Genomic DNA, 144,179 nt, shown 5'->3' with positions numbered 1-144,179 from the left:
TTCTGCCTGCAGCTGCTTAGAATAATTTGTTTGCAAGTTACTGAAACCCAATTCAAACCAGCTTAAGCAAAATAGGGAATTTATTGCCTGATATATCTAAAATAATGGCTTGAGGTGTGGCTAGATCCAGCACCTCAATGCTTTCCTTAAGGAGTCTTCTCTTTCTTCCTCTCAGTTCTCACCTCTTTTCAGCTTCATTTTCAGATGGGCATTCTTCATTGGGTGGCAAAATGGTTGCAGTCAACCCTAAACCTACTATGTCCTTACAGTGTCTGTCCCCAAGAGAAAGAGAAAACACCTTTATTAATAATTCCAATAAAAATCCAGTGGAGATTTCTGATTGGGCTGGTTGGGTCATGTCATCATCCTTGAATGAAACCAATTTCAGTCCCACATTTTCCTAAATTAAACAGACAGTGGCAGTCACAAACAGGAAGCCACAAAGAACAGTCATTTCACAACAGGTATCCTCACATATATCCTTGTTTTCTCAATTAATTAGGGTCAAAGAATCAGGCATTATTGAGCACCATATTTGGAAATCAAAGAAGAGAGTGTGTATTCTTAAACAAGACTGGGTTTAAGGACCCACCCCATGAAGAATAAGCTCGTTGACCCAGCTCTAATTTCACCTTCTCAACTTTTCAAGGTCTCCTCGGTTGACCTTGATGTGTCTTCCACATCTCCTAAGGAGCACTGCATAGTAATTTAGCTACAGCAGGCACTCCAAAAAGATTGGCTGCATTGCCCTGGTGAATGCGTGGCAGGGGGCAGAGTGGAGAGGAGAGGAAAGGACAGAAGAAGGGAGAGGCACCAGAAAGATGTAAAGAAAGGAGAAAGAAAGAAACAGAAGGAGAAAGGGAGTGTAACGCAGTGTTCAGAGACTGTACCCTGAAGTGAAATATCCTGGCATTCAAATCCCACACTGCTATTATCTTGAGAACATGGACAAGACTTCAAAGACTCTGAGCCTTAATTTCATCATAGTATAATGAGCGTAACAGTACTTTTCTTACTGGAGTCTTAAAAAATTATGTGCAATAATGGTTGTAAAGCTCTTTAGTTCAGTCAGTCCCTGGTACGTGACATTCATTTAATGATAACTTCTAGCGTTATCCTTATTTTATGTCCAATATTACTGTGTGGAGGTGGGGTTATAAGGAGGGGCACAGGGAGGCCTCCCCCCCACAGCCTCAGATGCCTCTCAGAGGCCATGAACAGCTCTCTGAAAAGGTTCAAAATATGTTCTGGAAAAAAAAGTCTGCAACCAAAAAACTCAGACCATTTTTAGAACCCAGTCCAAACCAAACCTTCTTGAAGGTCATAACGTGTTCTGGGGTTTCATTCCACTATTTTTCACTTATACAGTCCTCAACCCTGCCAGGGCTGAGCTAGGATTTGAGCTCAGTGTAGCCAAATACCACAAGGGGGAAAAAGCCCAAGCCCTTTGCCCTGAATGTATTTCCAACCCAACAGAGAACTAACAGCCCTGGAAAGCTCTAGGCGGCCTGTGGCCCCAGCAGCCAGCCACCTCTTCATAGCAGCTTCAGAGCCCACAGCTTCCTTTGTTACCTCCATGGCCACATATGCAGAAAAGGCTACTAGCAGTCCTTAAGTTCTGGACCCAACCATAGGCTTGGTGAGAAAGGAAGGCTGCCAGAAGTGGGAGAAACTGACTAATTTTTCCAGAAAGTATCTTCCCTCCAGTAAGGTCAATGTTGAATGTAGTCACAGAGCCAGTCAATGCCCACTTTCTTTATGGAAAAGAACTTCCTGGTATTCAGTACACTGAGTGTTTACTAATTTGCTTTTTGTGAAAATATGGCAAGGGGGTTGTATGGAAGATAAGATGTGATGTATTAATTTAAGAAAGGACTCATGGACAAATAATGGGAGGGGTGGAAACAGGGGAGGGAGATGGGGAGGGCTGGGTGGTAGGGAGGGGTGGGAGAAAAGGCAGGCAACTATACTTGAACAACAATAAAGGATGTTAAAAATAAAATAAAATGAGGGAAAAAGGAACTGAGTAAGAAACTGCTTAAGAAAGAGGGGAAGGAGAGGAGAAGGAGAATAAGGGAAGAAAGGAAGGAAAGGAGAGATTAGATTGACAGGAATGCTGATATCTGTTGAGGTGAAATGAAACACAGTGTGTTGTCTTTTAACACCTTGTGCTTTCCCATGACCCCCATGGCTTTTGCTGGAAATGTGGAAAGTACCTGTAGGAAGAATAGGTTCCAGAAAACTGACTTTCTGCACTTAAGATGAAAGGAAGAACAGATGAGATTCCTGAAATACAGGGATCTCTTATTGGTATGGGTAACAGCCATTGATTCTGCCAAAGTTGGTGTCACTGGTAAAATTGTGTATATGAGTGTGTGTGTGTGTGTGTGTGTGTGTGTTAGAGAGAGAGAATTTGTTTTTGAAGTCTACCACTTACTGGCTGTGTCTTTGGGAAAGCTATTTAACCTCACTTTGCTCATCTGAAAAATGGGCATAAACTAGAATCGACCAATAAAGATTAAATGTGATCATATATGTATGTAATGTACATGTAATGTACATGGTGTAATGTACATGTTCCCAATGTACATTGGGAACATCATAATCATTCAATAAATAACTGTAACAATAACACCATCATTAACAATATTATTCTCAAAAGGGTCTAGAACCCCCTAAAAAGTTACAGACCACTGATCTGGGTAGTTGCCAAGGCCAATTCCAGATCTAATAGTCTGTGTACCTCCCTACCCCAAGTTCCCTACCTGCTCTCAGGCCAGTGTCCTTCCCAGTAACAGAAAAGGCAGAAGACAAAAAGTGCATTTTCCCCTAGCTAGTTTTCCCCTTTGCACCTCTTTCTTCAATACCTACATACACATATGCACACCCCTGACCAAGTGCAGTGATTGCAGAATTCATTTATTCCCTATCTGTGCTGAGCACTGAGATCAGAACAATAGAGAAGGTCCCTATAGTGAGGCAGGATCAGGACAAGAGCATAATCATCATGGTCCATAGAAGTGATTCTCAGTCACCTGAAGGGCTTGGGGAAACACAGCTTACAGGTATATACCCCCCAAAATTGAAAGCAGGATCCAGGACAAATATTTGTACACTCATGTTTCTGGAAGCATTATGCACAGTAGCCGAGAGGTGGAAGCAATGGACGTGTCTTGATGGATGATGAATGAATAAATACAATGCCACACACACACAGAGGAATATTATTCAGCCTTAAAAAGGAAGAAAATTCTGATACATGCTATAACATGGTTGAAACTTGAGGACATTATGCTAAGTGAAATAAACCAGTCACAAAAATATAAACATTGCACGATTCCACTTAAATGAGGTACTTAGAGTAATCAAATTTATAGAGACAGAGAATAGAATGGTGGCAGCCAGGGACTTGGGGTAGAAGGACTAAGAAGTTGCTTAATGTGTACAGTGTGTAAGTTTTCTAAGATGAAAGTAGTTCTGGAGATTGGTTATACAGCAATGTGAATATACAAGTACTTACCACTACTGGGCTGTACACGTAAGAATGGTTAAGGTGGTATATTTTATGTTATGCATACATTTTACCATATTTTTTAAAGGAAAAACAAAAACACAGATCACTGGACTCAGTCCTCGAAGCTCTGAGTGGGGCCTAAGAGTTTGCATGGAAAACAAGTTCCTGGGAGTTACTGATGCTCTGATTTGGGGACCACACTGAGAACCAATGGTCTAAGGATCAGAAGTGTTACCCCAGGCAACACTATAGCCACCCCAGCCCTGGGAGCTGGTATCTTAGAACCGGGATCCACTATAATGGAACTGCAGTCCAAGTCCTATGAGATTCTAGTCCAGATGCTGGGTTGGTTCCCTGGTTCCTGAGACACTAGGTAAGAAAGAATAGAGACAGCTAGCTAATGTTTCTAATACAACTGCTTCTCTTGGCTCTTAGCCTGGAAGCCCTTCATAAGCAGGAACTACCTTAAACTTCCCTAGACCTCTAGCACCAGGTGTTTGCACAGTAGAGGCTAATCAATATTTATTGATTCAATCAGAGAAAGTCACTAGCTGCAAACTGGGCCACAAAATGCAAATACACTCACTCAATAAATATTTATGGAGCCCCAACTTGGTACAGGCAATTTCAAATGGATCTAACCCTAGCTATTATTTATTATTACCACTATAAGGCATAAAGACCTAGAGCAGTGCTTGGCCGTGAATGTACTTTTCCTCCCATCATCCTGTTTACCGAAGTGCTATTCCAGTCTTCCTGTCTTATTCCAGGTTCCTAGCCCTCTTCTCCTCTTTGGGCAAATGACTTGCTAATACAGTTTAAAGACTATGATGAAATTTCTCAAACTCCTACCCCACTCCCACAACTAAAAATATACTCATCTCTCTAAATATTCTTGTCTTCTTCCTTCCTATTCTAAAAGGAGAAATGTTCATGAAATTTAATCCTCCCACCTGTCCTTCGTTCATCCTGCCTTTGGTCTACTCAGGTACTTATATCCATCAACCATGCCCCTCTTCCTCCTAACTCTTGAGCCTCTCTTTCTCTCCTCTGATTCCCTCACCTCAAAAAATAAACCCATTCTTTTAAAAACAAGTAAATGAGCCAACAAAATGCCCCCCTCTCTACCCTCCATCTCTATGTGGTCCCTGCTCTAACCTTCTCTTTCCCTTCCTAGGCAAGTTCTTGGAAATCTAGGCTACCCCTTGCTGATTTCATTTCCTTCTCTCGTCACCCACAGCAATCTGGCTTCCAGCCACCTCTCCACTCTCTCTGTTGTTGTCAAGGTCATGTTGACCTCTGTAGTTAGAGATCCAGTGGTAGCTCCACATGCCTCACTCTACTTGACCTTCCTAATTAATGCATTTGGCAGTCTTCCTTGAAATTTCCCCTTCCATTGAATCTATCCCTATTTTCAACTGTCTCCCACATACTTCTGCTAGGTCACTCATGATCACGTCAAACTCTGTGTCCAAACTGAACTTTTCATCTTTTCTTCCAAACTGAGCTATCCTCTTCCAGTTCTTATTCTTGATAAAGGCACCAACATTCATCAGCTCACTCAAACCAGAAACTTAGAAGTCATCCCCAAGTTTTCTTTCTTTGTTCTCCATAGTCAATTGTTCACTGAATTATCTTCATTCCCTTAACAGATTTGGCATTCATCTCTGTCACCTCACTATTGCTGCCTTTTTTTTCCAGTATATTACAACACTCATCTGAATTACTTCAGTGATTTCCTAAGTGGTGAAAACATCCCCAGTCATGCTTAACAACAATCCGCCTTGGAGTAGACAGAGAGATAGCATAGTAGTTAAGGCAACAGCCAGCCTCTGTTCAAACTTAGGCTGAGCCTTTTACTACTTGTGTGATATTGAGCAAGTGATTTGTCTTCTCTGTACCTTGGTTTCCCCAGTTGTAAAGTGGAGATGATAATAACGGTAACCTTCCTTATAGGGTTCTTGGGATATCCGAGGATTTTCAAGTCCTTAGAATACAGCCTGGCAAAGAGTACATGTTCATTAGTTCTTAGTTATTGGTATTATTACTATTATCCACTGCTTCCAGAGTGAACTTTTAAATATTAAAATTAGTTAAGCTACTCCCTCATCTTGAAATGAATTGATTCTGCAACATGGCAGACAAGGTCCTCTATGTTATGTCCCCTACCTGCTCCTTCATCTCTGTCTCTCATGGATCGCGCTCCACCCAAATTTATGCTCCAGTCTTATAGTACAGACCACACACTTTAAAATTCCTGGAACTCTGTACATTATTTTTCTGTGCCTAGTATGCTCTAACGCTCTTGTGTACCACAAAATTCCAATTCACCCCTCATATCCCCTATGTCATCTGTAAAATCAGGTTACTTTCTATCACTTCCAATTTTTTTAAGATTTCATTTACTTATTTTTAGAGAGGGAAGGGAGGGAGACAGAGAGAGAGAGAGAGAGAAACATCAATGTGCGGTTGCTGGGGGTTATGGCCTGTAACCCAGGCATGTGCCCTGGCTGGGAATCGAACCTGGGACACTTTGGTTCCCAGCCCGCACTCAATCTACTGAGCTATGCCAGCCAGGGCTATCACTTCCAATTTAAAAAAATCACTGATTCCTATATATTACTTATATACTATGCATATACTTACATGTAATATACATACATTACGCTGCATTGCACTTGCATATCTGCATGTCTGTCTTTCCTCGCAGAAGATAAGTTCTTAAAGACAGAGACTATCTTATTTATCTCTAAGTAGAAAAACCTGGCATATAATGTGCCCTTACAATATTGACATTTTCCATTCCTGTGTGCTTCATAATTTACAAAATGATATTTACAGCAGATTGTCTCTGAAGATTGCCATAACAAATTTCTTTCCTCATTGCACGTACACACTGCTTTGTCTGGGGACTTTTCCTCTCCTCTTGAATTTATGTTGTCTTTGTCTCTGCTTTGACCAAAAGAACATGATACAAGTCACATTTTGGAACCTTCAAGCCTAGACCTTAAGAGAACTGGCAGCTTCTGCTTTGGCCCTTTTAACACCATCCCAAGCACTCTGAGACCACCACCCTGCAGGGGAGCAAGGGTTATTTATGAGCAGGCACAGGAGACTGTCTCCTCCCCGCCTTCAACACGGCCGCCATGCAAAGGAAAACCCAGCCATGTTTCAGAGTCAGTTGCCTCCTTTATGTGGGTTCACTGGCTGTCCTGATTCACCTGGAAATGTTACAGTTTTAGCACTGTAAGTCTCATGTCCCCGGAACCCCCTCAGTCCCAGGAAAACCAGGACAGTTCGTCACCCTGACTTTTGATCTGCTCTCCTGGATCTCTGTTGCCCACAAAGCCTTCTAGGTTGGAAAAAGACATTTATTACCTCCAAGACCAGTTTCCTCATAGTCCAAAGAATCACTCTCTATTCTAGTTCCCATCTCTAATCATGCCTAGCCACATGGTTCAGTAGAGCTTGCCAAAGGTTATACAATGAACCCAACTAATACAATGAAGACTATTCCAAAGTTATGTAACAGAAACTCCCTCTAATTATTCAATTCCAAGTGAAATGAAAGCCCGAAAGTTAAACCCCAAACGAAGTCCCCTTTTAAAGCTCAAAGTACAAAAAGTTAAATACATAAAATCAAAAATCCTCTCTGCTCCAATTTCTGTCTTTTCTCAGTCTCAGCCAGATGGCATTTGGGTTCCTTCCACATCTCCTGCTCTATCTTCCTCAAGAATTAACAAAGCTTCTCTCCCTCCTCAGGTGTACAACTTCAGCTCTGCCACTGCACCCCCTTACAACACACACACACACACACAAAACTTCCACAGCAAATCTGAGCACTGCAGCTCCGTGGTGTCCTCAGCAGCCACCACACAGGTAATGTAGACCTACAATGCTGTTGTCAGCCATGAACCATCACAGAGACAGGGTGCAACCAAGGAGAATGATGTTGAAAGAAAAAAAATAGACCAAGGCATGAACTTGAAAAGTAGTTCTTTCATCCAACTTAAGGAGAGGTGAAAGGAATTATGCCAGGCATCTTGTCTTAGTTTGTGACTCTGTAATTCCTACGTCCAGGTGAGAAGATTTAGTTTATTTCCTGTTCTTGGAGGTCCGTAAAATTTTCCTTATATTAGAACTCATTTCTGTGAAACTCTGTTGCCTGTCGTCAGAGGACCTTGACTAAAACGCCATTCTTAAGAAATTACTTATTAAGGAAAGTACTTTTTTTCTACACCAAAGATTACATCCATTTGGTTCCCTGAATCATCATCTTACACAGATCGAAAAAGCTATCAACAAAGCATACATTAAGTACAATGGGAAAATGAGTTCTGAGAATGTAACTGAGTAGATAAGATTGAGGGAAATTTTTTACATTTTAATGATTAAATTGCATTTGTACTCATTTATCAACTTTTTAAAACGATAATGCTGTGGGATCTATAACCACATTTCTATTTTAGGGTAAAGCCTCCACAGGCATGTATTATGGCAGGATTTAAGATTTATGGAATTCCAGGGTGCTCAGAAATATAACTACTCAGTAGTATAGCCCTTATTATGGTTCACCAACTGCAAACATATGAAGTAGATGAATATACAACAGATGGATCAAGAGATATAGGTGTCTTTTTTTAAAATAAAAGAAAGCCCTAGATGTTTCAAGGATGACAGAAAAGAGGAAATCTTCATACTCAAGTGAGGGTGGAAAAGTTGGAACTTATAACCAGGATGCTTGTCCCCAAAATTCACTATCCCCATGAACATCTCTCATTAAGAACAATTGGCACTAGTGTGCTAGCCTAAGGAACGGGAGACGGGCACTTCTTCCCTGTTTTACTTTCTGGTCCAAGTGTGGACACATGAGCCTTTTCTTCATAGTCTGAACTACAGCTTGAGACCAACTGGAATGTTTAAACAAGATTTTTCTAGTGGCTCAGGAATAATGAAAGAAAGGAAATACAAATGTAGGCTGAAGTTCTTCCTATCCCTATGTTCTAGAAGAAATTCCTTTCAACCACCTGCTACAACCCCTCCATCACCAACTACTGTGGCTTGGGAAAGTCCAGAAACTTGCCAGGACCCCGCAGCCTCAGGTCTTTTCTTCCTCAAGTGTCTTCTTCAGAGATGCTGCCTCTGCCTTTACATTGAATCAGACAGTACAGAGAAATCTGTGTCTATTTCATTCCTAGAAGAGCTTTGTGCACACATGCACATTCACACATACACATGATACAGTGATGCAGCTCCATGCAATCTAGACTTCTAAAAATTCTACATAGGAGCCCAGGAGCAATGAGGGCTTATGTCACACACTAAGCAGGTGGAAAATCCTTTCTTGAGTGCTTGTTCTCCCAAAGCCCCCTACCATGTTGGAGCCAGCAGGCATCTCTCTCTCTCTCTCTCTCTCTCTCTCTCTCTCTCTCTCTCTCTCTCTCTCTCTCTCTCTCTCTTACCTTTCTCTATGGCAATACCCAGTCTCCTCCACTCCTCCCCCACCTTCCTTCTTGTGGTCTTTCAACCCTTTGTCCCCACAGGAGCCACAAGATAACTTCCTTTTCTTGCCTTATGCATAGCATTTTAGAAACCATCTTTTGCTGTTTAAACATACCCTTGGGATCTCACTTTCTACCCCTAGAAATATGTCAAAGAATTTCTCCCACATGGGTACAGTGCATTTCTAAGGATCATTTTGCTGAACAACACTTTGTCTATCTTTGCACAAAAACTAAACCCAGAGAATAATACAAAATTAGAGAATCCACTTCTCTCAAATTACTTGCCCTCAATGGCCATAGACCTGAGTCTATCCAAACTTCAGGCATGCCTTGATGTAGTGGGCATTACTGCCATCCAGTGGCACAAGTACCTGGATGTCTAGACCCAAGGGACCACACCCAGGGAATAAGACGTGTAGGATCTATGTTTTAGTACCTGGGTTTGTATCTGAGGATCCATCTATTATTCACTCGATTGACTCCTGAAATCTCCTTTTTGAGAAAACCATGCCTTCTCAAGTGGGAATGATTTTATCAGAGCTTGGTATTCACAGTACCAGGGCCGGCTTTATGGGCATGTGACCTGTGCCTTCCTACAAAGCCCCGTGCTCAGAAGGGCCTCATGCTTGGCTTAATGATCTGTAGCCACTATCTTAAAATTCTTAATTGTCATTGAACAAGGGCCCTTTCCCTTACATTTTCATTTCTCATGGGGTCCCACATATGATGTAGCTGGTTTTGCCCAATATTTATATAAGAGGTACACACAGAAAAAACTAGAGGTGGGTCTTTTCCTTCCAGTGGCCTTAGAAACAGTGGTAGAAGTGATCTGAGTAATCATTACATACAAAGCTTCTTCATCAGATGAGAAAATGGAATCCCAGAGATACCGCTTGGGAAGTAAATGGCCCCAGGTCTCACATCTTATTGGTGGGAAGACCATTGCTTTGCACACAACTCCAGGGGGCATCAGCCTCACTATCTTAGAGCTGCAGAAGTCACTATCTACCCTATTTCCTATGTAAATAGTGGTCCCTAGAGATGTGTCACACAATGACTCAGGACTCCATCCCCAAACCAGTGCATTCTCCCCCTCTTACCACCCTAGCACCGGGGCACATCTCACCTTCCAAACCTGTTGTTGCCTTTTCTGGGTCCACTTAAGAACATGCACTTGGGCAAAGAAAAGACAATATTGTAAAAGGGCTTCTCCAGGAACAGGTACCTAGAGAACTGGGGAGGATTCTCAATGATGGAAGAAACCAGACATTCGTAAAGAAAAGGAGGCTCAGAAAACATTTTTGTTATAAATAAAATTTCAAAATGCTGGCAGGGAGATGGAAACACTAGAAAGGCAAAGCTGGAATGGGTGGCTGACAGCTGTAGGCAGCTGGAATAAAGAGAGAGAATGGGGAGACTGTCAATGCCCAGCAGTGGGAAAAGGACTTGGAAATAATGAACATAAAACCCCACTGAAGAGTGAGGTGACACAATTAGAGACACATAATGGGCCAAGAACAGTGCTACTTAGTGCCTTTGTCCCCTTGCTAAAGGAGTTTTAATTTGCCACTAATAATTTTGATGTGCTAACATGTGCTGCCCAGGGAACAAAACATACTGTTCAAATCCCAAGGTCATATGAGCCAGGGTTTTGAGGTTTCTCCAAAGAGGGCATATCTGAGTCCACCTCTGGCAAGAGGTTTGATTGAGGCAAGACTTGCCTTGCCTCCTGCATTCACGTGTAGTCATTGTCTGGCCCCCGTGGATGCCTCTGGTGTTTGGGAATTCTCTTTCTGTTGGGAGATTAAAAGAAGATTGTTTAAATTTACAAACTACAACCCAGATTAAAGCTCAGCCCCAGGGGGTAGTAGCAGATGGGAAATATGAATTTAGTGAAAAAGCATCTGAACATTTGGAGTAAATTTGAAAACAGAACCATCTGTTAAATAATCGGATCCAGTAGACTCCACACATTGTACCACCAGCTGCTGTCAAATAGGAGATTATGAAACCTTGTAATAAATGCTCCACTAAGCCTGTTTTCTTGTTTCAGGGTTAACTTGGGGCAGAGCTGCAAAGCTGTAAGGATGAAACTCTGGAGTCCTTTTATGTAAGCACTTCTTCCAGGTGAATGTCTTCATTTCAGTTCAGACATCCACCGTGGATATGGGAGTGACCTCGAGCCCGACGTGTGAGGTTGGAAGAGAGGTGTAAGAAGGGGGTTCCACAGCTCCTTTGCTCTTTCTTTAGAGTAAGTTCTGGCATCCTCTCCCATCTCCCCTAGGGTTTCTCCAGTCATCTTCCATCCTCTGCTCTCCCGTGGCCCAGCATGGTGGGTTAATCTCAGAAATGACTTGGCAAGAGAAATAATGGTCAGGATTGAAATGGAGGTAAGGATCAACGTTTTTTTCTTTACTTCTGCTTTTGCCCACAAAAATGAAAGGGAATTGGTAAGGCAGAGTAGTCAATAATAATCCCAATAAAAAGACAAGAGGGAACATTCTTCCCATTTCTAGCCCACAACTTCTCTTCCTTCTTTGGTCCATGTCCAGCTCCCAGAACTCTTGTTCTGAATACATGTTGCTCACTTTGATGACTGAACTCTTCTGGGTGTGGCCAAAGAAGAGGTCCCTGTTCATTGCAGTCTCCCGAGAGAACTCAGACCTATAAGAATCTGGAGCACAGGGTTTGATTCAAGGGCATCCTTTATCTGGTCAAAACCTGGGAGTTTCTCTCAGCTCCTCCTTCTCTCGTTACCCACATCTAATCCATCAGTAGGTGCTTTTGCTTCTGTCCTCAAAATGTTTCCAAACTTCTCTTGACGCTCTCTTCACCTCTGGCCTGGTTGACTGCCTCCTAACTGGTCTTAGCCTGCCCACACTTTCCCGACCTCAACCAGTGGCAACAGGGGTCTTTGAGAAGTTTAACTCAAATGATACTGTCCTCCTGTGTCAAATCCTCCCATGGCTTCTACTGCACCTGGAATAAAGTCAAACTCCACTATGTCCTATAGGATCTGGTCTATATGATATGATCACTCAGCTTCACTTACCATTAGTCTTCCCCTCACTCAAACACTACAGAGCCACTGGCCTTTCCTCCTGGCTGTTCCCACAGCTTTCTCCTTCGTGCTATGACCACCTGTGTAAAGTAGCTGCCCCTTGCTGCTCCCCAAGTCCACTTTTTCCTCCGCATCTGTACTGTTTCCTTCATAGTACTTAACACAACCTGAAATCAGGTAGCTTGTTTATCTGATTGTTTGTTTGTTTATCACCTGTCTTTCCTCACTGGAATATAGCCTCATTAAAGTCTAGGAATGTTTCTGAACTGTTCACTCCTGTGCCCTGGCCCGTGTTTAAATGCCTGTGAAAGTAATGAATTTCTGGCTGGAGATGTCCTAAAGAGATTTAGGACTGAGGACACTTAATACATTCTCTCTTTCAAAGCCTGTCAAGTTCGGTAATTTCAGAGCCTCATTTGAAAATTTGGGCCTGTACATTCCATTTGTTCAACAGTTTCATTCATGGTTATCAATGGAAATGATGCGCGTGGACGATACACATTCCATGTAGAGCCCATTTTCCCTACTGGCATGTAGTTATAATAATAGCAAACCTTGTGTTTGAGAAATGCCCAGCCATTTCAAAGGGCATCCTTCCCACAATTTCCTTCACCCTTTCACCGTAGCCCTCTGAAGTCATACCATTTCACCACTGGGGAAACTGAGGCTTGGTGACATTAGCTGACTTTTCATAAGGGTTCAGAGATAGGTAGGGAGCTTCTGCCCAAGTCTCCTGCTTTCCCACTCAGCCGGGCTGCCTTTCATTGTCTCATTTGATGCTCACAAAATTCCTGAGAGGTCAGAAGGGCAAGTTCATAATCCCCGTGATATTCCCAGTGAAGACTTCACATCGCACGTATGGATGCCAACCCCGGCTGTGGAACCCCATTCCACACAGATCAAACCGGCAAACAGGATTACAAGGCTTTGCTTAATTCCACACAGGTATCAGGGTAAGCTCTGCCAAGTTGCTGCCCTGTGTGCAGCACAGGCAAAAGATGAACCCATGCTTTTTCTAGCACCGCCTACCTACCCCAGTGCCTACGTCACGACCTTCAGGGCCTCTCTGGTTCCTCTCTCTCCTTGACCACCACCCACCCACCTACCTACTAAGTCACTGTGTAGGCTGGGTTCTCTCTCTCACCCACCACCATCTCCTCTCTTGCACCACTATTCATTTGTTAGTTGTAAGCCAGTCTGACTGGGTTCACATTTCTGCTCTACACTTACTAGGTGATATGTAACTTTGGCAAGTTATCTCAAGTTCTTTATGCCTCAGTTTCCTAACCAGTACAATAAAAGTAATAAGAACTGATCTCATAGCAGTATTATGGGGACAAAATTTTCCAGTTTCTATAAAGCTCTCAAAGTAAGACACAGAGGAAGTGCTTTGGAGCCTCGAGCTGTGATTATTATCATTAGCCTTTCTAGGTCCTTACTAGCAGTCCCCTGGATTCTCATTTTTTATCTACTAATGAGACCCCTAATTTCTGCCTGGCCCGCCATGTCCACTCACCACAGAACTTTCTAACTATAAAACGGGCCATTTCACTCCTTTGCTTACAACCCTCAATGGCATTGTACTGGTGTTTCGATGAAATGAAATGTCATCCACAAGGTCGTGATCTGGCCCCTTCATCCTCTTTCCCCTTCACCTTATGCCACCTCTGCTTTGCTCATTTGGTTACAGCTTTACTGGCCTTGTGCCAAGTTCTAGAACACACTGAATTCTTTTGTACACCAGGCCATTCGCACATGCTGTTCCTGCTGTCTCAAACTCTCTTCCCTTTATTCTCCATATCCTTCTGGTCTCAACTCCAAGCAGCCTTTCTTGTCTACCTTATTTGAGAGAAGGCACTCACATCCATTATTTTCTGACTTGGCCCTCAAGTTATTTCTTAAAAGCATTTGACACACTTCCTAATTATGGCATAGATTTGTTTCTTTGCTTATTGTTGTTGCTCTTTTCTCTTTCTGCAAAATGAAAATGTTATGGAGCCGGTGACCATTTGTGTCTTAGCATAGCAGCAGAACTTACAGCAATACTCCAGACATGGGAGACCCTTCACAAATATTTTTGGGTGAGTGTTAAATCTATATGATCATGAACCAAGCAATATTTTCTGCCACTTCTGGATGGATGGTTTGAATGCCAGACCCAGAACTGCTATAAACATTCAAAAGTGTTTGAGCCTGTAGACATGACCTACAGGAATGACTGTCTTTGACTCCAGCTAACACTCTTACTAATCCCACAAGTTTTATTTCTCTTGTAGTTTTGACCAGAGCTCCTATTTTAGAAAACTAAGTAATCAGGGAAAGTTTTAAAGATGCTTTAAGTAACCAGTTTTGAAAAGTTCATTATTGCTTGATGCTAAACACATGCATCCACACACACACGCACACACACATCCACACACACACACACTTTTTAATGAATAAAAAGTAAAGCTTCCCTTAGGAAGAAACAAAAAGAGAGAGTTGAGAGTTATAGACATATAAAGGGACCAAAATAATTAAAATGTCACCCATGAGTTTCACTAAAGAGAAATTAAAGGGGATTTCATTAAATTTCTCCACATTTTAAAGGAAAAGGAAATGAGGCCCATTAAAATTGATTGGGCTACTCAAAGGTGAAGCGGTGGCAGTGTGTGCACGTGTGTGCATGTGTGTGTGTGTGTGTATGTGTGTGGTGGGAGGGGGGGCGGTAGGAAAACCGCTAAGCCCAGCAAAACCCCATCAGACAGTGATATGGCCCTGCTGACTAGCACTTTGAAGATTTCCTGCAAGTTTGCAACTATAGAAAAGAGTTAATAAGTTGAATTCCTTCCTTCCTCCCTTCCTCCCTCCCTCCCTTCCTCCCTTCCTTCCTTCCTTCTCCTTCCTTCCACAAATTTTGATTGAATTTCCCCTATACACCCAGTACTACACTGGGCACTGTTAAATCAAAGATGATGAATATCTGGTCTTTGCACTCAAGAGACCCACATATCTGTAGAGAAGACAGATATGTAGAAAAGTAACAAGCTCAAAACATCTCAGCTACAAAAGGAGGTACAAACTACAGTGATAAGGTGATGCCTTTTATTTAGGCGTAGCTAGAGCACAGGATTGGGGTGAGGAAGGCTTCTCAGTGAGAGTGACAACTACATTGGGCTTTGAAGATTCCATGCGATCTTGGTGCATGGTCAAGTGAGGACAGGGATGCCTGGCAGAGGCAAGAGTCACGTTGGAGGTCTTACATTGCCATCTTGGATCCTTCAGCTCTATCACGTTCGTTTACCTACTGAAGTAGGAGGCTAGCCTTGCCGAGGCCTGGCGCTGGGAGGGAAACAAATGCCCCTTCACATTTAGAATATGCTAAGAAAACACAAAACAGAAATGGCTTCACGTTGGAAAGAAAGTAAGCAAGTGAAAAAAATCAATCAATCAATCAATCAGAGTAGCAGAGAGTTAAAAGGGATTTGTGGATTCTCCAAACCCTTTGTTGTCCAGATGAGAGTGGGGATGGATTAAGAGAAGGCAATTCAGGGACTCTCCCTGAATCACACTGCCCCTCCCCAACCACCCCTTCTCTCCCAGCTCTGCAAAATCAACCCACATCTCTGCAGTAGGAGAAAAGTGCACAGTCTCTATGACAAGGGAGTACGTTCAAGGCTTCCCTTCTTCCTTGCTGGATGACTCCCAGCAAGCCACCTCTCTTCTGTGAATCCCAGTTTTCTCATTAGTAAAAATGAGAGTGAGGATATTACCCACCCACTTTGCAAGACTGTGTGAGCCTAGCAGGTAGCAGCGTGTGTAAGGCCACACTTGCACTTGATAGGTCTCGTAAAAAAAAAAAAAATCTGTACTCACAATGCAAAACAGCAACCAGGAGCGAGGGCCGCCACAGGTAGCTGACAAACCAGGGTTGTCCCCCTCAAACGCTGGAAGATTTGCCCAGAATCTTCCTGCATTCTTACCCAGAATGCCCTGCGAGAAGTGCTTGCCCGGCCCCTCAGCCCACGCATGCGCCTCCTGCAGACACAGATGTGCCGTGGTCCAGTGGTCACGCTGCCCTGCCCTGGAAATGCATCTGCCCAGGATCACAGAGATGTCAGGGGAAGCCGCTCTGACTCGGTCCCAGGCGCAACCTGACACTGGAATTTTCTTTCACCAGCCAGAGGAAACATGTGGGATGAATTAATGGAGGCAACTGAAGAATGCAACTGCAGACAACTTCAGTGGGCTCCCAGACGATGGTGCGGGGGTCGGCCTCGGGATATGCAATTTGAGCCCAAGCAGTCAGGCTCATGACTTAGGTGCCAGGAGAGAGGGATGATAGTGAGCAAGACAGACACAGCACCTCATGGGAAGAGCAGCTTCCCACGTGCAGGTCAGGAATACTAGGGAGCCAGGCCAAAAGGAATATCGGAAGCCCTACAGTTCGTCCTTATAGTCTGGGCAAAGTTGAGCTGGGAGGCTGTGCACCTGCGGCTTTAAAGGCTCCACTACACCTGGAAATGCTTCTTTTCTTTTCCACCCACCCTGGCCCACAGTCTTTGTCTTTGTCTCCACAAGTGAAGCAGTAGCTTCTTTCCAGGCACACATTCCCCAGGGGTAATAAAACCGGGTACTGATTTGCCAATGCTCCTTCCCTCTCCCATCAGCCAAAGTGCCTTCTCTCCCACTGGCTGCCCTGACCCGGGGCCGGTTCTTCCATGGAGGCATTTCATGGCTTGGCAGGTGATGTCCGACTTGAAAAGTATGGTCTGCACCGACAGGTGTCGCCAGGTGCTCGAGCCTGCCTGATGCGGGGCATCCCCTCCTTTCGAGGGACACGGTGCAAGGCGCTGGCTGAGGAGGGAGGAGGATGGGGAACAGGGTGCCAAGTATCCAACAAGGTACTTGAAGTGGAAACAAGGAGGGGTGCTGGTAGAGGTTTCTTCTAACTGGAGACCGTTGTCTCAAATCAGCCTGGCAGCCAGCCACCGCTAGGGTGTTTGTGACATCCTGCTGCTTGGGGCCAAGTGAAATGAATGTCTCTCCTCCACGGGGAGAAGTGTTTATCTAATACAGGCTGAAAGGGGGAAGGTGGGAAGTTAAAAGGAAGGTTAAATACAACTGGCACTGAAGTGGAGTCTTGGACAACCTTTGGAAATTCCACTGTGATTATTACCTCTGCTCCCTTGTGAGCTCCACACCCCTCTTCCCTGCCAGAGCGTGCTCCTAGCATTTTCATGGCTCCACCAGGTTCCCTCTGCAGGCGATGCTTCACAGCGGGGATGTCTGCATGGTCTTGTCTCTGTAATGGATGGCCGCCATCGTCCATCCTCCCCTAGGAGTCTGCACATCTGGGCGCACTTAAGCAGCTTGCGAGATGAGAATGGGGAAAGGAACACCAGGGCCACTGCCAGCTAAGGGACACTAGGAGGTGGAGCGTGAATGCATCCGTCCCATTTCATACGAGCTCTAAGAAGGGTCAGTCGTAGATTAGAGTAAGTTCTCCCTGACGCAGCCTTCATAAGACCTGGCCACTATAAATGGTGTGTTGCCCGTCACACAGGGATTCCTTTCTTCCTTTCTTTCCTTTTAACTGTTGAAAATATACATAACATGGAATTCACCATTGGAACCAGTTTTAAGTGGATGCTGTTCAGTGGCATTGAGTCCATTCACACGGTTATACCTCCATCACCACCATCCATCCCCAGAAGTTCTTCATCTTCCCAAAATGAAACTGTATACCCCTTCAATTCTGTCTGTTCCTTCTCTTCCCGGTCCCCAGAAACCACTATGCTAACTTCTGCCTTTACAAATTTGACTACTGTAGGAACCTCATACAAGCAGAATCATACAGTTTTTGTTCTGTTGTGTGTGTGGCTTATTAAATTTAACATGATGTCTTCAAAATTCATCCATGGCATCACATGTATCAGAATTTCCCCCCTTTGAAGGGCTGGATAATATTCCACTGTATAGGTATAGGCCACATTTTGTTTATCCATGCAGCTGATGAAATTAGGTTGCTTCCACCTTTTGGCTATAAATATGGGTGTACAAACATCTCTACAAGACCCTAATTTCAATCATTTTGGTTATGTACCAAGAAAGGGAGTTACTGGGTTGTGTGGCAACTATATGTTAACTTTTTTGAGGAGCTGCCATATCGTCTTCCACAGCGGCTGCACCATTTTGTATTCCCGCCAGCGGTGCACCAGGGCTCCTATTTCTGCACAGACTCACCACACGTGCCATTTTCAGTTTTGTTGTATTTTATTTTGTTTTTCCTAATAGGGCTTTCTTTCTTGTGTTTTTTTTTTCTTCCAAATGGGCAATTTATATTTTCCAGGGTGAAGAATTTCTAGTTCACTGTCTTCAACCATCATCGGGGGGCGGTTATCTCACCAATGATATTCTTCTAAATGGTGTGGACACTACTTTTGTGAACACCACAGTCCCTGGAAATCAGAATTCTGGGCTGAAGTATTTTTCCAGAGTTCAGAAATTTTAGGAAATCTGTGCTCTCTCTATGGAAAATCCTGTAAGTGGTGGCCCTTTCCATTCTTGCTGAAAAAAAAAAGTTGCTCTACTTTAGGAGGAGGCAAGTAAGGCACAGGAATAAACATGTGGGGAGGAAGAAATGCCAACTGTAGGCATAGGTCTCTGGGAACTTGGCTCCTCCTGTGCCGTTGCTGTGTGGCTCTGTGCCCTGGGCAGCCACTGGACTCACCCCACCTCACTTACTTACCCCGTGGGAAAGTGAAACGTCACGTTTTGTTGTAGGAGTGATGTTATATTTATATTAAAATTTCCTCATACAATATATACATACACATATGTGCAATATATATCTACAAATGCATGTGTGGGTACTCACAACCACAAATACACACACATTTTTTCATAAATGCCTACATTTGATCAATTCAGGTATATTTTTTTATGAGCAATCATTTTTTTTGCCTTGGTGTCTCCCTTCTTCTCTCCTTGACCCTTACAAACCTTACCCTCTTTACCAGTGCAGCCCTCGCGAACTATCTAGTATGCATCTCTCCACCATGTTCTCCATACTTATATGATCATATAAATAACTACATGTTCGTATTGTATGTGAAAGTTGTGGAAACCCTTATAAAAATGGGATGTCATACACGCTTTCCTGCATTTGGGCTCTGTCACACAACGTTTCCTCATGGAGTTCTCTCCAAATCCAGCGGCAAGCTCTAAGTCAATCTCCGTAATGGCTTAATCCGTGGTTTGACTGTGCTGTAATTTATTCAACCACCCCCCTCCTGGTGAGCGTTTGGTTTTCCTGTGCTCCACCCGGCAGCCTGAGCGCCGCTCACGGATTGTGACTCAGCCGCTCAACACCTTCCAGAGGCGCCTTTCTCACTCAAAGTGAAATCCAGCGGCCTCACATGGCCTACGAGGCCCTAAATGATCCCTTCACTCTCACTTCCCCACCATCCCCTGCCTTCCTCTTTCTGCTCCAGCCGCCTGGCCTCTTTGCTGCTCCTCAAACCTGTCGTGCATGCTCCCACCTCTGGGCCTTTGCACTTACTGTCCTCTTGGGTCTTAGAACGTTTTTTACAGATATCTACGTAGCTCACTCCTCCAGGACTTTCTCTCAAGGTTCTATATGGAGCCTCCCAGTCTAAATAAGCAATCCCCTTCTCCTTGGCATTCCCTATCTCCCTTCCCTGCTTAATTTTTTCCTATCTTCTTCCCATTAGAGTATAGCCTTTACAGGGTAAGCATCTAACTGTTTTTGCTTAATTCTATATCCCCAGTACCTATAGTAGTGCCTGGCACTTAGGAAGGTTCAATAAATATTTATTGTCTGGAACCAGGAATATAGGAATAAATGAACAAACACATACCTAAGGCAATGTGGGCCCTTGTGGGACACAGAAAAGCATCTAATCAGAACTGGAGTGGAGACCATTTTCATGACCCTATCAAACTAAAGTTTCACCAACTTCCTAGTGAAGAGGAATTGGACATAACATAGGAGTCACACTGTATTTGAGACTTAGGTATTAATCACAGATACACACTTAACTACTCCTTGAACTACTGAGAGCTCATTCTATGGGGTAGATCAGCCAGTGTTGTCCTTATCAAATCCAGACTCAAACCCCGCCAGTCCCATTATAGAGAGCTCTGTATCCAGTAGGTTATAAATAACAAACACGGTGACAGCACAGCGGAGTAGCTGAGAGCACCGGCTCTGCAGTCTGACTCCCTGGGTTTAAACCTCACTCTGCCCATTACCTCTGTGTGAGCTTGGCCAAATTACTTGCCCTCTCTGTGCCTCAGCTTTCTGTGTGTCAAATGGGAATAAGAAGAGTTCTGACATCACACGTTTTTTGCTGCCTGGGGCAAATAAGTTAATAGATGTAAAACACTTGGAACAGAACTTGGCTTATAGCTAGCGCTCATTGTATAAGGATTAAAGAGGTCAAACACAAACTGTGGATACAGACCACCTGGGATCAAACCCAGGCTCTGTTGTTTACTAGCTGCGTGAACTTGAGCAAATCATATAACCTCTTCTTTTCAGTTTCATCAACGGCAAAATGGGGATAATCATAGTCTCTCCTCCCACGAGTGTTGTGAGAATTAAATGTGTTTATATATACAGAACCTAAAATTACATCTGACCCACATTAAATGCCATATGTCATGCAGGTATTGTTGTCATCGTCATTATCATTATCGTTGTCATCATTATCATATGCGTAGCTAGATTCTGAGTTACAGAGAAGAGAGAGCAGATAAAAAGCACCTTTCATGCAAGAGCACTTAAGCAACACCTATCCTTTCCCAGGCCTGCCACGTATTACATGGGCTACTCTTTTCCCAGCAAACTTGTACCTGGTATGGACCCTAAACCACCACCCCTCTTTTTTCTCTTCATCGGTGGAATCAGTCAGTTCTTCTGTGTTTCCAGAGAACCTTGTCTTTGTCCTTAATTCCCCTTCCCTGGCTGTAGGAACTGCAGGTGGCCCCACCTCTGAGGTTTCCACAGCTGTGACCATTTCTCACCAGAAGCTATGAGGACCAGCAGAGGTAGAAATCAGACTGAGTCACCACAGGGCCAGAAGCAGAGGACAGAGGTAGAAACTGAATACCTAGCTGTTAGCCGCTCCACCTCTTTCTCTGTAAAATGAAGTTAATAACCATACTGACCCCATGGCGTCACTGTGAGAATTGAAGACTAGAAAGGATGGAAAAAGTTGGCCCAGTACCTGGCATATAGTGAGAAATGATGGGTGAGTACAAGTGTGCTTGGGGCGCTAGAGGAACACAGAAAGTGAGCTTTGCAGGGGCCAGAAATAGCAAGGGAGGTGTAGAGACTGCAGTAAACTGTGCTATCTGTTTCTCCTTTTCAGGGAGGATTGTACTTGCCTGTTCCGTGGAGGCAGGCTTGACCATGTGACCTTTCTGGTCAATGAAATACAAACGAGAGTGATGTGTTCCCTTTGGGTAGCAGCTTTAAGGGTCAGTGCATGGTTTGATACCCACTTTTCCCTGCCTCAGCCACCATGGAGCATTTCTGAGATGGAGATTTCATCAGTCTGGAGACCTGAACTACTGTGATGATCAGAGCCCTTTTGTTGGCTTGCAACTGACATGTAAACATACCTGAAAACAAAAATTTGGCTTTAATCCACTAAAATATCAAATGCTCAGTTGCTGCAGTCTGAAAGCATCTTGATGTTGCTGGGGTCTGAAATCAAGGAGGAATATGTCAAAAGATGCATCTGGTGGGTGAGTGGGTGGGAGTCAAATCAGAGCGCTAGTGTGCTAAGGTGCTCCAGGTTTGTCCTGAAAATCATTGAGGAGATGCTCTAGACAAGCCCTCCTGCCCTTGATGGGCTCACAGTCCCATAACACATTCTTTGCATGGTGCCTGGTGCATGGTCACATAATAATAATCACTTCTAAAACCTTCAGTGGCTCCTTCTTTGCTAAAAGACAAACTCACAATTGCTTTTGTCTGGCAATCAAAAGTATGTATTAATGGTCCTAGTTACCCTACTTCTTAGCAACATGGATTGCCCACTGTAGCCACAATGGTCTACTTTACTGCCTACAGAACATATTTTGGCAATCCTATTTTTCAACCTTTGCCCACATCTTTCTCTCCCACATGTATTGATCTTCTTCTCTCCTCGATTTATCAAAGTCCCAGTGGAATGTCACAGACCATTAAGGAATTGGAGCTCTGGTCCTGGGTAGCTTAATATAGGAATCTTATTACTGACTTTTGAAAAATTCTCTTAGGCACTCTGGTTCTCACGAGTAAAATGAAGATCATTGGACTAGATATTCTCAAAGTGCTTTTTGGCTCTATCACTTAGGATTTTACAATTCAACTCAGCAAAAGTAACTGCTTCCATCTGCAGGCTCCTTTTTCTCTGTATTTTCCATGTCTAAGATGATGCTGTCTTATGTTATCTAGTGTAAAGGCCCCTCCCTCCTCCTCCCTCTTTCCCATACCTCTTCCCTTGATCTGCAGAGTTTGCAATCTTTGATGCATTCACAGTTCCCATGATCAGGAAAACCTCTCCTCTCCAAATCTCATATTTCCACGTGGAAAGGTCTCCTAAAGTCACATTCCTGGTCTCTCTTGGTGCCTCTAGTCATTTCTCCCTTGAGGTAGATGACCAGCCTGGTGGGTGTTTGGGAGAAGGAACAATACCCTGGTGCTCAGCCCCTTGTTGGTGGTTCTTTCCTAGGATCCATCTGCCAAGGACACAGTTGACCTTCTCTCCACCATTAAATCGGGAACGGGGCCCCCGTGGGAAGGCGTAGCCCTGCCCGTATTACTTAAGATTCAGGTTGGCTGAAAATGACAGAAAACCCCAAATGACTAGAGTTTAAGTCGGATAGAACTTTCTTCCTTATCATATGTAAATGAAATCAGCATTAAGCAGTTTGGGGCCAGCACAGCACTGCATTACTGTCTTAGTCAGCTGAAGCTGCTGTAACAAAATACCACAGACTGCATGGTTTAAAAAACAAATATTTATTTATCACAGTCCTAGAGGCTGGGAAGTCCCAGATCGAGGTCCAATTCCGTTCTTGGTGACTCTTCCTCGTTTGTAGGCAGCTGCCTTCCTTCTGTGTTCTTACATGACAAAGAGAGATATCATCTCACTCCTGTCTCTTCCTATGAGGGTACTGATCCCATCCATGAAGTCACCCTCATGGCCTAGTTACCCTACAAAGGCCCATCTCCAAATGCCATTGCACTGGGGATTAGGGCTTTGATGTGAACCGGGATAAGACACAAACATTTAGGACATAGCATTCTGTCCTTGGCCCTCCCAAATTCCTGCCCTTCTCACACGCAAAGTATTTATTCCACCTGACAGGTCCCAAAGCCTTAACTTATTCTGCCATCAACTTTAGAGTTTTAAGTCTAAAGCCTAAATATCATCTAACTCAGATCTAGGTGAGACTTGATGTGCAATTCATCCTGAGGCAAAATTTCATACCAGCTGTGAACCCATGAAACGAAACAAGTTATGTGCTTTGAAAATACAATCATGGGATAAGCATAGGATACACATTCCCAGTCCATGAAAAATAAGAAAGAAGTAAGAGATGACAGGCCCCAAGCAAGAAAATTTGACAAGGCAAAGTCCACAGGATCTCAAAAGGCTTCAGAATAAGTCTCTCTAGCTGGATGCTTTGCTTTCCAGACTCACTGAGACAATAGCACCTCCTTTTAGACCAAGAATTGTAGATGAGGTTCTCTAGAGAAACAGAAGGAGAGGGAGAGAGAGAGAGGGAACTGGCTGAAAAGTCAAATGATTTGCTTTGCAAGCTAGAGATAGGAGAAAGACAACGATGTATCCCAGTTTGAGTGCAAAGGCATGGAAACCCAGAGAGCCAGCAGTGTAAGTCCTGGTTGAAGCCTGAGTGCCAGGGAAGACCCATGTCCCAGCTCTGCAGTCTGGCAGAGAGAGATTGTATTCTCCCTTCTTTTGCCTTTTTGTTCTATTCAGGCCCTCAACAGATTGGATAATGTCCACCCATATTTGGGAGAGAAAGCTGCTTTACTAAGCCCATCAATTCAGATGGTAATCTCATCTGGAAACAGCCTCACAAATACACCCAGAAATGATATTTAGTCAGATATTTGGGCACTCCATAACTTGCTCAAATTGACACATAAAATTAACTATCATTATTGCCATCAGAAAAGCAGGCACCTTTTGTCTCATCATTCTATCAATGTCAACATGTAGTTAGAACCTAATGGTGAAAGAGGGCTTCTCGAACTCCAGCCATCACATCCACTTTCCAGTTAAGAGAAAGAACAAGGGGGATAAGGAAAGTCCTTACATGCACTTCCTTGAAGACTCCACTTAAGGGCACACACCATTTAAATTGCATTGGACTGGACTTAATCATATGGCCATACTGAGCTGCAAAGGAGGCTGGGAAATACAGTCTTTATTCTGGGTGATTAGGTGTCCCACCAAAACCTGGATATTCTATTACTAAAGGAAAAAGCTATTGTATATTGGGAACAAGTAGCAGTCTTGGCTATCTCATTCATAACAGAAATCTCAGCAAGCCCACTTAGCCATTGTTTAGAACTACATTCTCAGTTTATCAGTCATGAAAGAGAAATCTGGATCTCCTTTGGCCTGCCTCCTACGTGGCTCTCTCAGTTGTTTCAAACTCAGAAGTGGAAGAAAGGATGTATGTATTGAATATCAATGCCTTCAACATATCATAGCAAATCAATAGAGATGGTTAACTGAATATAGCTGTCTCTGTTCTGTTCTGGAAACAAGGTATCAATATACCAAAGAAACATCTATCCCCTTCCCACTAAAAACAATTACAGATAATATGAATATGGAAATATGAACATTTTTCTATATAACACAAGCACCTTATGAGAAAAGCATAGAGCAGTATTGAGAAATTGCTCTGGAGGAAGATAAATGGAAAAATATAATCACCTTATTCTTATCCACCAAATTCTAAAGTTAAAGATGCTAGCCATATATTCCCAGAGAGCAAGGGGCTGAACTTAATACTGAATTACCACGATATTTTACAAGAATTATATCTATTTTACATTAGATACATGTCTTATTTCACATATTAGATACATATACATTAGACATACTTTAGGTGAGGTATCAACAAAGCTGTTCATCATTTTTGTTTAAGGGCACATATTATTTGGGACGGACCAAAAAAACACATTTGAATAAGTAAGATTTCTTCTCTTATTAACAGAATGATTCATTTCATGTCACACACACTTCATTTTTGACTCATAAAGTGCGTCAAAACAGGCTTTGTAAGACATAATTATTGAGGCTATTTTGGGCTGCTATTCACTGCCTTTTCCTAGCTTCCCTGCATTAATAACCAGTTTTTTTTCCTCTTTAGTATTTAGTATCCAACCAAAAAGAATGGGTGTCAGCCAATCAGCATCTTGGATGATGACTCATGCTATCAAAAGCTTAAAAATATTGAGTCCTTATCAACAAAAATTAAGCCTGCTGTTAACACACTTAGGCACTGAGCTAGGTCAGGGAATACGGTGGAAAATAAGACGTGGCTCCTGTTCCATTTCTCACCTGCTGAAAATGTAAATGTTGGATCTTTCCCAGGGCAAATCTGTATTTTAACACCCAATAATCAATGTCACTTACTTTACAGCTAACCAACTGCCTTCATTTGCATTAAGCTCATTTGAGTTGCACGACATCCTCAACGGAAGTCTCCATCATTAGCCTCGTTTAACACACCAGGAAACTGAGGCTTGAGTTAAAAAGCCAGCCTCCACATTATTTTGAATTCCAACATCAAAACTGTCCTTAAAAATCACACTCCGTATGTTCCAGAAATCTTTTCAGAAGGTCTGGATAAGAAAAAGCATGGAGTGTTTTCAAAGAGTGGTGCCTGAATTTCCATCATCACAATCTTCTGGGGCGCTTGTCTAACAGGCACGCTCCTGGGGCCCATCCCAGAGCGACTGAGTCAGAACACCGGGAGGGATCCGGAAAAGTGGCAGTTGAACAACCGCTTCCCATCCCCTGGCAACTCTCCAGCCCACTGTAGTGTGTGGCCCACAGGAAGAGCCCACCCCCCACACACACACAACCCAGGGAGTACAGGAAGGGTAGAACATCCCAGGCTAGGAGCAGTGTGCAAACCAAAGGCTGGAGGTATGCATGTTCATCACAAACTCAGAATCCACATAGACCAAAATTACCCATCGCATCAGTGTCTAGATGATGTCATAGACGAACTGCTGAGTTAAAACCTTGAAGGGAGGGGCTGAAATGCTCTCACAGCCCTGAGTGCCCTGAATCCCTGAAATACCTTTAGCTTCTTCCGTCAGATGGGCTGCAACAGCTGGAGGGTCAAAAGTCTGCCTCTTGAAACCAGGGGCACAATTGAATCCCAGACAGCAATCTGCTGCTGTCTGCGAAGATCTGCTTTCTTCTTCCGAGAGACGGTTTTTCTTCCTGAATTACATCCAGGTCCTAAACAAACGGTCTATGGTCATAACTGGAAGCCAGGGGAGTCGAGTTCAAGTTCCGTCTATGCCACTGTACTCACCGTGTCTCTGTTCGCAAGTCATTGAGCTACCTAACGCTAACGGGGGAATTTATTGGAAAGACACAGGGTATCTCATAGATTCCTAAAGGCAGATCCCTATTTTTCTTCTCTTCTTCTCTTGCCATGTCTGTTCATTTTTCTCTCCTTTGCCTGAGTAGCTTCTGCTGCCCTATTTATGCGATGAAACACGGCTCCCTCTCTGCTCCCGGTAATAGCTATAACAGTTACTGCTCACTTACTTAGGTCAGACATTATTCTGAGCTCTTTATAAATATTACTTTATTTGATCACAAAAATTCCTTGTGATAGGGATGCCACGATTACCCTTGTATACAGATGAAAAAACTGAGACACCAGAAAGTTAAGTAACTTGCTCCAGGATACACAGCTACTTTTGGTGTGGACTCCAGGCAGGGCGAACTCAGAGCCAGGAGATTTATGCCGCGCCATGCACTCTTCACGCCCCATACAGAGGTTTATTGGCTGTCTCTCCATTTGGTTTCATGTCTCCAGGTAGACCCAGATTGCTCCAGTATGACTGAGGCCTGTACTCACAGAAGCAATGGCTTTGGGGCAGCCCCTGTGCTTCCTACACATGTTCCCTTCACGCCTGCTAATCGAACCAACTGCTTTTCTGCAAGTCCTTTCTAGTCTTTGGGTGTCAGGCTCTTCTACCACACAAGGAAACCAACGTTTCCAGAATGCATGCTGTGAAACGCTGGTTCTGGGAGCTGCTACACACACAAAGAACTCTGTTGTCCAGTGGGAAACACTGTTTATTTGATCCTCCTCGTGGACACTCACAATGAATGCCTGCGTGCTAAAGGCTCTGAAAGTCCATTGGTGAAGATAACAGATAAACCTGAACACCGAATTTCTCAACTGTATTTGACTCCAGTAACTCTCGCCTCTCCTCGGTATAGACCAGCGGTTTTCAAATGGTGTGCCACATGAATTTTTAAAACATACAATACCTGACTGTTTAGCCAGGGGCCCTGATCCCTTTTCCCTGAGATTGTCAAGTAAAAAAATAATAGCCAACACAACAGTAGTCATCCTGTGTTAATGAATCAAAATTATATCTATTTTTTTGTTCAAGTGGCAAAAACATATTTTTCGGTGTGCTGCAGAATTTCAGTAAGCCGTTTATGTGTGTCATGAGATGAAAAAGATTGACAATTGCTGCTCAACCTTTTGGCCAGAAATGAAGAATGCTGGTAAACCTTTGACAATGTGCAGGATGGCCCCCACAATAAAGAACTATCCCCAGATGTCAATAGAGCCAAGGTTGAAGCCTCTGTCTGAGCTCATCATTTTATCCCCCCTTGTTAATGATTTGTGTGTAACTCCAACAGCGGGCTGCATCCACACTGGCCCCTGTGACTGGTCCAGGGGTGAGCACATCTCCTATGCTGATCTGACTATAGAGACGGAATTTTCTTTCTATGGCCGGAGGAGAGGCATAGTTACTCTCTTCCCCTTCTGCCTCCCTCCCTCTCTGGTGTTTGCAAACAGTAACCTATGTTACCTCACCTGTCTTTGACAAACACCTTATGACCACAGGAAGAACGGAGCCCAAGAACACAACCCATACATCAAGATGGTAGAACAGAGAGTCAGAGAGGACCTGAACTTTGTGGCATTGTTGAGCTACTGGATCCACCAAACCTGAAGTCCACCTAACCGTTAAACTTCTTATTACATGAGATAAATAAATGTCCTAGTTGTACAAGTTAATCTGACTCATGTTTTGTGTTACTTGAGATACTGTCAAACGGATCTGCAGAGCTTCTCTCAGTCTTCTATAATTCAGTGACGTAGCGATGGTAAATGCAACCGCGATCCTTCCAGCCCAGGACATATTCAGTGGAAACATGTGCATGACTCTAAGGGATGCTGGCGGAAGAGGCAGGGAGACTACATTTGCCCCAGACTGAAGAACACTTGGGCCACTCCACATTTTCTGTTCCTCTCAGATCCACCTCAGATGTATTCAGGACATAACAAAAGGCAGACAATTTATTTTACTAAGATGATAACAGGTGTGTTTGTGACCCCATCAGCCTTGCCTTCTGCCTGTTCTTATTGCTAGTTTCAAACAGCTGCTCCTTTCCCTGCTCCTGATCTGCGGGATGTTCAGGAACCTTCTATCCACTGCCATCACCATCATCGTCCACCACAGCCGCAGTTACTGTGGTCATTTGCCATGACCATGAAGTACTGTCTTTAGGACAAACCAGCCCAAATTGTGGGGTTCCATGTTAGGGCAGCAGTTGAACAATGTCGGTGGTAGCTAGGATGACTGAGCGCCTGCAATAAGCAGCACTTAGCACTTGACACACCTCCTCTCATTGAATCCTCACAGCCACTCTGTATTTCTGGCACTACTATTAACCCTACTTTCCAGATGAGGTAATGGGCCACGGAGAGGTTAAATAATTTGCCAAGTCCACACAGCTGGTAGATGAAGCTCTTTTTCCTGGATCATAAGAAATAAAGGATGAAGTCCCTATGAGTCCGTTTGTTTTAATTAAATTGGTCTTTTCTAAAACGTTTGATTAAAAACAAGAGATACGCAAGATAATCTAACCAAACCTTATGGGGAGTGATGAAATAAAAGCAGAAACCTCTCTTGCCTGATAATGGTCTTTTCCTAGGCTCTCTGTCAGAGTAAAAGCTGTTGGACGTTTCTGGAAGAATTTTTGCATGCACAATGAAGCAGTTCTTCCCTTTAAATCATTATTTCCTACCCTCCCTCCCTTCTCTTCCCCTTTTAGGACAGCTCTCCACTGACACAAACCATCCTTTGCCTTTTCCCTGTGTTTTTCCACCTCCCCACCCACTGTACCCACAGGTCCCTTTGCCCTTTCCTGGAGGTCAGGAACTGTCCTTTCCCGACTGCAGCAGGGACACATCATCAAAGCATGATCACAATCACAATCACGGGATAAGAGGATGAGAACTCCGTCACCAGTATCTTGTGATGAGAGAGAGAAAAAAAGATTAAAAAAAAAGAAAACCCTAAAAAGCAGAAGTTTCCAGAGAAGCCTTCTGGCAGCTCTGTTGGGCACCTCTCCCTTCCTCACATCTGAGTTGTCACCCGAAATCCACGGACTCTGCCTACTTGCTCAAATGTCTGGGTGAGCCATCAGCCGCACAGTTAAATAAGCACATGAGGTCACCGGCAAAAGAAGGCATTCCCAAGGATCTGTGCCCTCCTGGGGATCCCCAAGTGACAAATGACAACAGACCCGAGTGTGAACTTGGGGTTCCACCTTTTGTTCGGCTTTCACCACGAGCTGCTTGTGTTTTTGTGGGTGGTGGTAGTGAAGTTCAAGTGCAGGTCTTGCAGAAAGGTTCTAGGAAATAAGCCTGCAAGCACGGTGTTCCAACGCATCCTCTTCCAAATGCTCGCTCTGTCCGGAAGTGGCACATATTTCCCAGCCACTGCTAATCCAGGCTCACTCTCCATCTTTCTAGTGTTTTTCAGTAGCATTAGCCTGAGTTTTAGTGAATAACGAACAATTATTCCCTAGAAAAACCAAATGGAAACTGGGCAGTGGGTCTCTCTGGGGCCCAATCAATGCTATTCACGTCTGAGAAAGATGTGTGGCTATGGCTCAGGGGCAAGGGGTGAGAGCTCCGAACCCACACCTGGAGGACTGCATGACATTAGAGACTGAACAGTGACTCTGAGAGGTGCTCTGTTTCATAAGGAACAGACGTGACCAGCTGATGCAAAACAAAAGTAAATCAACCTGCTTCGTGACTATTTACACGTCATGAACCTACAACGTACCCATTGACTTTTGACTGGGACACTCAGATCACTCCTTCCAAGACAAGGCACAAAATGTAAAGATCTAATCTTGTCTTAAGCACAGCACTATCTCTCTTTCCATGTTCATCACCTCCACCTTGACGCTGTCTACCTCCTTGGTCATACGTCACCACCTAGCTGCCACCCCCACCCCCAGACAAGGCATCTGGTGCTCTCCGTTTGCACCACACTAGGATGGCCAGTTTCATGTGCATTTCCTATAAAACCAAATATTTTTAGTGTAAGGGTATTCTAAGCAATATTTATCAACACTTATCTGACATTTAACGAGGAATTCTGCATTTTTATTTGTAAATCTGGCAGCCTCACTCCTCTACTACTCACTCTGGTTGGCTTTGGAAAAAGAAAAAGATAGGCACTCCCCCACCCCCTACACTTAAAGCTTAAGGTCACTTATTCTATCATGCTGTGGAAGAGTTATCTGCAATGAAAGCTGAGAGCATTTGTTGGTTTTTATTTTTTTTTTGTCAGTCTGTTTGAAGTGATTGCCCGGTGAATATTCTCTCCAAATTCCAAGGCGCAGAGGTGAGGGAAGAAGAATATGTGGAGTTTTTTACACTTCACAGTCAGTTAACTAACTCAGAGTAAGGACCCCATTTCCCTCTCTCAAACTACTATGAGAAGCTGTCCGTTCCCAGCACATCAGAAGTGAAACAGAGAGTTAAACACCAGCAGCCACGTATTGAGATTGCAAATGGCTGCTTATCATTCCTCAGTTCGTAAAAGGCCCATATCTTGTATTGTCAATTTGATTAAAGGCTTTGGCTTCAAAATAAAATCCGTGTCCAAGGGGCTTTCATTTTGCCTTTGATAAACGGGCATAATTCACTTTTCTTTAATGTTATTCCAAAGAGGGTTGTGTTACAATGGGGTTTTTGTGATGCCCCCAAAACATTTTGAAACTGTTCTTATCTTTCCAGGCTCTTGCTAACAGCCACCACAATATTCTCTTGGGCATAAGCGTGCCTGCTCTACCGAAGGCTCAAGAAATAAGTTTATAGCTTCTGGAAGTTGGATCTCCCGGGCGAGAGGGAGAAAAGGTAGCATATAAATTCTTTCCCACAAAAGGCTTTATCAAATGACTGAAACACAACATACTAGGTAACTAGTTTCAGATTCATTTTCAATCAGCATTTTGTGAGCACCGGCTAGGTACCAAGCGGTTCATAGACCAGTGGTTCTTAAACTTGATTGCATATTAGAGTCGCACAGGGAGCTCTTTAAAAATACTGCTCTCTGGGGCCCACCCTCCGGCTCAGGCTTAATTGGTTTGGGGTGGGAGCTGAGCATTAGTTTCTTTGAAAGCTCCCCAATGATTCTAAGCCAGGGCTAGCAGTAGGAAACACTGATCTATACAATTTTATTTATTCTCCCCAGCAATCTGACCAGGCGTCAGCAGAGTGGTATATCCTATAACATGGGAGGGCGCTGCTCACGTATGTACAGCAGTCCCCACGACCCACGACGGCCTCCTCGAGCTGGGCCTCTTTCATGCTCCTTTCATCCTCTGTCAGCTCCAGATACCAGAGAGCTGCTAGGGATTTCTTTCTTTCCTTTTTCTTTTTTAATTGAGTCCTCTAAAAAGAGTATAAATGCTCAATGCATCCCCCAAAACCTATCAGAAATGATAGACCTATTTTAAACTCTGTATTATCAAGCATTTAATGTACCCCCAAGTGAAGGAACTGTATAATAAACCCCCATAACCCATCAGTCAACTTCAACAATGATCCGCCTTTTCCCAGCCCTGTTTTCTCTTTGTCCTCTAGGGGTTTTGCTTGCTTTTACTAGAACATTTGTACAGGACATCCCAGGCATCATATCATTTACTTAGGGTGAATCCAGCATGTGTCTCTAGCACCTGAGGACCTCTTTTGATTGGTGTAAAATAAAGGTAATATAAAATCGAATGTTTAAACCATTTCTGCCAGTGTCCAGTTTAGTGGCATTAAATCGTTTCACATGGTTGTGTGACCAGCATCATCATTCATTTCCAGAACTCTTTTATATCCCAAATTTATATCCCAAACTGACACTCTGCCCCCATTAAAAAGCAGCTCTTCACTCCCCTTCCGCCCAGACCCAGGCCACCACCACTCTACTTGCTGTCTCTATGAATCTGACTGCTCTAGGTTCCTCGTGTAAGTGGAATCACACAGTACTTGTTCTTTTGTGTGTCTGGCTTATGTCACATAGTGTGTTCATCCATGTTGTAGCATGAATCACTGAAAGACGTTTTTTCCGTAGCAAAATCCAATGCCGTTTTATTGAACCATCTGATATTAATGTTCCCTCTAATCTGACAGTGTCCCCTCATCCAAAACCCAGCATTGTTTTGTGTGCCACTCACTTGTTAAAGAAGGCGGGCCATTTGTCCTGTAGAATTGCCCACATTAGATCTGGCTGGTGGCATTCTCACTCCCTGGGAACCTTTCCACATGCTCCTCCATCCTATTATTTGCTGAAAGCTGGTGCATAGATCTAGAGGCTCAGCCAGACTATTATCCAATTTTCTGGCAGGACAACTTCACAGGGAGTGTGACATAGATCACACCGTGCCATTCAGGAGGCCAGTCATGTCTGATTATCCTGATTGTTGATATCACTTGGACGATGTCACCCTGTGCTTCCATCCAATCTCTCTGTGTGGCAGAATTTCAACACTGAAAGAGGCCACTCTGAGTGTGCGACCCCCTACCCAGCTTTTCTCATCTGTTCAAAGGAAGAAACAGGACCAAAGAAGTTCAATGCTTTGTTCAACAACAATTGTTTGTCAACCAGTATGTTTAAGCTTCCAGTCCTGAGGCAACCCGAGGCTCTTTGCACATAAAGATTCATGGCTCCTCCCCCTGCTTCCAATGCTGCTCAGTTCTTGAAGTACTTGTTAGGCCCTGAAAACTGCCTGGAGGAAACAGCAAGCCCCAGGAAGGCAGAGATCTTAGCTACTGATCCTTCAGTGAACCCTCTGGACACAGGATATTTCCTGAGACAGAGTAGAGGGCTGATAATCCTTTGTTACATAAAAGAATGAATGAATGAATGAATGAATGAATGAATAATGAATGATTGATTAATTTAACTAAAAGATGCAGGCACTTTTGGGGCAGTTTTCCAAACATATGCTTCTCCATCTTCTTTACATACATATATCTTCACAAAAGAATACCCAATAGCTGTTAGACTCTGTCTATGATTCTATCTCAATATGAATTTTACATTTTTGTAAAAAGCAGTGTGATCCTTTGCCAGATGTCTTTTTCTGGAAGATCTCACAAGGAGTCAAGGACTGGCTTTGATTTCCCCAAAACAGCTTTGAAGTCTCTTACCTGGATGCTCTGTTGTCTCGCTGAGATTTCCAGAGAGTCAAGTTTTTCAAGTACAATTCCGCCATGCCGTCCTGACACTAAAAACCATCCAGTGTCCTTCCATTGTGCTTAGAATAAAACCCAAACTTCTCACTGGGACCCCCAAGTTCCTGCCTGCCTTACCTCATGTCCATCTCTCCAACCCCATAGCATCTCTGCTTCCACTCCCCTGACCCCAGAACCTGCATTCCATTCCCACCCAAGGCCCTTGCATCTGCTTTTTCCTCTGCCTGACCTGCTCCTCCTCTGCTCTTCCTAAAGGTGTTTTATCTTCTTCCCTCGCCTTCCTGATCAACTTCCCTAGGACAACCGTATTTAAAATGGGCCTCGTCTGATTGCCCTTTATTCCATCACCCTGGGCATTTACTTCATAGTACCATCACAGTGTGTAATTATCTTATTTGCTTATTTGTTTTCTCACTTATTATCCCTCTTCTTTATTAGAATACAAGCTCCATGAAGACATAATTTCTTTATCTTATGTACTGCTTTATTTTCAACAACTAGCACAGTGCCTGGTACAAAAGATGAGCTCAATAACTGTTTATTAGGGAAATGAACTAAGGAAAACTTTCAAAAGCTTGCGAATGCAGAATGCTTAAACCCTTAGCTCAGCCCACCTGCTCCCCAGCCCCGACCCTGGTCCTTGCCTCAGCACATAGCTAAGCTTTCTGCTACACTTTAGCTCAGTTTGGCCCCAGACTCTAGGCAAGGATGACACAGCCCTGGTTTGCTGGGATCTCACATCTCATTCCCTTAATGTTAGGCCTGCTCCCACTTTGGACCTAAGGTCTAACTCTTAAGATGATGGCTTATGCCTGAGTCTAAATTTTCACATTGTTTCTCAGGTCATACACAGACTCTTCTTTGTTCTCCCTGATCTTGCCTCTGCCTAGTTTTTGTCCATTCTCCTCTCACCCTAAGAGTTAATGTCTTGGTCTTAGTCCAGTCCCTATGCTGGGATTGCTGCAGCTGACTTGGTCGGACACTCTGTATCTACCCCAATGTCTCCCCACCAAAGCCTTTCCCAGTCCCCCTTTCCCAACCTTTGCCCAAAGCAACCAACACCTGGATGGTGGGTCATAGGATTAAATGCTGTTACATCAAGAGCAAGGAAAATTTAACTCCTCCTCCTCTATGAAAGGAGGGAAGCATGTCCCCAAGACTTTGGGGAGAAAGTAGGTATCTTTCTCTTATAAATACTCAGAATAAAAATAAACAGCAGCATTTTGTATCTGAACTATTGTGGTGAGCCACATAAAATTGCCTGTGTGTTGCCTAATAAAAACAGAAAGTGCTTACCACTCACCTGACTCTATCACCCAGACACTGCACCCAAAGCTACTGTCAGCTGTTTTGGGCAACCTAGGAGTGGATAAAATATGGACCTTCATTTCAGAATGAAAACTGGGACCAAAAAACTCTAGAAAAAGCCTTCCCAGTCCCTTTGGCATTGCTTAGGACACCTGTAGCAAAGGATAAGAAGGAAACATTCATCATTTATTCACTCCCTCAGCACAGATGCATTTAAGCCCTACTGTGTGCTAGGCATCATGCCGTTAACCTGGCACTAGTTATTCTTCCTCTCTAGGAAGGCCTTTGTGTTATAACAGAAACAGCACTGGTTTAGAGTCGGAAAAACCATGGCTCAGTTCCCAGATCTGTTCTTAATTAGCTGTGTTACCGTGGGGGCATTTTAGACCCTCCCTCTGTGTTGTCACTTTCCCCACTGGGTACAAAAAATCCCCACACTATACTTTCAGGATGAAGTACGTTGATCTATATGTCAAGTACACTTACTATGGGCAAGTTCCCTTCATTCCTTTTTTCCATGAATGTTTTATTTATTCTCACGTTTTCTCATGGCAGCCGTGACCTCGAGTTTAAACAAGTTGTTCAGGTTGGGGCAGACACCTATACTGAGCAGAATCAAAGTCTGGGGTAAGGTTCATAGACACCATGTTAAGAATCCCTGATACATGTTTAGACGTTTCAATAATCAGTGGAGATGTTTCTGACTCCAAACGATCAGTGTCTGTTTGCGGTCTGTTCTATTTTCGGATATTTTATAAACACAGCCATATCAAAGAGCAATATCAGAGTTCAGCTGTCACACTGGACTTTGCCACTGCCCAAAGCCCTTGGCCAGTGTGATCACTGGTCACGATTAATTGTTGGCAAAGCTGCAGAGAGGAGCCACCCTCGTGTTCTGTGAGAGGATGTATAAATTGAGAACAATCCTTGGAACAGTTTGACAGTCCATATTAAAAATCCAAAAATTTCTGAAATTTGTACTCTGGAAATTCACTGCCAAGATATCTGGTAAAAAAAAAGTAATTCATTAGATGTTTGTTTATAAAAACTTGAGGGTCTTGATTAAATCAAGGGTGGTTACCCACAAAATGGAATACAACTGATGTTGAAATACAATGCCTCATGAGGAAATGAGAAAGTATAATCTATTGTTAAGTGGGAAAAAAGCTGATTGTAAAATAACACAATACAATGTTTATCTTTTTTTAACCAAATATACCAAAGCTTAACAGTGGTTATATCATATATCCCTCACGCATATGGAAAGATTATTGGTTTTGTCATTCTCTGCGCATTTCTGTATTTTCCAAATTTCCTGAAATCCGTATAAAGTATTTAAGAATACTTTCAAAATTAGTATGTGTGTTGGGGTTGGAGAAAGGGTGCATCTTTTTGTTTCTAAGTTGTTAACTCAAAAACAACTCTTCAGAGAGAATTCCACCATCGGGGAAGAGAGCAGAGAGCAGAGACTTCTGAAAATGAGGACATTCTTCTCATTGGTGGGGATGCAAATGGTCACTGTCACACCATAATCATGAAAGATTTAAGGGTCCATCTTTTTGCTCTTTCCCTATTCTGTACTGGCACATATTTAAAATGTGTTATGAGTTTTCCAGGCTACATGTAAAAAATTCCCTTGATCAGTTAGTTGCATTCAGCTCAGTGAATGAAACAATGGAATGTGGGGGAAGGAAGGAATCTTAGAAATAATTTATTTTACTCCCCCCTTTCTTAGATGAGGCCTCCAAGATCAGAGGAGCCTAGAGATTTGTCTTACGTCCCTATATACGGCACCGTGTAGCAAGTACATTGGGGTTCACGGGATGGATGGGGAAAGACCATCACAGATTAAGAAGCCCCTTCATAAAACCATCCGTTTGGAACAAGGTGGGGCATAAAAGCAGAAATGAGGCAAGAAAGAAACTGTGTCTGCCAGGATTCCTCTCCAGGAGGGCACAGTGTTTGCTCCCAGGAACGTTGTGATAAGCTTACCTGGACGAGAAGCTGAGGCCTTGGGGCCACGGAATGGCTGGTTCCAGGGCTCCGGGAAGGGGTGCAGAACCCCTCTGCACAAGTGGAGAGAATTGTATTTGTTCCTCAAAAAGTGAAGGGTGGAGAAAGAGAAAATGCATGAAGAAATGCTGATCTTGAAATGTTGGTGAGTAAGTCATTTTTCATGAGGACCATGAAACAGCTGAGTTCTGTATCCAAGTTGGGGCAACCAGCAGTCTGACTTGTCCCAACTCATTCCCCTTTGTCTGAGACTTCCCCAGTTTTAGCCCTGACAGTCCCACGTCCCATGAACCCTGCAGTCGGCAAACCAGGGCAGTTGATCACCCGAGGGCAACTTGTGCAGTTATGGGAAGAGGAGACTTCATCTGACATGAGTTATAAAATAAATTTTTAAAAATCCAAGAGACTGTCAAATTTTGCAAACCATTCTCAGGTTTTGCAACAAGTTAAATGGGCAAAATGATAAAACAAACATCTCTTCCCACATTCAAAGAATCTATAATTTTTCAAAAACCAGTTCCTAAACCGTAACAATTCTTTAAAACATTTATGAATGTGAGAAGCTTAATAAGAAAGTTTCAGGGGGGAATGGGTAGGGATTACAGGAACAAATTTGGAGGACACATGGACAAAAACTAGGGGTGGGGGTTAATGGGGGGAAGGGGGGAGGGTTGGGTGGGTGGACTGGAATGGGAGTAGGGGGGAGAAAACTGTACTTGAACAATGATTAAAATTAAAAAAAAAAAAGAAAAAGAAAAAAGAAAGTTTCCTTCTTGCCATTCCTGTGCCTAAAGACCAGAGATGACATTCCCGCCCTGCCAGTTGTGCAGCTCACCAGACCTCTGCCATATCTGTGGAAATCACATCTCCTGTGAATAAGACCCAGCTTCTATATGTAAAGGGAAATAGAATCATACTGCTTCAACGTACTGAGGTTTAAATGAGCTCATGTGCATAGTAATGACTTAAAAATTGTAGTTTCTCTGGCTTTGACTGGTTACATCTGCTGTTTGCATTTCTATTTCATTTTTAGATCCTCTGCAAATATGCTAATATGCAAGGAAGAAGAAGGGTGCATACAAAAGCCCAGCAATCACAGTGCTATGCCAGAAGATGCTCCCTAGCCCATAAAGCTGCCGCATTTCCCTCTCCTAGCTTTTCTCACTTTTCTCTTCCTAGTCTCATTCTCTGTAGCTCCCGAATGAAGAGTCGGGTTGCCACTACCGGGCCCCTCCTGCGTCAGAGAGGAACCTGTACTCGGGAGGAAGATTCAAGCCAGGTAGGAACAGATATAGCTTTTGACACAGTTCTCCTAACAGCCTTTCTCATGGTCGCAGTGCTAGGATGGAATAAGGGGAAAGTGATGGAAAGATATGAGTCGGACAATATTACCATCCATCAAACTCCTAAATAGAAAAGTTAGGGAGGCCTGGTTCTGTGAAGTAGAGAATAATAGTTCTCAGCCCTAAATAAGCATCAGAATCACCATTCTAAAAAATAAAAGATGTCTGGAGATTGATTATAGACTTCCTCAATCTGTAGGTCAGCTAAGGTCTGAATGTTTGTGTCCCCTCCCCATTTCCCACCACCACCCAAAGTCTTATATTGAAATCCTAATCCTTCAGGTGGTGGTGTAAGGAGGTGGGGCCTTTGGGAAGTGCTTAGGTCATGAGGAAGGCACCCTCATGAACAGGATTAGTGCCCTTAAAAAGATGCCCCAGGGAAATACCTTGGCCCTATGTGAGGATGGAGCAGTCTGCAACCTGAATGAGGTCTTTCACCCAACCATGCTGGCATCCTGATCTTGGACTTCCAACCTCCAGAACAGTGAGTAATAAACTTCAGTCACTTATAACATGCTAACTCTATGTCACTTTGTTATAGCAGCCCACATAGACTAAGACAAGATTTATATTTTTAGCAGGCACCTGTATATTTAATTACTTCCTCAGGTAATTCTAATGTGCAACCAGGTTCAAGAACTTTGAATATGGCATGTGTGTGGTGCAATGGGTCTCAGCCTGGGGGGTTCTGAGGCAGGTGAAATGCAGACTACACTTTGTGAAAGGCTCTTAGACTCTGAGGCTAGTTCAGAAAAGGTGGTGCAGCTTCTGCCTAGTTATCTGGGAATGCTCATCCATGGAATCCAGACACCGTGCTGTGAGAAACCCAAGCTCCCTTGGGTATGTGTTGAAATAGCTGGCCATGTGAGCCCTCTTGGGAGTGGATCTTCTAATCTTAGATCAGCCACTCCAGGTGATACCATGTACAGCAAATATGAGCTATCCCCACTGAATCTTACCCAAACTGCAGATCAGTGTTATAAATAAATGATTGTTGTTTTTAAACCATTAAGTTTGGAGTATTTTGTCATATAGCAATAGATAACTGGAACACTTAGCAAATGGTGGAGCTCAAATTTGAACACAGGCATTCTAACTCCAGGGTCCATATTTGCACTTGCTACAGAGTGCTGCTGCTGCCCAGGCTCCCCTTCAGGACTGGAAGGCGTATTCATTCAACACAAACATCTCTCAGCTCTCAGACCTCTATAGCTATTGCCCTTGGCTGAAAAGAACCATCTTGCCTAAGGTCATGACTCCCTTCAGGGGCAACCTGCAAATCCAACATCTGACTGATGCAGGGATATGAAAGATCAGCCTCCTTTCCCCAACTTGGGCTGACTCTGAAGGGCTACCCCAGCTTCAGAACTCTCTATGAGGTCATCTAAGGCCTTGTTGCTGCTGCATCAACTTCTCTCTTTTCCCAGTTCATTCTTTCACTTCCTCCACAGGTGCTGATCCTGAGAGACGTCCCCCAGAATCTGCTGCATGCAAATCTCCATTTCAGAATCTTCCTGGGGAACCCACCTGCAACACTGAAGCTACATTAAGAGTAAAAGGAGATGTATACAAAGGTGGCAAGCAGGAGACATTCAAGCAAAGGCACTTGGTGGGAATAAGATAGAAGGAAGTTGCTCTATGTAAACAACTTCTATTGAATGTCTACTGCATGGGAGTGTAAAGATAAGTGACTGTCTTTACCTAGAAAAGTTTGCTATCTATTAAAAGATATAAGCAAGGGAACAGAAATTGCAATGCATTGTAACAAGTACTATGAATGAGAGAGATTCTAACAGGGCTATGGGAACCCAGAGAGGCAGGAAAGGTGTCTCTGAGTTTGCAAATGTAAAAAAAAAACACATGAGCAGCACATAGGGATTCTACAGGCAGTGCTGAAAATACAAAGGACGGGAAACGATAAGTGATCTAGCTAGAAAAGTTGGCATGGGCTGGACCATGAAAGGCTTTGAGTACTCTGCTTAGTGGAATGTATTTTACTTTATGGGAAAATAGGGCTCTACTGCCAGGGTTCAAGAAATGGACTATCAGAGTTATACTCACATTATGGAAAGATCACTATGGCCCCACCTTGGAAGATGATTGTAAAAGTGGCAAGGCTGGAGGCAGGGAGAGCCTTTGGGGTTTGCTGTTGCAATGGTCCAGATGAGAAATTATGATCTCTTATTGTTATTATTCTTCAATGGTGCCAACTAAGAGAAATGGGAGTTCCGTACCTTCCCCTCCCCACCCACTTCCTGCCAGAGATTGAACCTGCTAGTCTGGGCTGTCTATGCTAAATGTGGCTGCCCGTGCTGATTAAATTGAGCAGTTAGCTGATGAATCCTCTCCTCTGTGGAGAGGCTGAGAAAGCAGAAGAAACAACTGTAGTTTACCGGTTTCATAAGAAACAGAGCAAATGAGTTCCTCTATCCCCCAGCCCTCCAGAAAAAAACATCAGTTCCCCAAAATGAAGATCTATGTTAACTAGACACTTCTGTGACACACCACTGCCCAGCCAAATGTTGAGACATTCCAGGCACCCCTGAGGAGTGCGTCCCTGCCTGAGGATGTCATGACCACTTGAGAAACTTTCCTCAAGGATGACAACATTTCAGCTGGCAGCCAGTATCAAGAATATCTATTCCAGCTGGTGCCAGAGCTTATTTGTTGTTTGTGTTTGTCTTCAAACATTCACTAGCCACTATTTCTTTGGTTCCAGGAGAGCAGAGACCTGTAAAAAATGCAGCAAGGAATGAAGCCTGGAGGGGGTTACTTTCATGATTGGCTTAGAATGGAACAATATCAAATAACACATCTAAAAACTCCAGAACATTGCTGGAATCCTTGCAGATTAAATTCCCTTGGGATTAGGATGCGGGACTGGAGGTAGGGTAAGGAATTTCTATTTTGTTTTATTACCCACAATCAACTACTCAACTATCACACACACACAACTACTCCAATTCACTTAAAATTTTAATGAAAATAGGTTATAATGAACATATTTAAAAATGAGTACAACAGATTATAGTAACAGATACATGTTTTCTTTTCACCTTGTCTGCCTTTTCTCCCATTCCCACTTTCCATTTTCCATGCCAAAGGAATCACTCTTTCCAACTTCTTCAGTATCCTTCCAGTGATGGCATATATGTACACATATATGCCAATGGTTTGATATATATACATATATATAATTTTACACATATTTTAGCATACTATTCAAAGCTGTATGCATCTTTCTTTTTTAAACAATAATATATGTTGAGCATCTTTCTGTACCAGTATAAGTAGAATCTTATTTATTTAATAGCTACATAGGATTCTAATATATGATTGTGCCATAATTTATTTAACCAGCATCCTACTAATAAATTGTGCCCAAAATTTTGCTATTTATTACAAATAATTCTGCAGTGAATATCTCTGAATGTATATGTGTATTTGTGCAAATATGTGCATTTATCAAGTGTGTACATTTGTATAAGTGTGGTTACTGCACAGAAGGTATGTACATTTAACATTTTGAAAGATACTAACAAATAGTCCCTGGAGCTTTGTTCCCGATGTCCCACCACATCCCTTCCTCAGTCACCCATGGCTTTCTAGAGAAATCACATGCCCCTCTTTTCCTGAGGGATTTGCCTGGCTTTAAGAATGGGCTTCGCCCTGGCTGGTGTAGCTCAGTGTGGATTGAGCATGGGCTGTGAACCAAAGTGTCGCAGGTTCGATTCCCAGCCAGGGTACATGCCTGGGTTGCAGGCTATGACCCCCAGCAACCGCACATTGATGTTTCTCTCTCTCTATCTCCCTCCCTTCCCACTATGAAAATAAATAAATAAAATCTTAAAAAAAAAAGAGTGGGCTTCATTCACCCACAGGGTCAGTCAGAAATGGTGAGGAGGGAATACATCCTCACATCAGTCCTCCATCAATGACAAATAGGAGTTGACATAAAAAATGTCCCACTTTCTTCATCCTTTGGCAGGGGACGACTCTGCCCAGCAACAGTGGAATTCTACCACAGTGGAATTGAGCCTCAGCTCTCCCCAGTAGTAACTGTCTCATAAACATACCTTTTGATTGGCTCCCTTCTTTTTCTGCTTTCACTTGCCCACTCCCTTACCAATGCCTCATGGGATCACCTCCTAAATAAACTACTTGCCCTCAAATCTTTGTCTCTCCAAGTTAACTTCTGAGGACACTCAATTAAAAGACACCCTCTATCTCAGTTGTAATAATTTGCACTTCCATCAACAGTGTCTGTCCCCCATCCCCAGCTCATGGTCAGTTTTATTATCTATTCATTTGTTCATTCATTCAGTAGATACTTGTTAAGCATTTTCTATGTGTCAGGCCACTTGCTGGCCCCTGAATATAATGCCGGGCACCAGAGATCAACAAACTATCTCTATTACCTGCACTCCTCCTCTTTTGACACATATACTACTTCTAAGAAAGCTAAGTCCAATATTATTCCACAGTTGGAACAAAGCATTTAAAATGCATCACCTTGACTAAAGCAACAAATGAGAGAGATTCCAATCATCTAATCAGCAGCAACTAGACTGGCTATCAAATCCTTCCCAAGTCTGCTAAGGGATGGGGTTGAAGAGATCAGAGATGCTAGACCTTTGAAGTAGGTCAGGGGGACTAGGACAGAAAATATCCTTCAGAGATTCGACATGTTGATCTAGACAAAGGTCTGGTCCAGAACAAAAAGAAACTGTATTCAGCAATATTTTCATAAGGCTACAAATGGTGTGCTTTCATGATTTATGGACATGTTTTTGTTTTTCAGACTGCCTGTTTTCATAGTAAAGAGCTTTATTCCCAAAGCACTAATTAATGGAGGTATTATTGTTTTTAAAAGAACAAGAAGGAAATTCACTCCTATCCTGGATAAATGCCATAGTCTGCCTTCACTGCTCCTCAATCAGGACTGCCAAGCTTTGCTGGGAAGAAGTCCCTCCATTCTGTAATCATGGTCTCCAACCACATGGACCCTTGATACTTTGAATAAAACTTGTAATTGATTTTGGTCAACTTTTTCCCATTCTTCTCAGCAGCTGTTTCAGACTTTCTCCTTTCTCTTTAAATGTCATGCCCTTTTACTTTCTCTCTTCCTCTAAGCACATGAACCTCTTTTCTACTTTAAAGAAAAAAAACCCAGGAATCCAAACCCATCCACAAACCTCTTCACATTTGCCTTCATCCCCTGCTCTTAGTTGTTGTCCTTTCCACCCAAGGACCTCACCTATTTCTTCTGGTCCCCTCCAACTCATTATTCTGGGGCTGACCTCCCGTATCTTCAGCTTTTCAAGTCTTCACTATAGTCCTTTGTCTTCAGCCAATAAACATTCCCAAATCCCTTCCATCTTTAAATAAAAAGGCTTCTCCTGTCACTCACTGCAGCTGTCTCCCTCTTTCATATCTTTGACAATTTAGCTCCTTGAAAGAATCATCTCTTCTCACTGCCTTCACTTCTTCTCCCAATCATTCCTAACTTTCTGCATCTTCTTCTACCCACCACAATAAAGATACTGTTTTCCTTTCCAACATTTTCAAATCCAAAAACCATATTGCAAATCTCACCTTATTCAAAATTTCTATAGCAGTGGTTCTCAAAGGTGGTTCCTAAACCAGCAAAAAAAAGAAAGGAGGGAGGGAAGGAAGGAAGGAAGGGAAAAAAGGGGAGGGGAAGGGAGGGGAGGGGAGAGGAGAGGAGAGGAGAGGAGAGGGAAAAGGAACAAAAACAAACTTGTTAGAGACTTAAATTCTTAGGTCCACATGACTTCTTACTTATAAACTCTGGGATTGGACCCAGCAATATGTGTTTTAGCAAGCCCTCTAGGTGATTCTGGTGACACTTTGAATTTCAGTGCAATACTCCTAACCTCTCCTCTTCCTTTTTGAAATTCTGTCTTTGTTTTCTGTCAACTAATATTGCTGGTTCTTCTTTTACATTTCTTTTAGCTATTTCTCTTAGTTTCCTTCTTCCATTCATCCCTAATTATGGGTATTCCTGGTACTCTATTCTCATACTATCTCTTCCATGTGATGTCATCTATTTACAACACTTCATTTGCAACCTGTATTAGTAACAGCTCTTGGTTATAAATGGTGGAAAATGTAATTCAACTTAAGCAATATTGAGCTGAGTTAAACAAAAGGTGGAATGTATTGGCTCGTGTAACATGTTTGTCTTGATCCTGGATCTTAAATAATGTCATCAGGATTTGGCCTCATTCTCTGTCTCTTCTCAGCTTGGTTCCCAGCTGAATTGGTTTTGTTTCCAGTCTAGGTTACCCTGTGTGGCCCCTTAAAGCTCCAAAAATGCATGCTCACAGTTTTAGGGCCATGTTGTTTTTTCTGCCCATCCTAAACCAATCATTGTTGCCCAAAAAGTAGAATATGATGACTTTCTTAAGCCTGAGTCACATCACCATCCTTGACACTCGTTGATTTAACATACACCAAGCACCTACTATGTGCTGAATACTGTTCTTTTTCTGGGAACGCAACAGTGAACACGGACGTCAAAGTCCCTAGGCTCATGGAGCTTATATTCCAGAGGGAGATATAGGCAATAAACAAATAACCAGATAAATATAAGCATAGGAAGATAAAGGGATAAAGAGTGATGAGGCTGCTGAGGGGCATCAGGAGTAACTTCCCAGAAAATATCAGGATATTGTTGACAGAAGGATTCTAGGTGGGTGAAAACAATATATGTAATTCCTAGGTCTACATCTTTAATAATTATATCCAAGCCTATTAACCCTGTCGCTGAATAGGGAAATTGAAATATCCTCCATTGAAATTAGCATATTCTTTCCTTTGAACTTTCTACTCAGTTTTCTTAGAAGTGATTTTTCTTTTTAAACAATTAAGTACGCTAATAGGGATATCTTCTCTCCATCTTCCCTAAGCTAATAGGGGTATCTTCCCTCATATTGAAGATAAATAACAAAGGATAGTAGAAAGAAAGCCACAAAAATAGAAATGGAGAGAGATTACAAAGACTCATTTTGAGAAGTTTGGGGTGAAGTCGGACATAGAAAGTTGTTGAAGGATGTTCTGGATGGAAAGAAAGGAGATTTGTAAGAAGTCCCCTCTGGATCTTCCAATGAAGTACTCTAGGGAATATCTCAAATTTAGAATGACTTCATCAGTATATTGTCCCTAGCTTCCACCTAATGGCTCATGATATGAGCAAAGATGATTATACAATTGGTTTCACTCACCAAATCATGACAGTTCTGCCTTCTAAATGTTTCTGTAAAGTATTCTCTGACTTACATTTCTGTGGACATTTCTCTAGCCAATGACCCATCATCTCTTTTCTGAATTTCTCATCAAAATCCTACCCAGTAGTCTTGCTTATCTCATTGTTTCCTCCTCTGGTTTTCTACATATTATCTCTACAAGGGTCTTAGGTTTCCAGGCAGTGTTGAAGGTTGACTTGATGTTTTTGGTAAAAAATCTAATGTGAGGCTGCTCAGGCTAATAACCTGCTTCTTCTGCCACTTCTGCAGCTGCTCAGGTGCAGGCATGGAGTTGACAAAGTTTCAGAGTTGGAGTTATACCTGCCAAGTATGATAGGAAGAGAAATGGACAAGGTACATATACACAACAGGATGGATTATAGTGATAGGTCATGGAATCTAAGCTGGGTAAAAAAAAGAAGCAAGGGCATGAGGGAGTATGGTAAGGAAATATGATAGAATCAAAAGATTGGTGATCCCAATGCAGACAAGAATGGTTAGAAGAAGAGTGGTAGAAGAAGTGAGCCAGACAGAGAGAAGATGGTATGCAAAGTATAGGATAACTGAAATGAACATTTTGGAGGTAATTCTTTCTCTTTTTTCCCTGACAACATGTTTATATAGCATATTCTGAAATCAATGAAAAATGAATTGAATTAAATTGAATTTATAGCAGAAGCACACTTCAGCATTGGGATTTTCATGTGATAAGATTTGGTGACCTAAGTAAGGGTTAAAAGCCACAGATGCCCAAGCAGTGGCGATTTAAACCCTAGACCCTCAGATTAAAAGTCTGATAGCCTACCAGCTAAGCTCACTGGGTTGGAGATAATTTATCCAACAGTGTCTAGAATATAAGTATGGGAGATGGTGGATGAGATGGAGTTGAAGAATAAATGATTGGATGCAAACAGATCAAGGGCTTCAGAGGACAGGTTGTCAGATGGACTGTCCACATGGATGCTGAAGTCCTCAAAAATGGTGACAAGACAAATGGTGGAAAGTAAGGCAACACCCAGGTAACAAATCTTCAACAAATGAAGGGGAATGACCGGAAAGACAATGGGTAACAAAAAGAAGATGGGAGGAAAGGTGGTATATTCTGATAGGTTGTAGTCTAAAGGAGCTGGAAGTAGATGAGCTTAGGGAAGAAAGAGCAAACATCAGAAAGTAGTCTTAAGCAATAAGGAGGACACCATCATCTCCAGAATCTGAAATTCTTTGGGGTGGTTATTTTTTTAGATTTACTGCCTACTGTGGGTTAATGACAGGGATGGTAAATTTTATCATAAGTGATCATTTCTAAGGGCTCTGAAGTGATTCATGTTAGCTGGGTTATTTCTCAAGGTCTAAATAAGTTTTGTGAATACCTAAATCAGTCTGAAACAGGGTCACCTTGATTTTGACCCAGTTTTCCAATCAAAGAGAGACCATCAGGAAAGTCTGTATGCTGATAATACAAAATAGTTGCCAAATTGGAGAACTTTATAGGTTAGTGGTTTATACTAAATATATGCAAACATCCTCATACTTATGATGTCTGCTCCACTAGCACTTTTTGTGTGCTTAATCTGTGAGCTAGGTATCGATATCCCACCTTGATAAGTAAATTTCCCAGAGAATGAATAACTTGCCCAAGGTCATAAAAGCAGTCAGTGATATTGCTGGGATTCAAGCCTTAGTCTGTCTCAACCTGGTATTGTAGGTAGGAAAGCTCAGAGAGAATGAGTAACTTGCTTAAGGCTATAAAACTACTCATTCAGAGATATTTCTGGGATTTAAACCCAGGTCTTGCCTCAACTTCTGTAACTCTGATTTAGGGGGACAGTTATTTACTTTTTCCAACACAATGCTTCTATTTCCCCACCTAGACTGTCATTACACTTGGCCCACCCACCCCAAAACCTGTTCTAAACTTCCTTTGTTTTTTAGTATCTTTCTTTCAGGAGCACCTAAATCTAGAGGAACTGCTTTTCCCAAGCAGGTGCCCATCAGTGTGTTCGAGAAGCCACCCTGTTTATCATTTGTCTCTTCTACGAAGTACCACATTTGTGAACCTATTTAACAAAAATGCACATTTCCTCCTTCTTGTTCTCTTGCCCAGTTGGGATCATTGTACCTCATTATTCTGTACATAATCCTCATCAGTTCTCCCTTTCTCCATTTCAATGAGGTATCAAATGAATAGGCAATTGGACCTGAGATGGCTTCTAAGTCCCCTTCCAATTCTAAAATTCCATGTGTCTATCAATGCTGTAGTTTTGATTCTTGTCTTGAAACATGATACATCAAGCCCTGGTGGCAGATAATGTTTTTTCTTTGCCTCTCCATGTTTACCATCAGCAAAAATATGCAAAGTATTTCTTTTCAATGTTAGGTTTGTGTTTAGGTACATAGTTTCTTTTATGATGTCAAGTCATAAGGTTTGATCATGAAGCCTCATGGTTTTCCATGTTTGCCACCCCAGATTCCAGGAACTCAATGGTGACATGAAAAGATGATGTTGATTGACTTCTCTTTGAGGCTGAAGGTCAGTATGTTTTTATCAAGTTGTTCATGTTCTTTATCCAGAAGTCTACAAGTTGACTGTTTTTAGAAACTGTCTTGGCAATTTACCAGTTGAGCTTTGTCTATTGCAGTTTCTGATTTACCATGATTTTGCTCAAATAGGTATTCACCTACATCTAACACAATTTTGATATGGCTCTATAAGAGATTAAATCATCTTCTGCCAATAGACCAACATTATTATGGTTAAAATTCAGTTACACAAGCAGCAGTACCTTATTCACCAATGATCTATGTTTCAAATATTCATCTACTCCAAGAAATGAAGGGTGCACAAGAAATTGAGGCCTGAGGATATTAATCCACTTCCTTGACTGTTGGCTATGAAGTCACAATATAGTATACAAGTCCTTATTTGTATCCCAATTTTGAGGGGAAATTGTTAAGATTTAAGTCTTTTCTTTTTTTTTTCCTGTTAAATCAGACCTTTAGGAATCCGTAGTGATAAACTATGATTGTCCCTACTCCCCATAAAAATACTATTTTTAAAACTAAAAATTAAGGTGAAATAATGCTTGTGGCAAAAGGAAGGAGAGAAGTGAGGTGGCAGCTGCATGGGGAAGTGAACTCAAGATGGGAGAAAGACCAGATTATTCACCCACTAGGGAGATTGATACAGGAGAGAGGAAAAGATTTTCTGGAGTGAGGTCCTCAAATAGGCAAGAGGGAACACAAGCTGTGGTTGACCCCAACTAGGAGCATGGACTTGGTGTCTGCTAATAGGAGAGAAAACCAGACATGTTGTGACAAAAAAAAAATGGTGGGTAGTTGAGTATTATGGGAAGAGCTTATAGAAAGTATCTTATGGATGCTTCAATCTCTTTGATGTAACTAGAAGTAAGGTCTTCAACTAAAAGTGAAGATGGTAGTATAGGTGGTAGAGAACTTGAGGGAGAACAGAAAATCTGAAATAGCCATCTACAAGAGAAGGTGGATGAACAGACAAGGGCAATGGAGTATGCTTGCCAGGCGAGGTCAGGGGCCCACTCCTCCCTCTCTGCCCACCATAGCAATAAACACATAACCATAATCACAGCTTAGAAATTGATCATGTCTTCAATTTAACACTTGATAGTTATAGGTCCTCTAATTTTGTGTGTGTGTGTGTGTGTGTGTGTGTTTAGTGTCTCTTAAGCTAGATAGCAACCTCCTCAAGGGCATAGAGTGTGTCTTGTATTTCTTTGTGACCCCACAGTGACTACCAAAGGAGCTGGGCACACAGCAGAGTTTTCCTGAATACTCACGGCATTCCAGTAGAACCATATGCTGCCTCTCTAGAATCAGAAACTGACCTGGTGTAGCACAGCTCACAAGGCTGACGCCAACACAGAAAGAGAATGTGGTTCAGAAGGTTGCTGCAGAGCTTCTTGGACTTTTCAGCTTAGAGATTTTGGCTTAGGGGTCACGGTTGGGAGGGCACCAACTGAGATACAAATATCCACACTGGAGTGTTGTCTGTTCTGTGCAGACTTGAGACTACAGTGTTCGCCTTAGAAGACTTCCTTGTGTTCATTATAATATCTCTGGGCAGGCCTGATGAAACCTTACCCAGCCCATGGCAACTAAAGTGAAATCTTTATCTGTAGCATTTAGATGAGTTAACCGAGATTTATTCTTAATCCATTTGCTTGCTCATTTTTCAAGAACATTTGGATATTTGTTTCCTACCTCTATGTTTTCAATTTATAGAAACTACAATTTCAAATAAGAACATTTGATTCAGCTTTTAGTACTAAGCTGCTTCTGCCAGCTAAGAGGTTTGAGGCAACTTGAGATTTTAGTTTTTTATTATTGCTTCTTTAAACCATGATTACTATAACAGGTTATTTTTACATGTCAATTTTCTTGAGAACTACTCCTAGATTCTTATATTTCTAATCTTATTTCAACTTTAAATTATCTACCATGCCTCAAGTCTAGCCTATTCTCTACCTGCATTTAAAAAAAAATTACTTTGGTTTCATGTTGTTTAGTTAAAGCCCACAGTTAGTGCCCAGAGCACATTTTCTCTTTGTGTTTCTAGGCCTCTTTTCAAAGTGGGTCGGTGCCACAATCAATTAATCCAGGTGCTGGATAGAAGAATACATGTAGAAGAATATAGGTTGTATTTCCACCTCTTAACATGTTGTCTATTATGCTCAAGCACTATATTATGAGCAACAGAATAAACAGATATACGAATAAATGTCTACGTGCAGACATAAATGCGTACAAGAGGAGAGGGCCCGAGCAAGGCAGTAGGAGAGGTCACAAGGACAAGCTGTCCCCGCAGCTGCTGCAGGGATAGGGGCTTGGAAGAGAGGGCAGAAAGTCTGAGGAACTGAAAAGTCTGCCGAAGTTTTCAGCCAGAAGGGTTGGAGTTGAGGTAGGGGTGAAAATACTTTAGCAGAAGCTAAAGGTACAGACAGAACAAAGCATGTCTAGAGTAGAGTCAGTAGTCCAACTTTGACCAGAGGGACAGATGAAGTTATATAATATGAGGTCTATTTGCTTGCAAAAATTATTTCAGGCTGATTTGTAACGGGCTTGATAGTTGTATTGATTCCATAATAACCTCAACAAAAAGTTGGCATGATTCAATACATTGTTACCCTCAGGATAAAGAACATTGTGAAGCAGGTATCTACAGTCTAAATGTCTACCTATTTTTTTTCAAGTCTAATGCCTTTCTAATGACAAGACTCATTAGAGGTTGCTTAGAACTAATTCCTTTTGGAGGAGATTTTAAAAGGTAAGCAGCATGACAAATAAAAGCATCTTTTTTTTCTGGTTGTGGAGAACACTGAATCACGTGATTTTACAAAGGTCACTCGCTCGGCGGCACAGTCGGCCTGCTCTGCATCTGCCTTTACGTCTGTTTCGTGCTCTCACACCTTCCCAGGGGAGGCTCAGCTCAACAGTAGAAGGGAGGCTCCACAGGGAAAGAGCTCAGTTCAAGGTCTTAAAGTATCGCCTTTGCTTGCTCCTTCTTTTCTTTTGCTCTTTCCTTCTTCTCCCTGCTTTTTTACATGTTTGTTTTGTTTTGCACATATACACTTACTTAACTGGAACTATGGGATCTAGCATTGTAATTCCGAACATATCAGATTTCAAGTGTGGCTCTGTCTCAAGGTTTAAAAATCATACTTCCTGGGCAAGGAGAAAGCCTGGACTCCACTCCCCGAGAATGACTGGGATGTAACGAACATCTGGAATGTATACCCGGCTTCTTTACATGGTGACGGATAGGCCCACTCTCGTTGCGTTCTTCCAGGACTATAAAAACGTGTTAACATGGTTACATCACACACTTCAGCTTGTTTGTAGAAGGCATGGTTTTGCCACATGATATTTGTTTGAGGAAGTAAATAACAGTCCCATTCACAGTGATGCTGTGGTCAGGGCACCCATGTCAGCCCAGCCCTGGCATTTCCTGCCCATTTGCTGGACTTAACCTAATTGCTTGACACTGAGCTGTGTAAACTTATTTTCCAGGCAGTGTAGTTCACTTACTCCAAGAAAATACAGTTTTCTCTAGTTTGGGGTGACCCCAGCTGTAGTGTGGGTGGTGGGACAGCCCCCAAAGGACGAGATGCACCTTGCCGTTATGTGTTTCAGAAATAGCTTTCCTGTCACAAAGAAAATCCCTCCTGTGTGGGATCGGACGGCCTCTCGTTTGGCATGCCTGGGACACGGTTGGCGCTGAAATTTTTCAAAAGGGCTCAATGAAGGTCCTGTGGAACTGTTATTTATAAACTGCAAAAATGCAAATTTGTCACCACTGGGGCTCAGTGCTGACAATCGTTATTGGCTGGTTATTCCTGATTACACTTAGCGTGTGTTCTTGGTTCCTCTTTCCTACTGAAGAGATTTCCTTCCCCAGGAGCTTTGGGTTTTCCATCACGCCTGTTTTGTGTTGAGGTCCTAAGAGATGGTGGGGTTGGGCTCACAAGGGTCCTCTGCCCCACTGAGGCTGCCCACAGAGGCAACACATGGTAAATCATCTGTGGTTTGATGACACTTGCTTTATCTGCAAAAGCCACAAAAATGAGTGGGTTGGAAAAGTCCAGATGTTGGAAGACATGACCTAGATAGCCTCTTGGGAAAAACAGATGCCCTCACTTAGCAGCCCCAGCCTCTCTCCAAACTTTGCAAATGCTACAATTGCCTCTGGAGGTCTGTTGCTTTCCAAAGCAAGGGAGTGAGTTTAACAACCTTGGCACCTTGCAGAGCAACTAGCCAGTCCAGGATGTGGGATTGCTACCTTGATGGGAACCCAAGCTGGGAAGGAGCCTGCCAGTTGGATTGGCAGCGCTCGAGCCCAGCAAGATCCAAATCTTAAGTCACCATTTTCCTTGTGAAGAATCAGGGATGTAAAGCCAGAGAGCAGTTGATTAAAGGGAACAAGTTCAACTAGTATTCATTAGCCAGGGAAAGAGGGGAAAGAAAAGGAAGGTAAAACAAAACAACATGAAGGATGACCAGTAGCCAAAGCCAAAATACTAATCAGTGAGCACATAATTGGGTCAAACCATCCTACCCTGACTTGCAGGAAGTTCAGTAAGCCTTTAGGAACTGTCTATCATGAGCTCCATTTGGAAATGGCCAGGTGGGAAAAGCAACAGCTTTCTGAGAAGCCACAAGCTGCACTGATTCTAAGGCAGGTTGACAGGGATTTCCTATGTTTATCTATTGCATGGCAACCTACAGAGGCTGCCCTGACCTTAGGAAATATAGGCACCAAAGACTGAGTTGGCCCTGGCCTCTAGGACTCTCAAGAAGGAGGACAGAAATTGTCATTAAGTGGGAAATGTTTAGGCCCTTACATCTCATCAGACCAAATTTTATACAAATCAGAGTGGGATTCAGTAGATAGATATTTGACAGCACGACTTGCTGTATTACAGAGGCCCACATCTGTACCCCGGAAAACCTGTCCTCAGCTTCCCCTGCATCGGGAAGAGTGCATGCGGCTCCCTCCCTGAGGCAGGCTTGGGCTCTTGGACCTTCTGTTTCCAGAGAGTCATTGTCTATTGCTGCGGCTTTGGTTGCTTGTTTTGTCTTATAAGAGCCAAATTCATATGGTGAAAACACTTGTTTTCTTCTCTATGTATTCTGAGGCAGTAGCTCAGGCTGGTAAGAATGAGGACCAGTAAGCATAATCCTTCCTTATTAGTTTCTCCTAAAATGCTCCAAATATGACTATAACCAGGTTCCATCCTAAGTGTTTGTCTCTGAACTTTTCAGACTGGCTATTCTGGAAATAGCTATTATGATTATATTAAACTGATGTTTAGGATGAATCACTTCTTTATTGTGCACCAGTGAAAGTGCAGCATTACACTGTGAAGCACATAGGAGTTACACCACAAAATACTGGAGGAGATCATCCATCTACTGAAAGCATACAAACCATAGTGTTGAGTATTAGACCAACCTGAATTTGAATCCTGGCTCGGTAATTTACTAGCTATGAACATTAGGCAAGTCATTGACCTTCTTTTGGCTCAATTTTCTCTTCACTCATTTCACAAATATTTCTGACCATCGGGCCTGTTCCAAGAACTGAACCGGGCACTTTGAAAGGAAAGCGGAAGGAGAGTATCTACTTCCTTGAGGTGTGTGAGAATTAAGACAGACAATGAAAACAATATGAAAGGAAGAGTTAAATATAACTGATACTCCAGAATAGTAATGGTCATTATCATTATTAACGAACACATATTTATTGAAAACCTATTAGAAATGAAGAGCTGTGCCGGGGCTCGGGATGCACTGAGCAACAACAGGTTACAAAGAAGCCGTGGTGAACATCAGCAAGAGAGGAGGCTGCTGAGGAAGGGAATGTTTTGAATGGCAAGAGAAACCGAGCACAGATGTTTATGTGTGATTGTGTGCATGTGTTTGAGTCCTAGAAATGGATGTGTGTGTCTTGTGCACACATTTGGTCCCCTTGGTGGTGGGAAAATATGAAACACTTTATTTTCTTGTCATCAGTGAGCAGCATCTTTGTAAATTATTAATGGCATAATCAAGGCAAGTGTCCTGTGACTTTTTTTGGCAGAGATCAGAGAACAGTAAGCGCAGGAGCCAAAAGTTTAAGAAAAAATGTATGGGAGGAAAACTTAGAATTGGGAAATGCAATCTATTAACTTGACTTTCCTTTTCTGCAACTGGGTGAAGACTGTTATTTCCATTCAGTCTTAGTGAGGGAGGGTCGGTGAGGGCACTTTTTGAGAAACGCTGGTGTGATGGTTAATTATATTGGTCAACATTCTAGATGATTCTGGGGAAGTGCTTTTTAGGCAAGGGGAACATTTAAATCAGTAAACCTTGAGTAATAAAGCAGATTACTCTCCATAAAATGGACGGGCCTCGCCCAATCAGTCGAAGGCCTTAACATTTACAAGAAAATTGCCCTCGCCAAAGGAGAGGGCATTTTGCCAGCAGATGACCTTTGGGCTCAAACTATAATGTTTCCCTGAGTCTTCAGCCTGCCCTGTAGATGTTGAACTTGCTAAGCCTCCATAATCACATGAGTCAATTCCTTAAAATAAATTGACAAATAATAGATGAGATAGGGAGATAGATAGGGAGATAGATGATAGATGATAGATATTGACCCACTTAGTTGTGTTTCTCTGGAGAACCCTGACTACTGCAAATGCAGTTAAATCCTTATTTTGATCTCTGAAAGAAGCCGAGGCCTTCACCAAGGTGTGAAAAGGATCAAAGTGTGTTGTAGGTCTATCTGAGTGTCTGCAAAGTGCACCTGGCACACCTTTACTCCACGAGCACGGGTCTGTGCTGGGTGGAGGATGAGGTACAGTCTCCAAGGGTAAATGCTTACCAGATGGATCATTACCAAGGGCCCCTGTAAATTCTGTATCTTCTCTTCAACTGATTACTTCAACTTCTATCTATGCAGGGAACCCTACCAAGAATTCTGAAGTGTTCCCAGCAGCTACTTTAAAAAAAATCCTCACCTAAAGACATGCTGGTTGGTTTTAGAGGGGGGGGGGGGGGATGGAAGGAGAGAGGGAGAGAAACATCCATGTAAGAGAGAAGCATCTACATGACCATACCAGAGACCAAACCCACAACCTAGGTATGCACCCTGCCCAGGAATGGAACCAGTGACCTTTCAGTTTATGAGATGACTCTCCAACCAACTGATCCATACCAGCCAGGGCACAGCTGCTTTTAGGTAAACAATTGAAGGTGAAGGTTATGTGCCCTCTTCTCAAAGAGCACAACGTAATGTTTTTTCCTTAACTGGCCCATATAAAGAATGGAATATTCTGACAAACCAGGTTTTCTAGGAAGTTCAGAGTTTTCCAGAAACAAGACTTTTTGCCTCCACCTTTATCAAGCACAATCATTTTGTTTTTGGTAAGTAGATTTTAATATAAAGACAAGAATTTAATCTTTTGAAATAGAATCTCTGGCAAGAGCATTGGCACCACAGTTCTTCTTACCCAGGACTGCTCAGGCTGGCCTAGGTCATAATGCAACCTGGGTCTGTTGGCACATGTTTACCTTGAGCCACCATGCCATTCCCAGACTTAATCACAGACTCAGTTACGTGCGAAGCTCTGTACGCAGGGGAACCCTGAGGGAATGAAGAGTGTTTTCCAGTCTTGCAGCTCTGTGAAATCTACTGATGGAAGAGGACAGCAAAGGGCTTCCATGGTACATGCCCCTGAGAGTGAGGATACAGCCTCAGCTCCCACATCACCCCAACACTGAGAGCCTCCTCATTCCTGTATAATTTTGCCCATGCTGTTCCTTCTGCCTGGAACAGCCTTTATGTTCTTGCCCATCTTGGAGGTGAACTCATGCCTCAAGACTTAAACGTTCTTCACTCTCCCAAGCCTTTTTCCAAACTCTATGACAGGTGGGATAACAAAGTGAGTGTGAGCCTACAAGACCTCTACATCATCAAGAAACACAATGAACACCATAATACATATGGTGGCATGTTTTAGTATCCAGTATTCCCTCCTTTGTTGTGGTTATGTCTTTTTTCCTAAAGCATGACATCATATGCTGCAGTAAGACCAAACACCAGACATTCAAACACCAATTACACACATTTTGTCATAACTTGCTGCCACTTGTCGTGGAATTTTCTTAAATTAATTTTTAAGACTTAGATAAATATATTTTAAAACTGCTTAAAATTATTTCAAAAATAGTGTCACTTGCCCTAAATAAAAGGTATTCTAAAAACAAAACACTGTTATTAAATTCTGGATAAAACCAATGCTTGTAAAGACTTTGGGCCTAAGATTGGTTGGTTTGGTTGGGTGGGTGGATGGTTGGTTGTTGTTAAAAAGGAAGGTTAGGGAGCTTTAGGCACTTAACACTGGCTAGTCCCAAACTGAGACTTTCTTCTTGGTGAATTCAGGATAAAAAGATAATTGGAAATAGAGCCACTTTCACACTTATGTGATTTTTAGATGCCATATCCTGGACTCTCAGCGTTTTGGTGCACATTTTGAACACTGATGTAGTAGGAAGTACGCTGAACACACAGGGAGACTGGATTCAGGATCCACTCGTAACCACATAGGTTCATTTTATTAAAAGCCCCTTTTCTGCCCTGGCTGGCGTAGCTCAGTGGATTGAGTGCAGGCTGCGAACCAAAGTATCGCAGGTTCGATTCCCAGTCAGGATACATGCCTGGGTTGCTAGCCACGGCCCCCAGCAACCACACATTGATGTTTCTCTCTCTCTCTCTCTCTCTCTCTCTCTCCCTCCCTTCCCTCTCTAAAAATAAATAAATAAAATTTTTTTTAAAAATCCCCTTTTCTCTGGTTTCACTCACATGTGGAATCTAATGAACAAACTAAAGTAACAAGCAAAACAGAGACAGACTCAGAGAGCAGGTTGACGGCCCTTGGTGGGGGGACAGTGTGAGGGGAGGCGGGGTTGAGCAACAAGGAAAAAGGACTCATGGACAACAGTGTGGTAATTGGGGGAGGATATAAGGGGGATAAGTGGTAATGGAAAAAATACAACAAATTTTTTTAAAGTCCCTTTTTAAAAAAACCCCTATCAACCCTTGCTGCCCACCTCCTCACTTTTATTAATAGAATGAAGTAGTTGGTCCTTTAATTCTCAGAGAGTTTATTTTTATGTTAAATATTTTCCCTTTAAAAACAATGATTTTCCAGACTTTCACTCAATCAACCCAATGTGTTGAGTCCATTCTGGGAGTTAAGTGTAGGGAACGCAGCCATGAAGACATCTCTGCCTTCATCTCTGCCTTCAGGAAGTCTATCTCTCTTTCTCCCCTTAGCACTTTACACCTTTTTAAAACTGCAGTTATTAACTATACAGCTTATTTATTTTAAAAGGATTCATACAGCTAAAGATCAGTGCAGCTTAAAGTATATTAGAACCCAGAGCTTTTCAAAATGCCCACTCCTCCCAAATGCCAAACAACGGTAAAGCTTGCGGTGGCAGTTTCCGCACAGCCCACTAGAGGGCGCGCACATTTTTTTGATTCCAAAAGAAAGCAGTTTGTGGGTACTGCCCCCGAAGTTTGGAGCTGGTGTCTCCTTTCCCCACTTTGTATTCGACTTGGGGCACTTGTGGTCGGAGCCCTCTGGTTGTCTCAGTCCACGAAGCCATCCTCGCCCCATGCAGCGACTCCTCGCCTGCCATTCCGAAGAATTCTTTTGCTCCCAAAACCACAGCAGTTTTGCTTCTGACTGCTTTCAGCATTTGCCCTTTTGACATTTTAGAAGAAATAAGATCCAAGTTTGATGTTGAAAAGAAAGCATTGATTTCTTTAGCGAGAGGATTTCTACTCCCTATTACTGTTTTCCCTAGCTGTGGGGAAAATGCTCCTCTAAGGATTTAAAGCAGCTCCTTTGAGCTACACAGGATCTTTCTGAGGAATAACAGAGCTCCTTCTGAGCAGACCTTTTGGAGCCGACCTCAGTCCCCTTGTTCAGCAGAATGTTGTATTTCTGAGGCCCGGTCTTTCCCCCTGACTTTTACATTCTGAGTCGACAAGCTCTTGATCTCAAACCTTGGAGAATACACTCCCGGACCAACCCTCCCCACAAACCATGATCCAAGACACACGTCCAATAGTTTCCCCGAGTTCTTCGCCTGGTGGGTGGCCCTAGAACCTTAGACCTCACCCTTTGTTTGATTCTGAAGTCCTCCTACCTCCAACTATCCATTCGGGGCTTTTCTTGGGAGTCGGCAAAAACATGAATAAAATACATTGTAAATATGCTCTAGTGCACATGGATATGAAATTAGCTTTGGGGCCAGCTCCCCTGCACTCGGCACTGGGAGGATGGGGAACGCGGCTGGAACAGAAAGAGTGGGGACTGGGCCTTGCCCACCCCTTTCTGCGAATCTCTGTCAGCCTACACGTTAAGGAGATGAACAACTGTCCCTCTGTCTTCTTTTTAAGGTGTCAGAAGTCTTCTGAGGCTGCAGCTTTATGCAGATGTGCTTTTCAAGAAGTAGGCTTCAGGGTAGAGTCACTTATGTCCCATCAGCAATGTACACGCAAAAGGTGAAACCGCGAATCCGTGGTTCCAGGAGTGGGTGTTCTCATGATGAGCACACTCTGGCAATTAGCTGTTTTGATGGTACACAATGCCCATATCTAACTGTCAGATTGTTCCAGACAGGAGATGACACAATCCTCCAAGTCATTTTAGAATGACCTCATACATAGGTCTCTCTCCAGAGGGACTTCAGGAGGTGAACTGCCTGAGAAGGAAGTGGATTCACTACCTTCACTACCACTAGATTCACTAGATTCACTACCACCTCGGACTCTCTGGTAATAGGTGCACTCATTTCTTCTTCTCCTAAACACGTACAACACTTAGTCTTTACAAGGAAGTCCTGTGGCACATTTATTGCCCTTTCCCTTTCATGTTGATTCTGGAATTAGCAAAGAAAATGGCTATTTCTCTAGGAAATGATTGCCCTGTTCTGGGGCTGGCTCCCCCTACGCAGAAATAGAGACCATTCCCCACATTGAAATATACAATAATCACTCCAGGAAATTGCTTTTTCCTATTGGAAACCGAGAGCTCACATTGGAGTGTTTCCACAGCACAGCTGATGATAATTACGACTCACTGAAATTTCAGTTTTCTTTGATTGTGACATAAAAACTGGGACATAAATTAAAACTCAATTATCCTTTAAGGGTAATTGGGGTTATAAAACCAAGAGACTGTGAGTCAGTGTGTCTATATTATAGGAGCACAGATTCCGATGGGGCGGTGTGTGTTCCGTCCCCCAGAGCAGACCTTCCCATGACATGGTTGCCCAGGGCACGCCAAGAGAATACAACCAGACTGGGCTCCAGCCTTGGAGAAATGCAACGAGCTTCTGGGACACTTGGAACAACTAAAATATGCTAAAACTGCAATGGGAAGGTCCTGGCCTTCACCTGTGAAGGTACCTGGGAATGGAGCGAGGCACTCAGGGACAAAACTCCATCCAGTTGGTACCTGAGGCCGTGCACGTGGAAATGGCAGTTCTTTCTGCCTGGGAGACAGGTGCTGCTCTTTGGTTATACCGTCTCCATCATCAAAGTCTACAAGAGGAGGATGGACTTCGTTTTTCACAAAGGGGGTGATCTGCAAAAGCTGCAAGGGAAAAAAAGAGATTATTGGTAAATCAAGTCATAAATGAAATGTATGAAGGGGACCTCATCTAAGGAAGTCTTGCATTACTCTTTAAGTGCAGGAATCGGCCACCTATCTGCAGATGCCTGCTTGGCTATCTCTCGACAATGCGTGTTTGTATCGGCTGACACATCCCACCGTTGTAGCAGGAGGCTCTCATGATGCATCCCTTCTCCCCAGTCGGGATTTTCAAAAGGTTTTCGCTTCCCTGTCTTTCCAGAGAAACTGTTACTCCCCCACAGTGTGCGGTGTTCGTATTTGTAAAAGAGCAGATACCCATCACAGGACAGTGATATTTCCTCTATGTCTCCGCCACTCAGCCAAAAACCCTGCGGGGCTTTGACCATGGTGCTTGTAGTTGGGCGCATAGTAGGCGCTCAATAAATGATGCTGAATTTGTGCACCACCAAAGCGATGTTAAGTGCACAGAATGTCTAACTTTTCTTTCTGGAAGATAAACCTGGCCTCAAATTATTAACCACACAGAGGACTTGACCAAACCGAACCCCCTTCCAAAACCATCCAGGTTTTCCTTTGAGGGCACTCATGCTTGCAAACAACTTTCTACCCACAGAACAACAAAAAGATTCAGACTAGGATTTCCAGCACCTTCTGTGTTCACTTGATGCATCAGTATCATCTTGTTTTCTGAGAATCATGAGAGAGAAATGCACGATCCAGGTTATTCCCACCCTCCCTAGGAAACCATGCCTGGATAGGTATCCAGGGGAAGTCTATAGTTCACTTTCTTATCTACTACCTCAAAAAAAAAAAAAAACCAAAGAGAAATTGCCATGCACTGTATCAACAAGAGATCAGAACCTGATTCTCAATGGCAAAGGCAAGTGTACATATAAATAGCAAAACAGCTGGCTTGGACCATGTTGCCGGCCACTCGTCCAGTTGAGGGATTTGAATGACATCATAACCCTTGAGAGGGTATTGCTAGCCAGCTGGTGTTATTTAGAATACACAAACATTGGACAAAGAAAACACACACACACACACACACACACACACTGAGTTTCGAGTTCTGCAGAAAAATACGACAATGGGAAAATAGTTGGCCTCTCAGGTGCCCTTTCCCTGGGGGGTGATAGACAGCCTACTAGAGGAAGGAAGAAAAAGATTTTATTTTTTCAGTTGGCTTTACAGCTCAGCAAAATCTTTGCCCTGTCGCGGGCAAAAAGCACGAAAACAGTGTCGTCCTGAAGGGAGCCAATTGCAAGGCTGCCTGCCCCTCTTCCAGGTTCTAGGAAATGAGATCATTCCCCCTCGCTTGGCAAGTAGGACAAGGGGTCACCCCGGCACTGTTTTCCAATCTAGTCTACTCCAGCCACTTCAGGGTTAAAATTGTAGGTTTTGCCTGGGGTGGTCTTCACTTCTTTTTTTTTTTTAAATTTTGCGTGTGTTCTAGGATTTTAAATTGCTCGCCCATCCCCCACGCATCTTCCTTTAATGCCGATAAGGTGTGTTAACAGATGTGCGTGTGTGTGTGTGTGTGTGTGTGTGTGTGTGTCTTCGTGCCCAGGAGAAAGTTAATCAGAAAGCTGATCTTCCTTTTCTATGGCAGCATCAGTATTTTTAATATCTACTCGCCCTGTCACTAACACACATTCTTTTAAGGGAAAAAAATGCTTCTGTGCTCTAGTTTTCAAATGCAAAGGTATGATGTTATTTGTCACCGTGCCCAAAAAAGTCCTTACTCGGTAACTTTGCCAGAAGAGGGAGAGAGAGAGAAGGCAAATGTTCCCCCAGCTGTTTCCTGTCTACAGTGTCTGTGTTTTGTAGATAAATGTGAGGATTTTCTCTAAATCCCTCTTCTGTTTGCTAAATCTCACTGTCACTGCTAAATTCAGAGCAGATAGAGCCTGCGCAATGGAATAAAGTCCTCAAAATTGAAATGTGACATTGCTCTCAACATCTCCCATCTCTCTGGATTTCTTTTTGCCTCATTATTCCTGCTAACCAATTCATTTCCAGACTTTGCACTTCAGAAGCAATGGAAAAAATCAGCAGTCTTCCAACCCAATTATTTAAGTGCTGCTTTTGTGATTTCTTGAAGGTAAATATTTCTTACTCTTTGAAGTCATTGGGGAATTTTCTTGAAATTGTGTACTGTTTGCTTCTGCCTGGGAATGTTATTCACTTTAGAATTTTCATTGTTTCGGAACTGGGAGATATTTATAAATTGCTGAATATGCAATTCTGTAGGATCTGAAAAAATAGCTCCGGGAGATGGATGCCTTTGCACAGAAATATGTATGAGTAGAAACTATTGCAAGGTACTTATGCTAAATCCTCCACTTGTGCAGAGCTTCAGTGGTATCAGCGCAGAAGATTCCTTTAAATCCTGTCTATGGTTAAGGGCTATAGCGTGTGGATATGGACTTTGGAAAAAAAAATTTTTTTGCAGGTGCAGATGTTTAATTTTAAGACGCTGTTCTTGTGTGTGTGTGAGTGTGTGTGTGTATGTATATGTAAGTGTGTGTGTGTGTGTGTGTGTGTGTGTAACTTGGTAGGACTTTTATTACAAGGCATGCCACATACAAAGAGTTACATTTTAAATGGTATGAAAGCTTTTAAATATGATCTTTGGAGCTAAGGTCCCGGAACTCCCTGCACTTCTGCCCAGGGAGTCAAAGTTAGAGTGAAGTTTAATTTGCTCTTCCGAAAAAGAACTTGACAACTCTTGCTGACCTTGCATGTTTGTATAATTTAAACAAATGCATGCTGTATATGGGAAGCGGAAAATTTCGAGCAACTGCTTGTCCAAGTTTTCTGGTTTAAAGAGGACTTTCACAGGCAAAGTTTGGACTCGGGGCTTTGTGTTGTAAAACTCTGATTTCACAGTCGGTGCTGTGAAGTCTCTTTAGGTGAATTCGGCTGCCCCTGTCAACGCACCGACTGACTTCTCGTTTCCCCTTCTCTGGCCCCAGTTCAAGTTTCCATTCTCAGCAAAATTATATCCTTCAAGAACTTGTGTTTTTCCAATTTGCAAGCACTTTTAAGCCGCTGTCACTGGTTCCCTGATGAAATTGCCTGAGGTCTCAATTCATAAAATGTCCCTGCCCCTTAGGGCAACATTCATTTGCTGCTTTTAAATACTCCACCACCAGGACTTTTCTGAGTAAGTGGCTCAGGAGGTAAGGGTCCATCCTTGTCAGGCACCTGAGGTTCTGCTGCCCTCGAGATGCCAAAATGCAGGCTGGCCACCTTGCTTTTAAAAGAATTCAAGGCACTATACTATGTATTTACTGTGTGGTCTGACGGCTGAGGGATTTGTCTCCGGACTCAGATGATCATAAAGAGGCAATGGAGTGTTATGTCTGCCTTAATTACAAGTTTGGAAAACTGTCTCCAAATAAACTTTCCATGCCGTGTTTGCCGGGCTTTTCAGAAGCAGAGCTAGCCATGAGTTGTTACTTTTTCCTGCACTCTGAGCAGGAAGTGGTTTTGAGGGAGGTGAGTGGTCTTTCAAATGTAATTCAGGGAGTAAAGGTGTCCTGCCTAGAGGCAGAACTCACACGCTGATTGATTGTACTCTGAGGCTCAAGGTATTTTCCAAGGGTTTGAGTCAGAGGGAAGAGGGGAAGGGAGAGGACTGGAGCTTGGGTCACTGTTTGGGGGAGCTGCTATCTGCGTACTTACAATGGAAATCGGTGGCTTGATTGAAGGGAAGAGATTGACTCAAATCCCAGCTGTGCAATTTGTTCATTGTTTGAATGGACAAAAGGCAGTTTACCCAGACTCACAGCATACCTGCATGGGTGTCCAAATGTAACTAGATGCTTTCATAAACCCCACCCACAAAGCAGCACATGTTTTTAAGTCCTCAGTTTTCCATTCACATCAGCCTCATAATACCCACCCTGACCTGCTGTAAAAGATCTGGAACAAACAAAAATGGTTACACCTACAGTGAGTATTTTCTTATGACTATTGCCCTCAAATTTTGCTGGGCATTTTCATTGTAGCCCAGACATCTGGAATCAATTGATATTCCATTTATTTAAGATAAAAAAGGAAGGGCTTTTAAATTTTGGATTTGTAGAGGATTTTTGAGAAAGTGTTTTGATTTTGTTCCCTCTTTTTCTCTTCTCTTTCTGGTCCTTCCTTCCTTTCTCTCTATCACATCTTTCCTTTCTCCCTCTCCCTTTGTTTCTTTTGTGTTTGGCAAAACAAAAGGCCAAGGAAATGATGCACATATGGAGCCACTTGTTTCAAACTTTTAATTCCTAAACAAGTTCATTATTGTTTTCTTTTTGGGAACATAATGTGATAAATTCTCTGGGTCTCTGTGGGTATACTGAACTGTTTTGTGAACTGAAAGAAAATGCACTAGAGGTTCTATTTGGTCCTACAATTGTAAGTGCTGATATTTATCTGACAGTATAACTCAGCAACAGAGAGAGAGAGAGAGAGAGAGAGAGAGAGAGAGAGAGAGGAAATCTCTAACAAAAATTTTAAATTCTAAAATGCTAGAGATTTAGATGTATTGCTGGTTTTAAATGTGTTATACCAGAAATAACTGTTAAAAATATAGTTTTGACATCTAATGATGTTCTCAATTCACTAAGGCTATAAGTTGGGTCCTTTTTCCCTTGGATTTCATGAGAACTGAAGAACTTGAGGGGTTCTACAATTGCAGGTGCTCGGCCTTGAACATTACCATAAATTCAACAAAGAAGGGAGGCGTGGAGAAATAAGATTAGTAGCATAGGATACATTCTAGAACTGGCCCATTGCCAGAGTGTGGGGTATGTTCTGATCAATTACAAGTTGCTCTTTTGAAAAGGGCAATCAAGTCCAATTGGGTTGGTTTTGTTGAGGTTTCCACTGGAAACACTGAAGGGTAAAACCCCCACCGATTATTGTATAGCTAAGGAAAATGAGGATTGGATGATGCTATGTTTCTAGCAGTCTCAGTGGTTTGGGCTTTGTGGAGGTGGAAGATTTCCATAGGACCTCAATAGGATTCTATTGAGAAAATGGAAGAAATGGTTCAATGGTGTTCAATTTTACCTCCTCTCCTACTTTATGTCCATTATTTATGATGATTTGCAAATAGAGAGGGAGTTTTTTTTGTGGTCAATTGCTTCACAAGAGCTGGGGGGTTAGGGGCGTTTTCCCCAGCTGCTGAGCTGCAGCTCTGGGCACAAACATGAAAATATCAATGGAAAGGATGGGGCACACTGTGCCACTGCTGAAGAGCCGTCATGTGGAGAGTTCATGGAGAGCAAGGAGAGTGGCAGGAAATCAATGACTGAATGAGTCTGTTTCTCCAAAAGCCATGGGGCTGAATGGAACCTGCTACTCCTGGGAGGTTCAAAACAGGGCTCTTTTGATCATGAGAGCTGCCAGCCTAACTCCACGACCCTTTGGTAGGGTCCCTCACTTCAGCACCTCGGAGGGGCTCTTCCAAGGCTGCTGAAAGGCGATGCATCTAAGAAAGGGGAAGCTGCTCACATTAGGAGCCTTCCTGGAAGAAACCACATCTCTGTGGCACAAGTAGCAATATGGAAAAACTTAATGATCACCTTAGCTTTGTTTCTCCTGCTTCGAGTGAGGATGGAGATGTGAGCCACAGGAATTCTGCCTCTGGCAGGGCTGCCACTTGGCAGGCTCTCACTGGCTGAGGCAAGCCAAGCAGGGGTCCCTCGGTATACTTCGCTCTAAAATGGATACAGTGTCACATAGGTCCCTCCAAGAGATGAAGTCAGAATTCCTGTGACTCAAAAAAAAAAAAACCTTTTGTAGGTTTCGAGCCCCATGCCCTGTTCGTGGAAGGTGCTCTACACAGGTGTTGATTTGATATTGAGCTTGACACAAAGAACTATAGAACACAGAAAGAGTGGGGTCTACTTAGCATGAGCCAATTTCATGCCTAAATCCTCATGTTTTTCCTGTTTCTGTTTTTTTTTTCTTCCACTTGTGGTTGTGCTAACTTCTGATATCCCCCAGGTAAGAAATATCTGTCTCTCTGTCTTTCTCTCTTTCTTGTTAAGTGAAAAAGAGAAAAATTCTATAACAGTATATAGTATTTCAATGAGTTCTTTTTTAGCCACAGTAAATTTTCTTTAATCAGTAGCTAGGGAAGGATGTCTGGCTAATTTAATATTCTGGTCAATGATGGATGCATATGCCATCTGTGGATGGCCAATCTTTAGAGAATTTAAATTAATAAAACATATTTGACACCAAATCTGGCCTGAGTACAATTTCAACTTTGATCATTCCAAAGGTAGGAACCCCTAAAGGAGGGGCGCAGGGAGGACTTCTCCAAGGTTCTACTGTAGCAAGGGGATTAAACACCTGTCACCTGACGCCAAGATGTGCTCAGTCCAGGCCTCCCTGGGGCCTCTCTGGCACGCTACTGCACTTCTGCGCGGGGTGGTCCTGACTCGTAACAGTGATGGGATGTTGGGAGTCAAAGCACCCTCACCCCGCTTGCAAGGACAGAGGAGGAAACGTGACCCTCTTCTGTTTCCTCGGCAGGTCAAGGTGCACATCATGTCCTCCTCTCATCTCTTCTACCTGGCCCTGTGCTTGCTCACCTTCACCAGCTCCGCCACAGCTGGACCGGAGACCCTCTGCGGGGCTGAGCTGGTGGACGCTCTTCAGTTCGTGTGTGGAGACAGGGGCTTTTATTTCAGTAAGTAGCCCTCCCTCTCACAGCTCTGTGGATTTACAACCACAGGGAGTGTGTGAATAACTGGATGGCTGCCCGTGGCTGGCAGCCGTCCTCAGCCTGGGACTCCTCACCTTAAAGGAAGCCTAGTGTTTCAGTGGGTCCGGGGCAGGTTTTGGAGATTTCAGATGGAATTTTCCTCCTTTGCAGTTTGTCTTTTAACGAATTCCTGATGAGCTCTCCGGCAACTGTTGTGCTCTACCCTCAGTACCCCCTTCCCTCAGTAAAAGAGGGGGGACGAAGTGACCCTGGGGGATTGGGGTTTTTGTTCTGGAGACCCTTGTGTGCACATACAAACATATGGAAACATGTAGATCTGTTTGAAGTGCTAGGTCATTTGGAGTAAAATAGCAAGGGGGACTTGGAAAAAGAATTAAGGGGGCACATCCCAGATGTCTCCATGCTATACAAAATATCCAGGAACAGACAGAAGGTGAGTTCCCTCAAAGGCACATTTGCAAATACACAGACTCTCTCTTAAATGCAAACAGCAATGCTAGGTTAATTTGCCCTCTATGCAAACTGACCTTGGTTTTTGTTATTGCTTTCCTTTGACGTCAGTCTTTTCTGAGGCTCTCCTGTGATATCTCCATCTGGAGAAGGGCTTCTGACAAGTGTGGGGTTACTTATCCCACAAGGAGGTCTCATGATTAAAAAGTTGACACTCAAGAAAAGGTAGCCGGCCAAGTCAAGGCTTGCAAATAATAAACACAAGCGAAAGTCAGTGCTGCCTGAGGGAACTCATCACTTAAACTAGGATCCACCTCGGAAGCATCTTTCTCATGGTGTATTACAGCACAGTGAAATTTAAAGCCAGATGCTCATTCTATGGAATTCTTTGGAATTTTGGAGAGTTCCAGGATGCTGATGCTCATGTCCTCAGCGAACATGAATCATTCTTGAAGATTTACATCGCTCAAGTGTAGACAGCTTACCTCAGTTACCCACTAAGTTTTCAATAGCTCCTGGGATGACTCATACATTTCAAGTCTTTCTCATCTTCTTCCCAGGGAAGGTGGTGGGTGGCAGGGCTGGGGTGGGGGATAGAGGGGGACACGGGGACAAGGGTCCATGTAATGGTCTGGGATGGGTGAAGGGATGGGAAGGAAGAGGCTAACAGGCGTATTGACTGTGTGTACACATCATAGGTTTGGCAACAAATAGCATTTAAACAGCTAGGGACAGAGAATGAGACATGCTTTCTGCTATTTGAACGGGCAAATGCTCACTCTGTTTCCAGCCAATCTTTTAATTGAGCAAATTCATCTCTTTCTCTGGCAATAAAGTGACTCTATCCAGTTCTTGGTTGCAGCGCAGATGACTCAGTTCATCAGGTGGGTTCTTTCCAAGCAGCAGACTTGTTTCACAGAAGGCAAATATGTCACATGAACATCACTCAACAGTGGGCTGTCATTAATCTCGACTGCGCTGGTGCTGATCTACACTGAGAAATGAACAAGTAGTCCTCACTTATTATGCCCAAGAGGATTTCTCTGTGCCTTGATAATCCATCTGTGCAGTTTCCTTTGATCCAGTTCACTAGGTGATTGCAGAGCCCACAAGTGTCCTCCGTTACGTGCCAGGCTGAGTGATCTTGTTCGATGTGATATGCTCCAGGATGTCCATGCACAGTGCATGGAAACTGGACCCTTCCATGCTTACAGTGTGTGCATTTGATTGTGAAAAGTGAGAACAGAAAGAATGATTTGGTCCCAAGTAACGATGTGATACCTATGTATTTCACACAGACACAAGAATATTGGACAACTATGATGGAGACCAACTTCAAGGCCCTGAAAGGATTCTTTAATTCTGTTTCTACAGTGATTCAATTTATGCAAATGCTTTTACATTGAAAAGAGCAACTCTTGATGTTTAGAATACGACTTTGGAGAGGAAGGAAGGGGTTTTATAAATTGTGTATTACTGTCAATATTGTCATTGAGACTCTATGTTCCGTAAATGTTGTAGTAAACAATTCCATGACTTACGTAAATCCTTTCCCTGACGTAGACCCTTATGCACAAAAGTATCTTGGTAACTTTCTAGTCAACTGGACAATCTTGTTTGCTGAAAAGAAGAAGTTAACCCCTTTGACTCCTTTAACTCAAAACACTGATGGAGAATCTGCTGTATGTAAGACACTGTACTAGTCATTAACAAAATGCTTAGAAAAGAATGAGCGAGACAGACTTTGCCTTCAAGGAATTCACAGACTAGTTGCTAACTGAGAGGTTTAAAAAAAGCGCAGAAGTATTATCAGGTATCATAAGAGAAAAATAATCATGGCAGATTAGATTATAGCCATCTATGCTTTTTCCTGAATATTTTGCCCCATATTTGAAATCACCTAACCAGGATTTGCCCTCTAAATGGGCTCCTTGATGCCAAGTGCTATACTGATTCACCATTAAATCCTAGAACTTAGTTCAATGCCTGGCTCCTATAAGTAGTGGCTCCTATTTGATGAACTAACAGGATTTCATTGAATTGAATCCATTTGAATGAAATGGAATTACATGTTTGGGTCCTTGGTCTCCAACACCATCTAGAATTGGGTTTGTCAAGTACTTTGGACAATTCTTCTCACCTCATATTTACTCAGCTATTTGATAAGACTTTTTAAAATGAAAACAACATATACTAACAAACTTAGAGACTACATGCTAGTCATCCCCCAAGCTACACTGATGGCCTGTTTTGTGTCTGAGCCAATTATTCTTACAGGCATCAACTGTTGTCAACAAATTTTACTGAGTTTCCTTTTTGTCCCAGGAGATTTACTGTGTGTGGAGAAGTCAGCTCCAAGCATTTACAGTCTTTGAAATACTTATTAAAGCAAACCAGTCTTCTCCACCTCTGTCCCCTGTCAATGGACTCTTCTTAAATTTTTACCCGTATTCTCAAAATTTTATCGTGGCCATGCCTTTTGCTTTAAGCTGCTTGAAATCCCATTTTGAAAGTATGGTTGTTGTTGTTTTTTTAATAGTGGCAAGCAATTTCGATCTTACTTTGAGATTCAAACATGGAAAGAAAATTGTCTCCATATCTATCTCTTTTGTTGGGCCAGAATGTTTAACAAGGAAAGGTTTTTTAAAACCTTATGAGGAACACAACTGAATAAAATGTTCTGTCATACTTATTTTGTATAGATCAACCCAGTGTTGTGAATGAGCTCATACTTCTCCACAAGCCTGAGTTCCACTACAGCACAGGGCAAAGCAACCGTCTACATTATCTTTTTTTGTGAACATCTCCCCAGCATAAGTGAAACACTTCCTCTATAATTAATGCAGCTTCCCCAGACATTTTCTGAAATGAAACTTCCAATGAAGAGCTAATTACTGATTCTTCCCTGTGCATCGCAGTAAGAGAGCGTATCAACCAGTCTTGTGTGCTCACAGCCCTGTGAGAAAAATGGTGGCTTAATGGAGGCGGTACACTGGGAAAGAGCTAGCTATTATCTCACCAGATTGATGGAGCTCTCACAGAGGGTGGCTTGTTATAACCTCGTTTTGTGTGAAACTGCAAGAGGAAAAGAGCTTTGAGTGAAATAAGAGACATTAAGCGTACTATAGATATAATTTTTGAGAGCCATTAACCATTTTAACATGCACTTTAAGGGCTTGTGGAATTTCTCTCCTTGGAGATACTTTAAAAATTGATGGACAACCAACCATCTTGGATGGTTTCAATTAAAAGTAACCAAAAGAAAGCGAATTCTGGGGTCCTTTTTAGTTTTAAGAGTCTATAAACAATCCCTTAAATAAACTGTGTATGCTTTACCTCAGGAGTCTGGGAAAAAGGAGAAGTAAATCAATTAGAGAAGAAAGTTGGATACCCTTTCGGCTATTCCAGATTTATAGCTTTTATAAAACATACTTCCAATGCATAGTTATTAAGAACAAATGGCATTCTTCATGTGTTAAAACATACTGTTTGTAGAGTGTAAGTGAAACTTTGCCATGAATTTCATTGTTATTGATTGAAACAACCTCCTTAGATCTAGGTTATTATTATTAACTCAAGCTTCTTTCATTTGAAGTGGAGTGCTCAGAAAACTGCTCCCAGACCTGTCATTCATTAGCTCTATGGCTGTGGCAAACATTTAAACTTCCTGGGCTGAAATGTCCTTGTCTATAAAACAAGGAGATTTTGTTAAGGTGAATGACCTCTTCTAACTTTAACAGACTCATAGTCTAGGTTGTAATTAACAAAGATTTGGTGCTATTCAAGAAAGGAGAACCTAGGATTTAAGTAGTGACCAAAGAACATTTAACCTCCTTTATCTTCTTTAGGTTGATTCTGTTTGTCCTCAAAGACAGGAAATTATACCTACTTAAAGAAAGAGGAGCCAATTTCTTTTTTTTTTTAAACTGGGTTTCAAACCCTCAGAGACGGACTAGAAGCTCAGTTATGATGAAAGCCACACAGGTAATCTGCCCAAAAGGGCATACACCTCGTGAGAACAGATTGCCATTTTTCTTTGCTAGGAAGGACCAACTGACAGTTCTCATTTACATTTCCTCACTCTCTGGATATGATGGGGACCAGTGAGGTCCGATTTTAGCTGCCCTTTATTAAATTAGACAAATTATTATTTAAGGCCTTTCCCCAAACTACTGATGCTGCCTTTCCAATGAAAGAAGAGACTGTATAATTTGGGGCATAGATACAGTGACCCACCAGAATGGAGCTGGATTTAAGCTGTGCCTTTGGCATTCTCAGCTTGGTACCTCTTAGACCGCCAGCCATGCATTTGTATGACAGCTGGTCAAAGTTAGGGGCACAGTCACTGGCTATGGAAAAGCTTTTCTCTTTGAAACTAATTGACACATGTGGGGTTTGACCTTAATGCCCCGACCTCATCATTAGCACTACTAAGCTAATAAGCCACAGATATTCGTAAAGAAAAACAATGTGTTTACATTGACCCTAAGTATTTGCTACTACTCTTTAAATAGACTTAACAAGACCAAGGGACCACTAAGAAAGTGATGGTTTCTATGCAAAATTAGAAAATAATTTACATTTTTCTGACATTTCAATGCTTTCAAGACCATCTCCTCCCTCGGAGAAAATTATAAGAAGAAGAAGAGTGAAGGGTTCAAGACCAAGAACATGGTCTCTTGTGCCAAGGACCCAGAATTTGAATTCCGGCTCTGCAACTTACTTGGGGGTGGTCTTGAACAAATTACTTAACCTCTTTGTTCCTCAATTTCCTCATCTGTAAAATGGGACCTGGCTCGTGGAACTGGTATAAGGGTTAAGTGAGTTAATACAATAGAACATATTAACTTAGAATTTTTCCTGGCACGTGGTAAGCACCATACACATGTTAGCTATTATACTTATTTATGCTCCTCTGGAATTAGTTGCAGAGTCTGTTGCAAGGGGTGAGGTATCTGAACAACCAATTTATTATATAGTTATTTTCTTTCCTTAGGGGCAGCATATAAACTCTGTTATTATTAGTAGTAACAGTTATATAGTAGGGTCACTAACAAGAAGAATGTCTTAAGTTTGACCAGTATCTTTATTTTTCAAAATCCAGTGGTACCAGCTCTATCTCCTTGTCTATACCCTAGTCTTAGAAGATAAGAATTATTGCTTCATTGGACCAATGAGAAATGTGAGACACTGAGACTTTGTGATTTCCCTCACTGGATGGATCCAGAACAAAAGTCAAGGTCCCTTGTCTTCAAAAAGCATGTTCAACTGGCCACCCACATTGTTTAAAGGCCAAAGATGTAATACAGGGGCTTCCAAAATTCCAGTCCTCTTCTAAGAAATAAGGAAAAGGAACCACTGGGTGATTCGGTTGACTTTGAACACTTCTCTGAAAGGAAGCATGAGGGACATATCCATGTAATTTCATCTTCTAGAAAAATGTAGGAAATAATAACAAAATTCCATCAAGGTGCACAGGAGAAGTCTTCTTGGTTGAGAGGCTGCTACTGTTCAAGAGCCTTCATAGACTGAACTCTTGAACCCCACTCAGACAGAGCTCCCCTGTGGGTACGAGGGTATGCACTATAATTTGGGAAAGCCCCTCCCAATTCAAGTGTTCCTCTTCCTCTGCCAGCAAACCTCAACTTTGCATTTCATGCAACTATTAGTTCTGTTGGTTTTTCTCAAACACCTACTGAAGAAGGGCTGTTTATTTGAACCAAGGACCTTCCCCTCGGAGCTATGAGAGAAGGGGTGAAAGAAAGATGGTCCCAAGCATCATAATCCCAATAGTGTACCAGGCAGAAAGAGACTTCCCTAACTTGACCATAAAAGGAGTGGTGGGAGCAGCTAGGGGTTTGGATGCAATGCTTCTACTTGTACAGGTATCACTCAACCAGTTGTTTGACGACCATTGATAATGGAATGTCTCGTATCTTCAGTGGCTGGTTGGCTAGACATTTTGGATTCAAAAGAGAGTTTTGGTGTCCTTCAAATTCTCTAGGCCTTCATAGAGCTTGTCTAGGCATCATGCACCATGCCAGCATTCCTCAAGGCCTCTGTTAAGAACCAACCTCATCTCTCTAGCAGCTTCTTTCTGATTGCACAGCCCATACCAGAGAATCAGACACACTAAAAACAGGCACACGATCTCCCAAGGAGACCTCTCAGCATCCTCAACAACAGGCTACAAAGCCTTTGCTCTTTTATGCAGCCAGACGTCTTTAACAACCATGGTGGCAAAAAATCCTTTTGCACTGAGCTGCTGCCCTGGCCAAGTTCCATCCTACACCTCTTGGTGAAACATCAGCAGGCTCTTACATCACAAAGCATTACTTTTGGTTGCCTGGAAAGTTCAGCTCCACGGGCCTTATTAGCTGTTAGACGAAGGAGATGACAATGTAGCATTTTGTTTGTCTTTATCTATATGCGAGATCATGTTTAAAACATAGCAAAGAGCTGTTATTTGACATGCAATTTCTTAACTGAAGTAAGCTGTATGCCTATTTAATGCATTGTTTAGTCTCACATTGGCTAAAGCCACTTAAAGAAGCACTTGGCAAGCTCTGGCTCCTCATTCTTGGCATAGCTGCCCCTCTTACTTTTTCACTGAACCTTAAATACCAAGAAAAACCCTTCACTTACTTTGCATCTGGCATATTGCTCACTGCAATTGGCCAGAACTTTTGCACGTGGCTCTCTGCATTTGTCCTACGGTAATTGACAGCTTTGCAATATTTGATCAGCAGCAGCCTGGACACAAAGAGAAATTGTGCAACCAGCCGAGACCACACAGCCTTTTAAATTAAAATCTTTTACATTAAATGTTCAGGTGTTCTGCAAGAATAGGATTCACGTGCCAAAAAAATAAAAAAGGGCATGGTGACAACCATGGGAAGACACCCAAGAACCTGATTATTGATTAAGTACTCATCCCTGTAATATCTCCCTCTTAAAACTGCCTCATTGTTCAAAGGAAGTAAAATTGAAAACTGCTACCAGTTTGGAAGCCCTTGAAAAATAACTAGTCAAACACTAGCAATTAAACTCAGAGAGAAGTGATACGTGCAGGTTCACACTGCTAACTGGTAGCCGAGGTGGAAGGAGATATTGGTGGTTCTGTTTTCTGATTCCAGTGCAGTGCCCTATCACAGCAATGAACCATGCCTTTGTCAGAGTTACCTGGTAAGGAAAAATGACCAGGAGAGGCCTCCACTCAAGCTTCTCCGGATGAATATAGGTCTTGGTGGCTCACCTGAGACTTACATTGATACTTCTGTTCCTTGGCTGTTGAAACGTGTACAAACTGAAGTGTTTCCCTGCCTGTAACCTATACAGTGCTCCAAACTTTCAGATGTGCTTCAGGAATTCCGAGTCCACTTAAGGACATAATTTAGACTATTCTCGTAGATTATATTATTCTGACTCTGGTCACTCTCTCCAATGTCAACTTGGGTAGCGCTGCTCTGGAATGACTTAGCAAAGCTGTGCTCCTGGAAAATCTGAAACAGTCTGACGAGTTGTTGGATCAGCTTTTTTTTTTTCTGGAGATTTCTCTGACTGACCCAAGCCAAAAGAAATTTACACCTGATTTTTTTTTTTGCAGTCTTCCAAGCAAATACTCTATGAATGTCTTCAGACTTTCTTCTTTCATCTTTGATCTTTACGAGTCACTGGAGAGGCTATTGCAGGGGTCTTTCTAAACTCTGAAAATGTGTTAGTTATAGAGTCAGTTCTGTGACTATTGCTGGGAAGATGGCACCTCTGTGCCATTTACCCTGATGAAATGGGTCTTTCATCAGAGGGAAGTGATGAAGAAAGTCTGCACTGAGCCAACCCACAAGCAGTTGGTTCCCGGTTATCGATGAAACTGGGGGAAAGAGCACCAAGAGTTAGAACTCTAGAATAAAAAGATCTGGGGACATTGTAGAGCTCAGCCCCCTGGCTTCCCCTCTCTCCCTGCCCCCAGCCCCAGCCTCTTGGTAAGACCAAGAGTCACGTTTCTAAACCCTGTTTCGTTTTCCCACTCCCCCACTCACCTCCCCCAGCAGTGCCATTGGTGGCCGAGTTTCTCAACCTCCACACTGTTGACATTTGAGGGCAGATCATTTTGTTGGGGGTGGAGGGCTGTCCTGAGCCTTTCGGAATGTTTAGCACCATACTTGGCTCCACCTGTATGTGCCAGGAGTCCCCTCCTCCCAGCTGAGACAATCAAAACTGCCTCCAGACATTGCCAAATGTCCCTGGGTTGGAGAGAGGGGGAAAAATCACTCCGCATTGCAAACCACTGGACTAGAGAAATCTGTAGAAGGAGAGTGACTAGAGATATGGGAAGCCATGAGTGAAAGTCACACATAAATTAATGATCAGTCACAGGTCCATCAGGAGTCTGTGGGCCACTGCCCAGAGTAAGCAATAAGAAGAGTGTGGTTTTGAAAGCTTTTTGCTGAAAATGAAAAGCTCCTCCTATAGGCGAAATAAAAGGTGTTTGCGGGCCCTCCTCCTCTCCACCTTATAGCTCTGAAACTCATTTATGTTAGTAACATCAGGAAAGGGGGGCAAAAATGATATAGAGCAGGACTGTGTGCTTAGAAGTTTGTGACCATCTGGAACAAATGAAAGGGAAGCTGGTTATCTTTGTGACTTTGAAGTTTGTGGCCATTTTCTTCTTAGTCAAAGAATAAATAAGCTCTCAATTCCTCACAAGTGGAAAAATCTGGTTCAGAGATAGTGGCCACAATTTTTCTCCTCCCTTCTTTTGTCATTCCTACCTGAGGAATACCACAGTCCCTTTCGTTGCTCATAAATAGCCCAAACAGAAAGCAAAAAGCGAAAGTCAACAAAGTTTTTATTTGGAAATCAGAAGTTCCACGTTTGGGCCTCACCCAATCCCCCTGCTTAACTGCTCTATGACCTTGGAGAAGTCACTTAATGTCCTTGGGCCTTACGTTAGTAAAATGGAAGTAAAAATACACGTCTCAGGCTGAACTATGGAAGGGCTTTGGAAGCTGAAAGGGCCATCCATGTGCGTCACTATTAATGGATTGAATCAAACAGTTTGCCTTGTCCCTCTAATCATCATCCACAAATTAACTCAGTGGTTTGACTTCAACTACTAATGACATTGGCCCATTAGCCCAGTGGTTCTGCAATAATTGCAATAGAGAAAAGTCAACTTGGCGGCGTGTCTTCTCAACCTTACTAATGAAGAAAAACAGCATGTTTGTATCTCTTATTCGCATGTTACTTTGCATGTAGACCACCCAAGAGTTAATTCATGGATCTTCAAATGCTCACTGTTTATTTCCCCATTGGAGGAAGCAGAAAAAAGATGGGGCTATCACTTTACCACAGTGAGTGAGCTTGCTTAACGAGTTTGTCTCCATAAGGTGGTTAGGTGGGCACCGAAGTATCACACTCATAGGCATGAGATTTCTATTCTCCCAAGTCAGCTCTTGGTGATTTCCGCTGTACCTGAAAAAGCAGTGTTCAGCAGAAGGAATGTACTCACTAATCAGAAAAGCATCTCTGCACTCTCACATTGCCCATCTAAACTGCTTCATTATCACTGCCTGGCTTAGGGGCATTGAATTTCTTTGTTGAAACATGGCTTTGATGAAATCAAAATTGTGAGTTTTATCACCATGTGGACCAGTGGCCATGGGATTCCATCCCAGAGCCTTCACATCCAGCAGCTTCCAGAGACACAACATTTGACATAAGTAAGACACTTTGGAACCTCATGAACAAATGCCAGTTACTGCTAGTGGGAATTTGCATCCTCTCTATTTTGAGCTCTTTCAGAAAAAGAAACTAAGTTTAAAAATTTTTTTTCCATCCTCCACAGCATCCAGTGGTGGGCACTTAATAAAACTCCTTGACTTGATGTTGCAAAAGTCATTCCAAAAGCTATTTTCATCTGCCAAGTCTCCAGAATATACCCCACGACTTTCCACTTGCTGCTGCCTCCATTGGGGATCTGATATTGAAGGTATAGATTTAAAAAGTCTATTTGATGAGAGGTGCCATCTCTTGGGACCCCTTCACAGTTGTCCTATAGAAACTTCTCCTAGATTAACAGTAAGCTAATTCTAGTCAATAGGGAGTTTTCAGGGGCTACCATAGGAGGCCTCACAAATAGCTTCCACCTCTGCAAGTGGTGATGGAAAGAGAACCTCCACTCCATTCCTCTATCCTGTTTCATCTGAGACACTCACAGGACAAGGAGCAGGGGGGCGTCAAGGGAAGGTACTCAACAAATGGGATACCCCTGCCAAATAAGTCTCCCGGCAGGTATCACAACGGGAGCACCAGCCCTCGGAGAACACTATGAGTATGGCTCAGTTTCTGATTGCCAAAGCCTGAGTGCTAGGAAGAACTGTATAGGGCAATCTAGTCCAGTGCTCTCACTTCCCAGATGAGGCGAGCAACGTCCAGGAAAAACACGGTGTGCGTGAGGTCACAAAGCACGCTGCCGGGAGAGCCAGCACAGCAGCGCAGTCACCGCATTCGCAGTCTGGAACGCTTTGCACAGGGGAGCACTTTAAACTTAACCTTAAAACTCACATGAAGGTAAACTGCTGTGGCAGAGTCTGCTGGTATAACCTGTCAGAACAGTCTTTGAAAACTCAAACCCTTAACCATTCGTGAAAACCTTCTTCCAATTTCTGCCACCCTTTGAAGAATGGCGTACAGTTTAAATCTGACCACCGTGACTATAGGACTAGGGATCTTCATAGACCTTAATAGTGTGATGGATTGGGAACTTTAAAAAACAAGTAATGAGCTAATTATTTCTTAGAGATAATTTTAATTTGAAGTCATGTCAGCTGGTTGACAAGTTTATGCATTTCGTATTGCGTGTTAAGTCTGACGCTACCCCAAACGAAAGGTACTGTCCATGCATTAGCTCTGTCCCCACACATCCCTGACTCGCTGGTCTTCCATGAAGGTCTTCCATGAAGAAGCTTAAATTTTCCTACGTATTTTGAGTTTTATGTTTCTTTCCATTAAAGTTTCCAGCCGTTCATAGACATATTTAGTTTGGCAGAAGGTAGTGGTGACTCATAGAATGAAGAAATGTGAAAGCAAAGCTACTGAAAATGGATCTAATTTCTTTTTTGGGTAATTTGGGAGCAAGCGATTGATAATTTGTCTAATTTTTCCTGGTTTCATCAGCTGCCATACTGCCAAATATTTGTTCCATATGGATGCTTTGTTATTCCTGAAACATATAACACATCCCAGCTGCAACTATATATAATACGGCCAAAGGGTAAGACTATTGTTGGCTCGTTTTCTCATTGTTTTTGGCTGGACACCCTCAATCAATGGGTATTGAGTGAAAATACAGGATCATATTGAAACCATTTTCGGCATGTTCCTTCCTATGGATCCAGCCCTCGCACTGTGAGTTTGTCAAGCACAGCAAATGTTCCCTATTACAGGGATGATTATGTTTTCGGCATAGTCGCGACTGCCAGCTAATTGCATTCAGCTTATAACTCCACTCTCTGTTTGATGTAGAGATGTTTTTGGCTCGCACAGATTTCTTTTCAGCTGATCCTCATCTCCCACTATGGAACAGATATTTGGGGATAGATTCGGAGAAGATCCACGACACATTCATACAAGTGGTGTCATTTCAGGCTTTACTTGAAGATAGACAGGCTGTGGGCCCTGTGTCATATGACTCATAGGACTTGTAAAAGGTATTACTGCCACGAATCTGGCTGGCATTTCTGTAGATTGCTAGTGCTTTGCGTACAATTATGGAAATCCTTACCAGAGAAGCCAGACGAGGGTTCAGTAACATTGCACAGAGACACCATGGTGTGCAAACTGCAGACACAGAAGGATTTACTTCTGGCTGGTTCTAAGGTAGGCACGGGCCACTTAGTGTCTTAAAGTCATTCAGCAAGTGATTGCTTTTAATCTATATGAATTATTTTGATGCCCAACTCAATAAAAAAAACAGCAATAACAAGAAAAAACAGAGAATCTATCCCTTAGGAAAAAAGAAACAAGATTTTATTGCAGGCCATGGAAAGTGTTTCGTGGCAAGAAACAATCTCTTGTTTGTAAGGGGGAAATTTAGCTTAATTAACAAGTGTTCTCAGAAGCACACATCAACATTACATAGTAAAAATATTATTTCATATATAGAGACAGATCTAGAGTCTTGCTACTCACAGAGCCTGAGAAGGAGTTAAAAATGCAGAATAAGGCCTTTACTCAGGAATAATGAACACAAAACTGCATTTTAACCAGATAACCAGAAGATCCGCGTGCACATCAGGGTCTGAGGAGCCCTGGCCTAGGGAATGGCAGGGAATGGCAGGTATGGCAGGAAATAATGGCAGGTATGTGTTCACTGGTGACTCCATCCATTCAGAGAGAGCTCCAAATAGGACTGAACTTTCACTGAAGATTTGCAAAATGTTGTTGGGGCCAAACATGCTTTTGGTCATTCGCAGTATATATGCTGATTCAACTGCATCAAGTCCCAAGTCTCGCAAGCTGGTGGAGCCTTTCCTCAGAGAGAGTATAGCACTGCTCCAAGGATAACCTCATGGCCTGACCTTCTGTGAACTGGAAATTGGAACTTCTAATTGCTGTGGCTGCAATTTCCAGACCCATCACCGGGGCCAGAAGCTGTGATCCAGTCCTTCAGATCTTGCCAGTTTCTTTTTCAATAGTTACATTTTTTTTTAAGAATAGCCAAGCAAAAATCCTTAAAAATTATTTTCTAATTGCATTGAGTGGACAAGTGTGTTTTACTCCTATCAGATTGCCTCCCTTGTCGTGCTCATCCAGTTCTACCATTTCTTATGACTCGGGGTTAATGAGTTTCATTAGGGTTGCTATTGGGATTTAAAAGAAATGGTTTTAAGCTGAGAAAGGTGATTTTCTGTCACCTATGGGAAGATGAAGAGTAAACTTTGAAACCGTTTTTCCAAAGAGACAGCCGACTCCCTAGGTGAAAGGCTGCACGAGACCTGTTCTGGAGCTCAGCACGTTACCTGGCCTGAGCCCACTAATGAAGGTCAAGTTATCTAAGGGACATGGCTTCAGAAAGACATTAGCCCACAGCAGGACAGGTAAGAGTGACAGAGGGCCAGTTTGTGACTTGTAGTCCTTAAATGACATTAGAGAAAAAGGGAGGGCTTTGAACTTGGGAGTTAGGGCATCTTGAATTGACCCAGTGCTTTACCACTAAATAACTTGATAAATTTAGTGATTAGTCTCCTGGGTCTCAAAACCTATTGCCATTGGAACAATGATATTAAGATAAAGCAAGACATTCCACTTTTGAAGTGGGATCTTTGAGGTATCTTTTTACAATTTTCCAGGGGGAAAAAATAAAACACAGAGTTTTCACTTTTTTCATATATGGTTTTCCTAAACTTAAGTCTATACCACCTTTTGATACTATTCAGCTCTAGGATAAGGTGACATTGGACTTAGTCCTCAATTATATATTTAATTTGTTTAGACTTAACCCACAGCATTTTAATACAACAACATACCTGACAACCTGGCACTCTACCCACTGAAAGAATGTGTTGACAAAGATAAGACCTTTTCCAGAACTACCACCTACTCTATTGTTTCATGGGAATAACCGAAATCCTTTCAGAAATTCAATTGGATGTGTAGTTTACTGTTTGTTTCTTTATTTGCATTCTTCTTTCATTACTTTTCTTCAGCACTTTCATAAAATGTGTGGAAGTAAAATTATAGCGCTAACCACTGTGATTATAGCATCATTGGTTGGGTACCTGCTCTGTGCTTAGCAACACACAAGGGGAGGTGAAGCCATGCCTTCAAAGAGGTTTCATGATAGCATGGGGGGACCCATTATATATCAATCTGACAACCCCAAGCTTGAGTCAGGTAGGAATATTTCTCCCCTATGTCATTCTAGTCCACCATTCACTGAGTGCCTCCAGCTGCTACATCTCTCTGGATATGAACCATATACCGTTCTCTCTTATTTAATTCAACAGTCATGTATGGCCTTTGTACTATCACCCAGACTCTAGACTAGAGTCTCAAAACACTGCTGTTTCTTATGAACAAGATGCAAAACTTTTATCTTTAAGCAAACAAAACAAGTATACAGCTCAGACAGACTCTTTAATAACAATCAAGTACTCCTAGGGAACAAAGAATCCAAAACTGAAAAACCAAACATTCAATAATTTAGAGATAATTAAAGGCTTATTTCTTCAAGAGCAAGTAGAGTTTTTGGCCAGTGACCTTGTAAAGCAGGCAAGGCCAGGTTTCTAGCCAACACAATAGACAAGTTACACAATCACTCAGGGGGGTTAGGACAGTGGAGGCCATCAAACGCCACTTTCAGACATAGCAAGTAGCAGCATTGTAGTTTATTTTGCACCAAGATCCGGAACAGCTGTTACCAGTTCTCTGGAAGATACACGTGCCCCTCCTTCCATTCCCATCACTGTTGAGGTCCTCCTCATCACTCACCAAAACTATTGCAACAGCCTCTTCAGTGATCCCTCTGTGTCCAATATTGCTTGACACCAGCCATCCCACCCATGAGATTAATCTTTCTAAAGCACAGTTATAATCACATTATCCCTTTTCTAAACAATTCCCACTGACCGTCCATGACTAAGTAAATTAAATCAAAACTCTCCAATTTGACATTAAGGCATTTTATATAAGGCCTCCAACTAACTTTCCAATTGTATTTCCTAATGTTTCCCTTTAGCAAAACTCACAAACTGGCAGCCTGCAAGTTGGATGCAATCTTTAGAAGTATTTTGTTTGGCAAATACAACATTTTTATAAAACTTTAAGCTCTATATTTACTAAAGTACTCTCCCCTCTATATTGGCACATGCTTTCTGCTTATCAAAATCCCCACCACTCTCTATTAACTTACTCTGGTCCACTTAACTTCTTTATATGACTTGCTTGGTTCTGATAGGCATTTGGGTTTACAAATGCCCCTGCATATTCCAAAATCCAGCCTAAATGACTTACTATAGGTTTTATTTTTCCAGACTTTTCCTTCTGTTCTTCTCTCAAATGTCACCCCCTCTATAAAAGCTTCTACTCGTTGTCAACTTTCTTCCCTCTGAATTGCAATCATATTACAACACTTATAAGGTATTATTCTATATTGTGTGTTTTGGTGAGAGTTCATGCTTTATACCAGCTGGTTGACTATAAGCTCCTCGAAGATAAGGGCTGCTTTATTAATCTCGGTAAGATCCCACATACTCCTTGTGCACAGTATGGTCAGTGTCTGCGTGGAACTGTTATCTATTTTTCTTTGTCCAGGCCTAGACTAGTTGCGTACATCCATAAGAGGGCAATAACTCATTTGAAATGCAAACATGGCTGAGTCGGAAGGCCCCTGTCGACTTTTAGGCATTTCAAGTAGGGAGTGAGAAATGCCATATCTACAGGAAACTACTGAGGGAATGTAGGTAAACAAAACATGATCCTTTTTCTTGGAAGCTGGCTGTGATCTTCCAATTAAGTCACTATTGCATGTCTCATGAGAAACATTGGCAAACCATTTAATAGTCTCAACTAGGGTCAGAGTTACAAATGTCAATCCATTCCTGGGGGCCCTGCTGAAATGGTGAGGTGAGCTGGGTAGAGCTCCAATACCCTGGAAAAATGAAACAGAAAGAGGTCTACATACTGCGTTCGAGAGTGTCCATTTCTAAAGGCAGTGAATGCCCAGAGAGGAGCTCTCCCTCCTGTTTGCTCTGGCAGAAGGGCTGTCAACAGCTTACAGGTTATAGAGTTAAAACTTGGTGGCCCCAGAATTGGATGCAACTTAATGGAGTTTGATCAAAACCACCAGTTGTAAAATATGGGCTAAAATGAAGAAAGTCACTCTTCTAAAATGTAATTCAATTCAGCAACATTTTATGGACTACTGTGTACCCATAATAAGAAATCAAGAGAAAGCTGAAATAAGAAAGCAAATGCAGACAACTAATATTAATGAGCACCTATCATGTTTTCAAAGTGGCATAAAAGTCTGTGTTAAGGTTATCTTCAATCTGCTTAAGAGTGCTCCCTTACCCACATGTAGGAATTATTATCAAAGTTAACTGATAGCACAAAAATAATATATAAAAGGCATTTTTTCTATCCCTCCTAGACGTGACAGATCTCAAAATATGCTTATTGAATTTCCAAGTAAATATCGAGAATTTTCATTTTCTCCCTACATACAGCCTTGTGAGATTTTTTCAGTGATGCTTAAAAACAAGGTAAAATTTTTCACCTTCATGCACCCTCTGTCTTCCTGTGTCCTTGACTTGAGCATAGAGGTGTAGTTATACTCTTTGCCCAAGAGAGGCCAGAAATACTATGTGAACAAGCTGCTCTGACTTTGAGTTGATGGAAATCTCGTGAAAGAATCCCCCCCTTTTGTGAAGTAACCAGACCAATCTTTCCTATTCAAGTTCAATTTCACATCCAGATCTTGCCTGGGGTCATGAGATTCCCCTCCCATCGGATCCTCGGTATTCCTCAGTCCAGATGGGATCTGATGCAGAGAACATGGGCATCATTGCTACCTTTTCTTTCAGGACAAGGATTCCTCTATGCAGAAATTTTTCCAACTTAAACATAAATCCAGAGGTGGACTGGATTGGGTATATTTGAATAATATCTATTTTGTTACCAAAAAGACAATGTTAGGGATCAGAAGGAGCTGACTATAAGGTAAGGGGACCTGAACACCCAAGGTGGCTTTGAGGGTTAAAAGCAGGATGCCTTCGAGCAATTCTTTTGCTTGTAAAATGGGTATAATCAGCCCTGCCCTGCCTCCCAAAATGGGTTTTTCTGAGTATCAGTAAGATAGTACTTATGGAATCAGAATTTTGCAATGACTCCATAAGTATTACAAAACTCTCAGGGAATCAAGGCCAGCTATAGGATTCTAAAGACAATTTGAGGTGTTTTTGAATTGAAGGGCAGTAGGTCAGGGTGCACACAGAAGTTGCAAGTGGGTTAGCCAAGAGGGCATTCATGAGTCTTCCTGTACAGATGGAGGGACTGCCATTCCTTTTGGGGTCATGTATGCTTCTTGTGACTGAAGTTACAGGGCCAAAGTAGGAGTCGCTATATTATTGGTCAGTGTTTCCCTGTGCCACCATCCGTGAGCAGGGACAAGAGGTTAATTAAATACATCTCTCGGGCAACAGAAATGATGGAGGTTGCGCCTGGAACACAGTTGCTTCAGAAAGTAGGCTTTTGTTTCAGGGAAAATCTCCCACAGAGAAACATGGAGCACCGAGGAGAACTATAAATAGGACTATCATTTATGTCAATTATAAATAGATTTGTTCCCTTTTGATTAGAAGATTAATGCTAGCTGAAAACCTGTAGCTGAACAGAAACGAGGGAAAAACTCCTGACAAAATATTGTTACATGTTAATAGTTAGAGTTGACACGTTTTCCTCCCTGAGGTGTTTGCTCTGACTTTCCCCAAAGCAAGACATTTGAGTTTAGAATTCAGTTTCTAGTCTTTGAAGCACATTTTTTCATACTTCCTCAGCTCCTCAAGATCACTCCTTACCTTCCAGATTAGAAAACACACACATGCAGACACGCATCTTTTTTATGTGGAAAAAATGGACTATCGGTGTTAGAAATTTAAAAGGGGCAAGTCTTTCCCCTCAGATGCTCCCAAGACGGTCACTATGCCATATTACGAAAGTTCTTTTCTACTTGGCTAATAAGATTACGTAGGTCTCCAGTGTGCGATTCTATGATACATCACCTGTACATTGCACTGCGTGCCCGTCACCCAAAGTCAAGTTTTCTGTCACCATATATCCGACCCCTTTACCCTTTTTACTGCCCCCTCTCTGGTAACCACCATACTGTTGTCTTTGTTTATGAGTTTTTGTTTACTTGTTTTTCTTGTTCATTTGTTGCTTTTAGTTTTATACCCCAGACATGAGTGAAATCATATGGTTCTTAAATTTTTCTCCCTGACTTATTTTGCTTAGCATGATATTCTCAGGATCCATCCATGTTGTTGCAAATGGCAGTAATTTCATCTTCCCTTATGGCTGAGTAGTATTCATATGTGTGTGTGGGGGGGGGCAGTCATCTAACAAAGGCCACTTCGGTTGTCTCCACGTATTAAAAAAATTGCTATGTGCATGTAGATCCTTAGAAAACACCTATTAGCAGTGAGCCCAATGACCAAAGGGAAAGATCAAGTAAGGGAAGGGCCACATCCCAGAGGCTGTTGCCACTGAGCACTTGTCAGGTAGGCCACCATGTTCCTTACATTCTGGAGGGAGCATCATCTAGAGGGGTCCCAGCTCTTTAGATCTGGTTGGCCAACTCCTTGTCCTCTGCTCACGCCCATGACTCATCTCTTCCCAGGGCCAGGCAAAGACATGGCGGCTTCCCACCCAAGCTGTCTGTTGGGTTTATTCTGGGAGGAAGGTTTGTGGATGAAGCAGCAGGGTGCCTCCATCCTTTACCAAGCACAATGGAATGCACTGGAATGTGTGTCTCCCACCTACTGGGATGAGGAGACAGATAATCTTATCTGAGTCTACCCACCTTACCTCATGGATGCTCTTGATTTCAGCTACCCCAGACTCAGCATTAAGAAAGAGGAAAGAAGGAGTAGATACAATGAGCAGGGACCCTACTGGGGAATTCCTCCCCCACTTTAAATGCTCTTTTCTGATCTCACTGTGGGATATTTAATAATGGAGTTAGCTTGTCCACTGGAAATTCACTGCCTGACCTGAGAGAGTCAGGGAGATTTCTGGGGAAAAAAAATCTGGCTAATCAGGGATTTGGAAAGCCTGGGTCCCAACACATAAAGAAATATATTGAATATTTTTAAAGATATAAAATTCTTAGAACAGTTGGACAGGTTTCTGTGTATGACCTCTCTCTTCCAAGGGGCATTGCTCAACAGCCCAGCTCCCATCAGAAGGCTGACATCACGCTGTTGTGCAACCCACAGCCGTCGCAATCTCACTGTGCTGCGGCACTGGCTGTGCGTTCAACTACTGAGAAGCCGAGCGGCTTCAGGTTTGGAGTCAGAAGTTCTGAGCAGGATCATTTCCGTGAAACCCAAGCCCTCGGTTCTTCTAAAAAAGTCAAAATACATTTGAATCTTGCAAATCGAGAATGTCAGAGCCAATATTTTCCTCTTTAATCAGAACTCAGGAATGGCATGGTGGCTGGGGCCAGGGCCTGCCGTCCTTCCCTGCCCTGTCCCCACACTCCCAGCGACGATCCTCCCGCTTGAAAGCTGAATAGGAAAGAAGCATGTCCGTCCTGAGCCTCTCTGCCAAGCACTGCATTAATGGTGGACTTTGACACGGTGCGATGTGGAAACATGAGCCTCAGATCACCGATTTGTTCCCAGGCTGATAGGTAAACACGAAACAGGAAAGGCTTCTTCCCTCTCATCCTTCACATTTCCAATCAAATATTAGAGGTTCTAGCCAACAGTCTGGCCCTACATCCGATGTTGGCTACTGGCTCGGTTGACCCTTTGGTGGGAAATCCACCACGCCCTCCATGCTGGATCACTCTTCTGGCTCAATCTGTTCTACCATTTTCAAAATGGGAGCAATGAGCCCCCTTTTTACTCTTAAATAGGCTGTCCCAGAATGTTCTTGGGAGCTTCATGAAGAGCTCTGAGTCCTGGCTTATCACAAAGATGGCAATGGCCTTTAGATTTGGACTAAGTGAAATGTTGGCACACACAGGTAGCCAGCTTTATCTTGTTCCTTCTGTGTTGCTGTCATCCTCCAGGGAACTCTAGAAAAAAGAGGATGGACTTTCTCTTCCCCCTAGTGCATGCACTCCTCTCTAGGGAGAAGGAAGGGCAAACCGTGACATTCCCCAGACCTCATAAATCACCCCAGAGCATCAGTAGTAGCCTTGGTGAATGGCAATTTTCAGAAAAGCAGCTTCCAAAAATTTGCCATGACACCTGTTAAATGCAGGAAGTTTACACACATTTGTTGGGAAATCATATCTGGCTATGATAGGCTTTGATTAGATGGGATTTTGAGAGATGGAGAAATCCTGGGCAGAGAAAAAAAATGGAAAAGCACACAGACAGCAGAGAACAGGGCGTGTGTACATGAGCATGAGCCACTGAGCCAGGGGTTTGGGTAATACACTAGTGGAGAGTAGTGCAAGAAAAGCCCGAAGACATAGGTTAGCACTTTTATATTAAAGAATAATAATAGCTAGCACTTTCTGAGCTCTTATTACATGCATGGTACCATTTTAAATATTGAAATGGACTGCATTAACTCCTAATCCTTATGACAAACCTGTAAAGTGGGTACCATCATTATCCTCGCTTTACAGAGAAGTACGCAACGTGCATAAAGGCACACAGGGTTTTAATTCAAAGAGCTGACTCCAGTGCCCACGGTTCTTGGCAGCCTGTACAGCATGCTGCCCATAACAAGCCTTTATTTTGCCTTTCTTTCCACCCCCTCTCCCTAGCTGTGGAAATACTGGGTAATATCTAAGACCAATCTTATATATCCCTTCCTTAGTGAGATCTCTTCCAACTCCATCAGCAAAAATTGATCTTTCCCTAATCCAGAATGTTCTTCATCTGTACCTATAGTAATGTTTCCAATCTAACTTATATTAGAGTTAAGTATGTGCTCATTTGCAGACTCCTCCAGTCCATAATGGACTTCAAATTCCCTTTTATAGCCTCAGACATTGGAACAGGGAACGTTGCATGTAGTCAGTGTTCAATCAGCATTGCCTGGATTGTATTGAATATCAGAATCCACGGGTTGAAGCCTGAGGAAATGTCTGCTACACCCACCACACCTCTTAAAGATCATCTTTCCTAATTTAAAACAAAAAAATGAAGAAATCTTGAGCCCCACAGGGAACTCTCTCACTCTCGAAAACCTACAACCCATAAAAAAAAACTGTTTGGAAAAGCATAGTGTAGACAATCCCAGGCCACAGACCAAGATCACCATTCCAGGTTTAGCCCTGCTTGGCTGCAAAAAGTGCTTATGGTAACAGTGCTTCTAAAGGCAAAAACATAGCCACACAGGGCTGAAGTCTATCACCAAGCAACCTGGGGTTCCAGGATTTCTGGAAAGGTTCCCTTTATCCTGATAAAGTTCTCAGCTTCTCGACCCTCAAATCCAACCTCCCTGTGGGAGACTCAGAAACACCCAATTTAATTAAAACCTCTCTTTTTCACACTGAAGTCACAAGTTTTCACAGGGTGCAACGTGTTGCTAACCCAGCAGTTTCCAGACTAGACGGCTCAGCAAGGCAGGTGCTGTTTTCTTTTTAGGGCCCATGTCCTTAAATTGCTTTGCTGCTTAAATGTCTCTTAGACAATCTCTGAGAAAGACATGCTTTTAGATAATCTGCTATGGCAGATTCCAGGCCAAGGTCTCCCTCTTTTACACAACTCTTTTCTGGCTTGGAAGATTTCTTTCTCCCGCGGTTGAGGTGAGCTGGTAGAAAGGGAGTACCTTATACTTTTAAAAGAACATACTTTTAATGTTTAACATTACCAAGCTCAGGGAATCAATAACAACAATAAGCATTGTACTATGCCTTGTGGAAGCATGTCAAATAAACATGTGAATGGCCTACAACAATCTAATCAGCAAGACCGGTATTAGACAGACTGAGCATTATAGAGCCACAAAGTGGAGTGCTAAAATGTAATGGCTGAGTTCACAGATATTTACTGAGCATCTATTACATGTCAGGCTCTGTAGCTTACACTGGAGATAACTGAATTGAACCAAATGGACAGGGTTCGTGCCTTAGGTGCTCAGGGTTTAGCCAGAAAGGTACAGATGGCTAAGGAATGGTGAGACCCTGTGCTTTGGAATAATCTGGGAGAACTATACAGTACATTCCCCAAGCTTGCTTTCCTTCCCAACTGTTGGCATATCTTTTTTTTTTCAATCTCCCATCTTCTTTTTCTCATCTTTTCTTATTATTATGGTCCTCTACAGCATGCATTGTTGCACACCCACTGCTACAGCCATTGGTTTTAGATGCTTTGTGGCAAGGAAGCCCCATTGTTAGGTTCATTCTGGGCTCTTGGTCTTTCCTCTTCTCTCAACCAAGCAAATGAGGCGAGTTAAATTGTGTGACATGTTGTTTTCCTGAACATACCTCTGTTTTCCTACACCTATGGAGCAAACCAGGTACACTGGAGCCTCTCATCCTGAGAAGGTCCCCAATTCCTAAGGTGTTAAGAAAAGAAAACCATACAATGCTCATGGGCCTATATCTTGCACCTTGACCTCAAGGAGCCTGTTTCCTGAAAATGTATTATCCACTCTGTGTAAACAAACAAAATAGAGAACAGTAGGACACATTAGATAGTTTTCAAATTACTAGTTTGAGAACTAGTAAGAACTAGTAAGTTTCCAAAAAAAAACAAAACTAGAGAATTTCTAGGTTTTTTTTTTGGAAAGGAGAAAAATTGTTTTCTTATCCTTTAGGGTGAAATTGATAAGGAAGTCACAGATATTTATACAATTTCATTGATTAATTCCATTCCTGTCTAGGAATCAATTGGTCTACCTAGAAGAGTTCTGGGAATAAACAAGCCAGAGTAGGTATGAGTGGGGGAAAAATACAGATGAAGTTCCAGATATGAAACTGTGACTCAGTTGATAATGATGTTAAAATGTATATTTTGACAGTTGCTTATTTTCTCATTAGCCTTTCTGATTTGCCAAATTCTTTTCCTTGCTTTCCTTTGACACTGTCAGATGAACCTTCTACAACAAGATCATCTGAAGCCTCTTTTGAGACTGAACTTCTGTGATTTTGTATTCCTGGATCCAAAATTCTGAAAATAAAGGAAGTTTAGGAGAAATAACCCAAGAGTCTTCTTAAAATGTACCCAAATGATTATTAGAGTCTTATTAGAATTAGAAAGAATTAATCAAAGTTATATGTATAGATAGAAGAATAGAATACTGACGAACAGCATGCAGATCTTGAAAAAAACTAACTAAAAAATAGCACACAAAAAAATCTTGTTTAAGTGCACCAAATGAGTTTGAAAGAAACAAAAGCAAATGTGTCCTTAATCTACATTTGCCAACACAGAGTAATAACCATAATCTCCAAATTAGATGGTGCATAGCCTTGGCCTCCAAACCCAGGGTGAAAGAAATTGAGAAGTCCAGAAAAGCAGTGTTTTATCAGGTCTAATTTAGTCCCAGAGCTATCAGGAGTCCATTTGTCTCCAAGTGGAGCATTGCCTGGTGGCTGTGTTTCCATTCATGGCAGAAAACTGCTAGGGCCATCAGAGCAAAAGAGAGCTCACAAAGAAAGTCAGAAAGCAGCGCCAAAAGGCAAATACGGTTCCTGTCACAGCCAAAATAGTTCACTTAGCTCTTTGTGTTACTCCCTTACTCTTTGTTACAGGGCAATTTCTATGAGAGTTGTGTAAAAATAAGATTTTTAGCTTTGAGCAATAAATGAGTGAACTGGCCAAGGAAAGCATGAAAAACATTAGTGAGAAAAAGAAAGAGAGTGATATAAAAGCCCTGGAAAGGAGTGTGTCCCCTTTAAAGAATCTATAATACCGTGTAAAAATCCACACCTGAGAATCAGATCTACTTTGGGTGGACTTTCTCAGTTCAGAAGAATCCATCACTTTACTAAACTACTTTTAAGTGTTCATCTCATGAATTCACATTCAACATGGTTGAGCACTTCATTTTGGACACAATCTTTGCCTCTCATTGGAAGAGATGAACAGGAGAATCCATCAGGTGGGGGTACCTTGGGGGTCTCAATGCATACTCATCATGTTTGTGCTTCTCTTTTGCCGAGTGGATATAATATGACACACTTGGAAACCCTAGGAAGTCCAGAGAGTAAAAGCGTCTGTCAAGAATTAAGGTAGAAGAACTATGGAACTATTGGATTGGGAAAGATGTTCAAACTCATGAAATCTCTCTACTGAGAAGTAATCCCTTATTCAGTGCCCTGACTGAAGGCTTCTGCTAAAGACACCCTCAGTGGTAGAACAACTCTACTGCTGCCCCCTGTTCTGCACGCAGAAAGCCCTAGCAATTGGTGTTATAGAAAGCCATGAGATGGGCATCTCCCTCATGAGTGAAGGTAGCCCTTCAGTGACTCAGCAGGGTTCCTTCTCTGGACCGTCATTGCATCTTGTACCTGCCTAGGCACTTAACCTCACTCTGCTTTGTATCATGGCCATTCATGGGTTATCTTATCCCCAAACACCTGGAAAGTCAAGGCTTTGCTTTCTACAACCGTTTTCACATGCTCTGCTATACTTAGGACAGTGCCTTAAATATGCCAGGTAACCAATGGTTTTGTTTGTTTTTTTGCTTTGTAAAGTGACTTAAACAAATATTTTATTTATGTATTTGTTTTAGAGAGAGGGGAAGGGAGGGAGAAAGAAAGGGAGAAAAATATTGATGTGATATGTGAGAGAACACTAGTTGGCTGTCTCTCGTACACTCCCAGCCAGGGACCTGGTCCACAACCCAGGCATGTGCCCTGACTAGGAATCAAATTTGTCACTTTTTGCTTTGCAGGATGATGCTCAGCCCACTGAGCCACACCAGCAAAGGCCAAATTGACTTCTTTTTGAATGTACTTAGCTCTAAAGAAAGACTAGATTAAAGAGGATTTTTTCACCCAAGTTTCTTAAAATTTTCCTAATATTTAATTCATAGAAAGTATGCCTGACACATAGCAAACAGTCAATAAAATTGTTGAATGGATTTAAGAGTGAATAAATCAGTGAACAACTGTTGAGAGAGGGAACTCTCCTTTTCCCCTGTGAAGCTGAGGCAGTGTTAAGAGAATTTTTCATCCATCTGATCCTAACTCTCTTGTTTCAGTCTAGCACCGCTGATTCAAAGATATCATCATCACCATTAACTCAATACTGATGTAACCTGAACTTTTGTTCTGTGTAATCACGGATCTGGGTGGATTTCCTAGAAAAAGAACAGCTGCCGAACTAAGCTGTTTGGACAAAATAGAAATTGGGCCCCTTCCATATGGTTAAGAGCAAGGATGGCTTTAACTCTGCTCTGCCTCTTCCATTTTGGTCCCTGTACCACATAGCAGCACCTACAGAGGCCAGACACAGAATTATAGGCAACCAAAACTTGACTATGTTGTGCTTCCTCCTGCTCCATTCATGCACCCTAGGTGATCTGTTACTCCTCTTCTTAGCAGCTCTGTATAAATATATCTTAACCCAATGGGACAAAGCTATAATGGGGACACTGAGGTAACAGTAATAACCAGTAACCTTCAATGAACCTTGTCCCTTCAGTAAGTGGTTATGATTAAGATATTTTGCAAGTAACAGAGTTCCAGGATTGCTTTGGCTTAAACAATGTGGAATTTGATTTCTTTCATGTAGAAGTCCCAAGATACATAGTTTAGGGTGGCTGAACTATCTTCTGGACAACAGCTTTGCTCCACAAAATCCTCAGAGATCCAGGCTCCTTCTAGCTTTCTATTTCACCATCCTAGCATCACGGTCATCATCTATATGACCCAAAATAGCTGCTGGAACATCTTGAGGCAACATTCCAGCCAGCAGGAAGATTGAAAGAAGTGAGGGATGCATGATAATTGTCTTTTAAGGAAGGACCTCAGGTGTTGCCATGTAACACTTAACTTATATTCTGTTATCTAGAATTTGAGCAAATGGCCACACATAGCTGCAAAGGAAGCTAGGAAATAACGTTAACTGAAAACTAGTGTTTCTATTATTATGGAAGAAGGGAGAATGGATACTGGGTAATGAGTAGGAATCACTGCCAGAGGGGCCATCCCAGAGCTCTTTAAGTCATATCACCTGGGAGCTCAGCTAGGTGCCACAAAATCAAAGGTTGATCCAGTGTCAGCTAGATCCAGATGCCAGTCTTGGCAGCATCACTTGATAAACTGCATGATCTCTGAACTAACTATTTCCCATGCTATTAAAATTGGGAGTAAAACCTGCCCCATAGGTTCCTGGAGGATGATGTGAGATGATCAGTAGTGCCTAGCACAGTATTGGGCACAGAGTAAATGTTTAGCTAACATTTATTATGATCACTATTATTTTGCCTGCATATAAGGTTGGTTCTCCTTCAGGCTTTAGATCAATTGGGCATAAAAACATTAACAGTGCTCCTGGTGGCCACGTTTCCTAAAGTAATTTCATACCCTATCTACATGCCAGAATTGTTAGAACAAAATGAGTGGCTGCTAAGAGAATGCCATTATCCTTAGTTGCTCTTTCTTTTGTCTTTGCTGGATTGTGTCAAACAAAACAAAAGTAATTAATGAACTTCTCAGCACTGTAAGAAATGACAGATAATATCAGCAGAGCTCAAAAAGGAGCTTAAAATTATGGGGCAGGGCATAGTGGGCTTTTTAAAATGCACACAGCATTCATTTTCACTTCATTGTTTATCAGGCCAAGCATACTAACATGGAAAGTTGCTCTGGAAAAGGGTAAAGAAAAATATACCTCTTTTGGTACTGTCTTTTATGCCATGCCAAGTAAATGAGTTAAGAGATGTACTAGGCCTTATTTTTTATTGTTTCATACTAACTTCCTTTGAGTAGATGTTCTAAGATGCACTAAACTCACCCCATTGGTTTCTACCCACGTTGAGAAGCACTGCGGTAGAATGATTTAGTGCTTAGACAGAGCTGAGTTTGAACCTTGGCTCAGCCACTTAATAGGTGGGTGGTCTTGATACAAATTAATAAACTTTTTTAAGGCTCAGTGTTTCAACTTTAAGATGAGAATAACAATAGTGCCCATCTCATAGGATTGACTTAAGAACTGAATGAGATAGTATATGTATAAACCAGACACCCCCGGGTTTTCCAACCTCCTTGCATCACACTTTTATCCAAAATCTACGTACAATGACTTGTGACCCCTTTCCACATTCCATGGAAAGACCATGCACTTCCCAAAAGCTCCGAAGACCTGGAGCACCATGGTTCTCCCAATTCATTCACTCCACAGTCTGCCTGCCAATATTTCCCAACTAGTATATCTCTCTTAACTCCTGAACCTAACACCCTCTATCACCTGTTCCCTTTCTTGTAGCTCCTCTAAAAGATGAGTCAAGGGTAGAAAAAAGCTGAAGGCAAGAGAGTCACAGTGCCTGGGATGTTGCGGGAGCCATGGGAGACCCGAGGAGTCTCAAAGGAACTGAGAACATCATCCAATTACATCACAAATGATCTCCACAAAAACGCATTCCTTTCGTCCAGCAACTGAGTTTCTATTCATTATTATTTTTGTTTCTATTCAATATTAGTAACTAAAATTTAAGATCACAGAATCGTAACATATTGCAGTTGGAATAAGCCTTAAAATGTTCCTGGTCCAAATGTCTCACTTACATATGGGGAAATTATTCACTGAAAAGTATGGGTGACCCATCCTTGCTCGCTTAAGTTGAATAGTGCTGCCAGGTATCCATAAGCTACCAGTAAAATTTCTATTCTTCCTTGCTCACTTTTTTACCTGCAGTCCAGCTACTCAGGGTATGTTTTCAGACACTCTTCCTGCATTAAAAATGTTCCTTGCAATTGAAGCACAAACACAGGTAGTGAGGAGGGCCAGAAGGCCCAGGTTTCAGTCCCAGGTGGAAGGAACTGGCTGCATGACCTGGGCAGAGTTGTTTAATCGTTCAAGATGTTGGATTCCTCATTTAGGTGCAAGGGGATCCATCTGAATGAGTTCCGAAGTGCCCTGGAGCTCAGATACGCCTTAATTCTTGGTGGTGTCATCTGTCTCTAACGGGATCCATGTCTTCCAATCCCACACAAGATGGAAAGCAGGCCATCCCAGTATTTGGGGAGGCCCTTCAGGACAAGAGTTGGCCTCTCTCTGTGGGGGCAGGAGAAGCAAAGCAGCTGAAGCAACACTATCAGTTTCCTTCCCATTTAGAAGAGAACAATCGAGCTCCTCCCAGGGGACACCATCAGGATTTCGACAGTGTGGGGTCTGTCTTATGACGGGAATGGAGGATTACTGTAGAAGGGGGGTGCTTAGTGGCCGTGATCCTGAACCCAGAATCAAAGATGGAAGGAAAGCCAAGAGGTCCTTAGGTCCAGTCCCCTGCCTCTATCTAAGCCTTCCAAGGCAGATGGTTGTCATCCTACATTTAAAAATCTCCAGGGCAGCTTCCCACAGTGCCCTGGGGTCCGTATGTTTTCCCCTTACAATCAAGAAATTCTTCCTGATGTTTCAGTGGAAACACGTTCAAAGGAGCACAAGTCTGTTTATCCTTGTCTAGTCCTGGAGATGAGGTGGAATACTCTGTGTAATAAAAACCCTTCTCATACCTGGCAGTGGTGATTAAGTCACCTCCTGGCCTTTTCTTTTGGGGGCTAAATCTTAATTTTCCATCCAGTTAATCATTTTTTTACTCCTACCTGGACCCTTTCCAGTTTCCCCAAATGAGTCTTAAAATAGGAGGATGAAATCTGAGTTCCCACTCTAATTAAAACTTCAGCAATGCCAATTTTGTGGAAGGATTAACTCTAGGCTTTCATTTCATAATTCTCAACATTCACACGCCTCATATTACAATGTTGTTGTAGTGCTTTCTTGCTCACTCAGGGCCCACAGCTATTTTGCTGTAGTACTTCTCTCTGCCGGCGGGAGCCCAGTTTTGTCCATTTTAAACAACTTCCTGTTTTTAATGACCTCTCCTCTTTCTACATTGTTAAAGGTCATTTTAAATTCTAATCCTACCTCCTAACATTTGAAGACATTTTTTCCTGCCTTACTGCAATATGAAAGAGAGTCTAGTCTATTATTTTAGGTATTGAGGAAGGAATCTCAATTTATGTCAACCTTAGAATTGCCTGAATGTCCCTCATTTCTCCCAAGACCCAAAAACATGGTTTGGGCTTGAAGAGCAATGCCGACCACCCCTCTCCAGTCACCCACTCAACAAACATGTTTTCCAGCACCAATGACATAAGCACTGGAACTATGAACAGATGTATTCATTAAGCACTTACTCCCTGCAGACTTAGGGTGGGTGTTGGGTTTAAAGCAGAGAAGAGGACATATAAGCTCTTCTTTCTTTCATGGATCTCACATTCCAAGGGCGGGGGGGGGGGGGTTAGAGGAGGAAGGAGACAAATTACAAGTCAACCAATAAATAAACAGTGCCTTGTCCACTCTTGATAAACGTTTTGAAAGAAACAGTGGAATAAGAGGCATCAGGGTGGTGGCTCCATTGGATGGGGAAGACAGGAGAGACTTCCCCAAAGAGGGGGCTCTGAAGACGGTACAGCTCAGCAGGCAGGGTCTGCTATTCTGAACGGAAGCCCCTTTAGCAAACCAACTTCCCTTTTGTCTCTCCTCCCAGACCTAGAACTAACTTTTGCTGGGATGTTAATGGCTGATAATATGCTGTTTACTAGTTTAAGTTGATTATTTACATCTTCAAAGGACTCTTTATCATTTCTTTAATTCAAAGATGTGATAAACAAAGAATTTCAGGATCCGGGTGCTTTCGTTCCTCAGAAAGCTGATACACCTTCTTGGAAACAGGGCTCCAGGGGGCCATTACGTGGGGAGAATGCGCTTCCATGACACCAGATAGATGTCTTTACCTTCTGTGACATCAAACAGATGTCGTTGCCAACTTCTAAAACCTTAGATAGGCTGGTGAACTTTAAGGCTTTGCAAAGTGTGATAAAGTTGGTAGCACAAAACCTCCTGAAGGACACACTCTTGGGTGAATGCTGGGCTGAGGAAATACCTTGAGTCCCTTTACATTTTTTGACTTTGGACTTGGTCTTGGGGTATGATTCCAATCACAGCAGCCTATGGGCAAGCCAGCCCTGGGTGTTCCTGAAAGTTATAATGTACACAAGACTAGCACCTCTCGGAGCCTGGACCTCTACTTCCCTAGCTTCCTCAAATCTTTGAGCCTTTTGAGAATCACTTTTTTTTAAATTAAATCTATTGGGGTGACAATGGTTAATAAGATTAGATAGGTTTCACGTGTATAATTCTATGATGTCATCTGTATATTGCATTGTGTGCCCGCCACCCAAAGTCAAATAATCGCCTGTCACCATATGTTTGACCCCCTTTACCCTTTACTATGCCCCCACTCCAGTTTCCTCTAGAAACTGCCACCCTGTTGTCTGTGTCTATGAGCTTGTGTTTGCTTGTTTGTCTTGTTTGCTCATTTGTTGCTTTCAGTTTTACATACCACATATGAGTGAATCACATGCTTCTTCTTTTTTTCTTTTTTTATTGACTTTACTGGGGTGACATTGGTTGATAAAATTACATAGGTTAACTTTTTCTCTCTGACTTATTTTGCTTAGCATGATATTCTTAAGCTCCATCCATGCTGTCACAAATGGCAGTATTTTATCTTGAGAATCTTTCAAGTGTTTGAATTCCCTCTTTCCAGGAAAATCCACAACCACACGTAATTATACATCATGCAGAAGGTTGACAGGCCTCCTACCAAAACTCATCGACAGGCTGGAGAATTTCTAAGGACCTATTGGTGCTCAAATTCCAATAAGTGTCTCTTCTCAGAACCTGTTGACCTCTTGTTCCACATTTTTTTATTAGCCTCTGGGTTTCTTAGGACCTGACTAAGTGTTCTTCCTTCTTCCAAGCCTCCTGCAGCCTTGGTAGAGTGCTCACTGCACAAGGAGGGGGCGCTGATAAGTGTCCCTGTACCTGTTGCTACCTCCCCTGAGGATCCCATGGTGATTGCTTGCTACCTGAGAAACAGTCAGGGTGGGTGGGGGACCCCTCACCACAGAAGTTCCCACAAGCCCTGGGGATACCCATGCGGCTTCCCAATTAGTAAAGAAGGTCATTTTCCCTCTGATCTTTTCCCCAAAAAAGATCTGTGAAGAAGGCATGGACTGAAATGACCCAGCAAGGCAACTGGAAGGAAGTGACTAGAGAGGGAATTGTTAAAAACCCAACTCCTCCTTTAAAGGGAAGTGGAAACAGGGACCTGGAAGAAAGCTATAATTGTCAAGCCAGCAGCAGCCCCAGCTTTCCTCCCGGTGCTCCCGATATGGATTTCCTGACTGCAGGGCACCATTTGATTTAAAGCTGTGAGAGCCTCACACATACTCCCAGGAGAAGGGCTCGGAAAAAAATAGAGCAGCCTCTGCCCTCTTCCTGCCACTTCTGTGTGGAAGCAGTTGGGTTAATTAACCATTTCCGCTGCAGGACTGATCCTGACACTTGCTTGAGGAGTTTTGGTGACTGTGCGTAGCCCGAGCGACAAATAACAAACTGTGATGTTTCTCTTTCTGCAAACTTGAATGTCCTTTGGTTTATGTAACCACCTCAGTTCTATAGGTAATCATCAGGAGTGTATTTCCCTTGTGCTCTCCTTTGCCACAAGTTTGAATGAGCCATGAAAGGATGCTTTGATGATGCATTCCCAAAGGTGTGCCAAAAACCCACTTCACCTGTTCGGCTTCTCTGCCTTACCCTAGGAGGTTATAAAAGGTAAGGGCACAGAAAAGGTAAATTTAGGTCCTCAGAAAGTCTGTTCTTCTGAACTGAGTTTTACTAAGTGCAGATGGGCTTAAATACCCACCTGACAATTTTGAAAGCCTAAGAATAAATTGAGCCTGGTACTTAGTAAAGGCAGTTTTCAATATCATAGGATGTTGCTGCGTTCCTAGCTTTGCTTTTGGCCAGGCACTCTGCTAAGGCTCTGATTTCTTTCCCTGTGACCTGGCTTGTCGTCTTCAGGTGCTAGCTGGAAGTCAGAGTGGCACAGACTGCACGAGTGAAAGATGCAGGACAGGGAAAAAGATCAACATGGGTTTTCCGTTTCAGTTTAGTTTCTTTGGAGGATTGTGACTTTTATTTTCCTTCTTCAATAAAAGTGGTTCTGCTACTAGACTAACATGTGGATACCTTTATTAGGCAATTATCAAAAGAGATATGAAGCCTTTCTGGAGTTTTTTAAGTGTAAGAGGTCTTTCCCAGAACTGCAGTCCACACTGGCCCTTTCCTCCTCTCTCGTGTCTGCTACTTCACCATGTATCATATACACCTGTAGGGAGATCACATCACACAGGCATCAGCACCATCTATGAACCTGTGGGAAATGCAGATTCTCAGGCACAGCTCAGGCCTATTGACACAGAAACCCTGAGGGTGGGGCCCAGTGATAATGTTGTAACCAGCCCTCTAGGGGATACTGAGGAAGCCTCTCATTTAAGAGGCACTGGTACGTATCATTGTGTAACCACCCACCCCACTGCCCCCACTGCCACCCTACTGCCTGCTGGCTGCTTTAGGAACCCCCAAAGATTCATGAACCTGAAATTCATCCTCTCATGAGGGTTAGGGGACAATTATGTGGGTGGAGAAGTTTTACTAACTGGAATCAAAGGAACTTCTAGATTCATAAGTCACTTAAACTCTGTTTTCTCATCTGTATAATGGGAATAATTCCATCTGCCTCCTAAGGTTTTTGAAATAGCTGCAGGGTAGAATGTGTGTGAAAGTGATTCATGAACTGCCATGCACTCCCTGCAGTTAGCTCTAGAGTTAGCATGGCAGGAGGGGAGGAGAGAGGGCAAAGACTCCTTTGTCCTCATCTGTATTCTGAACCCCGAGTCCAGGCACATAATGGTCATTCACAGAGTCTTTGCTGAATAATTGTCACTAACATTTGGTAGGTGTTTACTCCTGCATTTGTCACAAGGACCGTGTGAGATGGGTTTGCATTCCCCTTTTCACTGCGAACTGAGAGGTTAAATAAACCTACCCACAGCTACATGATTAGTAATGGTGGAGCCAGCATCTAACCTCAGGCACACCGGCTCCGGGAACTGTGCTCTAACCACTTCCCCGCACAGCCTCACGATGAATTCATTAACGGCCATGCTACTGATGGTGATGGAAGGTGATGTTTCATGACTGCTTGCTCTGTGCCCCTTGCTCTTTCCAGCTCTTTATTTGTCTTAACTCACAACAACCTGGTAGAGGTCAATGCTATTATCATCCCCCTTTAACGAGAAAGGAAACAGAGAGACTGGCTGATATGGGGTCTTTTCTTTCCTCTGTAAACATTTCTTTACATTGTGTCTCTCTGTGTACTGACTTCGCTCTCAGCTTTTGAGTCCACTGGTCTGTGAGTGTTTATGAAGTGCCTGATGAGGGCCCAGTGTTGTACTTCCAGACACAGAAATATGAGACACTTAGGTGCTTCAAATCAAGTTGGGGAACTGGACCAGTCCTCATAAAACAGAAAATAAAGGCTAATAGATAGTTAAGGACTAGTTTATGATGCACAAAAGAATCGTTTCACACCTTCAGAGAGGTTAGCGGGAATAAGTCCTCAGACAGGACTTTCCCAGGGGCCTAAAATCAATGTGTCTTGCTAAACTCAGACTCAATTGCTCTGGGTAGTCGTCATTAAACTCTTGAGTCCAGCAACCTTGCACTACAGTTTCCTTTTTAATTGTCACAGTCACCAGGGTTATAATGGGAATGGTGACCTGTTAATCATCTTTGTCTGTTTTGTTCACTTTGGATCCTCAGTACCAAGAGCAGTGTCTAGAACATAGTAGGTGCTCAGTAGACATTGGGGATTGCATGCTTTATCCCCAGTAATGTGGCTGAAGGACATAGTTGGACAAATTTTGTATTGGATGGGGAGGCATACTGTCAGGGATACCACCCCCGGAAAGAGGGTTGAGAGACAGGAGCTTGGGCAGTGACCCAGAGAGGACCTGGGTTCAGAAGGAGCACAGCAGCAGATTCGCCCTCTCCATACAGTGGGATGCGGCGTTGTCTTGGCTCCTTGGCCTTCGCCTCTCTCCACCCTACAGAAAACAAAAAAAAACTCACAGGTGCTTGGTGATTGTGGAAGTTGAGAATCAGGGTCTCTTGTCATCAATTTCATTATCCCTGGTTTTTCTTCTACTTGGCGAACCTTTGGGTGCCAAGCCCAAGCCCTGGTTACACTCCATGTTTCCTTCAGAGGAAACTGCACTAGTAATTGAAAACAGAGATTGTTTCTCTTGTTCTCATTCATGGGATGCAGGTAAGATTCCTGTTTGTGTTCCACCTTGGCTGTCTCTTTTCTAACCCTGGAAGAAAATCTGGTTATAGTTCTCTGCTTTGGTCCTTTGGTCTTCCCTTCTGGTCCTTGTGCAAAATGGTGAGCTTTCATCAAAAATATTAAATGCACTTATCTTCAGAAAAAAATAGGACTGTCTGATAATATCCTTTGACTCAGTAATTCCCCTCCTGGGAATTAAGTCTTATAAATAATCTCAAAGAAGTAGAAAGTTACCTGCCCAAAGACACTGCAGTATCAGTTAAAATTATGATAAGACTGCAAATAGCCAAAATGTCTAATAATGGGAAAGTAGATAAAGAAGTAAATGATGGCAGATCTACTCAATAAATTATTCTTCAGCTTTAAAATTATAATTATGAAGGTTGCACTATAATATTAAGTGAAAGAAACACAATACTACATTAAATTTGGGCTGTGACTATAGTCTGTCAAAATGTGTTCATCTGGATGAGAACTAGAAAAAGTTAGAAAAATGAAGGTAATGTGATTTGTTGGGATCCCAAAATTATGAGTAAAATGTCTATATTTTAATTTCTGATAAAGTTTCTATAACTTAGTGTGATTCAAGGAGATCGGAAACAAGCTGGTCTGGCTGCATGACAGACAGAGCCAACTGGCCCTTCTGAAACTGGAAAAAAATCACAGTTTACTGGGTGAGAAGTGAGTATCCAATACCCAGCTTTGCCCTCAACAGCAGGGTTGCACAGACTTCTCTCTCTGGCAAAAGCCATGCATGACACTCCTTCTGGCACTCTCTGGAGTACCTAGGATAAAATTCTGTCTGTTGCTCACGCTGAAACCCTGGACTTTGGTCTGCCGACTTAGACGACCTCACTCATACATACCTTCATGGATATTAGCATTATGTACCTTTGAGAATTCCAGTATCAGTGTCAATACCAGAGTTTGTCCTCACCTAGGAATTTCCCCATCTTCAAGATGTCCCCAATTAAGGTGAAATGGCTCTGCAACTTACTAGCTGTGTCATTTGGGTTGAGTTACTAAACTAGCTACACCTCGGTTTCCTCATATATACAATGGCTATAATAATAATGCCTATTCCATGTAGTCACTCTAGGATGTAAATGAGATAAGACATGAAAAGTAATATTTGCAATAGTAGCTTAACAGAAAGAACTCACTAAAGGGAAGCTATTGGTAGCATATTATTGCGAGGCTTCCTATTGTTCTAAATGTCAGATAAGTATAAATATAAAATGAACAGAAGAACAAAATGCCCACTTTCAATCTCAGGAGAAACTTGAGTTTAATGAAAAAGTTCCCAATCTCATTTGGATAGATCTTCAGGTCTTATCATAGTTTCTTCTCATTAGTTAACTGGTACCCTCTAGGTTTGTGTCTCCTCAAGTGTTCTTGCTGCATGGAGGTGTCTGCCCTACTATGTTTAAGTCATATTAGGGAGCTTAATTATAATCAAAACAGGTAGCATGGTCTGCCTAGTAATTCTGACATACAACAATGCATAATTTCAGATAGAAGGCTGGGAGAAAGAGACACTCTTGGTGATGCCACCGATGACTAATGCAGACAGGGGAGATGAGAAGGCTGGGAAGCCAAGAGCCACAGCCAAGGACAAGAGAGGAATTTGGTTGGAAGGAGAATATTAAGACATCATGAGCCTGGAAAGAGAAGTCTAGGGTGATTTGTGGCCTGTTGAGTATCAGGAAAAAAAGATGTGGCAGAAGAAGGCACAGATGTTTTGAAAAATGCAAGGAATTTATAATGGTTCATAGTCTGACTGCAGGAAATGCTTGAGGAGGGCAGATATCAGGGGACCATGGGAGCACTGGTTCAACGAGAAGATACTAGAAGACTAAGACTTCACAAGTGACTTTTACAAAAGTCCCATCCTGAACCAGGAGCAAAGGAAGAGGAGGACTAAAAGTTGCTTGATAAGAAAAAAGAATCAATGAATCGGCAACTCTTAGAAGTAGATTAAAATGTCTCTAAACCAGCAGCCCCTTTTTTCTTATCATTCTTTTCTTTAAAAGTCATTGCCAATGACTTGAGCTCATAATTCAGGAATGGGGCTGTGTGGAGCTCTCTTCATTCTCTTAGCAGAACCTACTACGCAGTCAAAAAGCTTCACCTCTCTCCTCCCATCCCTATTATACAGAAGCTGCTAAAAGACCTTGAGGGGTTTCTTCTCATCAGCCTAACAGTTTATATATGCAGTTTTTATACAAATATCCATTTGACATCATGGTGATTGTGGAGACCATGCCCATCCAGAGATCCAAGGACTTTTAAAAAATATTTTATTTATTTTCAGAGAGAGGGAAAAGGATAGAGAAAGAGGAGAGAAGCATCAACATAAGAGAGAAACATTGATCAGTTGCCTCTCATGCGAGCCCCAATCTGGGACCAAACCCTCAACCCTGGCACATTTCCTGACCAGAAATTAAACTGGTGACCTTTCACTTTGCGGGACAACTCCTAACCAACTGAGCCACACCGGTTGGGGCCAGAGGTCTATGGATTTGATCTTCTTTCTCACAAGTGTGAGAGGAATTAGGCACAGAACGTCCTTGGCTTACTATGGTTCAACTTAATGATTTTTCAAACTTATGATAGTGTAAAAACAATATGCATTCAGTAGAAACCATACTTTGAATTATGAATGTTGGTCTTTTCCTGGGTTAGCAATATGCAGTACATAGTGCTGGACAGTGGCAGGGAGCCTCCAACTCCCAGTCAGCTACATGACTACAAGGGTATAAACAATTCATACTCCTCTCTGTAGTATTAAATGCATTTTCACCTTAAGATCCTTTCACCTTATGCTGATGGGTTTATCAGAACATAACCCCATCATAAGTCAAGGAGCATCTGTACTTACTGGAAATCTGGGAAGATAAAATGGAGGCTACCTTGCTAAAAAACTATCTGTCAGAAGAGAGCACTTCACCCCTCAACTTGAGCCCTTGTTTCCAGCTAGTTAGGACAGAGCTAATTATGCCTAAATATTAGCATAAGCAGTACCTCCATACAGCCTTCCCAACACAGATCTGAGCCAAAGAGAACAGACAGAAGGCAGGTGTTGAGGGAAATAAAGTGTCCCACAAGCAGTTACCCTGGTCCAGCGTCCTGACTCAAAGGAGCCTCCCCAGCTCTATGACACATTAGGCCTCACATTGCTTACTCCTAATGAAACCAACTAATTCTGCAACCATGGATAGGTTTTGTGACAAATTGGATACGACCGCTGGGGCAATTCTCCCCAGTTCTCAGAAAGGAAATTCACAGAAGTGAGTGGTCAGCTAGGAGGCCAAGTGACCATTGCCTCAGAGTGGGGTCCCAGAGTGATGTGGCCAGTCACTCACAGTGTTGGAGTAGTGAGAAAAGAATTGAAAATAAAAAAGAGTTTGTTTTTTTCTGCCAATATCACAAACCAAAAAGATTTTTCTTTGCAGAATTTAGTAAGATAAATCAAATGAACAGATAATTTTCTTGATTGATAATAATTTTTGCTAAAAAGCCCTTGATGAGGTTTGGAGATACAGGGATGATATTGGTCCCAGTGGAAATAAAGATAGGAGCAGGAGTTAGCTTGGAGACAGGCTGTAACTGAAACAAACCACTCTTTCTTCAGTTCAGAAAAAGAAGTTTTAGGGAAGAGATAGAGGATGGTGAAAAACTGGCAGGTTCAGTGATTGCCAGATTATTATGAATCCTCTTAAGTTGACTTTAAGTTTGTTAGTATGCCCAAAGCTGTATGAAATTCAAAGATAAAACAATTTGAGGAAAGTGCTTAACGTCTCTTGGTCATGTTGAAGCAATCAAATGTTAAGGGGAAAGTTATAGCAGCAAAATTCTGTAGAAGTAAAAGAAAGGAAGGATGGTCTGATAAGTCCAGGTTTTAGCTAAAGTTTCCTGAAATAATATAATCACTCTCTAAATGAGCCATTCAGCTTTAGTCTGCCTACCTACTTGGTATTTTGGTGAAAAATACTAAACCTTACTTGAGAACTCCTTGTACAAACTTTAAATTTTAGAAAACCTTAACAATAGCTTATTTTACCAAAAAAGGGGTAGCATTTGAAAAGCCATGTTTAAATGGTCATATTCTAATTTTATCCTCTGGGCAGAAGTTGGAGTACCAATGGCAGAGATGATGACCTTCCTAGAAGCTCATTCACATTATAGGAGATGAGGTAACATGTAGTCATAGCTGGCCCTTATTTTTAAGGGAAACTATGCATCTGTCCCCCTGGCAAGAACTGAATATTGTACAGAGGATTCATATACCATTGACAAACACCAAGGAAACTAGTAAAATAAAATGCTGGCCACAGTGAGCACTAAGAAGGTCGACAATATTAATAACCCTCCTAGGGCTTGGCACTTACTCGTCTTTGAAGATGCAGCTTTGCAGAGTGTGATGGTGATAAGCCATGCCCCAGGATTCCTAGTCTCCTCACACTAATTCTTACTTCCAAGCACCCACTCAAGTGAGGACGATTCCTTTTCCTTATTCTTCAGAGTCTTTAGGACCCTGGTTTTCGAAATGTATTTGACTCTTTCCACTGTTTCAAGAGCTCCAGCAAATGACCCTCATTCTTCTTATTCTTTTTCTAATTACGCATGTATCCTGTCTTGAGCTGGCCTGTGCAATCCCCACAGACGGTCTTATTTCCCCTCCTTACCTCAACCCACCTCCACATTGGACATTCTCCCCATTTTGCTCCAGCAAACTCAACACTGATCCCTGATTTCCTTAAATTCAGCCCACATATCTTGCTTTTACCTACAACTAAACCGACAAAGAGGAAATTCCTCGTTCTATCATAACTTCTCTTCACTATGTATCTCCCTCCTTTTAGGGAGAAACACTGATAGGCCATACATACCTTATTGATTTAAAAAGTGGGTAGCGTAACCATCTAGATAATCCTTAGTCGTATTGTCAGTAAAACTGCTTGATATTATTATCTAGCACTTTGGTTGTCTACGTGAGAAAACTGAAACTCAGAGAGTTTGGATGACTTGTGAATTCACACAAAGGACCTGAGGTTGGCACCTAATGTTGTTTTCAATATACCATATTGCCTTCTTCCCATCCCCTGTCTGCATATTGCTCTGGGCTGTGTGCTCTAGAAACACTCCCCAGGACCTTTCCACGCAGGACCAACACTGTTGACATGCCGGCATGAAAGGCACATCCCACACAACCAACCCACTGGCACTGAAGTGTACACCCTGCAGTTGTTTATATCATGTAACGCCTCAACCATGCTCTTCGTCCTCACTCCTCCTTCTCTCCCTGTGTTCAAGTTGTCGCTGACTCTGGCTGTTTCTGCTCTGCAATAATGCCAAGGACTGTCCCTGCTGCTGTGGAGGCTGCCTTCCCCCAGCTTTCCCCATGATGCGGGCCCGGACGCCTCCCCTTACTGGGCCTCTGCCTCCTGACACTCTCCCTTCAGACACACCAGACTCCCCTGGCAGACGTTCCCCCTTCACCTGCCATCCTGACCGTGTCACACCCACCCCTGGGAAAACCTCCAGATGTGCTCTGAGCAAAACACAGAGGCCCAAGTGAGGAGACTGACAGGGAGCAGGGCCCCTGAGAACACCGGGCAGGTGCCAAGTTGCAAAGAAAAGAGAAATGATAGACTTTAGAGTGAAACTAAAAATAAAGAGAATGTGCTTTAATACTCCTTTGGCTGATTCATCTTTCTGTGGCACCAGAGAGTGGGGCGTTACCCTCTATTCACGAGTGCCTTCTGTTTTGCCTATAAGGCCTCTCTTCCCACATCTGAAAGAGTAGACTAACAATAACAGTGTAAGAATAGGAGATAATGCTGGTGGCATGGTGACAATCTCCAGCTTGGAGCCAGAGTCACCTTACAATTTCCGTCACAGTCTTTCTCAACAAACATGAGATAACTAAGGTCCACATACGTGATTCCTCAACATCCCTTCTTATTCTTTCTCTTGTGCTCTGTTTTCATCCCATTCCGGCACGAGTCCAAGATGGAGTAGTGATTATGTGGGCCTGGTGACACTGTATACTCAGGGGCTGCTCATTTCCAAAGCACGGTTGGCAGGAGTCAGGGCCGTAGTTCTGTCATTCTAGGGAGGAAACTAAACTCTAATTCCTAGCCTACCGTGAACTCCACATAGCATGAGCTTTTGCCCAAAAGTTCATCAGTGAGTAAAAAGAATGTCAATGGCTGCAATAGCAGGAGACTGGGAGATTCAGGTGAAGAAGAGAAAAGAAAGAGGTGCGGCATGAAATGGAGAGAGAGGAGAGGAATGCCCGTGCTGCTTAAGAGTGACTGGGAAACCTCTCTAAATGGATAACAACACTGAAAACTCAATTATTTTAGACAGTTGATTATTTGGGAGAAATCAAAGGTAACAAGAGGTCAAGAGAAGCCTATGTGACTTGGTCTTATTTGACTTGATTGCAGGATCCATTCCCATAAAGCATCTATTTTGGAGTAAAATTATTCAGGACAGTGTACAAGGGTTGGCAAATGTAGGTTTATAGTTGTGAGTATGCGAAGCACAAAAATCATTCTTGTATTATTATTTATTATTGTATTATTTATTTATATTACGACTGTAAACCTATTTTTGCCCACTTTGTATACAACATAAAGCTTGGCTATCCTTTTAAAAGAATAGATATTCATTCATCTTAATGGAGAACATCCTCTTTTATCCAGAAAGCCATCTTTTTCAATGAAACTCTGAAAGGATGCATTTTTAAGAGAAGAAGAGGATATCTACTCCACTAGCTATGTTAGCCAACTCAACAATAATGATAACAACAACAGCTAACATTTATTTAGAGTTTACTACATACCAGACATTCTGCAAAATAGTGTACATACATTCTCATTTCATCTTCACTGTAGCCCTGGGAGCTACTCTTATTATGTCCATTTTACATAAAAGAATCTAAGTCTTGGAAGATTTGGCACCTTGTCCAAGGCAAACAGGATATAAGAGGGAAAATCCAGATCTGTCTGACTCCAAACCTGTACTTTAAGCCACTCCAAGTATTGCCTCCTTTGTTGGCATGACAGGTGTCACAGGCAGATCATACTCAAATCCTATAGTAGGTTCTAAATAATTGAAGCTATATAACTAGAAAGTGGTAGCTAACTTCTATAGCAGACCCAATTGAAATAATTCAAACATAAAAATGACCTCTTTGGCATTTGATTATCTTTACCTTAGACGTTGATAAACCAAGCCATTCCCTTAGGACAACATTTCTGTCCAGCAAAGCATTTCTCTTGCCAAAGTGTAATTTTGTTGGCTACATCTATCTCCTCCAAGCCCTGGAAACAGACCTAAACTAGTAAATTGTGCTGTCCTGGCAAGACACGCATCCTCCAGGGCATTGTATCAGGCTAAAGCAATACATCATGTTGCTTCCCACTCCGTCGGCCCATTTCTCCAAAGAGTCCTAAAACAGTAATGTTTCTCCTCTGAATCTCTAGTTCTCTTGTCACTAGGTCTTGCGCTTTAGTTCCCTGGCCTTGGAGACAGAGGCAGACTGAATAGCACTATTTTCACACCTTCCCTTGAGTCGGAGCTTCCAAAAGAAAAGAGGGTTTGAAAAAAAGGACGCAACCCCCTAGAGCTCTGTTTTATTCCTTTTAGGTGCAAAGATACACAAACATTGATCTGGTTGGGCAACGGGAAGACTTTGGTCTTTTGGGCTATGAGGATTTAGTAGCTGCGAAAGAGTTGCTGAGTGCTGGGGGTGTTGGCAGGTCAAACAGGGTCATAATTCCTAGAAAAGATGATCTTGTCCAATGGAGAAGTAGTGGGACCAGCAAACACTGGCAATTAAAAATTAACACAGGCCAAAGTGAAATCGATGCCTACATTTGATAGGTTTTCAAGAAAAGCTTGTGACATGCAATTCATAGAAAAGAACATTTTCTGTGCTCACTTTTACAGATGCCAAAGGTCAATTCTACTTGGAAAAATCTTTCTGCAGAAAAGTAGAAATGTACAGAGTCTGCTAGTACCGTGTAAGGCAGGCAATAAGTACATACTTTTGAAAAACTTCTTCAGAAACAATTCTAATTTTAAAATGTTTGGCAATAGCTTTGATACTAATAGTAAGTCACTTAATTCCTGATATATGTTTGAATATGTATGTGAACATACCTGTGCTAATCTAAGTGCATAATGATGTGGCTAGTTTACAGTAGTGAAATCCACACTTTACTAAGCATATGATTACATATATCTCAAATTTGAGTTTTAATTCAAGTGTGATTTCCACAGCATTTTCAAAGGTAAACTATTGACTTATCAAAAGACTTCAAGTAAAATGTGAATCCCACTAATTCAGGGTAGTATTACATTTTGGGTCTGGATAATAGTCTTATCACAATTTTCTTTATATTCTAAATTCATGAAAGGAGTCTAGTTTTCCATAGAAAGCCACAAAAATTGTAAGAAATATTGAGAAGTGATTCTCATTTTTACAGAAATGAAAATAGCCATTGGATGCTAAAATGGAGAAAAGTTTAAAATTACTCATATTTTACTCAACTTTCCTACTACTGTCCCATGCAAAATCATGTCATCTGAGTGACCTTTACTAGATAAGGTGGTCCACAGAGCAATGCTGCACTGAGAAACTAACCCTTCTGAGTGATTCTAAGTCGTCATTTGTGTCTGGGGGTTTGGATAAATACTTGGTGCATGGAACCTAACTTTCTGCCTTCTGTAGATTTTAATTGTAATATTTGATTGTGTAATCAATCCTCACCTCATTAATCAAAGTTAAATGCAAATTAGTTTTTTATAAGTGAATAATCCCATTTCTGTTTTCCATAAGAGACCTAATTGTGAATTTTCTAGAAATAGCCCTTGAAATCCAATTTGAACTGTCTTTCTTCTTTTTTCTTGCTCTCAAAATATGATCGAATTTGGAACCTCTTTTTGGTAGCAATTTCTAGTGACTAGTCTTGTTCCGTGGAACCTAAAGAGTAACAAGTGTATATCATCAGAAGAGCATATTTCCCCATTTTGAAAATGTTTGCATTTTTATTATTTAAATACCGATTCTTTAAATCGACATCTCCACTTTTTAGTGGTAAAATTAAGTGAACTCAAGTAAAGCACTCTCAGGAAACAAAAGGGGAAGTTTCAAGGAGAATAAAAGTTGAGTACAATGTTCCAACTGCATTCCCAGAAAACTGTAAGAAACACAACCCCAGGGAGCACCAGTAGAGGTGGCACCATTTTTACCAGTGATGAATGACCGGAGCTCTCTGTTCTAGAAGTAATGACCCCAGTTAAATCTCAGCATTACCCCTTTTCCTTCAGGGATGGAGGGAAGCAAGTAGCTGCAACCAGGACAAAATGTGAGACTCAGCTAATTGGAGTGGTTTTGATGATGCCACAATTCTGCCCCAAACCCTTATAACTAGCAAGTTTTCCCTGAAGATTATTGAATTACTCCACTGACCATGCATTATTTAAAGGGAAGTGCTATTATTATAAAAGCCATCTGTTTAACCATTGGAATTCTGTCTGTTGGCCAACTTTCAAGATACACGTGCACTGTGACTACACATGATATCCACTCACAGGGGAGTCAAGGCCTAGGTTAGGTGGCGGCCAGCTTGTCTGATAAGCAATCTTCGGTGTGCATGCTCTGGAGAAAAATTACCAACACAATAAAGATATAAATATGTCCATTTTCATTATTAAAACTTTGTCAACAAGAAAAATTCTATTACATTTTATACATGCCTGTTGACTCTAATGACTGAGTGAATGTACAGATACTTCATAATACCAGTACGAAAGAACTCTGGAACTCCCAGTCACCTTTCGTTTTAGCATCAAGTAAGGAAAAATGTTGTGAGCATCTTGGGGAGCTCAAAATGATAAATATAAAAAACTTTTTCACCTTCGAAGTTAGAAAATATTTCAACCTTTCTTGGAGACCAGGTCAATGGCTTCCAACCGTATTGAATATTTGGCCTAGATGGGGTTCTTCTGCACTTCTTTACTTGGTACAGATCCTTTAGAATAGAAGGCACCATAGCAGTCATACATTGTGTTTCGTACAAGAATATGATCCTAGGGTCTTCATAGGTGTTCATACAATTTTTACCTAACTGCTTCCAGCAATGGGAAGTTTATTTTTAAAAGAAGTCTGTCCCATTTTTGAAACTTTTGAGTTCAAATTGTTAGAAAATTTTTTTCTTACACTAAGCCAATATTTGTTTCCTGCTCTCCTACCAAGTTGCTATTCCACCCACTGGAGCAGACTGCAGAGCGCCTACCGAGGAGTTTTTAAAGGAAAGGATGAACAATTTGCTCTGTCGAATTTAAGTTAGTCATAATGACCACAGCTGCAATTTAGAGGTCATTACAAATCCTTATTTTTCTCAGAATTGATATTGGAGCAAATTTTGGTACTGCCTTTCTAGTAAACCACGCTGTATCAGGTTTCTAGTGCTAGTCCATAGCAACAAGTGTCTTTATTTTGGTTCTGAAAAAAAAAAGACATAATGTGAGGCATTTGAAGATAAAGGGCCAAACTTTGACCCTCAAATGTGGCCTCTCAACTGGTGAGGAATGTTTTTGTTGTTGTTAACTATCTTGATGTAGAACCAGAAACCGAGCCTATAGGGTACTTCAAAGGACTAATTAAACTTTAAAAGGCAACATGTAAACACTGTTATATTCATACATCCCCAGCGAGGTACAATTAGTCCATTGTAGACATTATAAATAGATAAAGAAAAACATCTTTTAGGTTTGGGGTAAGAAAACTGATAGTTACATTTATGGCAAAATCGAAGTCTTTATACCACTATTACAACAACATTAAAAAAGAATACATGGACATGAGGTAAACTTTCCTTATAAAACATTACAGAAAAATGCTAATTCTTTTTGTCCCTAAATTCATTGATCTATGGACTAAAAAAGCACTGACTGAGTCTTCTGCACTAGCTGACCTTCCAATGACAAGTGAAAGCCCCACAGAGGCTCCCACTAGGGCCAGCTGCCTGGTCCCCCAAAGCCCTCAATCACAAGGACCCCTCGGGATTTGCCCCAGCAAAGTCAATGGACCCCACTCAGAGAGACCACAGACTGAACCCTCACAGAGTTACTACCCTCTGCTGTCCTCAGTGACTGTGAACTTGTCTTATGAAGAATAAGCATCCCCAGGCTCCTGTGTCAAGCATCAGAAAAACATTTGAGTTCTTAGAGGATGCCAGGAATGATTGGCCCTTCCAGCAGCAAGGCTGCTACACCAGTTTGGTGGTCCACCATGAACCTGGGCCAGATCTCCCCCATCCAGGGAGCCCAAAATATACTTTGGGAACTTTGACTTTCCAAACTCCATTCTAAATAATAATGCCATTATTATGGAAATGTAAGATTTTTAATTTAAAATATAACGCTATCTCCTGTGCCAGGAATTAAGAGTGAATGTAAGTGAGATTGATTAACTGGATTCTTCTGGATCATTGGATTCTTCCATGAAGCCTGAACATCAGCAGAGAAAACCGAGGACCCCCACCTCCCAAGGGAGTTAAGGGACGTGAAAGAAAGCTGAGACCAAGTCCCCCTGCCCTTGCCTGAGCCAGGGCAGTTTGACTGTTGTCTGTTTTATATATTTATAAAACAGTGTGTAAACAATGTTTGGTTTAACAGAAGTTCTACTATGACAAAAAGCTTACAAAGAACTCAGGTACATTTTAAGGTCCGGGTAATTTTGTTTTGCCCTTTCTTTTAATTCTAGAGCCAGGAAAAGTGTGTTCAAATCAAAACAACAAAAAAAATGAAACCAAACCAAAACCTACTTGCCAAGTAAAGAGGTCTAATTGATTTGCAAATATCAAGAGAAATTTGACTCATGGTGTTCCCTACGGGCAATCCAAATCGCATGAAAGGTGGACATTTAGCTCATTCTCAGTCTAATAATTATTGTATAAGAAAACAAAATCAGAAAAAAAAAAACCATCAGACTTGATTGTTCTGGTCTCTGTGGGGTAATAGGGGAGGGAGTCCTATCACACTGGTACTGTCATCAGTTCCAAGTTCTAAGGTATCTGGATGCAATCAACAGTCACACTGTTTCTTCACAAGCCATATAAGAGCCCGGAAAGGGGTGCTCGAAGGAAGCAAACCAATATTTATTTAAGACCTACCGTATGTCTGGTGATATTCTAACTGCGTTTCACACATTATCTCACATAATCCTCAAACAATCCTTACAAGGCAGCTATCATTAACCCCACTTTACAAATGAATAAACTGAGGCCCAGGAAGCTTAAATGACATGTCCAGAGTTGTAAAACAGGCCTGCTGGGCTCTATGCAGCACTTTGATTTTGCAGAGAGAAGATCTGAGCTTAAATCTTGATTCTACCATTTCCTGCATAATGACTTTGAGCAAGTCCCTTCCAACCCTAAGTCTCAGTCTTCACATCAGGACAGTGGGAGTCCTTTCTAGATTTGAAACTTCATTGATGCTTATTCTGATTTTACAGTGGAAGCAATTAAGCAAAAGAGCAAATATTTGAGCCATCCTGCATACGAAAACTATGCAGATTTGATTAAAAGGTTAAGGAAACTGAATACGTGATCTTCTTTTAATTAATATCCCTAGAAGCCTCTCAGCCAAGCCAATATATAAGGAAAAGCTAGGATTGGACAAACACAAGATTCTTGAAGTTACTGAGAACTTCAGGAGAATTAACACAAAGTGCATTGTGAATGAGTTAGTGCTAACGAGTACAATGCAGACTCCAGGAGACATACTGGAATCCAGAAGGACCTATGGACACAGGAATTGTTGGAGAAGTTTCTAAAAAAAGTTGACATATTTGCCAATGATACCTCAGACAAGGGTTTGATCTCCAAAATATATAAAGAACTCACATGACCCCACTCCAGGAAGACAAAAAACACAATTAAAAATGGGCAAAAGACTTGAACAGCCACTTCTCCAAGGAGGATATACAGAGGGTCCAGAGACATATGAAAGGATACTCAGCATCACAAGCCATCAGAAAGGTGCAAATTAAAACCACAGTAAGATACCAGTTCATACAAGTCAGAATGGCCATCATAAACAAATCAAGAAACAAGTGTTGCAGAGGATGTGGAGAAGAGGGAACCCTAGTGCACTGTTGGTGGGAATGCAGACTGGTGCAACCACTGTGGAAAACAGTATGGAATTTCCTCAGAAAACTAAAAATGGAACTGCCTTTTGACCCAGCAATTCCACTGCTGGGACTATATCTGAAGAGCCCTGAAACACCAATCCAAAAGAACCTATGTGCCCCAATGTTCATAGCAGCACAATTTACAATAGCCAAGTGCTGGACGCAACCTAAGTACCCATCAGTAAATGAGTGGATCAAAAAACTATGGTACATTTCCATGATGGAATACTACACAACAGAAAGAAAGAAGGAACTCCTACCCTTCGCAACAGCATGGATGGAACAGGAGAACATTATGCTAAGTGAAATAATCCAGGTGGTGAGGGACAAATACCATATGATCTCACTGTTAAGTGGAACCTAATCAACAAAACACATAAGCAGGCAAAATATAACCAGAGACATTGAAATTAAGAACAATCTAACAATAGCCAGAGGAGAGGGGGGAGGGGACAATGGGGGAAAGGATTTTCAGGAATTACTATAAAGGACACATGGACAAAACCAAGGGAGACGGTGGAAGCGAGGGAGGCAGGTGGGTTTGGCTGGGGTAGCAGGTGGGGGAATGCAGACAGCTGTAATTGAACAACAATAAAATAATTTTAAAAAAAGAAAAAAGTGCCCTGGCTGGCATAGCTCAGTGGATGGAGCGCGGGCTGCGAACCAGTGTCGCAGGTTCAATTCTCAGTCAGGGTACATGCCTGGGTTGCAGGCCATGACCCCCAGCAACCGCACATTGATGTTTCTCTCTCTCTCTCTCTTTCTCCCTCCCTTCCCTCTCTAAAAATAAATAAATAAAATCTTTAAAAAAAAGAAAAGAAAAAAGTGTGGGTGGACCAGGTGTGGGGAGAGTGGAGGCTTCAGAGGGTGGGTGGAACCTTGAAGACAGAATATCCCACTCTAACACCAGACCACTCTGCATTTGATTTACACAGACAAGCCCACGGGATACGGCTCCAACAGTCGCAGGGCGCCTCAGACGGGCATTGTGGATGAGTGCTGCTTCCGGAGCTGTGATCTGAGGAGGCTGGAGATGTACTGCGCACCAATCAAGCCTACCAAGGCGGCCCGTTCCGTCCGTGCCCAGCGCCACACCGACATGCCCAAGGCTCAGAAGGTAAACCAGCTGGGGTGGGTTCTGGCCCTCCTCAAGAGATCTGTATCTTATACGTGTGGGGGCGGGGCTCCAAACAGCAATTATATCCCTTCAGTCTCCTGGCTTACAGGTCAAAATAGCTCCATTCTCACCCACCCTAGATGTCCATTCCTTTGGTCACTCCACATTGCAAATTCTCTCTTCTACTGCTCTGGATGATCTGATAACCAGGAGGTGGCAGAGAACAGTGACTAAACATGGGCTTTAGGGTCAGAGAAAACTGAAGTCCTAGCTTTGCAATCATCAGCTGAGAGCGCTTAGTGGAACAGGGTAACCTATGCAAGCCTTACTTGCATCCACAAAATTGGGATAGTGGTAATAGCTACCTCATCAGGTTGCTGTCAGAATTAATTTAATGTACATACGATGCTATCCATGTGTCTGCACAACACAACTGATGGACGAGTGTGAACGTCTGTCGTAATTGTAATTAAGAATAAAGCCTGGATAATTGCAAGCCCTGGTATTCTGCAAAGGTGAAAAAACAATACTCTAAAATGAGACCTATTTGTAATTCACACTCAGTGGCAAACAATTAAAGAAACAACATTAAAAACAGAAATTTCTGTCTGGCTCAAAGAATATCTGGAAATTTCTAATGACCAAAATTTGCCAGTGTCTTTTGAAGAGCTACACTTTAAACAAATCTTAGAGGTACTGTCTCTGCCATCAAAAGTAGGAAAATCATCAGATTCATGGTCATTACCTGGTAAATTTTTTTGTTGAATGCGTGAATGAATGAGTGAACAAATGAATATAAGAGATTAAAATTTTAGTCATGAGGTAGAAAAAGTGAGAACTAAAGAGAAAATGAAGGAAGAGAAGAGAAGTGAGGAAGGTTGAATAAGGAGAGTGTCTCCTGGGGACTCTGTTGACAAAATGAAAAACCAAACCAAACAAAATCTACCACCTGTGGTTTTAATCTTTGGAGCCAAAAGAAGCGTTGTGCAGAAAGCCCCAGATGAGAGACCAAGACATTTACAATGAATGATGCCTTGGCTGCTTCCTGGTCCTAAACTGTGGAGGCAGACAAGGCTGGTGGAGGACCAGGGGGGTTGAGCAGAGACGCGACTCCAGGGAGCCACCTTGAGGGATGGAAAGGGACTGGACACAACCTGGTGCACAGAGAACACAGCAGCCAATGGTCAGGGAGCAAGTACCATAGAAGTGACTTTTAGGTGAATGACACTGGAAAGTTGTGCTGGGGATGGGGAAGGCAGGTTAATTCTTTTTCTTCCCAGGTGACCCAGTGTTTCTCAATTTCTAGCTGGGGAGAGGGTGGGGGTCGAGGTTGTGTCCTAAAGTTCTGGAATGTTGGGTCCTGTGACTGAGGTCTAGGCACCTGTCCAACACCAGTGCTGTCTCCCGCATCCTGTGGAGCCCGGGCATTGCGGGCTGACGCAAAGGCTCTGTCTTCCGGGACACCAAGGGAACCACCTGTTCTCAATGCAATTATTTTTGTGATGTTTACAGTATCAGCCCCCACCTACCAACAAGAAAATGAAGTCTCAGAGGAGAAGGAAAGGTGGGCCAAAGAAACACCCAGGAGGGGAACAGATGGAGGGGACGGAAGCAAGTCAGCAGATGAAAGGAAAGAAGAAAGAGCAGAGGAGGGAGACTGGAGCTAGAATCTGAACACAGAAGCAAAGAGAAAAATGGAGGAGAAGAGCAGAGAGAGGCAAGGACGATGAGAGAGAAGCAGACAGCGATAATGAGAAGTGGGAAGTGCTCTAGAGGAAACGAAGAACGGTAGCCTAGTGGGGCTAGATAACACCCGAGACCCAAGGAAGAGAAGGAGCCTGTTGTAGGATGTGGCTATTAAACACGGAGAAAGTGGCAAAGAAGCAAGTCATGCCCAAGAAAGTCCAAAGAAAGACAGTGGCAAGAATGAAAAAAGAACAAAAATTATAAAAGAGGCAAATAAGCCACAGTTTCCTCCCCCCCAAAAAAAATTCAATAAAAGAATTAAGACTAAAAAAATCAAGGCTTTTAAATGCATTTTCAATTTCTGTGTAAACGTACTGTAGAAGAATTGCTCATGTCAATATATGTCCATAGTTAAACATTGGGATTAGCCCCAAATTCTCCCCAAGACTGACATGTGCCACAGAAGTTCCCAGATAGCCTTTCTTGTGCTGTCTTTGAAGGCTGCATTTCTTAGTCAAGTCCAGGTTTGGGCCAAAGGGCACCCAGTATTTGCCTACAGGCCTGTGAGGCCTATGAGGTGACCTATGAGGGGAGGTCAGTGAACCTTTTTCTTTTACCCCTGAGAATCAGATATAAAAGATGTATTAGTTTGTTAGGGCTGCTTTAACCACAGAGTAGGTGGCTTAAACAACAGAACTTTACTTTCACATGCTTCTGGAGACTGGAAGTCCAGTATCAAACTGTTGGCAGGGTTGGTTCCTTCAGAGAAATACTAGGGAAAGGTCTGTTCCAGGGCTTTCTCCATGGCTTGTAATTGGCCTTCTCCTTCCCGTGTCTTCACATCATCTTCCCTCTAGGCATATCTTTGTGCCCAAATGTCCTAGTCTCATAAGGACACTGGTCATATTAGATTAGGACCCATCATAATGATCTCATTTTAATTTAATTACCTGTATGGCAACCCTCATCCCCAAATACAGTCACATTTTGAGGCATTGGAGTGTGTGGCTCCAATATGTGAATTTGGACGTGGGTAGCACAATCCGGCCCTAATAGAAGACTTCTGATGTATAAGTTAACTGCCTTCTGATTCTATGTCTTAGAAAATACACACTCTCTCTCCCTCCCCTCCCTCCCTCTCTCTCATGCACACACACACACCCCTACATTTTTAGATCTGAAATCCTGGGAGTTTCTACTCCATGCAAATACTAAAACCATGTTATGTTAGAGCTGCAAAAAGCCTCAGAAATCATTTGGTTCAAACTGCTTCATTGCAAAAGTAAGGCTACTGAGATCCAGAAATGGGTAAAAGTGTGCTTCAGTTCTAAGCTGCCCTTCTTCTTTCCAGTAAAAAAAAAACAGCACATAATCAACATGGACTACTATGAATTCCAAAAGAAAAAAATGGGGCAGAAGTAGCCACATGAAGTCTCCCACTCATTTCATATTTTTCCACCAGAAGGAAGGGAGTAAATGAGAGCAGGGGTGCTGGATTCCCCTAAGGGTTAAAAAAAAAGCTAAGTCAAATCACAGAATGTAGGTCTTAACACCTCCCTTGATTTAAATGGTAGGTTGAGGGTCTTCATGGATAATGAAGCAAAGAAAGCCTCAAGATCACCCAAATTACTCATTTTAAGAGCTGAGAGAGGGTAAGTGCTCAGCCAAGCAAATGATAACCCTTGCGGAAAGAAAATGACTAAACCAGGAAGCAAAGCATTTCATCTAAGTAGCCTACATCGAAAATATCATGGTGTAAAGGAACCTCCTTTCTGCCTGGTCCTTCAAGCCCCTGCCATGCTTTCTACTTTAGCGTCATCCTCTCTCAATGCTTCACTGAAAACCCAAGATATATAATACATGGATATGCTCAAGCCTCAGTCTAGAAGGAAAGATCCAATCAGAAGCATGTTGAAGCCTCAGATGGGAGCCAAGCCACAGCTATTGTGGTTGCAAAGTGGATCCTGGCTTATCAGAGCAGAAGAAAGCCATCTGTCCAGCCACCTTATTCAAGAGATGCTGAGTTCTCTACTAACACATCATGCTCTAGGACCAGCCTCAGGCACAGGCCAATACCTACTGTGACTACCACCTGAGAGTAGCCAGCAAACACAGATGGCTGTTCAAGCGACCACAACTGAGCAGAAGAATGAACGGTTCATGTCCTACAAAAAGGTTCCTTAGAGAATTATCTCTTCCTTCTTTCATGCATGGTTGAATACATGTCAATTATAAATCATGGTTTGGATAAACTATAATTACTGTAGTACATCACATTACCAGTGATGAACTTCATTCAAGAAAAAAATAAGACAAAGACATCAAAAGGGAAAAAAGCAGTAAAATTTTCTATCGTTAAGGAATGTTTAACTCCCAGATTATGGATTAAAACACTTTCTTTTTGGGATGTGTTTTTACCAACTCTAAAGCAATTATCTTGAATGGCTACATGTGATTTCCGAATAACATGAACTAAGTAGACAGGAAGAACCTATTATTGTCTTTCTATCCCCCCTCTCTAGTATCAATACTAGCGATACATGGCATATAATGCTGGATGGATGGATGGATGGATGGATGGATGGATAGGTGGGTGGACAAACGGGTGATATAGGCAGGTGAATAGTGGTAGTAAGACATATAAAAATACACAACACTGCTGAGATGGCATGATTCTGCTCGTCGTCATTGCACAAGATAGTGAGTCAGGTACAGAGTACAAGAGACAGCAAAGGAGTTGTGCTTATGCAGGTGTTGCATGTTCAGAATTTCCATCTCTAGCCTAAATTGAAATTATTCAAGACCTACTGCTAAAGGTAGCAGCTGCCTGTGTACTTTATAGTGAATATTATGTACCTATTAGTCCACTCAATACTTCTTTGAAGTAGGCAGAGTAGTAGTCATTACCTAAACTTCTACTATTTCAACTGTTTCTCTTAGGGAAAATTGAAGATTGTGTGTGAAACTTATGGGAATGTGTAAAGAATCAGGATCCTGAAATAAAATTGTTGAAAAGTATTTTTTATTGAGCACCTACAACGTGCAAACTTCCGTACTAGGCATGAAGGAGAATCATAAGGATCGGAGAGGCAGTAAAGCACTAGGGGATTAAGAGTACAGACTCTGGAACCACACTGCCTAGGTTCAAATCCTGACTTGCTTCCTAGTGGTATGAACTTGGGCAAATGATGTGACTTACCTGTGCCTCAATTTCCTCATCTGTCAATGAGAATCTACCTAAGTGAATCTATCTAACTGACTCTACCTCATACAGTTGTGAGGATTTGAGATTCTTTGTGCATGTGTACACATATATATTATGTGTACATACATATACATTATGGTGAATAAATTGATGCCTGGTACATAGTAAGCACTATTAAAGTTTTTGTTAATATTATTTTACTTAGTTATAAAAATTAGAGGCATTGAAAACAGGCATAGGTCTCCTCAGGTAGAAATAGGTCTCATATCACCCAAAACTTTAAGCCCAAGCTGCCAATACTCTTCAGCATCGTGATAGTAGGTTTCAGGCATATGACAAGAAAAGAGAGCTCTGTGACCTAAGACCCCTTCCAACTAAAGAACCCAGTTCTACAAATAATTACCACTTAAAAGGAAGCTCACTTGTCCCACGTGAGGCTCCTTTAACTTTTATTTTAGGTCATAGAATGAACTTTCAGAAAACCACCATTTTTCTCAACCAGTTAAAATCAAATGTAATATGTGTTTTCATTTCGTGGTGCCTGAGGAAAATTTAATTGTAGCATGAACTCCAGCTCTTACTAGTTTTAAATCAAATTGCCAAAATAAATAGAAATGTGGGATATTTCCGGGCTCACACCGCTTCCGGGACATTTCAGTTTCTAGGGCTGCCGATCCAGTGCCTTTCACAAGCATTTGATCTTCTTTCAAACATCTCTTGAAAACAAACAAAACCTCATAGAGCTTCTAGTGTGAGTGCTGTTAGGATGGAAGGGTGGAGAAAGAGGCAATGAAATAAGGTCCGGAGAGCCTTTCCTCTTCTCTCCCTCCATTCCCTGACCACCTCCCTCCCACCAACCACCAACAGAAAACAGCATTTTCCTCAGTAATGCATTTTGCCACTTCTCAAGTCCATTAGCATCCATGGGGGTAGATGAGGTTTCTTCTCTTTACTCGTCTATGTAAAGGGAATAGGGCATTTTGCAAAACTTACTAGAAAACAGGAAGGTGACTTTTTACATTTTTATTGAATTTATTGTGGTGACAAAATTGCTTAAGAAAATGATATAGGTTTCAGGTGTAGAATTCCATAATCATATAATCTGTACACTGTATTATGTGTTCATCACCCCAAGTCAAGTCTCCTTTCATCACCACTTATCCCCTCTTTAGCCTCTTCTACTTCCCCCACCCCCTTTCCCACTGGTAATCACCATACTGTTGACTGTGTCTATGGGAGCTGACTTTCAACCCAAGGGTAAAGTTGATAGTCTGAAGTACAAGTGAAAGGCTTTGGTAGAAATCATTTTTAGATGAAGCAACATGCTCTTGATGAGGTTTGGAATATCCACTATAGAATTCCTTAGATTGTATGCTCCCCAGCCACTGACTCCTTTGAACCTCAGTGACGATCCTTATTGACCTGAGCAAGATAAGTCCATTTTTAAAGAAAGAACAGGTGAGATTAGCAAAGGTTCTTCAGTGGCCACCGACCTGCCAGACCTGCAAGATCAGAATCAGCTTCTCTGTTCTCAAGGGCCCGACTGAAATCTGAGCACCTTTCCTCAATGCCCACATATTTAAGGTTCTTTTTTAGCGGGATTCTTTGAATACTTTTAGTGTTACCTCACATTTATCCAGCAACAAAAAGAGATGATTGAGAAATAAAGACTTAGGGTTTTTCTCTTTTTTTTAAGAATTTTTTTAAGATTGTATTTATTTATTTTTAGAGAGGGAAGGGAGAGAGAAAGAGAGAGAGAAACATCAATGTGCAGTTGCTGGGGGCCGTGGCCTGCAACCCAGGCATGTGCCCTGACTAGGAATTGAACCTGTGATGCTTTGGTTCTCAGCCCGCCCTCAGTCCACTGAGCTATGCCAGCCAGGGCAAGACTTAGGTTTAAACTCAGTAAGAGAGAAATAGAAATTGAGAACAGCAGGGAAATAATGAAGTGTGGGCCAGTGGGTCTGTGGGCCTGTGTCTGCTGCTTCTAGAGAGCTGCTAAGAGCATTCTCACCATGCTAGGAACTCAACTGTAGCTCTGATGGGCTATTGCTAGATAAGTAACAAGAGGTAGAAAACATTTTGGAAAATTCCATCTTTATTTATTAATTAATGTGGTTATAGTTTTAAGACCCATTGGTCAGGAAATTAACTCTCGAGAAAGTTAGAGGTTTGATTAAAAAAAGTAAGAATGCTAAAGGTGGATTCAACTAATTTTAACTTGAAATGCCCTTGGTGATAATATGCAATCTGTAATTAACTACAGTAAATAGTTGGGGGCTGAGGGGGAGGGATTGGTATTTTCTCTTCTTTACTTTGCTCTGTGTGTGTTTATGTAGTTTTGTTTTTGTATCCACTGAGGGTCTGGGATGAATCACATTCCAAAATTATAGGTAAAAACAGCTTTCCGGCTTTTCTTTCAGTGAAGGTAAATTGCTCTGCAAAATCTAATCAGAAAATGGGTAATTCCTTTGTCTTCTCAAAGATTCCAGTCCTAAGTTACATATTGGTCATAAAATAAAGGAAACATTATTGAAGAAGCAGAAAGAAGTTTTTTCTTTTTTAATTATACCTTCTAAGGATCCAGTGACTTCATCTACTTCCAATTCAATCTGTAGTGGTCTTATAGATCAGAATCCAGTAACTTCCACATAGAACCAATCTGCAACTTAGAAACTTTCAGGGCTCATCCTTGACCCAGCACAACTGAAAGTCGGTGCATCCAGCCAGTCTTCCTCTCTGCATTCCCTGCCTCCCCTCCTACTAGAGAATGAGATTATTGGCAAAAACTATCAAATGCTTTTTCCACCACTTTCACTCTCTATAACCGTTAACCTCTAACTTCCTCTATTCACTCTAGCATACACTTTTGTTCCCAGAATCAGACAAAGGAACATACATTTATTTAAGTAGGCACAGGTCATTGTCACTCTGGAGAAAAGGGGGCAATTATTTATACTGTCCTCCTTGGCTCCTCTCCCTGGCAGTGTCAGAATTTCCATAGGAAGGTGGGATGTTATGAGCAAAATCTATGAACATGATGGCAACTTTTCTCTCCAGTAAAATAGCCCCCAAAATGCCACTGAGAAACTAAGAGATTTTTACAACAAATCCAAACTGGCCACGTGGCCCAGGCTTCCAGGCTGGGATTCATATGCCAAAGGTTTTTACAATGTCTGTGTAAAATATATAAATGTTCACATAAGGCTTTATGTCTGACCAACTCCAAGAGGTCAAGTAATCAAAGACCAACCAGCCCTGCCATCTATGAAAACACCATGTGCTATTTTCAGAGCTGTGGATAACAGCTACAGTAGGACAAAAATTCCAAATGATTAGGAACAAGCCCACGGAAAGTTGAGGGTTGGTTAAGATCCCTAATCAGCTGATAACTGTAGGCTTAGGAACATGCAATATTTGTGTCATGGTGTGAGTGTGGCATGCTTGAATGGTCCATGAAGAATTGCCAGACTGAAAACTATGAAAAGTATAAATGGATCAATAAATACATAGCATCATCATGGCTATTTTGCCAGTATTGTTTGACTGAGGCCACTATTGGATGCTCTGATTTGTCTCTCAGGTGAACAATGATGTTCATTTCTTCTTCAAAAGCACACTAGGATGAAGGTAGTGCTTTTGAAGTGCTTTTGGCACCATGCAACAATTCTGGTTTCTAAAAACTGTATACACGCATAAATTGTTCTTGCACCATGTTCTGTCTTGGGAAAGCAATGGCTGGCACCAAGTATGTTTACTTCTTTATGCTGAAGGCTCCCATCAACCTCAAACACATGCAAATCACTTCAACTTATCATAGTGCTATTTTATTCATTCTCAAACTTCAGGAGAGCCTTCCAGACTTCCAAAAGTTCTCTCAATTCAATGAGGAGGAAAGGTTAGAACACAATATTTGTGGGTTTTTTCATTGAACTTATTGGGGTGACATTGGTTAATAAAATTACACAGATTTCAGGTGTTCATCACCTGTATGTTGTATTGTGTTCACCACCCCAAGTCAAGTCTCCTTTCATCACCATTTATTGCCCCTTTACCCTCTTCTGCCTTTCCTCACCCTCTTCTCCTCCGGTGATCACCATGCTGTTGTCTGTATCTATAGGGTTTTTGTTTGTTTGTTTGTTTGCTTTGTTTTTATTTTTTGCTTAATGCCTTCCCCTTTTTCACCCAGCCTTGCAACACCCGTCAGTCTGTAGAACACAGTACTTGAGTGTTCTGCCCAGATTCATCACACACACCAGTAATGAGTAAAAGAGGGCCACGCCCTTTCCTACCAATCCTGTGACCTCATCACTGTTGCATTAAAATGACACCAAAAGGTAAAAAAAAAACTCTGGGCTTCACATCTCCCCAGCACATTGTAGTATAAGTGACTGCATACACTAGTTTAAGTATTCTAGCATAGGTTATATGTCAGATGAAATAATGACAGTTTGGAGGCTTAACAGAAAAAAAATAATCAAATTCAGTTTTTAGGCAAAAATGTGCTGAATCTTTAGCACATATCAGTGAAATTGCTAGAATCTGGTGTTTCACTTTTTTAAATACCACAACATTTGAACCTTTCAGCGATTCCAAAATCAACTCCCTCTGGGAAAGACAGTGTGCTTAAACATTTTTTTAATTTAAAAATGTGACACAAACACAAACAGCTAACTAAACAAGCTGCCCATAAAATCAACAGTCTAAGCTGCCCCAAACACTGAGGTATTTTACAACATCCTTCAAGACTAGTAAAGACAACAGATATACCCTCTTGCCAGTAAGGGAAACTGTCCCTCTTTTCTCTTGTTTTCTCTTCTCTTCTCTTCTCTTCTCTTCTCTTCTCTTCTCTTCTCTTCTCTTCTCTTCTCTTCTCTTCTCTTCTCTTCTCTTCTCTTCTCTTCTCTTCTCTTTCCTCTTCTTTTCTTTTCTTTTTCTCCAGGCTTTTAAACCATTTTGTTAGTGATTTCTTATATCACAGGCAGATATATTTGAAATGGAGTTAGGAGATATCCTTCAAAGAGTAAAAAAGTTGCTAGGTTGGGATAATGGTGGAATACTGATGGGACAAGTACAAGTTCCCTAATTCCTAGGGATTCCTCAAGATGCGCCAGTCCCTAGGGAAAATAGAGCTATACATCTAATATCCCAGCACTCTAACAGGTTCTGGGCACCCAGGAAGGTGGCTACTCTTTCTCCACCAGAGAAAGGGCAGCACCCTAACAAGGGATGTGCTGTGACAATAGTAAGTGCCAAAAAAAAAAAAAGGCAATAGCAATAACGATAGCTGGTATTTATTAGGCATTTGTCCAGTGCTAAGGGCTATAGTAAACCACCCTATTTAATCTTCACCATTCAGTCTGTAGGGTAAATACTATAATTATCTCCATTCTAAAGGTTAGAAAACTTGGGCAGTGTATGGTTAAATGTCTTGCCAAGGTCTTGCTCTAACAAGTGGCCAAACCAGAACTGAAACTCAGAATGGACTCCAGTGTGTTAACCATGCACTGCTCTTTCTCTTCTGAATCTGTTTGTTGGTATTTACCTTAGCACAGCCCACCAGTTGTAAGTTCTGAGAGTGGAGAGGGCTGTGTCCTCTTTGTCCTTGTACAGAGCAAATCAGGAAGTAATAGCCTTGCTGTTGACTTGAATGAAGTCTATTCCTATTGTTAAATCAACTGAACAAGTATTTCCTGGTTTGTTTATTCAAAGAACCATGCATCAGTGGTAGATACAGAGGTGAAGGACGCAAGCTACTGCCATGGAGGAGCTTACTTGTTAGTGGGGAAACAAACACGTGTATAATTTACTGCACAGCGCAGAGTGGACCCTTGACAGCACAGAAGGCAGAGCAGGCTGATGTTGCTAACAAGTTCACAAAATGGATCTGAACCAAGGGCCCTTCACACGGTCCCCTCTCTCGCATACTACTGTGGATACCTCTCCATGCCAGGTAAATGTGTCAGGGAGACCACACGTCATCATTACAACATTCTGAAGGGAGTGCTCCTACTTTACACTCTCATTTTACAGAAGAGGAAACTGAGAGCAAGAGAAGAGCCTAGTGATTGCCAAGGTCACACAAGTTCCGTGTGGGGAGTCTGGATCTCAGGCACCTGTGTAAGCCCAGGTCCTCCAAGAAACAGATGAGGCTGGGTTAAATGAGCAAGGGTTTTATTAGGGAAAAATGTCTATATGAAAGGAAATAGGAGAGAATCAGGGAAGACTAAGCAAGCTGTAAGAAAACAGTGCAAGTCTGGCCCCAAGTGAAGGACAGAGGGGGAGTAGGTTGACGGAAGCATCCTAGATGTCTGTACAGTCTAAGGAAGGTCCTTGAGCCAAAGCTGGCCCATAAAGGAAGGGAGTCTTCTATTCCCCAGGAATGAGCCTGCCTTAGTGTCACTCCCACATTCAGTCTTGGGGCTTGGGAAAGGAGCCTGCCCTAGGCCAGTCCACTATAGCCAGAGGAGAGGGTCATATTAAGAAAAAAAAATGGCCATTCCCACCATAATCACATAGCAGATAGGATGTGGTGGTTTCCACGAAAATAAAAAACAAGAAGCTGGGCTAACCAACACCGTGTCCAGTCTACATACCTCTCATTTTTTTTTTTTTGTTAAAGAGGCAGCCACTCCGTCAGGAGCACAAGTCTCTCAAAATGTGCACCTTGACCTCTGGTTTTAAAAGTCACATTCCAAAGTGCTGAGTAAAATCACATGACACTCATTCGGCTTGGCTCCCAGAGAGGAAAAGCTGACCTAACTCTCCTGAATTTGAGCTTGTGATTTCCCGAAGGAAAGAGATATCAAAGTTGGTACTGAGACATCTAAATTGTCCTCCACAATTTCACGCCTGCAGACCAAGCCAGCAAAATAGCAAGAACCTATCCTTTTTAACAGGTAAAGCGCTGAGGCCTGGACCATCTTTTCAAGCATCCACTGCTCTTTCTCCACCACCCCCCATGTTTCCCTTTTTAGGATAAAATCAGTGCAAAGTTAGGACCTTATGATGTATAATGGGCCAATATTCCATGTTGGACAGTATTTTCTCAGAAGTTTTATAGGGTGCCAGGCTTTTCTTAGAGTTTATGTCATAAAATACATTCAACTTGTTTGGAGTGGGTAGAAGCAGAAACATAGTCTATTGAAAATATCCCTGCTTTCTCTCTGGAATTAAAAAAAAAAACTATTATCACCCTTCATTTCAATTCTGTCTCTCAAGCAAAAAAATCTCATAAAGATAGGCAAGGAGAAGAGAAGAGTTTACAATACCCACGGGGTTAGCTTTTGCTCACTGAATACTGTGCTACTCTCCTCTATCAATAACCATACAAATGGGGCTCAGCTCACACTTGTGGTCAGGATGGCACCCACCCCCTAAACCAGCATCTACCACCATCGGGGATCAGGGGCAACTCGTGAAATCATCAACTACAGCTACTGGAGAGACATTGGGACCTTGAGGCACCAGATATTGTTTTACTTCTTGGGGAGGCAGCAAATGTTAATCCAGATTATTATTACTGCCATTGTTATTAGCTCTCAGTGACCTTCTTAATCAAAAAGTTTGTGGATAGTGCCCTGGCTGGTATAGCTCAGTGGATTGAGTGCAGGCTGTGAACCAAAGGCGTGCCAGTTCAATTCCCAGTCAGAACATATGCCTGGGTTGTGGGCCAGGTCCCCAGTGGATGCCACATGAGAGGCAACCACACATTGATGTTTCTCTCTCTCTTTCTCCCTCCTTTCCCCTCTCTCTAAAAATAAAATAAATAAAATCTTTAAAAATAAGTTTGTAGATAGCTTTCTTCTGAAATGCTAGGAGCTAGGATTAGACCTAAGAGATATCAGGAGAATGTGAATGACCCCTATAAGTTGTTTTCTGGCTTCGTAAATATCTGTGTATGGTACCTAATGTGTAATAATATATATATTGCAAAACTAAACCCTCCTCAAACTCATTTCCCACTGAGTTGGTCAACTCTTTCTTCAGAGAAATAAATTCCCTCATCCAACCCTGGTGAGCTAAAGAACCAACATTTAAAAAAAAATCTTACCTTCCCTGGTGTCAATAGGAAACAATATTTACTCACTACTGTTCTCCTTTCAAAAATCTGTCTAGCTGCGTACTAGAAACAGCTTCAGCTGGTTTGTTTGTCTTGGACAAGCTGCCGAAGTGAAAAGTTTTTGCTTGGTTGAATGTGGGACAGTTTCATAACCCTTCAAGAAGTGCCCTGAAGGTGGGAGCCAGCTCCGATGGCTGCCCCTGACATGCCTCCACTTGCTGCCCATGGTCAAGGGTGGCCAGTGCAATTAAATGAACACAATGAGCAAAGCAACAGATGCAACTGAGACCAAATCCCTGAGTGCTTTTGTTTTGTCACTGTCATTGTCTGCAACAAAGAAGTCACATGTGAGAGCCTGGGAAGGGAGCCAAACGCAAACCAGACGACATCCCAGCTGGTTTTGAATGGCCTCCACCGAACGTGTGTGTGCATGGGAACCGTGCTGCTCGGAGCCGAGTCGGCTTTCCTCAAGTGAGTCTCTGCCCATGGCTTTGTTGCGATGCCGACACAGGCCCGGAAGAAATTGGCTGGATCCCTCTGTCCAGACTTTACACCTCAGCTTTGGGACAACATGAAAAGATTCTCCCTGTCGGGGAAAGGATAACATCTATGTGGTGGACCAATCGAACCTCAGGTCCTTTTGCCTCAGCATCATGAATGTGAAGAGTGAAGCATAGAAGATATTCAAATGCCTTCTTCTGCAAAGCTGGGATTTAATGTAGCTTGAGATGAAGATGAAAGATTAAACACCTCATGTGGCTTTCTTTCAATTTATTATTTCATTCTTGAGTATTTTCCTAGTTTGGGTATTTTCCACAGTCTTAGGAATATCTTTTTTTTCTCTAAGTTGGTATACCTCTTAAACAGAAAAAGCTAAAACTCAAATTAGCATATTTTTAGACTTGTTAATTTGGTCAGTAGTTTGGTAGAGAGGTAAGGACCCTTAATAATAACTGTTTGGAGTTTCGATTGTCACATACCTAATCAGCAGGGTTTGCTGAGAATTGAACAGAAACATTTCAAGGTATTTGGGGTGACAGTGATCCCACTATGTGGCCCCATATGTATTTCTGCCATTTTTCTGAGGAACTCCTCTAAGAAAGTACAATAAGATGTAAGATTAGAAATACAAATTTACTGGTAGTTTAACAGGAGATGCTTTATTCAGCAAGAAATACATATTAAGTGGGCTTAATAAATGGTCTACGATATTTGGGGAAGTGCCAGGATTTTAAACAGATGGCATTTCAAGCTATCCTATACACATGACCAATTTCTTTCCATAAGCTTTCTTTTCAGTGGCCCCTGAGCTAGATATTTTAATAAGCATTTTTACACAATGATGCCATCTTCCTTCTATTCTGTCACCATAAGATGTTGACCATTAACTTACAAAGTACTAACTGGCTTTTATGAAGGACTTGGTGATAACTCCAATATTCCAGGTAGAGCTGAAAAACATGTGTTAGAAACAGTGACCAGCCCTGGCTGGTGTGGCTCAGTGGATTGAGTGCCAGCCTGCAAACCAAAGGGTCGCCAGTTTGATTCCCTGTCAGGGTACATGCCTGGGTTGTGGGCCAGGTCCCCAGTAGGGGGCACGTGACAGGCCACCACACATTGATGTTTTTCTCTCTTTCTTTCTCCCTTCCCTTCTCTCTGAAAATGTATAAATAAAATAAATGTTAAAAACAAAAACAAAAAAGAAAAATGACCAAATCCCTATGGGCCTTAGCCCAAGGATGAGTAGATGATTCTGCCTCAGCTTCTCACCCCCTCCAGGCATCACGTCCAAAGAAACTTAAAGGTCCCGTACAATGGTCTGTAAGCTCCTAACAATGATCCGGTGAGTGATTACCTTAGCCAGAAGGAAGAATTTGGAGATCCCAGCCACCGTGGAAAGAACTATTGTTTTTGGTCTTGACAGAAACCTGTTCTCAGATAAAGGGCCACTGTGGATTTGAAACCCTGTTCTGGACCAACAATCACTCATTACATTCTCCTAGAAGGGCCTCCTGGCCAGAGTTGAAACCAAGAGAAGAAACACCTAATGACAGGTGTTTCATAGGTGTTTCAAACGCCACTTCCTCCTGGGTTTTATTTCACATCTTATGTATCTAAATAAACGTTGCTGTTTAAACACATTTGAGTATACAATAACTATAGGAAAAGTATAATAAATTGATTATCAAACATGCATTTGTTCATATATTTAATTCATTCTGTAACTAGGTACTGAACACCTGCAGAACCCTGAGCGCTATTCTAAACATAGGCTGTAACTGTGCAAACAGCCAAGTGCCTACTATCATAGAGTTTCTGTCCTAAGGAAAATGTAGTATTCCTTGGAGGAAACCATTGCTTGTTGATGAGTGAATGGTAGCGCCAAAGAAGGAACCCTGGAATTTTAGTCCAGGCATGGTTACTTCCAATAAAAATAAAATACCGAGAATAAAAGGAGTAAGATGGATGATGATGACGATGTTGATGATGATGATACTTACGTAGTACTTGCCATGTGCCAGACCTATTATAAGTGCTTTCATGTACTAAGTCTTTAATCCTTAATCCTACAAGGTAAAAACTCTGTCAGTGTGTCTGTGATGCCAGATCAATTGCAAAGTTTCCCAATCATCTACTTCTAAAACTATGTCTTTCTCCAAAGGGCAAAAAGGAAGACATAAAAAAGAAATATCCTCTTTTGACAAAAATTAAAACACAGCAAAGTGCAATAAAACCACAAATGATAATCCCAAAATATGACTTTTTTTTTCCTCACTAGGAAAAGATGCTACAAGCCAGGAGACTGAATTTTTCAGGATCTCCTTTCTATCCATAAATCGGTGATAGCAGCAGATGAATAGAAACACATGTTTGCATGGTTATAAAGCAATCTGTGGTCCCCATGCCACCGGGGGCACATAGAAGTAGCTTGAGTGAGATTTAGCTAAAAGCCTATTTCCTTAAATACATTTTTTCTCAGAAAAACCTGGCCCAAGCTCTCTGCTAGGTTGACTGGTAAGGCATAAGATATAAAAGGTTGAAACTCAATGTTAGAAGTAGATGATGGGTAAGGTATATAAAAATTCCCCAAGTTAATGGCACTTTTTCTCTCTTGTTTTTAGGAAGTACATTTGAAGAACGCAAGTAGAGGGAATGCAGGAAATAAGAATTACAGAATGTAGGAGGACCTTCCTGAGGAGTGAAGAATGACATGCCACCGGCAGGGTCCTTTGCTGTGCATGAGTTACCTATAAAGCACCAGAAAATCTACCAAAAAATAAGTTTGATAACTTTCAAAAAATGAGCATTCCCCCCCAATGAAATACACGAGTAAACATTACAAACATTGTCTTTAGAAGTGATTGTTAAAAGCTTTGCACCTTGCAAAAAAATGGTCCTGGAGTTGGTAGATTGCTGTTGATCCTTTATCAATAATGTTCTATAAAGAAAAAATATATCTATATATCTATATATATATAAATATATATCTTAGTCCCTGCCTCTCAAGAGCCACAAATGCATGGGTGTTGTCTAGATCCAGTTGCACTAAATTTGTCTCTGAATCTTGGCTACTGGAGCCATTCATTCAGCAGTCTTGTCTAAGTGGTTTATTAATTTTTTATTTGCACTTCTTTCTACACAACACAGGTTGTTTGTTTTACAGTATCTGATGACCTTGTTTGTCTGTCTCCATCCACCCCCCTTCATCACCTTACATTTGCCAAATTTGGCCTCTGCCATAGCAGCAGCAAGCAGTCAAGTGGCATACCGATTTTTAATCCACGAGATTCTATCTGTGGCATTTATACCAAATATAAGTTGGATGCCTTTATTTTAGACACAAAGCTTTATTTTTCCACATCTTGCTTAAAAAAATGCAAATAGTTGCAACTTTGAGGCCAAACATTTTTAAGTGTATGTGTTAAGCATAGAAAGTCTCAAACTCTCAACAGTTCCTTCAAATGATGAGTTAGTGTGCGACCTAATTAGCAACTTCTCCCTCTTAATTTTTTCCATATAGAGCACTATGTAAACTTCACATATCAACAATACCAGATATATCAAACAGTATGTAAAACTCTCTTTTTTAGGACAATGGTGCTATTTTGTAGTTTGTTATATGAGAGAATCTGGCCAAAACGGTAAAAGGTGAAAGCAAAACAAAAGAGGATGCCTGGACCCAGAGATGACACAGAGGGGAAGGGTACTAATGATCCACCCACCCAGGAAAGAAGGCAAAGTACCCCCGATTATGCCTTCCAAAAGAAACTGAAGACACAAAGTCCACCAATGCAAATTTGTTTGGCGAGTCCAGCAAGGAGTGGGAAAAACAGAAGGCTAGGAGTTGAACAGCCCTGGTTTCTTTTTCTCACTGAAGAACAAACATCTGCCGACTCGGCCACGGACTCACCACTTTGTGACCTTGGGCAAGTCACTTCACCTCTCTGTGCCTCAGTTTCCTCATCTGCAAAATGGGGCAATATGTCATCTACCTACCTCACAGGGGTGGTATGAGGATTAAAAAGATAAAGCTCCAGATTATTATCCTGGGTTGCTATGAAGGTGCAAATTCAGAGCCCTTGAGTTGCTGGGGTGCAAGGAATTCTATAAACAACCCATGTAGAGCACAGCTAGGAAATTGATTAGCCTAATGTTCCTGACACACCAATTTTTGTCAATAAAGCTATTCCATTATGTACCCAACTAGCTAGTTGTGAAAAGCTAGCAGCTTGAGCTCTTCTAAAATGTTTTCAAACTAAGTTAGAGACTTTTGATTAACAACTATTTTGAATTCTGCATTTGGGTTCATAAATAGGAAGCAAAAGGAAAGGAAAAGAAAAAAGGAGAAAAACAAAAAGACTTTTACCAACAAAAGGGTGATTAGTCAATTTGTTAACACTCACTGAGTGTTCCAAACAGTTACTAGAAATCTAGTAATAGTTCTTTTAATATTATAAGTGATACTCAGTTCATTTTGAAAAACACAGGTATTCATTTTTTAGGCAATATTAAAAATGGTCCAAGATTTCAACTATTGAAATAGTAGCTAATAAAAAATAATAATTCCTTTCTTTGATAAATTTTCCTTTTATCCTTGGCCATATATGTATATACATTTATATACATACATTTTTTAAATTTTTTTGTTAACATATACTTGAGTAGAGTTGCTAGCCAAGAAGCAAAAATTTCCTTCATGAGTAGAAATTCTCCCTCATGTCTGCCTAGAAGAGTGGCCCCAGCCTTCCATGGATGTGTCTTATCCATTCAGCTAAAAATTGGTATCAAGAAAACCCAATGGTGAGGACAAGCCCATAGTGACCTAAAAAATGTTTCCTGTCTATGTACCAAGATTTTATTAGAACAATGAATCACCCACCATTTGGATCTTTTATCTGCCCTATAACTTTTGGATGAAAAGCAACCAGGTTTGATTCTTTCATGTATATTGTATCCCTTTTATTATTAGAAAATACATATGGAAAACAAAAATGACATCTTTAGTTTTCATCCCACTGGTTCACCTTAAGGTTCAGAGGCCAGAAATAAAAATACGTACATACATACTTCCTGAAATTCAGAACATACGCAAAAAGTTCTATTTGGTGGGTGCTCCTGCTCAGCCAACAAGTATTTTAACCCTCAGTCCACAGTGTTATTTGAATTGAGCATCTCGGGCATGCTGAGCAACATTCTGACCACTATGGACAGATGTAAAAGAAACCAGAAGTCATTTTTACCCTTCGTCTGTTTTCCAAACATATGGGTTCTGTGGAGCAGGGTGCTGCACCTCTCTTTTCAAAATGGCACTTCTAATTTTTAGTTTTTGTTCCCAGAGTATATACCTTTTTAAGTTACTGACTCCCGGCAATACTTTATGCAATCTTCTGCTGACCTACAGGTTTCCAGATCTAGTTGGATGGGATGATTCTAAAAGTGTCTATGACTTACTTGATTGACTTAGAAATTCTATTCACGGTCCAAATGCTCTGGTGAGGAAAGCTTAAATAGGCAAAGACATCATCTTTCTTAACTTTCCCCAACACATAATCCTCTCCGACTGTAGTAAGTCATCTAATTAAAAATTAACTAATCCTTATATTAACCCACTATCTTATTTTCAAATGAATTAAAACTAAAACTAGGAGACAATTTCTTGTAAACTCCAAAACTCAGGTTATCACCATATACTACAGCAGAACAACCCAGGACAGACAGAAAGGGAGCAACTAAAAGTTCACAACTAAAAACTTCATAAGCTTTGCTCCGGAATTTTAAAGTGAAGCAATTTCAAGATATGCGTGAAACAGTCATAAATATTAGTAATATTTAGCTTTCAACTTCATAGGCTTGTCATTTAAATAATGATACAGAATACCGCTCTCAAATTTTTGTTCCCCTTTCCCCAAATAGCATAATGACATTGTTGAAACATTTTAAGACAAGGAGGCTCCATTGAAAAAGCTAACACATCTCTCCATCACAATCCACTCTTCTAGAGCTAGAGAAAAACTCTTCCAACACATCATACACTCACACACTCAGAGCCCAATGCAATATTAAGGAAAAAAAATCCCTGTTTTGAGAAATCTTATTAAAAAAAAAAAAGGCTGGCCTCCCTAAGAATCCTTCCCCTCCTGGGGATGTCACTGTCTGTGTGGGTAAAAGCATCTCATGCCCTGCGGCTCCAGGGTTTCTGTTACTGGTTTATGCACTTGGGAGTATGATTCAAATGGAAGACGTAGCACAGTTTTGCTTTCCCGTTTATTGTTTGGCCAGCTATGCCAATGTGGTGCTATTGTTTCTTTAAGAAAGTACTTGACTAAAAAAAAAAAGGAAAAAAAGAAAAAAAAGAAAGCATAGACATATTTTTTTAAAGTATAAAAACAACAATTCTATAACTAGATGGCTTAATAAGGCAGCATTTGGTCTAGTCACCACCACCTTTCAACTGTTTATCGCTCACAAGTTGCAGACTGTTCACCAAATGGTGAGTTTGGGGGTGTCGGGGCAGAAGATGGAAATGGTTTAGAATCAGAAGGCTCCATTATTTTGTTGGCTCTCAAACTCAGCAAAATCAGCACTATGTTACCCAATCTAAACACCTTGATCAGAGCATGGAATATAAATGGGGGGAAAGTATCTTACAGGCAAATGGCAGAACTAAACAAATGATTACTTACTGATTTTTTTTTTTTTGGTGCTCTCTGCTCTAAAACAGATATTCAGCAAGTGGAGAAAATAAAAAACAAAAAGAAAAAATGCATAGATTCACCTGCTAAAAATAGCTTCTGCCACATCTCCTTGAGTCAATTTTTGGCATTTATTAGTTTATAAAATATATTCCCCCTTCATCTAAACATCTCAAAGAGCAATAGCTCCCATTAAAAGCAATCACTGATCTCATTGGGAAATGTTGGAAAGCATTTGCTTTTGAGATGGGGGTTATCTACTGTTAAGGAAAGAGAAGAATTTATGAGAAATTGTTGAAAGAGATGGCTAACAATCTGTGAAGATTTTTTTGTTATTGATTTCTATTTTATACAGTCTTTATGAATATCGACGTATTCAAAGATGACTCGGTTCTTTCTTCTTTTTTCATATCGGAATGAGGGATGATAAGTTACAATCATGTAGAGTCTTTAAAACTATAGGCTAGATAGAAATGTACGTTCGACATGTTGAAACTATAATCAGACTATTTAAAATGTTTTTGGTATTTTTAATCTTAAAAGACCATGCTAATTTATTAGAGACAGATCCTGTTGGGCTCTCTTCACGAGAAAGAACCTGCCCACTCCCATCACGTGGGCCTTCCCAACAATGCTTTCAAAAGACAAATCTGACTTATGCATCATTATGGCATCATTTACTTTACATTTTTAAAATTTTCAAATTGAGAAGAATTGCGATTCTTTATATCCCTCTCCTCCAATGATCATAAAGTCCAGAACCTGAGAGGGCAAAAACAAGAAGAAAATTTTGTTGGTTCCTTGTTTCTGGTTTGTTTGTTTGTTCGTTCGTTTTCAATGCTAGTATTTAATCCTATAATACATATTTGCTTATTGATATTTTAATATCCTAGAAGCCTTTCCTGTTAGGTATTAGAAACTGATGCATAGATATCTTTTTTGTATTTCTATTTTTTTTTAAGAAAAGGGGGATGAGAAGACTGTCTGAAGCTTTAAGTGCGTATGGTACAAGATAAAGATATCAATTTCAATGGCCCAGTCCTATCTGGAACAGTACTTTTTTTTTTAGGAAACCCCTCATAGATAAGGCAGAAGCCCAGAGAATTTTTGAAACTGTCTTTATTCCTCCCAGTCCTTATTCATTGAGTATCAGCCTCAAAATTTTATAAAGGACTGGCCAAGCGGAAGCCCTAGAATTAAAGGGACCTCTTTGAAAACACACATTTTACATGTTGCCTCTTAATCTTTGATTACATATTGATTTTAAACACGGTCCTTCTTTTTCCATTCCTCAGCTGCCATCGATAAGGCCTATCAAGAGGGAAAAAACATTTTTTAATTAAAAAAGGGAACACAAAAGTCCAAATATCACTGCCCATTTGAAATATGAGTTCACATGGAGGAGATAGAGTTCCTCTTAATTAACCCCTCTGGAATCACCTCCAAAATGACCTTTCACAATCCTTAGAATCTGCCCTTTTTAAATTTCCCAGGCTAACTGTACCCTAAAATTATACTTTATCCATTTTCTCTTGCCCAAAATGCACCGTTGTAAAAGTAGGAAAAAGGGAACCAGGACTCACAAATCCCTTCCAAGCCACCCATTGGCCCCACTCACTCACCCGTGGGGAAACCACTTCTGTTAATCCCTTAATCTGATTTTCTTTGGATATTTATCTTGTACCTGCTGCTATACACACTGCAGGAGGGACTCTGAAACCTCAAGCTGTCTACTCACATCTCTTATCTGTGTCTGTGTATCATTAATATGTCTATTCAAAACAGCAAAACCTTTCAAACATGCAGCTTATATTCAGTTTACATAAGGGCCCCAAATACCACGTCGTATCTCTTTTTACAAAGAGGGTTAATAAACTATGACAAATGGGATTACATCACGCGTTTCGCTTCATATGCTTTTTATCACACTTATAGGCTAAGAGTGATAAATAAACTTACAGACACTGAATTAATTTGCCCTGCTACTTTGGAACCAGAAAATAATGATTGGTCATTCATTATGTCATAGTTCAAAATCATATTTTTTATTAAATTAACTCTGATTGTATTTGAAATTATTATTCATTTATGGCAGAAGAATATCAATCCTAATGACTTCTAAAAATGTAACTAACTGAATCATTATCTTACATTTACTGTTTAATAAGCATATTTTGAAAATGTATGGCTAGAGCATCATAATAAAATTATATATCTTTCTTTAGTAATTACATTAAAATTAATCATGTTTGATTAATTAGTTCTTTTGGACAATGTTGGTGTAATGTGTCATTCCTGAAGAATTCTACTGTTATATAGCATTTTTATTAATTAAAGTCATTGCAACAAATAAACATGAAAACTTACCCAGAAAAATAAAACTAATCATACACCAGAATGGAGATATCTTATAGAATTTACAGGTTATGTGTAAAAACAAATATGCTTCAAAGAACTTGTACAAACTATATGAGATGCATGAATTGTAAAATATCTTCATTAACAATAAAGCAGGTTTAAGTAACTGACCCCATTCCCATAACTCATTCCAATAATGAGTTATTATCCATGACACAAAGCATTTGGGGAAAAGATTTTCTATCATATATATGGCACGTGAAATATACAAGTAGCATTTCATTATTTCCATGTTGAGAGATTTTATAAGAATGTAATCTCTCAGCGTTAATTTTTTACTGAACAGGTACTGTGAATATCAAACTCACAGCAGCATTTGTAGAAGACAACGTGGAAAGATTAGCAATTTCCTTTTTGGTTAAAAGCATCTCACTTCATTTTCCTTTTCTTAAACCCTCTGTGAGCTATTTGTAAAATAAAGGCTTGCAAGCTTTGTGCTTGACTTTAGGTAACTCACAACCATACTGGAGTTATTTTCTTTCATGCAGCTTGCCATCACTTCCAACTTTATTTCCTCAAAGTTTCCGGGGCTCACCCCAGGACTAACATTCTCGAGCCATCTCATCCTCTCTGTGCTCAGCGTCTTGCCTCCCATGGCCATGAGCTTCCAAAATGCATTGCTTCTCCATACCTTCTAGCCTGGATAATACTTTTCTCCCTTCCCTTTTCATCCATTCACACTAAGCTAATCGGGGTACAGCCTTTCACTGAAGGTTTTGTAGATGACAAAGTGGGAAGGCAGATAAATACAGGGCACAAAATGGCTGCCAGTGCCAAGCCATCACTGTTACTAAATTCCACAAAGGAATTTCTGGTTGGCTCATTTGCCTCCTGTCATCTTAGTAAGATCCCTTCTTCTCTTCTGCAGACTTTCCCGGGAATTACTTTCTATCCAATCCTTCATCCTCTCTCTTACAAAGAACTTACAAGAAGGTCCTGCTACCTTCTGATGCAGAGAAATCTTTCCCCACCACAGCTTCACTTGGTGTGGGGGAGGGGGCAGGGCCCTGCTCACCTTTCAATACTGAATATGGTGGAAAGGTGTTTTTTCCTAAACAAAAGAGCAATTTTGACCCTAAGAGGAATTCTGTCTTCCTTCAAGGTCATCTAGGTCAAAACACAGCCTCTTTTGAACAGGACATTATTTTTTCCCTGTAAGATATGCATGAGTGATCATTGCCACCACACCCCAACAATAATGATGGTTAATAGTTGCCAAGCACTTACTATGGATCAGTCACTATGCCAAGTGGTTTGTCTACATTATCCCATTAGTCCTTACAGAAATTCTCTGCGTCAGGCACTGTTATGAACCCAGTTTGACAGATTAGGAGACGGAGGCTCAAAGACATATCTCCCTGAAGGTCACGAACAGTCAAGGCCGGCTGGAATCTGGGTCTGAGGTCATCAAAACCTGCATTTTTCCTAGCCAGTCACAGGGACAGTTCCATATCCTGATGAATACATTTTTGTTCCAATTTGGTTTTATATACTACGGGCAGATGTAGAGCTAATGGCACCTTTGAGTGATAAGCTATTTTTGAATAGGATGGTATTAAGATAAATAAGCATTTCTGCTCCATAACCAACGTCTCTAATCAGGTTTTCCACCTCGCCCACTGCCACTTGTTACCCCTCAGGTTGTGTCTGTGACATCTAATGATAAACCCATCTCAGGGTACCTCAGTGAGAAAGGGTGTGTCTTGGGCCCGTATACAGCCCAGAAATCAACCTTTCCACATAAGTAAAGCTAGAAGCTGATCATAAAGAACCCTTCCAAAAGTTCTGGCAACTCCACACCAATATGTGGTGTCAAGGGACACAGTTGAACCAGGACTTCCAAACTGTGGACTCACGGAGTGAGCTTCATGAGACCCATATTCCTACATCCCTGCCCTTCCATAAGGCCTTAGTCATCCGCTCCTCAGGTGCCCAGTGGGTACCACGCTAGCCCTTAATGGCATTTTGGAAAGGTGCAGGGATACTTGGGGTTGTCATTCATAATGACTGAGGAGGGCATTATTGGCGTTCACTGAGGAGGGGTCAATGCTCCAGACATTTCATGTAGATGACAAACCTATTTATAATCACCTAAGCCTAGAATAAGAGACATAAGCCTAGAATATAACTTAAATTAACTTATAAACTCATTTCATGATTTCAATAGAAGCTGGATTTTCCAGGAATACAATTGCCACATTAAGGGGAAGGTGGTACTTGATTTCATTTGGAACTTTACCAAGTGTTGTCCCCTGCTGCAGAAAAAAAACCCTCATGGATGGCAAGGTTAGTGATGGTTGGAATCTCTCCACTTTCCACCGGTGTCAGTCCACCGAAAACCGCCACAGCCAGGACTCGCCACGTAGGGATTAACATTGGACCACTTCATCTCATTCTCAAGTAGAGCTGTGCCTGAGAATTTCTGTCTTGTAAGGCACATTATTTTATTACAAATAGTTTTCATTTTACTTCTCCCTGTTACTACAATTCAGGCCTCATTATGATTTTTATTTGAAACTATATATGCCAGTATTATCTATGAATTTCACTTTGGGACATTAAAGGGTTGATCATAAAATATTCATTTTACTAAGGGGAGCTTTGGGTCTGATAGAGCTGAACCACGGGGCTATCCGTACACACCAGTTATGATCCCCCCTGGGGGACAGATGACAGGTGGAGGGAAGAGCTTTTACTGTCTTCTCAGGGAGGCATCTTAAAGTGCAAAGTTGAGCTGAAAGCTGGTATCTTTCTCACCTTGTTTATGAACAGAGATTAAACCTCCTTGAGATCCAATAAAGGATAATGGTTATGGTTAATACAACATCTGGTTTCTAAATGTTCTTTCCTTCACCCTGTGATGGGCTGAGATGATTTTGAAAAGAATAAAGCAATCACTAAAAACAAAAACAGATGTAAATTGGATTGGAGACAATTGCAGCAGTGTATCAGAAGTAAAATTCGACCTTAGATTTCAAGTGAAGCAGGAAATGTGGCCTTAAAAGGGAGGTGTCTCTTTTTAATGGTTTACTACTAGAAAAGTAAAACATTGAGCAACTGTCCTATGATTTCCTAGTGCAACTTTGTTTCTTTAACTCAGTGGCTCCTGCTTGGCCCCCAACCTCCTCCAGAGAGAACAGTGAGGAGAATCTCTCTCTAAATGGAAATTGGAGGGTGAGGATGTCATGGTCTCAGTTTGTGGCTATTTCTCCCTATGAGTGCTGTGGCTGACCCCTCGCTTCACCTCACACCCATGGCACTCTCCTCTCCAACCCCAAATCTCTCAAACACGCAAGAAAGAGAGGGAAAGGAAGAGAGACTGTGTCAAGGGAGACAACACTAACAGGGTTGATACCCAGGACTGCGCTGCCCCCAGTTTGGCCCAGAGCTCTGAATGCAGCCAGTCTTCCAGAACCTAAAGCTCTCAAAGATAGGGTTACGCACCCAAAGACCACCTTCTCTCCTTACTTCTTCTGTCTCTCTCTGCTTTAAAAGTCATTTGGAAATGGAAACATTTTGATCGCCCCCACCTCACCCCAGCCAAATGACTGCAAATTCTCTTCTGGTATCTTGCCTGCTGCAGCCATAGTAAAAGGTACAGTGAAGTAATACCATCCTTATTTCTGCTGGAATATACTAGTTATTTATCTGTTTGCTGTCATCAATTGCTTTTCTCTATGTCCCAGCATCCCTTCACTGCTCTGTTTCACAAGGAACTACATTCCCCAGCCCCTGTGTTCTCCGCTTCCCTGGCAGGTTTGGCTAATAGGAGGCGCTAACAAAATCACGTGCAGAAGGAAGGAAGGAGGTAGGGTATTTCTGCCCTTTTCTCTCGCTGCCCCAAGTAGCATCTTTGGCAGTAATCACAGTTCTTCCCTCCATGGTCCCTTCCTTCCCCGCCCCCGCAACCCTGTGACAGCACCCTGTCCCCTATCCATCCAGATGGTTTTTCTCTGATGGGAGCACCCCCTCCACTACGTGTCTCTCTATGCCTAGGGATGGTAGTGACTTCCTGGTGGTGTCCATCACTGCTTGACTCCACTTTCTTATTTGTCTACTCGTCCCTTCCATCACCTGTATTAAATACCTTGTTGAAAATGCCTAGCATGATTTCTGCTCCCCTTCTGGGCCCTAAGTAATAGCCACAAGAATAGCATAACGGTAAGAAGCCTGAGCACTGAAATCAAGCAGGCACAAGTCTGTGTTGCGGTTCTGGCACTTGCAGCTGTGTGCTCGAACAAGTCAAAACAACTTTCGTGAGCATCAGTTTCCTCTTTTGTAAAATGGCAACAATAGTAATAATATCATATCCCTCATATGGTATTTGAGATTAAGCATTATCATGCAATAGTTCCTAGGTTTCTAGAGTTCTCAAAATAGCAACATTTGCAATAATAATAATAAAGACATTTGCAAGAAATGGATATAAGTTGAGGAAATCTTTATTTGGCTAACTTAAGGACATTTTTTAAAAATCAGTCATCGCCATTATGTCATCACAAGGGAATTCATTCCACAGTATGGCTATATTTTAAAATAAAGGGCAATTTCTTAAATTTAATAAGTTAGCTCTACAAAAACTGATCACATTGGCTGAGTCTATTTTCATCTTTTTGGTTTCTCTGTGTCTAGAAGAAAACTCAGTCCAGCACGGGCCTGTTGACCAGCTCTTCTTCAGTGTGGCTCCTGATGTTTATTGTCACTACTTCAATTGTTATTATTAAAAAAGCAAATATTAACTAAGGCTCTAAAACACCCAAAGATAGTATCCTCACCATTGGTTTTTTCACACCCTATTCTATGTACACTCTGAGTCACGGGCTCAACTCTTCTGAAAATGACCAAATGACCGCATTTTCCCCTAATTTGGTCCAGACTTAGCAAAAACAGGTGAAAAGTACTGTTTGAACCTAAAAATCCTTGCACCACAGCAGCAATATAAAAATTCAAGTCTAACATTTTTTTCTATTGTGTCACTATGATCTTTTCTCTTTTTTTTTTTGCCCCAGCCTAACCAGGAGAGCTACAGATTTTCTGTATAAAATAATTTTGATATGATGGGTTCAGGCTATCCCTTTATAATACCAAAAAAATTAATCTTGTCAATATAATTAACTTGAGGAAACAATGCAAATAAATCACTTGTTTGTCATTATGCACACCCAAACACCAGTAATTTTCAACCAGTTTTACTGAATTCTTCAGCATACAACTTTAGTTATTCTGCCTTTTAGTCATATTTGTTCCCTAACAAATATGTCAGCCTTTGTTCAAAAGACTTAGAATATGTTCTTCTAAGTCATCACGGTTGTGCAATCTATTCAATGATATTTGATGACTCTCAGCCTTTTACATTTTCCATAATGTCAAATATTACAAACATCCCTGATGTGGCAAGCACCTAGGTTCCTGAAAGAAAAAAAAATGAACCTATTTTCAAGTGCTTCTTGAGATGATTTACTCTGAATCTTTCAATGTGTATACATTATTCCAAATCCCCTCTGGGGTTCCTCCTGCAAGACCCAGGAGGGTACCAGCCAACTGGAGAAGCAATCTGAGAAGCTCTACGGTTGATTTTTAAAAATGCGGTACCCACAGAACAGACTTCAGACGTTCTCCCAGAAAATGCTGCCAATGTTGTGCTTGTGTGGAAGATGCCTTCTGTGGGTTTGTCCCAGGGCCGGTCTATAGACGCTGTCACTGTTTTCAACACAACACCGTCTATGCTATATCCTTGTATGACCATTTTGCAAGAATTCAGAGTCCAGACTTGCCTTTCCCAATAAGAATATGCAGCGGACCACAGCATCCTAATAAGCACAATCTCTCAGTGAAAGGCTTGCTGAGAGAGTCTTGTGGACACATGCATGCTCTCCAGGGTTGATGTGCACAATAGCAGTAAGTCAGTGCTCGAAGTCAAACTGATAACACTCCAGCATTTACAAGCAGACAGCTGCCCCGAGAATGACATGCTCTTGGATCATCACATTACTT

At 41.9% G+C, this 144,179-nt stretch overlaps 1 protein-coding gene across 6 annotated transcripts; it reads left to right on the top strand.

The window, feature by feature from the left end:
* The first annotated feature begins 61,767 nt into the window (after positions 1-61,767).
* On the top strand, positions 61,768-135,812 carry IGF1 (insulin like growth factor 1). Of its 6 annotated transcripts, none has more exons than XM_036019498.1 (5): positions 63,849-63,955; positions 66,533-66,689; positions 115,440-115,621; positions 117,134-117,185; positions 131,697-135,812. In XM_036019498.1, the coding sequence occupies exons 1-5, from the start codon at positions 63,941-63,943 to the stop codon at positions 131,720-131,722; spliced, it is 432 nt and encodes a 143-aa protein (XP_035875391.1). In that variant the 5' UTR covers positions 63,849-63,940; the 3' UTR covers positions 131,723-135,812. The 6 variants fall into 6 exon arrangements, with proteins under 6 accessions (XP_028388589.1, XP_028388590.1, XP_035875391.1 ...); XM_036019496.1 differs by lacking the exon at positions 63,849-63,955 and adding an exon at positions 65,887-65,998; XM_028532788.2 differs by lacking the exons at positions 63,849-63,955; positions 131,697-135,812 and adding an exon at positions 61,768-62,099 and having other exon boundaries at positions 117,134-117,565.
* The last annotated feature ends 8,367 nt before the right edge of the window (positions 135,813-144,179 follow it).

Source organism: Phyllostomus discolor, chromosome 2, assembly GCF_004126475.2.
Source record: "Phyllostomus discolor isolate MPI-MPIP mPhyDis1 chromosome 2, mPhyDis1.pri.v3, whole genome shotgun sequence".
NCBI classification, from domain to species: Eukaryota; Metazoa; Chordata; class Mammalia; order Chiroptera; family Phyllostomidae; genus Phyllostomus; species Phyllostomus discolor.
The sequence above is the reverse complement of the archived record's forward strand: the minus strand, read 5'-3'. Positions and strand labels throughout refer to the sequence as shown.

Excerpts from the sequence above, each read along its gene's own strand:
- IGF1 (XM_028532788.2), top strand. The coding sequence starts at position 62,037 with ATGGAAAAAATCAGCAGTCTTCCAACCCAATTATTTAAGTGCTGCTTT. Across the intron at positions 62,100-66,532 it reads GCTTTTGTGATTTCTTGAAG|GTCAAGGTGCACATCATGTC; the intron begins GTAAATATTTCT and ends TTTCCTCGGCAG. Across the intron at positions 115,622-117,133 it reads ACATGCCCAAGGCTCAGAAG|TATCAGCCCCCACCTACCAA; the intron begins GTAAACCAGCTG and ends TGATGTTTACAG.